The 144,179-nt window shown below is 40.9% G+C and overlaps 4 protein-coding genes across 8 annotated transcripts in view; 3 read left to right on the top strand and 1 right to left on the bottom strand.

Moving 5' to 3' along the window:
• The window catches only part of ANKRD6 (ankyrin repeat domain 6), a 103,491-nt gene extending 63,365 nt beyond the window's left edge, over positions 1-40,126 (bottom strand). For 2 of the 5 annotated variants that reach the window (XM_017824483.1, XM_017824465.1), the window contains exons 1-2: positions 40,051-40,126; positions 39,582-39,714 (exon numbers count right to left, since the gene is read on the bottom strand). The gene's annotated coding sequence lies outside the window, so the exon portion shown is untranslated. Of the gene's footprint in view, positions 1-23,766; positions 23,784-30,656; positions 30,675-39,581; positions 39,715-39,806; positions 39,833-40,050 lie in introns of those variants that run through there. The other 3 variants (XM_017824473.1, XM_017824491.1, XM_017824495.1) reach the window with 3 other exon arrangements.
• Positions 40,127-44,699: 4,573 nt separating this feature from the next.
• On the top strand, positions 44,700-64,219 carry RRAGD (Ras related GTP binding D). The gene is made up of 7 exons (XM_017824514.1): positions 44,700-44,943; positions 51,477-51,772; positions 52,219-52,418; positions 53,387-53,501; positions 57,835-57,977; positions 59,758-59,906; positions 61,788-64,219. The coding sequence occupies exons 1-7, from the start codon at positions 44,799-44,801 to the stop codon at positions 61,937-61,939; spliced, it is 1,200 nt and encodes a 399-aa protein (XP_017680003.1). The 5' UTR covers positions 44,700-44,798; the 3' UTR covers positions 61,940-64,219.
• Positions 64,220-73,527: 9,308 nt separating this feature from the next.
• On the top strand, positions 73,528-102,015 carry UBE2J1 (ubiquitin conjugating enzyme E2 J1). The gene is made up of 8 exons (XM_017824432.1): positions 73,528-73,657; positions 84,331-84,404; positions 86,149-86,280; positions 86,849-86,933; positions 88,317-88,422; positions 90,851-90,980; positions 94,826-94,957; positions 100,844-102,015. The coding sequence occupies exons 1-8, from the start codon at positions 73,627-73,629 to the stop codon at positions 101,111-101,113; spliced, it is 960 nt and encodes a 319-aa protein (XP_017679921.1). The 5' UTR covers positions 73,528-73,626; the 3' UTR covers positions 101,114-102,015.
• A 2,087-nt stretch (positions 102,016-104,102) lies between these two features.
• Positions 104,103-136,706, top strand: LOC108501853 (gamma-aminobutyric acid receptor subunit rho-2). Its single transcript, XM_017824121.1, has 9 exons — positions 104,103-104,230; positions 112,354-112,460; positions 122,602-122,669; positions 126,766-126,989; positions 131,072-131,154; positions 132,480-132,620; positions 132,864-133,016; positions 135,221-135,417; positions 136,398-136,706. Exons 1-9 carry the CDS (start codon positions 104,118-104,120, stop codon positions 136,704-136,706), a joined length of 1,395 nt encoding a protein of 464 aa, XP_017679610.1. The 5' UTR covers positions 104,103-104,117.
• Positions 136,707-144,179: the final 7,473 nt, after the last annotated feature.

Below are 144,179 nucleotides of genomic sequence, written 5' to 3'. Positions count from 1 at the left end.
CCCATTCTCAGTAATACTGGCAACAAAGAGTTGCAGCTCCACTGGGGGTTGGGAAGAAGAGTGCATCTCCCAGTCTGCATCTCCCAGTGTGCCTGATCCTGCCATAAGTAAACCAACTAATCCCCATCTGAACTACTTGAGTCCACCAAAGCAATTATTTTAGAAGACAGACAAAGACATCAGCCAGTCTGTATTATCCATATCCAGACGTCCATAAGGCTCTTGGATAAACTCTCAGATATATTTTTCCTGCCTTCACTGATAACTACCTAATGGTGGTTATGAGGGTCACCTCTCAGGGGGCGTAGGGTTGCTCACTGGTTTGAACATCCCCAGCAGTCAGAGCCAGCAGTCTCTGGATGTGTCAGGCATTCAGCACACAGAGCTGGGACTCAGTGCAATACAGTGACGGAGAGAAGGAGAATTATAGGGAAAAAAAGTAAAGATCATTACAGGTTCCTGATAAACCTACAGCATCATAGGAGCTGCAGAGGCAAGAGATGTATGCTGCTCTGCTGTGAAAACCCTCAGTAGGACCAAGCTTTTAAGTAGGCAGAAAAGAAATTTGGTTAGAGCTGCTATTCACCAAGCCTCGGCATCACCAAAGTAAAGTACAGGAGATTAAAGACAAAGTTCAGATGTCAACTGAAATTCTGGTTTTGAACTTCAGTCCTTCCATAATATCACAAGAAAAGGGAGCAAACAACTCAGCTGCCAAAAACTTGTCTAATTAGCGGGAATTTGTTTGCTTCACATTTCTTGAATTCCTTTCTCTTTGCCAGACAATTGACTAAGAAATACTCCTTTCCTCAAAAAAGCACCCAAGCAGAATAAATAGAACAACTAATGTAAACTGGCAGCTGTAAATTAATCTATACAGTAGGCAGTCTGGAAGGCTTTGTTCATTCCTACGGCTTTGTCAGCTACAAACCAGAGGAAACAAAAACAACCCCAAACACTCATGCACATCCTCAAACTGTTCATTAAACAGCAGCGCTAATACTTAATCTCGCCAGATGCTGGGATGAAACAAGCAGCACAGTCTCGGTGCACTGAAGTGTTGTTGTGCCAAACAAGAACTGTTTCAGCGCTGGCACAATTGTCTGAATAAACAATCAGACGAACATGCACCCATGCACAAGCCAGCAAGCGAGTAGTCTAGATCTTCCAGTGCTGCCTAAGTTCCTTCCAAAGCTCTCACACTTCTGAAACTGGTATCATCTGAGCTTGTTACAAACAGATTACAGTTTATGTTCTGTTTTTCTAAAGGTGTCCCTTCACCCTCAATTCCCATTTGTGCACTCATAATGCAGAGTTTTGAGCGATTGTAACTATTTTTGTCATATTTACTTTCATGTCCTTGTCAATTTAAAAGAAGTTGGACCTAAGAAGAAGGATGGAGTTTGCATAGTAAAACACACTAATTTATCACCTCTTTCATAAGAAGAAAAAAATTACAGCTGTTCTGTAATACTTAGTACAGTGCTTTGTTATTAAGCGCTTTTTTCCCCAAGCCCATCTCAAACACGTTATTACATCTTAATAACACTGCAGCTATAGAAAAATATTTATCAAAACCTCTGATGAACAGTTTTATAACTATTTCTTCAACACTGAGCTAGGAATGAAAATGTAAACAAAGAAGGCTGACTCTAAATGTTTATTATATTGAGGTGATGATATCTGTCTCAGAGATACACTACCCAACAGAAAAATGTATTGCTCTATTCAACATAAATAGAACAATATATTCATTTGAAGCATTCAGATCTGGATCCTCCTGGGTTTTTCAAAGGAAAAGGCAATGTCACTAAAAGCAATTTGTTTTTTTTAAACTCTCTCTTGATTTATGGTGTCATATGGAAAAAAAATCATTATATATAGCTGTTCATATCACATACTCCAGTATGCAAATATCATGGAGAAAAGCAATCAAAATAAATCACAGTCTTCTCCTTCACTGCCATTTAAATGTATTTCATCCAGGAAAGTAACCTCTAGCTGATTACTTGCAGCAGCAGCATCAGTAAGAGTGTCACAGTTCATTTGGCAGAGCTGCAAGAATGAAGCTCGTTCTGTGCTGGAGATGTACCTCCATAAACAAAGTGAACAGGTGCTTCTGAAAATACCCCCTTTATGAGATCTGACTTTTGGTTTCTTGATCTGTAGCACCGCTATCAAAGAAAGTCAACAGTTTCAGGTACCCACCTAACAATGCATTAAAAAAAAATTAATACTGAAACTGAGTTATTAACCAGATCAGTTCATACAGCAGTAAAATAAATTTCTTAGGGAACTGCTGTGATGAAAAAGCTTTACTATGCTAAACATAAAAAAAGAGAAGTAAAACCAAATGAAAGATAAAGGAAGTCATGTTATGGCCACTGCCACTTTATGATTTGGGGCGAATCCAGTACATTTTGGAGGCAGAACACCGCCAAGGCAGTGGACAGACAAACATCTTTCACTGAGAAAGCACTCACACAGCACCTGTCCAAGTACATTTGTCTCAGTCATGTTCATTTCACCTGAACTCATCTTTATCCTTACTTCTGTCAGATACTTGAATCACAAAAGCACAAGACCACCAAGGCTGACCGTGAAGACCAACAAAGTGAGAAAAGTGAAGCCTTTCCTTACATTCAGAATATATTTCTATATATATCAATTTGATATATGTATTTGATACCTTTATATATATCAAATATGTTTCTATATGTATGTTTTAATTCACATCAATTTCTACACTCTACATTATGGTTTATAAACACCTAAGGGGAGTTTTCCCTTCTTCTGTTCTGTAACACCACCTACCACACTGACCTGGTAACCCTGCTCTAGGCACCCTTGGCACATAGCCCTATAGCCAGGCTCTAGCCAGTTCCAAACCCTGCAGTCCCAAGCTTCAGCATCTCTGCCCTGGGGTAAGGCACTGGTCTCTCTACCAACACTGCACACAGTCTGCTCTCCATCACAGAAGAAAGCTTCTGCTCCCCATCAAATCCCCTTCAGCAACAGCTGGACCTGAGATGTCTCTCCCTTGAGCAACTCCCGTCTCTCTTTGCAGTTCATCCACACTGTCCTGGCTCATGCATCCAAGACAGCTTGTTGTTGGCTTGGCTTTGCACCACACGTCTTGCTCTTGTGCTCCCACCTAGGCTGAAGGGAACTGAGGCAAGCCCCAAATGCCAGCCCTGGTGTGACCAGCAGCAGCTCAGCTGGGAGGCAGCGGGGAGAGGACAGCGGAGAAGCACTCATGGAACCCTAACCCTAGGTGAACTGATGCATATATTCATGCTGCCTGCATCTGGAAAGACTACATCACTAAAAAGTGGAGAAAACCCTGGATGTAAGTGCTAAAAGGGTTACAGCAAATTATCAACATACCCATTCATATCTCTGTATATTGTGCAATTCCTTATGGAAAGGATTATGTCCCCAGGGCACCGTGCTCTGGCCAAAACACACCCCCACACCTCTCCTTGGAGCACCTCCCTGGATAATCCCCAGCAAATAAATATTACCCCTGCTGACATGGTGCTGTCAAGTGCTAACGGAAACAGCAGCTTGCAGGAGCAAAACCACTTCAAACCTTCAGAGGAAAAAAACCCCCACAACGCCAGGCCACCACATCCCTTCACTGAAACATAAACACAAAACAAAATTATGTATGAACAGCAACTGTGCTCAGTTGTTCTATGTGTGTCTGCACATACATGAATGCATGTGCATATATATTGGGCTTCTACTAGCAGCTGCAGAAGGCAAATACAATCCCAGCCTAATCCCCTCTCCACGTGGGAAAACAGCTCCTTTTACTAGCTGAATGCATGCTATATATTTTCTTTATCTACGTGTATCATTAGGCATTCTTTTCTCTGTGTCATGAATGAATTGGGGAAGAGTCACTGATTTCTAATGAGGAAGAGCAAAAAGGCAGGGTGATAATAAAAGGATCCTTTAATTAATCAAATGTCCAGCCCAGACAGCAATACCAAGGCCTCAATCTCTATCTGGAAGAAGTGTTGCTTAAAGCTTTCACTCAAAGAGAAAAGATTTCACATGGCAGGTGCTGCACTTGCTGTAGCAGTGTAAAACTCCATTATGCCAGATATCTGGGGAACATTAGAAGAGAAAGAGGGCAAAGAAGAAAGGAGAAAGGAAACAATACAGGCAGCAGCCTCAATGCAGAGGGAAGTGAGAAGGAATGGGATTTCTTGCTGAATTCTCACATTATTATGCATTAATAAATTTAAACACACAGAACAACACAGTGAGCCAGTGCACTTGTAAGCAACTCAGATGAGGCCACATTTTGTTCCGGCACTGTTCCCTGCATGACCAGTGGCATCCATGCAGGACAGAAACAGAGCACCACAAAGCACAAGCCTGCCTGGCTCCAAGGTGCAGTTTTGTCTTCACACTCCCTGTGTTGCGATCCTGCTCTCATCTCTTCCCGAAAGGATGTTCCTGCCTCTTGGTTCAAGCACCATAAGCCTCTTCTTTGCCCATCCAAAATCATGTAGGCACAGCTGGTACAAAACTCTTTTCTGTGCTGCTCATGTAATCTGGAAGAGCCTCTGTATGTCTCCCTGCCTCATCTACTTGCCAACTCATCTCAAAATGAAGGAGAATGTTTCTTGCCTGAGCTTCTTAATATCTCCTTGTAACAGTATTACTGAAATCAGTTAAGTCTTTTGGCATAAAAATTGTGTGAAAGACTCTTAAAAATGACCTGCCACAGAAAAACTACCCTCTGCCTTAATGCACTATTAAAATACATATTTAGGTAAGGAGAAGGAAAGCTTCTGTTTATTACTTATATTAGAAATTTGTGTCTTGCCTCTCCTGGGATGTCTCATGAATAACTGAAAAGGTCATGTCAGAGGAATAAGCATCACTGAAAACCTGCCAAAGGAAAGGAAAAATCCTTTTTGTTCCTTTGTTTGTTTTTGGATTATGTTCAGGAAGATGCATCACTTCAGTACAATTGCCAAAGTGTTTCCTGCGTCATACCAGTGTGCAGCCTAGAGCTGGATCAACTCCAATCCTAACCGTGCTGGTCCTTCATGGAGACTTCCAACACATTCAGAGAAGACTTCAGTGTTTGAAACGCTGCTATGGTGAAAAGTAAAACAACCAAGACAAACAGCAGACCCTTTCAGGCTTGCGGCATGCAACATTGAAATAAAAGAATATATAGTCATCTTCTTTCATTCACAGATGAACTACAAGCAAACAAAGCGGTGGGGCATGATTCCTAGACCTGGTGAGGTCTTTGCAGAGCCTAATTTTTCCAATTACCAGCTTCATAAAAACACACAAGTAACAGTGACATTTACATCTCACAGGCTAATCTAAGACCTACACAAATTTACAGCTCTTCAGCTCAAAGCACCATGACTTCAGGATATTCACCACCCACCCGTACTAAACATATCCCACACTTTGTATTTCTCTCTTTCCACTGTTTTGCCTGAATCGGTCATCCTTCTTTCATCACTCTTCCCTAAAAGCAACTACTGTTTTCATTTAAAATATAAACAATGTTTCTTAACTATTTTAGAGAAAACTTTAATGAGTCATGTTTATATCCCCAAAATAATGTTGCGATTATTCGATTCTCATACAATATATAAATATTTGTCTTAACTCTCTAGGCCAGATACCCTTCCAAATTCATGCCATGGTTTACAAAAAAACCCACATTATCTGCAGCTACAGCAGCGGTAGAGTAACATCAGGAAAAATTACAAGAAAGTTCTGCTGAAGATATAAACATTTATTATATGAATATAGTCTGATTAAACATTCAGCAACAACTACGCTGCAGTAAAAGAACTGTTCCATCCTCAGAAATGAACACACACATTCATTTATGAAACTCAGGAAATCAAACACGTTATTGTTACCTTGTCTAGAGAAAGTCTATAACTAACATGTTACAGACAACAATTTGTAGAGAAAAACAATTTCCATTCTGAATTTTTCAGAGGTTATTCCCAAATATAAAGAAATATTATTTCTTTATTCTAAAGGAAAACAAAACCCAGAAATTATTTCAGACACACCCCTGAATATGTGTGCTGCACCAACATTACTTGCAGGACATGCTCTGAAGTCCTCCAAATGGGTGTGTTTAAAGACATCTGCTGCTGGAGATGCGTCTTTCCTTGTTCCCTCTTTCAAGAGCTGCTCATCTATAAAAGCAACTATCTTATGCATAAATCCATTAAGGTATCAATATACAGAGAGAGTTTTAGAAATGGAAGGCTGGCATTTTCTTTTCCATTACAGTCTTGGGAATAAAAAGAAAAAAAAATAAAAAGGCATGAACTTGACCGTATGGCAGTGGAGTATGAAGGTCCTCCCAGGAGGAATGGAGTGATGTGGGAGTGTGCCAAGAGAGGCTGCGGATGGGGAGGGAGGAGGGCACAGAGAGGGTGAACGCTTGCTCTCCTGATGGAGTAATGAAGGGACCCTCCTCTTACAGGACTGGCAACCTGGATATCACACATGAAATTATGGTGAGCTGATCACTGACATGCAAGGATCTTGGGATGACAATAAGGTTAGTGAAACATTAGCTCAATAACCAGCCATAGTGAAAGCACTGGGAATCAACTGGTCCAAGAGGTAGAAGCTGCTGGGCAAAAAACCAAAAGAGGTCCTCAAAATGCCATTGAATAAACACATGATCCATAAAACAGTCTATATATCAAATCTTGCATGAGATTCCGACCTCCCTGCCCAAAAAGGAGACAGCAGTTCCCATATAAGGGTTGTCAAGATGAATCAGAAATCCTCAGAAAGAAACAGAGGAAACTTTGCAGGGAGGTGGCATGGGGCAGGCACAATGTAGGTGGCACATGGATGGACTATTCATTGCCCTTTCTAAATAAAAATCAGAGGAAGCCGGGGGAGAAACCAGTTTAAGAACAAGCAAGAGGAGAGCAACAGTTCTGCAACTCCTTGTCAAAGGATGTTGTAGATGCTCAAAGTTCATATGGAGTCAAGGGAGGGTTAGTTTTTCTTCTTTCTTTTTCTCTTCCCTAGCCATATACTTCTGGCCACTGTGTGAGACAGGGAGGAAGAGCTTTTGATCCAGCTAAGCCCATATAGACATTCATTTTCCTGCCTTGTCTAGTTATAACAAAGTCCACAAGAGAAAATAAGGGGGAGGTTGGGACATTCTGGAACATCATCTCAATTAAAATGCTCAACCAATGTCTCTACAGCTGTTTAGGTTCATATTTATAAACTCACTGAGAAGAGAGAAGACACAAAGTCTACAAAAGAAGGTTAAGATTGTCATTGAAGAGGTGGAAAGAAGAAAAACTGAAAGAATTGCAAACTGCTGTCCTGCCTTTACTACCCAGGAATACACTGCCAAACAGTCATAAAGAGAATACAAGAATGGCAATAAGCTAACAAAACCCAAACAGCACGAAAGTCATCAACAATTACATCAGATCTAACGTCCCCCTTTGGCAGGGTAACCTATCAGTAGGCAAAAAGAAAAGCAGGGTATGCATCTTGAATTCAGTAAAGCTTTTGACACTAACACATGAACTGAGGAAATACAGTCTATGGGTGCAAGCTACGTGCCCAAGTGGTTCAGAAAATCAATAGCTCAGTAGTTATCGCAGACAGTTTCCTTATCAAATTGTCCTGCAATTTCTAATAGGTTCCTATATATGTTTATTCTGGGTCCAGTTTTCTTCAGTAGTCCCATTTGAGATCAAGGGAACAGAAATGACACTTGTGAAATCTGTGTCTAACATCAGAAGGGGTAAAGTTTCAAGTCCTTTAGAGAGAGACAGATTCATTTTTCAGAGTCATTTCAAATTGCAGATATGGTCTGGAATAAAGAGGATGCAATCAATAAAGTGCAAATTTCCCCACAGATAGGAATAATCAACTCTACAATTGCAAAAATAGGAATGAACTGACTAAGCAGCAGTACTGGAGAAAACCACCTGTTAGACATAGTGAATCAAAAACTAAATGCAAATAAAGAATATAATGATGAAGGATAAAAGATACCTCTCAGGCTGAACATGTTAGTAATGGCTAGAGAACTGCAGATTTGAGTAGGCAAAGGAAGAAAATGCAGAGACTCTTGTGTGAATAAGATATGCCAGTGTGACGTAGATTGTGATTTAAAACCAACTTTATTAAACTGATGCAAAAAATAAAGTGATGCTGTTGTAAAGCAACCCTTGTTTAATTCATTTAGCATAGCTTGATAAAGAAATCTTAGGCTATTTATCAAAGTTACTCAGGTTCCTCCAGATCTCTCCACCTCAAAAATGGGACAAAGTGAAGTATGAACACTGATAATGTATATTTTTCACTTTATTTACTTTAAATGTGACCACTAGACAATATTAAATTACAGTACACCTCACCAGTGAGTTTTCTCTCTGAGAGAAGCAACCTCTACATCATCCCATTTTTGCTAAACAAATTACTTTAAAAATGTGCATGGAAAGCTGAGCATTTGCAGCTGCTAACTGGAAACTGAGTAAGGAAAAACAGTACTTGTCTGCTGTTTACTCCAAACTAGCACAGGTCTTTCCACTTTCTACAGGGCTAAACAGCTTCTTCATTTCAGAAAGAAATTTTAACCACCTTTATGTGAGAAAACCGACTTTAGCGTGCCTTTTACTTCACCATTAGAAGCATTCAGCATACAGGATTATTGTATTTATCACTATTAAAATCTTAAAATATGAAAAACTCCCTTTAGCAAGCTGTCAATTGCCATTCTTATTACAGTGGAATAAAGTGCTCTTGTACTTTAACTATTAAAGCAAAATGTGTATTTTGCATTTAACATAGCCTGATTACATACATCACATTATTTGTACAATACATTCAGTGACACAAGGGAATTTTCAATGAACTGTCAAAAAGTCTTTCTCTACTTTAGGAAACACTCAATCTCTAAATATGATGGTGCACACAATTATATAAATTGGAAATAATTCTGAAGTCCCTGTTCTCCATGGATAACAGCAGTTACACATTCTGTATACGTTTTAGTAAGTATTATATCCACATCCCATCATATATTATTGAGCATATTTATGATATCAGAAGAACCAGTATCCTGCCTATGGTACTACCACGATGGAAGGCATAATGGAGAGCCAGAGGAACATGTATACCAAAGCAGTTCCAGAGTGGTCAGGCCTGAAGCAATTTGAGAAGAGCTCAAATTAGGAGAACAATGAGAACAAGAAGATGAAAAAGTCGGACAGACAAAAAAAGAAGTAATTAGACACAGAGGTAGCTGGGTCCAGTGATGTGACCAGAATATCTATATTCCAGCCCCAGGTTTGACAGCGCCTTTCTCTGTGCTGTTGAGAAGTCACTCAATTTTCCTGCACTTCTGGTTTACAAGCTATAGAGATGCTGATCCCAGATTTACTGTGACATACAGTGGTACTGCAAGAAGTAATGCACTACCATTTACACTGAGCTAAGTTTCTTAGAAGGAACATAAAAGATTAAAATAGAGAGTAGGGGAAAATAGTGTAAAAGGGAGCAAAATGAGAAAACAAAGAAGAATGCAACAAAAAAACCCACCAAAACCTGAAACAAGGAGTTTCCAACAGAAGTTTGAAACTGACTCTTTACCTCAAGATTAACAGTGTGAAAAATCATTAATGTTTCTGAAATACAGGTTTCCATTAAGCCTAAGGCAAAAACTCTGCATCTCAGCACGAAGCAAGTCAGCCTCTTTGTACAGGCTATACCAATAAATACGTAAAAATAAGATGTGTGTTTATTTTAGTAATATTATCCAGGATCAGCATACTGACCAATCACAATGAATCATTACACATCTTCTAGGAAAACATCATATTGGGGAAAAAAAATTAAAAGCAGTACAAAACATTACTGATTTGCTTTCTGAAGACTTATTTAGGATACATTATCAAATTGTCCATGTGACAAAGATTTCTGCTGGCCAAAAGGCACCTCCAATTTCCCCAAGCTTCAGCCACTTATTTTCAGGAAGAAAGGAACACTGTGAGAATGTCCTGAAAATTGGCTTTGTTTGCTCAGTCTTCTACTTTGAATGGAGCAGAGGTTCATAGGCAATGTAATAACAGAAATGACTAATGGTACTCAAACTAACATATGCCTCTATTTTTATACTGTCTTCCATTCTTCTGCCAGATGCTTCTCTTTTTTCATTTCATCTGCTTAATGAAGCTCAGCTATTTAGGACCCAGTGCTTTGATTTCAGAAAATTACATAAGGTACTTTACAAAAATACATTATCATTATTATTAAGAAGATGACTGCCTGCCTCAAATTTTAAAAAAAATGTAACATGTAGTTTATCTGTTCAAAAAAGTATTCAGTGGTGCCAATATCTCAAGCTCCCAAAGGCTGAAACCAGACACAAATCTCCAGCCACCAAACTGACCACCTGAATTAAAACAAGCACTTACTGCAGATATGGTCATACACATGGAAGTGTATGTGATATTTTGTCCCCGTTTGGGTGGTGGCAGTTTTTCTGCACTGACAAAGAGATGACAATGTAATACAAATGACTGAACAGTCTGCAGGTCTGGATGTTTATCTAGGATCCCAGCGTACAGGATTCCAGATCTGTGGATGGTTTCATCATCCTGGAATCCCTATAAGCCTAGCAACTCTCAGTCTGCTATTTTTCTCACTGATAATGAATTAGTACACTTGCAATACCCCCTTAAACCTCTTTATTGTCTCATCATAGACAATGAATTTAAATTGCTAACTTGCATGACCTTATCATATACCCTGTTACATGACTAATTTTTAATTTGCCTTAATTGAAACACCAAGGAAGGAATATAAAAGTTAAAAAGCAATATAAACCATTTCAAACTCATATTTATTACTACTCTCAAGGGTGCAATTCATCTACCTTGAGGCAGACAAAAAAGAGTGGAAGGTCTCATTGGGATGTTTTTCTGGACCAGTAAGGACCACTGTGATAAAAGCAGAGCACAGCAGTCACAGAATGTTGTTTCTCTGGGTAGAGAAGGAGTTACAGAGCAGATTCAACCTCCACAAGGAATCCTCACAACCCACCATCTGTCTTATATAGAAGATGGTACCACCACTTCCAAACAGAAGTGAAGAGGCAAGGCTGGAAGTAACTCACAGCTGTAGGTGCTCAGGATCAACGCCAGAAGTTGCTGTTAACCTTGCAGGGTAAAAGGAGTCTTAAAACTGAAGCACAGCTCCCACTGCACACACAAAAGCAGCTGCACTGCCCTGTCCAATCACTCTTGGAATGAGTGACGTCCTGACAAGATCTCACTGCTTCACCTGTGAAGCTGAATACCCAATATAAATACCCAGTATAAACCTTTTGGTGTAAACATCCCTGCTGTTTTTATCTGAATGGTTACATTTTCACCACTGTCATCACTTTCACCAGATGCTCACTGCTCAAAAGCTCAGTCAAGGGAGAAGGACAAAAACATGGCAATGATGTAAAGGCAGCTATGAAATGATTACTAGAGATGAAATCAATAGCAGTGTGGTTGTTGGGAGATCAGCAATACATTTGAAAGGTACTGAGACAAAAGTGGTTTCATCTTCAATCAGCCTGGTGTACGAGGACCTGATTTAGTTCTCTTCAGGTTTTTAAAGCACTGTTCTAACATCCAAAGTGTACAGCTTCCACAGACCTCCAGCCATCACTTCCAAACTCAACTATTACGTGAAATGAAGTTAGAAAATCTTAATCAGCACATATACTTGAAAAATATGAGAAGACTTTGTCGCTTTTAATATAAATTCATTTGTACAATGACTGTAGCAATAATTCAGTTTTAGGGCTTATGTTGCATGTATTCTACTTGCCGGAAGAAACACGAGATACTAGTGGGTCAAAGGATTGTTTCATATGGGAATATAATTACATCCAATGGTGGGTTGAACTCTCCTCCAGCAAGGGAATATTTGCAGTAACCCTTTTTTAAATACCTATAAACAATTCGATAGAAGAAAAAAGGTCACACATCTTTCGCAGAGAGAATGGTAGGCTCCTACTGCTATTAACTCATTTTGAGACTGCTTTAATGGCTCAACTGTCCACGACAGCCACTGGCAGTGTCTTATTTTAAATATACTGTTGTGAGAGAAGCTCCAAAAAGAAACTGATCTTTAAAGATAGAAGAATTAAGCTAGTTTTCCATGTAGGCTACATATGTTCTCTTTGTCAGAGACTCTTACTGTCCATTAATATGCACAGTTAATATTGCTTCCAAAGAACAATGTGTTTGGGGGATAACATATAGGATAACATGTTTCATGAGACACATTTTCAAAAATGAAGAAAGCATATTATGGTTATTGAATTTGCCCACAAAATGATGGATATGTCTTTCAGGAAGCAGTTCTGAAACAACAATTTCATCAGTCCTGCTTTATTAGTCTTCCCACCAGAAAAGAGAACGCTGTAATCAGTGCTGGCTCACTTGGAGTACAACAGAACGTGAAACAGAAACAGCAGGAATATCTACATCAGATGATCTGAGCAGTATACTAAAAGCACATTTGGTAGTGAAACCTCAGCTGCTTCTTCCATGAGAAGCCAGGAACAAAATCAGGAACAATCCTGATCACTTCATATGACAACAAATCTGCCCATACTTCCTTCGGGGAAAAATGTGCTCGAAATTTGGATCTTTAGGAGACTCTGTACAGGTTTTCACATCTATTTGGTTCGGCAATTCAGACATTTCTACCTGTTGTGAGACCCAACTCCACATTCACCTCTGTTTGAGCAGTAGGCATCATTCCTCCTCAGGAGGTGGGGTAGTTTAGTCTGGGCCTTCCTTGGTGATCAGTTTGTAACCAAGGAAGTGCCCAGATTTACCCGGTATTCCCTACGATTTTTACGTAAGCCAGGCTATAAGAAGAAAGGAGGAAAGGCCTTCCCTCTCTTTCCTTCTGGTGGCTTGGAGGTGCGGGTTTTCCCTGCTGTTGAGTCTGTCGTGTTTGAGGAGTGAGGCCTGGTAAGGCCTTGCCGACCTTGGGAGACGGACGTTGCCGGCGGTCGTTCCAGCGTGACTTTCCGTTGTCCCGAGGAGAGTAGTAAGATAGTCTTTTGCTAATTCTTTTAGTTGCTAGATCTTGGGCTATTGATCGTGTATATTTTATTTTGTTTGTGTTCCTTTTTCCCTTCCCCCTTCCCATTCCCTTGTGAAATTTTATATATATTTCAATTGTATATAACTGTAATATAAGTGTAAATATATTTATATATATTGCTTTAGCTGTCTCTCTCTTGTTTCAGTTCCCTTGGGTTTTTTTTTCTCCTCTTCTCCCTGAGGTCTGGGGGGGACACTTCTTGTGGTAAGGTTTGGAGACTTGTCAGGGAGCCAGCTTCAAACCGTATCACCTTATCTGGTGTTTCTGCCCAGTTTGTTTTGGTTTGCCACGATTGTTTGGGAACAAGTCTGGGAAGGGAGCCAAGTTGGTGTAAACACTGACCATTGTTTGGGAAAGCTGCCAAGAAGCTTTTGTTTATATAAACATAGCTTTGTTTGGGAACAAAGGGAAAAATATATAAACATGGCCTTTTTATTCATTTTCTTGGTTATTTTGGCCATTTTTATATATGTTTCTGGGTATCCAGTGAAAACTAACCCGGAAGGTATCTACCAATATCTACCTTTCCTTAACTGTGACATCAAAGGCCTAGTGACCAAGGTCCCTAGGGTTAGAATTGGCCCCAATCCTTACCTAAATTGTTTAGCAATGGTTCTACTATTCCTAAAAGCCATGGAAGTGCTGTTTAACATTGGAAAGGTGGTGTGGTACTGCTTTCCTTGTTGCAGGAAAGGCCGAACCTCAAAGGGATTTGCTGGAACTTTGGGAAGGGCCTTGAGAAAACCAGTCTCTGGATGGCAAGGAATCTGGGCAAATTTTGGTAAATTGGTAGGGCGCGTGACACCTCCCATTAGTTGGGACTTCACGCCAGAGCAAGTGTTTGATCCTGACAAGATGGCACGTCATTTGGCAGAAGGGTGTTTTTCTTACGAGGACCCAAATATGCAGTTTTTTGCTTTGTACTGGGGCCTGGCGAGTGCCTATCGAGCTGCTGTGGACTATGCTCGGAAGACTAAGGCTGAGGCGGAAACTCAAACCCTGCCACCTGAGACCAGCGCCACCTCTACTACATCCACTGAAAGCGGAACTCAGACTACACCACCTGAGATACCTCTCGCCCCTGAAGTGACAAGGAAGTTGTGGATATCGGTGCCCAACAGTGTAAGTCTACAACCAGATGGAGATCAAAGCAAGTCAGAAGATAACGGGGCAGGGACCGATACTGATACCAGTGCCAAATTTCTACCTCCACGAGTAGTACCACCCCCAAAAGCGGAAACTGCAGTTTCGCGGTCAATGACCCCATCAGAACTCCGGGACTTAGAAAAAGATTACACTCGTCGGCCTGGTGAGCAAATTCTAGCGTGGTTGCTTCGATGTCGAGACCGTGGGGCTAGAGCTCACCTGTTATCACCTGCTGAAGCAGAACAACTAGCATCCATCTCCGGAAACCGTGAACTTGATCGCTTAATTGCAGAGGCGAAACCTGACCTCAGTCTTTGGGCGCGACTTGTCTTAAGCGTGAGACAAAGGTATCCATTTAAAGACTATTTAACATGCCCTGCAAGGAAGTGGACCAAGTTAGAAGACGCCATCCAGTACCTAAGAGAATTGGCATTGTTGGAAGTTATGTACGATGACTCTCAATACGATGCTGTCGCTGATGACCCAGAGGGTGTCACTTGCACAATGCCCATGTGGAAAAAGATAATCCAGGGTGCTCCTGCATCATATGTTCATACCCTGGTAGGAATAATGCTTCCAAACACGGAAGAAACATTTGTGGGCACGCTGTGTACGGTATTACGACATCTAGAAGAAGCAGTAGAATCTAGGAATGAGTTTTCTAGAGACTATTTTGATTCTAGTTACAGACAAAGACCTGAGAGAGAGGAGCCTTACAGGCGCTCTGAATATGAGGATGACTATGGAGACCACAGGGACAGATGCTACAGAGACAGATCAGCAGAACGGTCTCGACCACGATCTCGATCTTGGTCCCAGTCCCGCTCACGATCTCCTTCCGTCACACACAGAAGGAGCAAAAACCCTAAGCGTAGATCTAAGCACAGTGAACTGTGGTCCTATCTGTGCGCTCAGGGAGAAAACATGAGGAAGTGGGATGGTGAATCTACTTCCAGACTTGAGGCCAGAGTGAGAGAACTAAAACACAAGGAAGCCGATAAGAAAGTCGTCTATGTAGTAGATGCAGATTTCTTTGAAAGAGAACTGAGATCTCCCAGACACAGGAAGACTGGAGTCTGTTTCCAGGATGACAAGAAAGCCTCTGACAAGCCGAAGCACAGATCCGATGGTGAATGCTCCAACCAGAACCAATAGAGGGGCCCTGCCTTCTGCCAGGAGAAGGAGAGGGACGAGAAAGACAATAGAGTTTACTGGACTGTGTGGGTTCGATGGCCTGGCACATTGGATCCTCAGAGATATCAAGCTTTAACAGATACCGGCGCACAGTGTACGTTAATGTCCTCAGGACATGTGAGTACAGAGACTGTTTCAGTTTCTGGGGTCACAGGAGGGTCTCAAGAGCTGTTGGTGGTAGAGGCCGAAATAAGCCTGACAGGAGACCAATGGGAAAAGTATTCCATTGTGACGGTGCCAGAAGCCCCTTGCATTCTCGGCATGGATTACCTCAGAAGAGGATACTTCAAGGACCTGAAGGGGTACCGATGGGTTTTTGGTATAGCCGCGGTGACTGAAGAGGAATCCAAATGATTATCTGCCTTGCCCGGCCTCTCAGAAGATCCTTCTGTTGTAGGATTACTGCGAGTCGAGGACCAGCGAGTGCTGACAGCCACTAAGACGGTGCATAGGTGACAGTACCTGACAAATCGAGATGCTGTGATCCCCATCCATAAGATGATCCGCAAGCTGGAAAGCCAGGGGTGGTTAGTAGAAGATACTCACCCTTCAGTAGCCCCATTTGGCCTGTACGTAAGTCCAATGGCGAATGGAGACTGACCGTGGACTATCGTTGCTTGAATGAAGTCACGTCACCATTGAGTGCTGCTGTACCAGACATGTTGGAGCTCCAGTACGAGCTGGAGTCCAAGACAGCGAAGTGGTATGCCACCACTGACATTGCCAATGCATTTTTCTCCATTCCCTTAGCAGCAGAGTGCAGACCGTAGTTTGCTTTCATGTGGAGAGGTGTGCAGTACACGTGGAACCGACTGCTCCAGGCGTGGAAGCACAGTCCAACCATCTGCCATGGACTGATTCCAGGCCACACTGGAGAAGGGCAAGGCCCCAGAACATATCCAGTACATTGATGACATCATTGTATGGGGGGACACAGCAGAGGAAGTTTTCGAGAAAGGAGAGGAAATCATCCAGATTCTCCTCGATGCTGGTTTCGCCATCAAGAAGCATAAGGTCAAGGGACCTGCCAGAGAGATCCAGTTCCTAGGGGTGAAATGGCAAGATGGACGGCGCCAGATACCAACAGATGCCATCAATAAGATTGTAGCCATGGCTCCACCGACCAACAAGAAGGAGACACACGCTTTCCTGGGGGCCATAGGCTTCTGGAGAATGCACATCCCCGAGTTTAGCCAGATTGTGAGCCCTCTTCACTTTGTGACCCGTAAAAAGAATACCTTTCAATGGGGTCCTGAACAGCAGCAGGCATACAAACAGATCAAGCAAGAGATTGCACATGCTGTGGCTCTTGGACCAGTTCGGACGGGACCAGACGTGAAGAACGTACTTTACTCTGCAGCTGGAGATAAAGGTCCCTCCTGGAGCCGAAGCTACAGAGGTTCTGAAGCCAACTACACTCTTGTGGAAAAGGAAATTCTGGCGGCCTATGAAGGCATACAAGCAGCCTCAGAAGTGGTTGGCACTGAAACACAGCTTCTCCTAGCACGCCAACTACCAGTCCTGAGTTGGATGTTCAAAGGGAAGGTGCCTCCTACGCATCATGCCACCGATGCTACATGAAGCAAGTGGATAGCCTTGATTACGGAGCGTGTACGACTGGGAAGCTCGAATCGCCCTGGAATTCTGGAGATTAACACAAATTGGCCTGAAGATGGGAACTTCAGTCTGGCAGAAGAAGAGCCAGTGAGCTGAGCTGAAGAAGCTCCGCCATATGATCAGCTGCCAGATGAAGAAAGGCGTTATGCCCTTTTCACTGATGGTTCTTGCCATATTGTAGGAAGGAACCGGAAGTGGAAAGCAACCGTTTGGAGTCCCACCCGATGAGTGGCAGAAGCTGCCGAAGGTCAAGGCGAGTCAAGTCAGTTTGCGGAACTCAAAGCCGTCCAGTTGGCCCTGGACACTGCTGAACGAGAAGGATGGCCAAGGCTCTACCTCTACACCAACTCATGGATGATAGCCAAGGCTCTATGGGGATGTTTAGACTGATGGAAGAAGATGAACTGGAGGCGTGGAGGAAAACCCATCGGGGCTGCTGACTTGTGGCAGGACGTTGCTGCCAGAGCAAAGAGTCTGAATGTGAGAGTCCACCATGTAGATGCCCATGTGTCCAAGAAATGAGCTAATGAAGAACACGATAACAACAGACAAGCGGACCGAGCTGCACAGGTCAAAGTGTCACAAGTAGACCTAGACTGGCAGCAGAAGGGAGAGTTGTTCCTAGCTCGATGGGCCCATGATGCTTCAGGTCATCAGGGCCGAGATGCCACCCACAGATGGTCACGAGACCAAGGGGTGGATTTAAACATGGATATAATTTCTGAAGTTATCCATGATTGTGAAACCTGTGCCGCTATTAAGCAGGCGAAAAGACTGAAGACCCTGTGGTATGGTGGACGATGGGATAAGTATAAGTATGGAGAGGCATGGCAGGTTGATTATATCAAATTGCCACAGATCCGTCAAGGTAAGTGCTATGTGCTTACCATGGTGGAAGCAATCACCGGATGGCTAGAGACTTTTTCAGTGCCCCATGCAACGGCCCAGAACACCATTCTGGGTCTTGAAAAGCAAGTCCTGTGGCAACACGGGACCCCAGAACGCACTGAGTCGGACAACAGGACTCATTTCAAAAATGACTTAGTCACTACTTGGGCAAGGGAACATGGTATCGAATGGGTGTACCACATTCCCTATCATGCACCAGTTGCTGGGAAGGTTGAGAGAAGTAATGGACTGTTAAAAACTACCTTGAAGGCACTAGGTGAGGGAACTTACAAAAACTGGGATAAGAACTTAGCCAAGGCCACCTGGCTAGTTAACACCAGGGGTTCTGTCAATCGAGCTGGCCCTGCACAAGCAGAATCCCTCCACATTGTTGATGGAGATAAAGTTCCAGCAATCCACTTGAGAGGAATACTAGGGAAAGCTGTTTGGGTTACCCCTGCCTCAGGCCAAGACAAACCCATTTGTGGGATTGTCTTTGCTCAAGGGCCAGGACATACGTGGTGGGTAATGAGGAAGGATGGAGAGATCCAGTGTGTGCCTAAAGGAAATTCAGCCTTGGGGAAAAACTAATTGTATGTCTTGAGTTGTTTTTTACAGGAAGCCAGTCACCAGAAGAGAGAGAGAGACACCTGAACTAAGCTGATGCCAGTATCCAAGGATGAGCACAGAACAATGAGACAGTCCTAAAATCAGAACTGTAATTGTGACCGAGGAGACTAAAGATCTGGACTGAACTGATGTCGGTGTTGATTTTTTCAACAACGAGACAACTGCGCCAGAGGACAAACAAGGACTACATCTATATTTGTATATATGCGCGGGATGTAGGCGAATGTGAGATATAGGTGTTACGTAAAAGTAGTATGGAGTAAGGGGTGGAGAATGTGGTAGATTAGTCTGGGCCTTCCTTGGTGACCAGTTTGTAATCAAGGAAGTGCCCAGATTTACCCGGTATTCCCTACGATTTTTACGTAAGCCAGGCTATAAGAAGAAAGGAGGAGAGGCCTTCGGCCCTCTTTCCTTCTGGCGGCTTTGAAGGTGCGGGTTTTCCCTGCTGTTGAGTCTGTCATGTTTGAGGAGTGAGGCCTGGTAAGGCCTTGCCGACCTTGGGAGACGGACGTTGCCGGCGGTCATTCCAGTGTGACTTTCCATTGTCCCAAGGAGAGTAGTAAGATAGTCTTTTGCTAATTCTTTTAGTTGCTAGATCTTGGGCTATTGATCGTGTATATTTTATTTTGTTTGTGTTCCTTTTTCCCTTCCCCGTTCCCTTTCCCTTTCCCTTGTGAAATTGTACATATATTTCAATTGTATATAACTGTAATATAAGTGTAAATATATTTATATATATTGCTTTAGCTGTCTCTCTCTTGTTTCAGTTCTCTTGTTTTTTTTTTTTCCTCTTCTCCCTGAGGTCTGGGGGGGGGGACACTTCTTGTGGTAAGGTTTGGAGACTTGGCAGGGAGCCAGCTTCAAACCATATCAGGAGGTCAAGAGGGATCTAACTCACTACATCATCCACATCAACTTGCAGTCCCCGGAAAGGCCCGTGGCTGCACAGATGGTGCCACACAACAAAGCATTCCCAACCTGCCTTCCCTTCCTGCATAGGGACTGAGTAAGACAGAAACCATTCTTACAGCTACAGACCTCCCTGAAATAGAAAACATCAAACACCTGGTAATGACCACTCCACCAGCTCTCTTGCAACACTATCATATTACATTTTGACTGTCATACAATAAAGAGCCCTCTGTCTTCATTAAATGAATGAGGAAGTGGCAAGCTGGGGTTAGGGAGAGGAGGCAGCAATGACAGAGCTAGCAAGCCTGCAAAACATGTTCAGTCCTGATGCTGCAGCTTGGAGATTTGTAGCGAAAACACTAGGCAACAGCACAATCCTTTAACAAAACAAAAACAAAACACCCAAACCCCAAACCTTTAGATTGGGTAGAAAATCCCTCCCCTCCATGCCAGTCTGCAGGATGTGTAATATACAGTCGCAAATTTTCTTGGGCACATGCACGCTGCAATTTTCACAATATTCAGTATTTTCTGCCTTCAATCAATAGTTTCTATAATTTCAAAAGAAAGAAGGAAGAGAAGGTCTGAAGAGAACTAAGGATACCAGCTCCATCTTTCCTTAAGAACAAAGCCTCACCTTTACAGAAATGTTAAAGAGTTAAGACTGAGGGATACCTTTGCTGGGAGTAGAGACTGTTACCTGTGGGCACAAGAGAAAAGAGTATCTCAGTACACTTGCAGGGAACTGTATGTCTAAAGCTCTGTTTTCTGCAGGGATCTGCTGTCTGCTTTCAAAGAGGCCAGTGCTGTGCTTCCCATCTAAAAGAACAGACTTCATAATGAATTCTCTCAAATAAGCAAAAGAAGCAATCATGATTTATGACAGGATTCATTCCCTAAAGATGCTTTATGCCTGTACTATCAGCTTTTGCAGGTCGGAGGACAAAACTGATCACAAAAAGCATTCTGAAAAGAAGACTGTGCTTGTCTTCTCCCCCACCCCCATCAGTCAGCAAGGTTTTACACAGAAAACCATCAGGTTAGAAAGCAGGAGCAAGATCCCCATATACTACTCACTCATCTGTGGTGCCTGAGTCTAGCAGACCTCTACTATCTCCGTAAATATGGGGAGCTGGGGAGCTCTTCAGAAGGACTGTGTTCCTGGGGCACCCTGCCACAACAAAAGCATCAGAGAGAGCAGAGAGCACATCTGACATCTTCAGTCTACAGGGAGAAGGGAATAGGCATCAGTGCGCCTCTGTGTCAGGTGTTGCTGGTGGCATGGGTTATTGGGGTACTACCCCACAGGCATGGGAAGGAGAGGCTGCCTTGCTCTTGGAACTTCTTGCACCCTATTCTGTTTTCTCTCCTTTCTTGCTTGGTGATGGAGAGAAAAGGAGGCAAGTAGTCCCATCTAGCCACACATCTTGCTATGGTCCTCAACAAGCACCCTGCCAGGACATTTCCCCAGCACTGAAAAGATTTGGATGTTTGTCACTGAGTTCCAAGGTCTCCCCCTGAAATCTGAAGGCATACTGGCTGCTGCAACTGTTCAGAAGAACAAGCAGCACAGAGAGGCAGCACAGTCTTCCCAGTCAAACTCCTTGTCCAAAATTAAGAAGGGAAACACAGAACTTGGGTGCAGCGTGGAAAGCAGCAGCCTACCTCCCAAGTTAGACATTTTGTCCAGAAGATTTTTGTATAACATAAGCATTAGAGTCTTCTAAACAGCTCTCCCAGACAAGAGCGGCTGCCAAGCCAACACATCAGCAGCCAACGCAAAAAGCTGGAAGCAATCTGTGGAGACAGGGCAGCTCCCTTGAAGCTGGAGACTGATGGCTCTGGCAGCAATGCTGAAAGGATGCTGCAGTTTCTGCTGCAGCAGAGCTGCATGCTTCAATTTGGAGAGAATGGACATTGCAAATGGACACAATAGGAGCTCCTGCAATTATTGAAGGGGTAAAATGACTGAACTATTTAAAGACAATTCTCTCTCTCAAAGTGTTTAAGTTAACAAATGCCACAGGAATTTCAAATAATGGATTCATTAATTTCAAAAATGTTTGTGTGATACCCTGTCAGACCTAATGAAGAACTAAAGTTTTGGAGACAAGTCTATGAGACTCAGTTCTGCTAACTGTGAGCAAGGACTCCTGTCAAACTGCAAGGCAGTTCCTCCATTACACCAAATGCCCCTTCTTGAAGTGACAGCTCACACACTATGTTTATGTATTATTATTACCTCATAGTAATTAAATACTATCATCTGAGCTGTGCTGGCTAATTTTACCAAGGTATACTCCTGGGACACAGTTGCTGCAGCCCTGACATATACTGCATGTCACCTTGTTAAGTTAGAAACTGCCACAGTTCTCCTGCTGTTACTACAGGAAAACTCTAAAGTATGTTATGTAAAGCGGGGAAAAAAAAAGTATGTTTGGGATTCTGACACTGGGATAAAATACACATGCAATCCAAATTCACCTTGCAGGAACCTCCAAGTTGAAGTATCAATGAACAAAACAAATTTTAGAATAACAAAACTGTTGCAAAATAGTTTTGAACTGAAAAAAAACCATTCAACTTAAAGAGAGATTTATTCCAAGGAACTGGGAGTCAGTAAGACCTGAATGTCGTTTAAAAAAATTTGCTTTCAAAAATGAAAGTTTAATTATTGTCTCTCAGCTTGGATCAGTAAGTTCAAAATCAAACTTCCAATGTAAATTTAAATTTCCCCAAACTGGGTAGTTTTAGAAGTGAAGTAATACCATGGCTGCATCTTCAGATTTAACAAAGTGAATCAACTCCCTTTGAATTTTCCCCCACCCGCTGCCATCGCTGTCAAAGCAATTCATCCCTCTGGTAATTCAGGTAAGCTAGAGGGAAGTGTTGCAGGACAACACTTAACATCTCCTCCTCTCCCCTGCAATTCAAAAGAAGGGAATGAAAGCCTCCGTAATGGAGAAACATTCTCTGAATGAAAAGGTCCAATTTTACAAGATTCATCACAAAGTCCCTTATTCATCAGCAGCCTTGGCACTCTTACTCTTCTACCTCACACAGACATTTCTGGAATGTGTTTCAGGCTACTGAGGAGGGAAAAAAAAAAAGGTAGTTCAGCAGGAAGCTGCAGAGGCTAAAGAAATGAAGAATCTGAAATCGATCCTGCTCCTGTCCTACAAAGCACAATTTCTGCCAGAAGCATCAAGCAGAGCAGGATTGTCCCCTTGGTGAGTAGAGTTTTCTTTTTACTTTTTCTTTCTTTTGTACCTCCACTAACATTGACAAACTATTTACATATGGGAACAATACTTGCAATTTTGCATCAACAGACTTGGAGCTGTTTTCTTATAAGGCATCTGAGATTTTATATGAACTAGATTTGGAGACTGAGAACTACAGATCTGTATTTTCATCTAGGAAAAGTTCTACTTGAAAAGATTCCTCCCTGCTAGACTGCATGATGGTTTACTAACAGACCTGCTCGGATAAGGATACACAGGAATTCACTTTAGAAGCTGCAAGAGGTTTTACCACTGTTTTTATTGCTTTTGCTTGCTCTGATCCAAAGCTGACAAAAACCCATTAAGAGATTGAAACAAAGTGTGTGGAACCAGCATGAGCAAGAAATGTCTTAACTGAGTACTGGACCTGGCATCCAGGCAACCTTTGCAACAGACTACCAGTCTCCTCTCAAAGAATATCTTCTCTGCACTTCCAGAAGGCAGTTCTGCTCTGGATCAGATGAGGGACAAAAATCTCATTATTTCATTCCCTGGATTTAAACTCCTGTGAATTGACCATCAGTGGTGTAGTGCAAACAAACTTCCCCAGAGATCTAACCCCTCGGTATAGTACTACAGTGATAAGTATTAAAATGAGGAAACAAAAACCTTGAAACATATTTTTTTCTTTTGAGATTTATGTGCAGTGTAAAGTCATGCAACAGAATACAGTAAAAGCAACTGATGTACCAAAAATTATCCTAGTTTTGATGAATGTGTCAATTTTGGAGTGCAACGAGAAACCTAAGGAACTTGTTTGCCCCGAGTTAATGTAACACTAAGGAGAAGGAGTTATTATAACACTAAAGCTGCAAAGGAAATCATAGCGAGTGCAGGAACTGCCAGGATTAGTCAACTGTTCCCAATGGTGTGAGCCTGCTCTTGGGTTCCAGGTCACAGCTTCCACACAAAAGTACACTCTTACCTCTCCAGCGCCCTGCCCAGTCACTGCTTGTCCTGTGCACCACACAAGGCATGTCTTCCACAGGGTAGCAAATATACGATGATGTCTTTAAAGTTTACACCACAGCATGCTCTTCTTATGGTTTTTCATGTTTAATTTCCTTTTCAAATAAAAGCTACAGAAAACCAAATATCCAGCAGCAACCCAGGCTTCTGCATTCCCTCATACTACTTGCCCATGCTAATGATCCACAGGACTCGTATCCAGGGTGTTTAAAACCACAGTATACGCCTCCTCCAGTACTTGAACTACAGGAATAAACTCTGGAAGAAACAGGAATACAACGCAGCAGAAGCAGACTGGCTAATGGTGAGGAACAGAGTCAGCTTCTTGCCAAGGACTTACACAAATATACATAAGACATGAGAGGAATGTTGGGAGTCAAGCTTTTTTTTTTTCTTTTTTGGAGGGGGGAAGGAGAGGGAGGTGTTACTGAACAGTGAGAAATTATGTCTAGTGGCTGAGTGCAGCATAAATGAGAACAGGTTTGGCACTTTCTGAAAGGCAATGTAGATGCTGATAAGACTTAGAGCACCTGTTGTAACTGGTGACCTCAGTATGGGCTGGAGTGGGTTTCTATACCTGTAAACATCGTTATGAGTTGTGATTACAAATTATGAACATAAATAATGCAGAATGATTGCACCTGCCTTATTTCTGTGGCCGTAATGTAAAGTCTTGTTCAAAAACAAGGAAATAAACGCATACATTAACACAGCTGGGTTGATGAAAGGAAACCAAAAGCAAAGACCTGCTGCCTTGTTTGTCTCAAGTTACAAAAACCTTCTTAGAACAATGCAGCAAACTGCTAAAAGATTTTCAGCTTTATTTCTCAAAGACAAGTCACAGGAAAATTTTCCAGGAAATATCCAATGCTGAGGCCCTGAATGTTTATTTCTTTTATTTCAAATTTAGAACAAAGACTTCTAGTCCTTTACCTTTCCACTACCCCTCTCAAACTGTGTTGCATTTAAGCAAAGAAAGACTGTACTTGTAAGTGGAAAACAGGCAAACATTTGGTTATACCATTTGCATCTGCAAAAGTTAAGCTGTTACCACCATAAAGTGAAAGGCAAACATTTTAAGAGGTAAGAGGATACTGTTTCAATTATTATTTTTTTCTTTTCTTCATAAATCAAGCAAGGAATTCCAAAGCAATTCTCATTAAAAATGCCCCTCGGGTTCTCTGAAGACATATGCTGGCATTCCAGTAAGATTTTTACAATTGTAGATTTTGAGGAAAGAAGGGGGGGGTTACTCTTGAGAAAAAGTATGTGCTGGGACAGACTGCACAACAATGACAGCAGCAGAGTTTTGGTAAAAGATCTTTGCTTCATCAAAACATACTGGGCTGAATATATGAGTAGGACACATTTGCTGACCCAGATGCTACAAGCTCAGAATCCAGGAATAAGCTTAGTTTATGCAATACACACTTATTTCTGAAGACAGTCCCAGCACTGGGTGAACAATGTTGCCAAAGAAGTTTGGAGAAATATCTGCAAAAGGCCTTCTGCTGCTCTGACCCATTTCACACCATGCCCACTCTGGTTGCACCTTCGGCATGAAATCAGCAAATCTGAAATCGTTTGCCAAGGTTTCAGTCACTTCCAACTCCTTCACATTCAAATACTTCAGATACCAAGTCTTAAGTCACATCTAAAGCACAAAACCCATACATTCCGTGTAGAATTACGTCTTGAGGCAAATGTCTTTCCTACCCCACTCCAGCTCCATCCTTCTCAGCTATGCTTATGCATCAATCAGTCTGTTAAATCAAGCTGTGTACCCATTTTTTGCAGTTTTTATGAATTGTACAGTATATGATCTTGTCTAATGGAACACTGTTTATTGCAAAACTTGCAATGATTTTTCAACCCAAAAGAGGTTAAAGTATCCCTCTTAAGCACTACAGACATGGGTGTATGAATTCCTTTTAAGATACAGAACAATCAAACATACATTTACATATGTAACACCAATACAAAACACTGCAAAGAAACTTAGCAATTCAGGCAACTGGTTCTAGGTGGCCCCACCCTAGGCAGGGGGTTGGACACGATGACCTCCAGAGGTCCAACCCCAATCCCTCTGTCATTCTGTGATACATCTAAAATATATTCAGTGACTTACGCAACACAGATTAATAATCTTGGTTAAGTGTATCAAGATGAATAAACCAGGTAGCTATGTTAAAAATCAAAAATTTGTAAAAATGTATTCAAACACTTATTCTCATAACAAAAGAAAGACACAACCACCAGATAAACAAGGACCAGACCAGAATGTTCCACACATGTAGCATTAACCACTTCCCTCCCTCAATTCATCCGGAGCTGTTTAACTATTGAAGAAGAAACAGTACAGCAGCAATGTTCTACTTGTCCTGGGTTTGGCTGGGATAGAGCTAATTTTCTTTGTAGTTGGTTCAATGCTGTGTTTTGGATTCAGCGGGAGAATCGATAACACACTGATGTTTTGGGTGTGGCTCAGTAGTACTTACTCTAAGTCAAGGACTTTCTGGTGCCTCACACTCTGCCAGTGAAGAGGGAGCATGGCCAGGACAGCTGACCTGAAATTGGCTACAGGAATATTCCACACCCATAGAGCAGGGGAGAGTTGTCTAGGGGCTGCCAATCACTGCTTGGGGACAGGCATCAGTCAGTGGGTAGTGAGCAATTGCACTGTGCATGACTTGTTTTTCTGGAATTTTATTTGATTTTTTTAAATTACTATTATCATTAGTATTATTAGTATTATATTCTACTTTGTTTCAATTATTAAACTTATGTCAACCCATGAGGGGTTCTTTTTACTTTTTTTTCTCCCATCCTCCTTCCCATCCCAGCAGTGGAGGAGGGAGGAGTGAGCAAGCAGCTGTGTGGTACTTAGTTGCCAGCTGGGGTTAAACCATGACACTTCTCCACGCAAATCTGAGAATATCCAAACCAATGCAAAGTAAGGCAATTTCTCTGCAGCAAACACAACTAAATCAATGATTTCAGTGGGCACATCAAAGTTCATTTTCGTCATCAACTGTTCATATCCAAGGAGGAAATGCTGTGATACTCAGATCTCTCCTGCACGGTGTTCTTGCTGGTATTTTACGTGATGCAAAATAAACACAGGTAGTCAAGAATGGCGGCACTAGTCTAAAACTCCATGATTCTGCTCCTCTTAGACATTCAGTTTGTCAGTAAGGTTTTTAATGCATCAGCCTAATGAACCTAACTGTGAGTGCCATAACCACGATAAGTACAATAGGGTTATATTTGGATTTGTAATTCATAAAGTTTTGTTACTGAAACAAAAGATCAACACAGTTAATGCAAAGAAGATTAATTAAAACTGAAACAAGGTTTATTGCTAAAGCTGCAAAGACAGAACACCGTGGGGATTATCCTATACAGAGAGATAAACTTGGCAATTACTATCTGAATAGTCAGTTTGGTCTTATTTTTTTAAAGTCAGAGAATAACCAGCTTTGGTGTAGCAAATCACACATTAGGATGGTTCATGAACCACAAGAAACACATCCTTTCAAAAAGTCTGAGAAAGTACATGGACAAGACTTACAAAGTACAGAGAGGGAACATATACATGCCTTATGTCCTGTGTCAGTCTGAAGGTTTTCTGAAGCCATTCCCACTGGAAACTTTGAACAACAAAAATGAACAGCTTAACTTTGCCCCTAGGTAATTAGACAGTATCAGTGGATAGCAGATGTCTGAAGTAATTAAAAAGTGGGGAAAAAGTCATCAAGGATGACAAGTTCTGGACTTGGGGGACCAGACTGGGGACTTGATTCCCCAGTGAAACAGGACTTTGATGTTTAATACACTCACCATTACCAACAAAAGTCAGGGACAGGAAGAGTGAGATGCCATGCAGATACTAACATGCTTCGAGTTCTTCTAGAAGAAAGACTATCATAAGAAACAGTGTCTGTAAAAAGTCCTCTTAATCTCCCTATGAAGTATACAACGAGGTCAAGTTGCCCTTTACAGCTATATCTGTATAGGTGATGTTTGTGAGTGATCTCCAATTAGGTCATGCAGACAATACTTCGGAAGTCCTGATCCTCCTGCCTGACCCTATGGCAGACATGGAGCTGAAGGATCTCTCCGTGGGTTGTGGACACCCTCTGTGCTTTCTTTAATACTTGCTAAATTCTTTGGAAGTTCTGCAGAAAACTCTTCCCCACTCCATGCAGGAGTCCAATGGTGGGAATCTCAATCAGATAACAGAAGTCTGACTTATGGTTCCCTACCCCAGGGCTCCTTTGTTCCAATCCATCACACAGCCCGGTTCTCAAAATGCCCTTCCTCATTTGTTCTGGCAGGCTAAGGCCGTGCAGAGCAACAGTCTTATACCTTCAGCTCAGCATTTAACTCACAAGGAATGCTTCTGAATCAAGCTCAAAATAAACTAAATCATATGTTTCTCTCCTATTCTACTTATATTGCAAACCAGAATCTCAGTTAAGTAATTCTAAAAAGCTACACATTGACACAAAATACTTTCAGACCAAGTAAATGAAGTTAATCTCAGTGCAAGCTACAGCTCGATTAACACAACTCACCTTGAATATCACATTGCTCTTCCATATATCTCTTGAGAATCTTGCCAGCTGTACTAACATTGGAACAACAGAAGAAAATAGGTATCACAAAACCTTGGATCTTGCATCAGGTGACTGTAATAAGTATTGCACAAGGGTGCTTTGATGTTACAAAAGACCTAAGAAAATACCAATGACTTAGGGTGTATTCTTGCTGTGTTTACTCTCTTACTAAATGGTACTTGTCATACACATGCCGTCTGCTGCATCGAAATGCGATACCCAACCAGGTAAAATAAAAATTTCCCACACCAGCAGACTCTTTGCACAGATTAAAAGGAACATCACTAATGTAATTTTAGGTGATTAAAGAGTCTACAGTACAGAGATTGCATCTCTTGAAAGCTGCTCCTCTTGCAGAACAGAATCTCAGCTCCCAGTGAAGACTCTGCCTTTATGGCTACACACAAGAAGTCATAGGTTCATCATCCAGAGATATTTGTACTTGTGTCACATACAGAGAGCTGAGAGTGCAAGAGGAACACAAATGACTCCCTCTCACTGCTCCTTTTTCCCCTGCCTTCTCCTGTGTGCTCACAGGCCCTGCAGGAACCCAAAGGAGAAACCTTGTAGTGGAAGCCATCTCTCTGGGAACTGAAGCCGGGTTTAAAGACACTCAGCCTCTCAATGCTTGTGGAGGTTTTCCACAGCCTGCAAGAAAGGAAAATCTGGAAAAGCTTTACTACATAGGCTTACCTACTGCATCTTGGTAACAGTCAGGGTCCCTTAGTACAAGAAGCTCCTTAGTCAGCCATTGATAGGAACTGTGAAGGATGATGCTATTTGTTGCACCCATGTCAGTCTCCTTTCGTTTCTAATTTGTCTACAGCCAAAATAGATGTTTTGGTCTTATTTCGAGTACTGAAAAGGATTATGCAGTTCAGTGTACCTGCTTTATAGTTAATGAATATTTTGAAATTTCAGCATATCTGAGTCTCCTTCACACATTATGAGAGACCAGCTCATGCAAGATCATGCTAACACATGGAGAATATTTACATTATCTGCCCACAAAGGCTGCCCAGACCCCGAATGGAAATATGAAGCAAAAAACCACCAAAATTGATGATGGAATAACAGAGAAGGGCAGCTTCATGCTAAAGGGACATCATGTTCCTGGACCATGTTCCCAGAAACAGGTAGGATTTTTCTCCTGGCCTTCTGCTTCCCTATGTTTATGAAGCTTAGCATCCTCATGCCTGTTATATTCCAGTACACTCTTCCAAAAGAGATGCCATTTTCACTTTCACAACATACAAAAAACCCACCAACAAAAATCTCAAGGAGGTGGCAGTTCCTGTCCAATGAGATAGAAACAAATATTCCTTCATCATCCTTCCTACCAAGGAACACAGTGAACCAATGTTATTTAAAAAAGAGTGCACTGATAAGGACTGGAAGCCTAATAAAACTGGAAGAGCAACCAGAAAAGCCCATGAGCTGATGATGTTGAAGTAGAAAGAGCTGAAAGCAGATATAGTAAAATATGCCTCAAGACCCAAACATTACTAAAGTTGAAGTGAAAGCAGAAAAAATGAGACTGCAAACTGAGACAGGTAAAACCTAGAAGATAGGACTAGGAAGAAAATCCTGAACATAGAGCTTTTAAAAAGCCTCAGAAGACATGTCACAACCACCAATCTGGTAAAGAGCACTTGGAAAGGCACGGAAGAGGGACATAGATCCTTTTTCACTCTCTCACAAATTCTTTGTTAAAGGTTTCAAAGTAGTGACTCAGCACTCATTAACCACTGTCAGAACACAACTAGCAAAACAACACAAGATGTGTAGGGGATGAGGAACAGATCAAAGAAAATCAGATGATTCTCAGAACAAGGATGCAGAGTACGAGGACAAAGGAGAGGACAACAATACAGAACTTTTGGAAGTGGCACAAAATGAAAAGGAATTTTGCATGGGAAAATGAAATGGAAAACAGGTCAAAGACATCTTCATTACCTTAAAACCACAAGAGTGGCCTAATATGGCTAAAACACATGTTAGTATTTCAGTGCAGACAAGATCAAACTTCACTCCTGAACTATGCAGATCCATCTTTGGACATGTAGCTGCTGCAATGTGCATATGGAAGTGTTAACAGCACAGTTTTTCTTTGTTGGCACTACAGGACTGAATCATACCTTATCACAGGAGCTGCGTTGCCACACAACCATCAGCTCTCAATAGCGTACAAAACAAAGAGAGAAAACTAAGGAAGAGAAGGACTTACCCTAAATGCTATTTTCTTACAGTTAGTCTTCCCATTTATTTTTGTCTCAATACAGTGAGGCCAGAACAGAGGGGAAGAAAGAGAAGGCAAACATGTTATATATTTGTATTCTTGTTTTCCAGTCCTTCCAGAAAGGCCAGTTTTGTAAACAGAAAGAAAGCTGGGATTTTCTTTATCGTGTTAACTACTCCCATGACTGCAACACACCATGCAGAGTTCACAAGTATCTCTCTGCTGAACATTATCAAAAATGCACTGCAACTTCTTTTGCAACACATGTTATTTTAGTCAGGCTATCTGCTCCTTAAAACACTCAGCCTATTGTTTCAACAGCACAGACCTGCATGCTGAATTATAAAAATTGTCCAATATCATATCATCTTGGCTGCAGATTTAGTTTCACAGAACACGAAACTTCACTGAAAATCATTGTACAACAAGACAAGGAAACATAAACATTGGTTTCTTTTTCTTTTGGTTTGGTTTTTTTCACATTAAGTGTGAGCCTACTACAACTCCCTCTGGGAGGATGTTTTTCATACAAAGCCACATTCTTTGCACCTTATTCACATAAACAATCATTGAATTAAATGAGATCAGCCAGAGAAGCAGGGAAATCAAGTTTTGATTCAGCATTACCAATACAAAATACAACATTAAATTTAATTTAAAAAAAAACCAGGATAATAGGCATCGATCTTTAAACTATCTAATAATGCAAAAACTAGTTGAAGGTTTTGTTTTTCAGGTCTACCCCTTAAGATTTAATACAGTAAACTAATTATAATTTTGCTACGCACAAGCTGTTGATAATTACCTCTTTAAGGGCCATACTGTTATTCGAGTATAAAGCAAGGGAATTTTGTTAAGAGTCATTACTTAAGTATCATTTTATTCTTGATCCTTAAATAAGCAAGGCCTGAAAATCCCACTTACGGAACATAAGGGAAGTGATTTTTTTAATAGTACTTGGTAAAATCTGCTAACTTTTGCATTACAAACACTTTTGCCTGATCCTGTTTTTCTTGAAACACCATATACATTTTGAGCTAAGCCTGAGATATACAAAACCATGAGAAACTTCCCTGTTAGCAGAAGAGTGAATACTCATAATCAAAATTTGAAGCATGAGAACTAATTGACTGAAGGTTAGTTTGTTTTTTACTAATAAAAAGGACAAACATACAACACATGCTTGTTGCTATATTAAAATTTAGAAGGTAACTTAATTAATAACAATTGAACTAAGACACTGCCTATATAATTAATGCTTTTCAAAATCCTAGTATTTTGGGGAAGAGGACAAGTATACAGCTCCTGAGAATGATAGAAAAATCCATCATCTCAATGTGAAACACTCTAGTACACATTTAATAGTGTGCTGAGAAAATCCATTATAGTGTCACTCTTCTCTGATAACCCTGCCTGGCTTAGCTTACTTGAAAGTGCATTTAGTGTTTTTTCCACCAAGGCGGAGTACCTGTGTGTTTCATGAGAGCTACAGAGAACTGAAATACAGAGTAAGTTCTCCATTTCACTGACACTCTTTATGCCATCTCTGGGAATGACTGAGAACAGGTCCCAGACAAAACTGGCTTTACACTGCAGCCTCCTGAAACACTTTTTTCAGCTTAGTCAAGGAGAGTCTTAATTTCAAATTATGAGGAGAACAAATAAACCTTTAAAAGGTTGTTTTGCTTTTTCTTTCAAATACTGTGCTCAGTTCTCCTGAATGCAACCCTACTTGTTTTCTTGGTGTGCCTGCATGTTACCAAAACCAGCTCATCCCATGTAATTATATTCAAACACTTGCTGGATGTACAAAACCACATCTGGCATGTAAACAAATTCATATTATTTTAAAAAAATTATTTTTAAAAGCTGGAAATACAGGGATCCAAGTTCTGTATGCTAGATTTTGAATAAAAGGTGCTTCTAGGTTCCATGCCAAGTATTTCACTTTGAGGATTAAAAACAGAAAGAAGAAAAACCTGACAAAATTCTAGTAAATGAAGCAGCAACATCCTCCTCATTTGTATGTCTGCAGTTATAGACATGAAAGGCTAAATTCTCTGAAAGAATATGGAACCCAGAAGCTTGGTTTTAAACTTCTTAAACGTGTTGGTGGGCAGAAATAAGGGGAAGAGAGAGGAGGCAGAAGAAAAGTTGGGGTTTGGTTTTTTCAACCTTAATTACTCCTGTAGGGAGACAATAAATCTGGGAATCATTTTTAAAAATATGACTTTTTTCAGTTAAGAGACTCTGCCAAGGACCAGAGCTTATACCTACAAATTCTGCTTTGATTTACTGATGTGGCATGCTACTTGGTACAAGTATCCATACCAATCTTTTAATTTTGCCATTCACTTTTCACATTGGGTCCCACCTTGCTACCAGATAAACAAAGCATAAAATTCTCATGAAGGAAGGATGGATCTTTTCTGAATAAGCAAGGCAAGACTAAATATAGAAACAGTCATTCTAGTCTGACAAGTAGGAAGAACGAGAAGCGGAAGTGAGTTACTCTAATCCACCGAGGGTACTCTTTGATCGAAACTAAATCCCAAAGAGAATACTGAAAGTTAAAATTTTATGAAGCAAGCTGAGATGTGATTGCAATGTAGATTAGTTAGAGCTGAATGCTAGTTGTTTGGACAGAAGACAGATGTTTAAATTAAGCTACTTCATATTTGTGGTAAGTTTATACGTAGCCTGTTACCACTGTTTCACTGATGTAAAGTTATTCCTCAATAACTCATGTCCAATCCCCAAAGATTCCCCTCAAAGGAAGGAAGGCTGCTTTTAAAAAAAAGGCCAAACCAAAAAAAACCACAACCCCCCCGTATTATAAAAACTAGGCAGCTACAGGATAACAGGAAAAGTCCTCATCTAACAGAGAACCAGTTATACAGGAAATAAATGGTTCAAGGTCAGTCTTCACAGGGGAAGGACACAAGCCCAGCAGCTCCATGGCCATCTGCATTAAGAATATATTGAGTTCATTATAGCCACCAATGAATCACAGGGGGACAGGGAAAGAAAACAACTGTTAAAATGACTGGCAGAATTCAATACCATTTAAACACAGACTGATATCTGTGGTGTGAAAAAACACCTCAACTTCATATGCATAATGATGGGCTCGGGATGATTCAGAAATGAGATCCTGGATCTACAGTGGACTGTTCTTACTAAAGCATCAGCACAGTTAAAAAGCAGGGACAGCGCTAAAAATTATTACTGCAGAACCAAAACCACCTTTATTCAACCATCTAAGAAGTTCAACTGCATCCTGGAAGTTGTCACTCTGCCCTCTCTTCTTGGAAAAAGTTTAGCAAAACTAGAAAAGTTTCAAGGAAGGAGAACATAAGACAACCAAAGGCAACACATAATTAAGTAGACGAAAATCAGGTTGGAGAACTACTAGAAGCCACCATATTAAACCACCATATTTTGGGCTTAAAGCAAGTGAGAAGAAATAGCTCTTCTTATTATAAAGCAGTTTTCAAGCTGTGGTTTCCATAGCCTTTCTTCTCTGGTTTTCTCAGTCTGTTTCCCATTCACTCATGTTCCCTCCTCAACTTGACAGAGTTATTGATATGGATGCCCTAAAAGAGTAAAAGGCACTAAGGAGAATATATGTCATTTTTCTCTGCAAATTAAATGGAGCCAACATAACAGAGATGAGAATTAGCCAGGCTGACATGAAAGCATTCACCTACGCCGCCAAACCAGGCTCAACATATCTGCAGGCATGTGACCTGTTCAGCTCCCGGCCATCTCGCAGGAAAAACTGAAAGAAATCTCCCCAGATGGACAGTCCTGCCCTAGTCAGTGAAAAATGCCCAACTCTCCCTGCCTTCAGGTTGTCTGAAATACTATGATTTGTGAAGATGGTCCCACAGAGAAGCAGCTAACTTTAGGCACTCTGTGATCTCAAAGGCATCTATGTCACTTGGTAAGTTTTTGAACATTCTTTACATTACTAGAATTTAAATAAATTAGATTTGATGTTGCTTACTTTGAGGCTAGCAGAAACTAAGACAGGTAACATCAATACCTGCTCTTGACTGAGGTGTCCTCATTCACCCAAATTCAGTTCTGCTTTATCAGGCATGCTGGTAACTAAGCTACTCATCTGCAGGAGCACCTCCACTTGCAAAGACACCAGAGAGTGAAACGGATGACAGCCTCACCCAGTGCATGCCAGGTCAGGATTTCTTAAATCCTAGCTTCTCCAAACTGATTAAGTGTAATCTTACAGGGAAAGAAAAGAATCCAACTTGGTAGCTGACTGTTCATTAATAAAATACTGTACTTCAAATTCATGCTTCAGCTTACTCCACACCTGAGTCTGCCATTCATATCAATAGACAAACCTTAGCTGCACTAATGCAGGGCATTCAACAGCTGCTCCAGGAGGAAACTAGCACACCTCTGGAAGAAGTCATCACACATCAAAACTGGGGTACCATCTCCCATGCTAAAGCAAAGTTATATCTGCTCAGGGGCTGGAACCATTGGATCCTCTACAACCCCTTTTTGGGGGGAGGCATCTGACATAAAACTGACAAGTCCAGAGACTGGATTTCAGCATGTCTAAGAGAATCTAAACCTGTGAAAGAAGTAGATATTGCAGGGAGTGTAACACAGGGGCAGGAAGAAAAACAATTTTCAACTACATCTTTTCTCTGAGCTTTTTCCATGCTACCAAGTCTTTAGGGCAGAGACTCCTATTATTTGTGTTTACTGCACAAATAATAAAATGATACAAGTTAAAGCATAACATTTATACTTATTCTAACTATCTTCTGACTCTGACATGAAAAAAAGTTGGTCAGCATCTTCTGTGACATCTGTGGGCAACTCCATCATCCGGCACTCTTCAATGATTAAATGTAACATTGAAGACATACTTCTGCAATTTTGTTACCATAAAAAAAATCTATACGAACTTAATGTGCTTCCATACATGCAAATTTTAGATCTTGGGGGCTAGCCAAAGGCTGAAGTTACATCACAGCATAACAAAAGAGAAAGAACGTAAGGACTTAAGACCAATGACACTTACTTAGAGAAAGAAATACAAACAAGAGCACATGGAAAGAGCATGGCCTGATTTTCCACAGAAGCCGTGGAAAAAAACATACCTGCAAGAGCTGCTGTAAAGTTTGGAAAAGACAAACCGATAACAAAGTGCTGTACTTTCAAAATCTGGATTTAAACCAGAACAATGTCAATGAAAGACTGCAGATGGCAGGCAGATAATTCCACAGCCAGAAGAAAGACAACCCTCGTGCCCCCATCCCTAAATCCTCTCAAAAGACTTCAGCCAGACATGGTCTAATCACAAAAGTGGTCAGAAAGAAAATGAAGGAAAATTACTCATATGTAAGCTTTACAAAATACTAATTAATTGATTTAAGAAGTGGGCATGCCTTGCAGATATTAGTGCAATTATTTGAGACAGTAGTGATACGGTGAAAAGATCAGATCCTGCCCAAGACTCTGAACCAGCTGCAGTTTCTGCAACTGTTGTACACCCAGACGTCAAACTCTTAATAAAAGTAAAACATACCTAAAATCATTCATTGTGATAACTATTAAAAAGCTATTTAAATATTGTGCTTATATATAATTATCATGCACTCACGGTGCTTCTTAATTTTATAAAGCTGGCACTTTTCCTCAGTGACTGACCTATCTGAGACAATTCAGGGAATTCTAACTCAGAAGTGTATTGCCTCAATATAAATAGACTAGCAACAGGTCTTGCTAAGATGTCACGTTGCAGATGCTATTAAAACCAACAGAAAATACTCCTGACTGACTTAAAGCAATTTGCATCTCAAACTGGAAAAGGAAATTAGCCCACTGCAATGCAGACACAATGAAGATAGACACCCTTAAGGAATTAATTTTTATCAAATCCAAATGCATTTTCTATAATGCAAACAAAAACACTTTTGTCCAACAGCATGCCAGGACATGCACACAAACCCTTTATCTTCAGTGGCTCACTTCACAAAAATGGATGGTGTTTAAGTGGGGAAGGTGGCAAGTCATAAGAGAGAAAGGGAAAGTAAGGGATAGACTGTCACAAGAAGCTTGTTTAAAAACAGGATTTGAAGGAGGTAAAACTTCATGATTTGAAGAGTGCTCCAAATATGCTTTTGATCACAACATAAGATAAAAACAGCTTAGGTTTTTTGGCATAGGGGCAGATAAATTTTTCCTCAGGATTAGGGCAAACCCACTAGGGTGCCCACGCTCAGCACATCACACCCCAGCTACTCCATAGCCCCAGTACACTCTGTCTGGCTGGCATCTACACCAGATGCTTCCATCTATCACTTTCCACAGATGTGCCCAAATCCCATCCCCAATCACAGCCAGCTTCCCCTATGGCCATGGCTTGGATGAGATGCAGCTAGGATTTGGAGAACCAGCAGCAGATCTGAGGAGTGGGAAGGAGAGAGCCACAGAGGAGCAGGCAGGAAGACATGAGTGCTGGCACTGAGAGAGTGTCTTCCTGTCGATTCTAAGGACCCAGAATTTCATGTCACACGTGGCAGAATCACTGACAAAGGTTCAAAAGTAAAACAGTAGAAGAACAAGCCAGCAATCTACAGTCCTGTACCATATCATGAGCTAGCTATGCACTTGATATTTGATCAGAAGTACATCACTGAGGCTATCAAGACAACCCTGCACAATTGGATAATGCAAGAATTCAAGCTGATGTACTGTATTGGTTAGGCCATCCAATGTGGCTTCATTTACCACAGCAGGACTGTTTTCACAAGACATCTACCACTTTCAATATACTCTATTAACTATTAGTAGTAATGTGCTACATTTCTTTCAACCTCAAAGTCCTGTGCAGCCCTAATGCTTCATTTATCACACACCTCTCAAAAATGTGTTCTAAATTGACATTTATTAATTTCATTACTGTTTTTTGATAACACTCGTGATCCTGGTACCAAACAGCATCCTTCCCTGTTTCACTCTCAAGACCTGCACACCTGCAAGGTGTGGATCTCAAGGGGTTGTCCAGAAAACAAGAAAAATACTTGTCTGGCCAAACTAGCACCACTTCTGATACAAAGCATCACTGTGTTATGTCATCAAAACCTGTAAAAGGAAGCAGAATATGGAGAACATCCAACACAGATGCATATGAAAGCTACACAACAAATAGGCCTGGAATTCACACGTTTATTCCAACTTTTCCTAACTTTGAAACACCTGCATTCACAAGTCCATCTTCTGAATGGCAGCATGAGATAAACCAAATAGAGGCAAGAGGAGTAGAAAAAGTTTAGAAGAGATTAGATGGTAAAATTAATTTAGGAACCTAAAAGTGCTTTAGAAATGGTCACTGTTATGCCACCCATCCAAACTGATAAGTACTGTTAGACCTGTTATACAGATTTAGTGAGTAAGGGGCAGCAAGATCTTTTTCTTACATCACAAAATGATTCACTGGCAAAGTCAAGCAGAGGTGAAGCTGAAGACAGATGGAGAAATGCAGCTTGAGGCTCAATGGCTCATTACCACACTCTACAAGCACCTGATTAAGATATCATTCATCTAATCTAGTCAAAGAACATCATATATTTGATAATCTGAACTCCAGAACATGCCACCTGTGACAAGGTCAGGATGCTAAGCCTGGCATTGCAACTACATTGCAGCAGCCAACATTGGAGCCCCATTAGTCCAGACAATTTCTGTTCCCAAAAAAAGAAAACAGCTCTGCAAAAAGCTTTAAGAAAGCACCTGGATGATTAGGAGGTTGATCACTTTATTTTTACCCATCATTTACTGATCATTTCATTTCTAGTGTTCAAGGCCAGTCTCCTACATGAGGTTGATAGCATTGTCTGGGTAAGTACTAAGGAGCAGGGGAAAGCGAAAACTTTCCTGAGTACTATCACAAAGCCCCTTTTGAATTTTATTAGTTTATTTTCAAACAAAAAAACAAGGAGAGAAGCAATGACATTATTGTTACAGAATTCCTATTCCCTCTTGCAGACTAATAGGTCTTCACTGACAAACAGGCACACATCATCAACATACCAGGTATCTAAATACTTTATATAGCCAACCAACTCTAGTTTTGGTACATGCAGTGTATTCAACAAGTGTTTTCTGCTCAGAAATTATTATGAAGGTCTGAATGAGTGTCATTACACCATGTCTTGTGGTCTGCGATGCAATTGAAGATCTTATATGTAATCACAGATCTCCAGAAACACTGTTTTCCAAGTATCTAGAGAATGAAGATTACACAACACTTGGAACTTGAGCCTGCCAAAATAAGTTGTTATAAAACCAGCTGCCCAGCCAGACATACCACGTTGAAAGCAAGTAAATAACATTCTCCTCAGAATAAACCTCAGTCCTACTAGAGGATCTGGTCCATGCCTAACAAGCACTGCATAAGCACTCCATTAGGCATGGTTATGTTTTTCCATCTTTGAACAGAGACAGATTTACTGATATTCCCAATACATTGCTCCTTTAACATTGGTAGGACATTCTAAGTTCATTTAAACAACTGTTCCACCTACCAGCAAGACACTTTCTACCCCTCTCAGTGTTTTCCCTGTGAACAAAAGCTATCCAGTAGCAGACAACATGTCCTTTTGGTCATGTGCATTGCAGAAATACCAACCAGGAACCTAAAGAATCACTTACCACATAATTATAAAAATATGAAGATCTCAATTATGTCTTTAAAGAAAAAAAAAAAACAGAGCGCTGTCTACAGCTTATGCGGTAATGCACACAACACCCCAGGGCATGATAAGCCCTTTATTAATGTTCGCAATAAAATGAACACTGCAGAACAATTACATGCCATAGCCATGGATTTTCACAATCAGAGAGCTCTACCAGCAGCCAGTGTGTACTCACAAGGCGTTGAGACCTCAGGGACGGCTGATGTTTGCAGTAAACTAGTGGAAATATTTCCAGTGGAGTTTTCAGGTGATGTCAACAACAGGAAGAATGACTTCGAGCCAGCTTTCCATTTCTCATTATACTCGGCCTTAAAAGTTGGAACAAGTGCGTTAAGGCTCCTCGTCTATACTCCCAAATCTGCAATTGAACCCCTACGTCGACACAGGCTACTGCACTTACGGGGCAGCCCGGAGGGTTCGTGTCTGCCCGAGGCGGGGGTCCCTCCTCGGACCCTGCTCCGGGCCGGAATACCGGAACACTTTCACTACTCGGGCGCTGGACACCGGCTTCGCCGGGCCCGTCCCCAGCTCAGCCCCGCCACCTCCGCCATCACCTGTGCGTCCCCCGCCACCCGCGCCCCCGCCCGCCCCGCCGCAGCCACCCCCAACCCCGGCGGGCGGGCGCGGGCTGGCGCCCCGCTCACCTGCGCTCCCCCGCAGCACACGCGACCCGCCGGGCGCGGCGGGCACGGACACGGCGCTGCCGCTTCCAGCGGCGCCTCCGCCGCCGCGCTGGGGCTGCCCCGGAGGTGGCGCCGCCGCCGCCGCCGTGCCCGCTGCGAGGGCGACACCGAGCGGCCGCGGCGGGCGGGCAGCGCCCCCTCCGCCCGGGCCGCCTCCCGCCGGCGAGGGGCCGAGCCAGGACCGACCTCCGCCCCCACGCCCGGGCCAGGAACGCCGAGCTCTGTCCGTAGCCAGGCTCAGCACGGGCCCGACGCGCTCCTGAACCGAAGCTCCTCTGCAACTTAATTATGGAAGCTCGTAACAGTTTGCGTAGGAGCAGAAGCGCTACAGAACCACGGAATCACAGAATCGGTCAGGTTGGAAGGGGCCACAGTGGGTCATCTGGTCCAACCTCCCTGCAGGGTCGTCCTAGAGCACATTGCACAGGATTGAGTCCAGATGGTTCTCAAATATCTCCAGTGAGGGAGACTCCATCACCTGTCTGGGCAATCTGTTCCAGTGTGTGGTCACCTGCATAGTAAAAGTTCTTCCTCGTATTCTGGTGGAACTTCCTGTGCATCAATTTCTGCCTATTGCCTCTTGTCCTAGCTGTTCGGACCACTGAAAATACCCTGGCTCCATCTTCTTGGCACCCCCCCTTTAGATATTTATACACCTTAATGAGATCCCCTCTCAGTCATCTCAAGACTGAACAAGCCCAACTCCCTCAGCCTTTTCTTATAAGACAGATATTCCATTCCCCCAATCATTCTCATTGCCCTTCACTGGACACACTCCAGCAGCTCTGTGTCTCTCTTGTACTGAGGTGCCCAGACCTGGATACAGCAAAATTTTCCCAATTTCAGGGAGGCCAGATGCCCTTCCCTCCAGCTGGGAGCCAGCCAGCAGGCTTTGAAGTCTTGGGCAGAAGGTCAGAGAGGGATGCCTTGAAAGTTGGTTCTGCCTACTCACCACCTCACCCACCCCTCCAGCTATCACAATGTCCCAAGGGACCTTCTGCTCACCCAAGTCATGTGTTTGGGCAATTACAGGCGAATGTCAGTAATTCACAAACTGGTAAGGAGGCAAGTTAGACTGGACCATCCATAGACACCAGTACAGGAGTTTGAGTAGGGTGAACAAAATGATAAAAGCAGGATTAGAAGAAGAAGGAAAAACAGAAAGCAAGCGGCTCTTCATCCTTGATCCCACAGGCACATCACTTTCAAAGGCCATTCCTCTGGCTACAAGGTATTCTCAGAATGCCCTAAATGAACTGATGCCCTAAATGAACTACACATTGAAGTATCACATGTTAGTGATGAATATATTCTTTTGAAGGTTTTTGCAGATAAATCTACTTACGCCTTTTTCACTAAATGATTAATATGGTAGTCATCACTCCATGGCAATAGTCACACCATAGGTTCACATAAAAACCCTTGGTGCTCTGCAGGAGATCGACTGACTGGATTTATTGTTCTGACACCTCTCTGATCTCAGCAAAGCTTTGTCAAAACGACAACATTAGTCTGAAGTCTGGTGTCATTACTGAATTAGAATGTAGTTACTAAAACATATAAAAACACACTGCGATTCCTCACACTACAATTTCATTTGCTCGTTTCCATATTCAGGATAGGCTTACTTCATGTGAATTTTCTTTTACTTGATATCATGTAAAATTTTGATGTAGGAATGGAGGTATTTGTGTGAGTAACAATTAAGCTCATGTTAAATAAGTTCCGTATATGTAAAAGTTTGCAGGACTGTTTTGGCTATGTTTGAGCATTATGACTGAGAAACAAGATATTAACACGTTGCAGAAAAAGGCTGTCTTGGCACTGATCTGCCACCAATCTATTTCATGGGAGTTCTCCCTCTTTAACAGGAACTGAATGAGATGGTATCATGATCCTGCAAACCTGGATGCAGATAATGTGGATGTCAGTGGGGCTATTTCCTTAATTAACATTAACCTTTTTTAATCCAGACAGCCAACTCTGTATTCTTATGGATATTTTTTTCCTGTTGTGAAGAGAAATTCAAGAGGGATTCCATCAGTTGCATTAAACAGAAAATGTGTCATGTCTATGAACTGCAGCTCCCGACAGACAAAGTTCAGTCACATCTAACACTGTACATATTATATATTCAAGTACTCAACCCTTCATCTACCTGCCCTTACTATAAGTCCTGTGACTGAAGGCTGGGCACTGTTTCATTATGTGCAAACAGCTTCAAAATCAAATGGCCTGATAAAAGAAAAAGAAGGAAAAAGGCCAGGTGCAGAGGGGACAGAAAAACACCTGGAGGCAAAGGGACAGAGGAGGCTTATGTAGATTCCATGACAGATTATATTGTTAAAGGGTTGGTAGAAGTGCTTCAGCCCTACTCTAAAAACCTATCTGGCAATAGACCCAGAGTCTATGTGGCTTTGAACCTGAAGCTGTGGTCAGGCAGGTCACTGACATCAGTCATGGGAAGGTTGTGGGAAGAGCTGCGTTGTAACTAGTCCTCATTTTTGAGTTTCCACACCCTGATTTAGTATTTCAATATCTCCAAATTATTTTCTGTCTCACTGGTGATGTTTCATAGCTCTTTGTATAAAGGAAACCTAATACAGACAGTCAGATTTCTGGGCAAGACCCACTTCCCATAGCTGGCCTTGAAACCTCACAGCCCTTTTTGCACAGATGTGGTCAGATGATGTGTGAGATAGATGGCCCTTCATTACAGACCTGGAAACTCTCCTCCTCTTTCCATCAGGAGTTTTCAGCAGATTAATTCCTCCCAGGGCTGTCCCAAGACACGATGCTGAAAACATGACTGGTAAAAAAAATCCTGCTGCAAACCTAAGTCCTAATTCCTTGTAAGGGATTTAACTTTGAAACGTTTCCCATGATCTTTTAGTACACTATTAATCTGTTCAAGCAAAACTTCAGAGTGGGTTGATAAGTTGAGAATAAAGGCAAGCATTTCAATAAAATTGTGTATGGGTAGGTTTGGCATGATGTGGAATATAAGAGGGGGATTTCTACCTCTCCAGACAAAAAGTGTGCCTCCCTTATCTCCAGTGGGTTAGTGCAACCTGGAAGGCCTTCCGATGAGAAGACTGTCACACAGTGTAAAGGTGGGAAAATAATCAGCTACAGAAAACACGTGGAGACTTCCAACATAAATCCAACCATTACATTCAATACAAGGAGGGAGAACAGGGCAACAGGAAGTAGTAAAAGAGGAAAAATTGCTGTTGGAGAATCAGGAACTCAGCTGCTAGTCACCATGACAGGCAGCATGGGATGACAGGCAGGGGCTAACACACACATTCTGGTACTTAGATTGGTACAAGACAACAAGAGCAGCACTGGAAAATCCTGAGAAGGGGCCTGGCTGAGGGGCAGAAGGTCTGTCTTCGTGGAGCAGGCCTGGAGAAAGCGATGACAGACAACTGAGTGCACCTTGGTCTGACAGGGGCATCAAAATCCCATCCTGTTCTGAGGTTTCACTACTATGGCTTTCTTTAGTGTTTCTTATTAATCAAGTCATTATTTCTAAAATAATCTCTCTCTCCATTACTGCAAATACGTTACCACCCGCCATCAGTGCCTGGCTTAACACTTTGAGCCTGCACGTGCGCTGACATAGTCGGCATGGAAGGAAAGCGGGGCAGGCATGAGCAGTGCTGCCGGCACCATTTGGCCCTGGAGCAGGCAGGGCAGATGTGTGAGCTGAGCAGCACCAGGCACACACAGGTTCTGCCTGGGTCCCACAGTCTCTCACATGCTGACAGCATGTAGGGGTGATGCAGGAGAGTCCTGAGAGCCCATTTTTGGGCTCAGTGTGAGGTGAGGCTGCAGGATGTGACCAAGAAGAGGAGGCTCAGGGGTGACCTTATCACCCTCTACAACTACCTGAAAGGAGGTTGTAGCCAGCTGGGGGATGGCCTCTTCTCCCAGGCAACCAGCGACAGGATGAGACAACATGGGCCTCAAGATGCACCAGGGTAGGTTTAGGTTAGACATTAGGAAGAATTTCTTCACAGAAAGAGTTATTAGATATTGGAACGGGCTACCCAGGGAGATGAGGGAGTCACCATCCCTCGAGGTGTTTAAGGAAAGACTGGATGTGGCACTTCGTGCCATGGTCTAGTTGCCATGGTGGTGTTAGGTCACAGGTTGGACTCGATGATCTCAGAGGTCTTTTCCAACCTAATTGATTCTGAGGAAGGCTGCCTGTAATAGAAACACCAGCTGTCGCCACGGTGCTGCTGCCTGGCACACCAGGCCACTCGCTCACCTACTCCGGCGCCCCGCACGCGTGAGGCAGCGCCTCCCGTGTGCACCGCTCCCACGGGAGCACAGCCGGGGCGGCCGCGGCGGCGCCCAGCAGGCCCCTGGAGCCCGCGGGTGAGCCCCGCAGCGCCCGGCTCTGCCCGCCAGCACCCAGTGCCAGCGGCGGGGCCGGGCTTGGGAGCGGCAGCGGGAGAGGGCCCGGGCGGGCGCGGAGGCCCCGTCGGCCCGTGACCGGGCGCGTCAGGTGACGCGGGTCACGCCGCCTCCCCGCCCGCCCCGCCGGCAGCTGCGCCGCGCTCCGCCAGCGCCGTGCGGGGGGAAGGTGGGGAGCGGCGGCGGCGGGCGCGGCGCCAGCGCGGGACCTGCGCCCCCCGCGCCCCGAGCCCGCCCGCAGGCAGAGGGGCCCGCGGAGCCCTGCTGGGAGCACGGCCGGCATGAGCCAGGTGCCGAGGAAGCTGCCGGAGGAGGAAGAGGGGGACGAGGAGGAAGAGGAGGAGGAGATCGTGGGCTTGGCGGGCTACGCCGACGGGGCCGAGTCCTTCTCGGACGGCGACGCGGAGAGCGGCGGCGATGAGGCGTGTGAGTGCCGCCGGCGGCGGCCGCAGCGGCCTCGGCACCGGGGGCGGCGGGGAACAGCCGACGCGGGGCTGCGGCTGCTCCCGGGGAGCCGGAGGGCAGCACCGGGCTCGGAGGGGCTGCGGGGTAGCGACCGGCGGCGAGTGGGGGTGTGGGGTGCGGCGAGGCCGGCGCTGAGGTGAGGCCGGAACGGTGGCCGGCAGGACGGGGTCACCGCCGGGAGGTGAGGTTTGTCTGCCCGCGGATGTGGGTCAGGGAGAAGGCGAGGCTCCCCGCGGGGTTTGGGACGCGGTGAGGGGAGCCAGGGATAGCGGTGCGGGGCAGACGAGGAGTGCGGAGGGAGGGCAGGCCCGGGGGTGGGCGGTGAGGGGCCGGGCGGAGCGGGGATGCTGCGGAGGTGACCATGGGAAGGGCCGGAACGGGGACGGGGTGCTCGTGGGGTGCTGCCGTGGGGTCAGGGAGAGCAGGGAGCTCTGAGGTGGGAGCAGGGCAAAGGCTGACAGGTAGCAGGAAGCGTTGGGAAAGAGGGAGGAGGCAAAAGGAGTGCAGGCAAAGTGTGTGTGTGTAATCTTTCTTCAATATTCTCCATGTCTGGGGTGAGAGTTATTAGTTATTAGAGGCCACAGCCTGATGATGTGGCCTGAGTGTGCCAAGGAGGTGGGGGGTTGGGTGTCAGGCTATAAAAGGCATCTGCCGCACGCAGCTCTGTGTCTAAGGCTGCTCCGCAGCTGCGAGTGTCACTCCCATACTGGCAGGCTCTGCTAAATGTCTCCTGTCCGTCTGTCTGTGCATGTGGGGACCCACGTTACTCTCTGAGTATCTGTGTCAGTATGGATGGTGATGCTATGAAGGACAGGCTTACCAGGAGAAGTAGTCTCATTCAATAGAAAAAAGGAAATGCCAGCTCAGCCTGTTGCATTCATTCAGAGCCTGAATTCATTCTTCTGGGACATATTTCACAAAGGAGCTTGGAGAACTCTCAGTATCTCAGGATGAAAAAAGAATTGCTTTTTTATAAGAGCATAATAAAAGGCCACGTGTTTTAAGTCTACTTTGATATTAGCATGCAGAACCCTTCTCGTTAAAGGCTGAGTCCTACAGGCTGCCATGGGAGGTGCTGCATTGACTAATATAATTCTGGGGAGGGGAGGAAGGTCAGTGCTTTGAGTATAAGCCTTCATGGTTAAAAGCTGTGGGAATGCTAGAATGTAAGAACTGTAGCTGAGACTAAATAAAGTCTTACTTGAACCTGCTGAAGAACTGCCTTCATTTTGATGCAAAGAGAATATATTTTAATGTGTTTCTTTAGTGCTGAACTAACACAGTATTTTCTGTAAAGAAGTAATCCATATTCTGTCCTCAGAGGAATTTGGATATTTTTCAGTAGGAACTTTGTTAGACTTCAAAAAATTTTAATTGCTTCTTCATAGTAACACCAGAATATTGTATGTAATAGAAACGAATCTTTACATCCTGAATAGCAGGAGAAGACAGTCCATGTAGAGACATTTTTTACACAGGATTAAAACAAAGTCCATTTTAATAGTCCAGATCCCCTGGCTTTCTGTTTAATTTGGAATTCTCTGGAGAAAGAGGCATAGAGCATCTGAAATGGAAGGGTTGGGATTTGGGTCTGTGTATAGTGTAACACTGGGCTGCAGGGCAAGGGGCTTTCCTTTTCCCAGTTTCTGTCTTCTCTCTGGAGTATCTGTACAGCAAGTAGTCCTAAATTCAGTGTGACAGCCTCTACTTTTCCACAAAGAAAGAATGGAAGGGGCAGTATAAGAAGAACAGCTTCAATGCATGGCTGTTGAAAGTGAAATGAGAAGCCAAGCTTTAAAGTAAGATCATAATTTCTTCTTCTAAGCATGAGGAAGATTTCAAAACTTCACATTGGTCATCTCTCACCCCATACTGGATACTTGTCTCTAGCCTGAATGCTGAAACCATGGCTCTCGTCCTTCTCTTATTTTTACTTTACACACAGGGTCATATTCAGAGACCTTAAAGCACTAAAATTTACATAAAGCCTAGTCGTATTTTTTTATAGATGCAATTAAAAAGTATTTAGAAGCGGGAAACCCTCTGCAGAGCATCCAAGGAAGTAGCTTTAAGACATACCATTGCAGAGTGCAGCACTTGTGGCAGCATGGAACTAGGTCTTCTGGTTCTGAGTATTTTCTTTAGCCACAGGAATTTCCTTCCACCAGGCATTTCTGCGATGTTTATGAACCTACAGTAGCTGAACAGCCTTCTTCATTGCATATAAGCTTTTTCTACTAACTCTTTAGGCTCAGGCCATCTGTTAGCATTGAAGATGTTCATTGTATGTGTTTTGTAAGGCTGTTGTCTTGACAAAGCTCTAAAGTGCTGCAAATACTGTAGTCACAGTAGTACTGGAAATGCTACCGGATCAATGGCCTTGAAGGTGAGAGTGGGAAAGTTTGGGACTGCTAATTCTTCTTTACAAAAAAATGGTTAAAACTTAAAAATAATATAACTGCATTGGTGGGCAGAAAAAATCATTATTAGCTGCAGGACTTCAAAACAAGACTTAGAGGCTTGTTAGCTTATGGATGTAACATAAGCTAAATAATTCCTTTTGGCTTGATGTCACTTGAACAGGTAAGCTGTGATGCTTTATTTGGATGTTTGAAAGCTGGTGAGATCTACAAATATACCTTTGAATGTGACATCCCATCACATATGCCTGCAAAGCACTGATAGTCACCAACTGCACCTGATCTGGAATTCAGGATGGGCTTCAAAAACTATTTTAGTTATGAATATATATCTCTTAATAGCATAAAGGAGATGTTAAAAGTATGCATCTTGGTGAGACGGGTCAGGACTACTGAGGGCAGTTCTCAACTCCTCAGAACTGTGCTTTCTGCGTGTTGCAATGCCTGCAGAATGCACTCCATAAGCAAGGACACAACTGCAATGAACAGAAGTTTTGTAAGGAATTGAATGCTTCTGTGTGGGGAAAGTGCTTTTGGGTTTGTTGAGTTTAATTTATGAATACTTCAAAGGATACGGCCTCTAACCAACATGGCTTCTGTTTTTTATGGCTGCTCAGAAAAGTTGAAATATGGAGGGCTGTTGATACGCATGTTGATATGAGATTGGCATTTTACAACACTTTTTGCAAAAGTGAATGAAGCAGGAAATGTGTTGTATCTCACAATAGGGAAAATTATCTTTCCTGTTACAGAATAGAGAAGAGTTTAGTGTTTCTCTTGGGCATATTATGATCTCACTTAGTAACCTAGTCTGGGAAGTTGCAGTGATACATCTGCTGGCATTTCTATGGCAAATTAAAAAAGGAGTTGTCATGTACTCCTGCAGAGGAATGTGGGCAGGCAACGCATCGTCCAATTCCTTTACATATAAGGTAATCTCTTAACTCTCTCTGAGAGGGAAGTGCTATAGAAGCCTTGCTATCTAGTCAGGTTTGGATGATACTTTTACATTTCCCTGTCTCTGAACTGGCAGAATTTCAAAAGCTAAATAACAGTCTTACTAGCAGAAGAGCTGGTCTTCATTCTTCTCATAGGTATCTCTGTTAGCACTTGCAACTCAATTTTTTTTAGTATGGTTTTAATAGAAAGCAGTTTCTTTCCAGTAAGCATTAAAATCTTAAAATATAACAGCCTGGAATAATTTAATACAACAATGTAAAACTCCAAGTTCTGTAAAATATTTCTTTAGGTATATGTGAGTTTTTAGCCTGTTTCTGAAAGAAAAGGGAGTTTTGTATTTAGCTTTTAGTTGTCACATCAATGGTCAGAACCTTGGAAACTACTGTCCAACCAAATATGAATGGACAGTGTCTCAAAATTCCCACAAATCTGATGAAAACCGGCATTCAGAAGAGAGGGGAAACCTAAATGAAGTGTCCTCAGAGGGATGGGCGAGCAGATTTGTGTGTTCTTCGTGGCAGCAGCTGGCAAACCGGTGTACACGTGTACGTGGTTTAGCCAACCAGCATATGTTGAGCTCCAGATCAGCCACACCATGTCATATCTGTTATTTGGAGGATATGTCATAAGACACACAGGAGGAAGTTGGTGTTATTGTGGTTGGAAGAGGAAGGGGACACAAAGTACAAATCCATAGTAAATTAGACTTTGTAGGTTCTGATGTGTACAGAACAAACAGGAGGTTTTTTAATTTTTTGAAACATGCAATAAAATCTCAACCAGAAGACTCTTCATTATATGCTTTTATAAAGTCCATGTAAAACTTTGAATACATTATTTTCCCTTCTAATGGCCAAATTGCACGATGTGTGGCTATATGCATACTAATGAAATTGTCATTATGCATTTGGCAGCTGTGGAAAATTTGTGCATTAAAGGACAGAGTGGGATGGAGGAGACACCATTAAATCTTGTACCTTTGGTTTGCTTTCTTGACACAACAACATAAAATACTGCTACATTGTCCTAGAGAAGATGTTTATTATTTCTCTGTAGGTGCAAAGTATTGTAGGCACATGTTTCTGGCAGCCACAGGAGACCATCACTGTTCAGGTTGATAGGAAGAGCAGAGCAGAGTTTAGACTGCAGTTTATTACTTCTTAAATTTCTTGTCTGTGGATCAGCAGAAGTTGGCGATTGCTGTGTTTGGAGGATGAGATTCTTATGGAGTTACTTGTTGCTGTTCTGCTTGAAGGAGTTTCACCTGTGCACTGCTCCCACCTGGCAGTGTTTCATATGTGATAACTGACAACACCACAGTAAGTGGTAATACCTGCCAAGGCATTCCTAACGTCTTGAAATGAAAAAGACATGATCCCACCCATAATGAGCTGAAAACTCTTGTCTGTCACTGGTGAGACTGGCACAACCACTCACAAGCCAGTAGATGGTGCCAGGGGATGTTTTATGCTAACACCTTCAGTTTGAGAAGCCTTAATTGTCTGTAACTCAAGCTCGGGAGGCACAAACAAACCCGGGCAAGGTTCTGTGCTGTCCTGGCAGGTATATTCTGCTCTTGTGTTTCTGAAAGTTGTGAGTGAGGCTTGAGGGACACAAGAAGATGGATGTGGTCACCACCCCTGGGTGCAAAACATGCTCCTAGGCAAAAGATTCCTTCAAGCTTTCCATGTTTTTTGGCCCATAAGGCTATGTAATAAATTGACAGGTTCAAACTGTTGTTGCTGAGGTTTCTTGTTTTGGATTTTCATACTTTGGGAGTAAAGCTGATCACTTAACGTATGCAGGCCATATGCAGAAATGATGCATGTGAATAAATGTGTGCCAATTTTCTGCAATTCCAAAATTTATCCCAGCAGAAAAAGAGAAAGAAAGGCAATTAAGTTGTGCTCTGAAGTATGTTGAATAGTCTGTAGTGTGGTGGGTGGGAGGTCTGCCTGACTGCTAATATGTTTAGCTTATTGCGTGATCAGTATTTTAAACCTAACCACTGTGTACTCTGAGCCATACTCTGTGGATTTATCATTGACAACTCAGTTTTTTGCGTTGCCTGTGTTTGACAGTGTGGACAGAGTATCACAGAGGTGTTTGAAACCTTTTTGAACCTAAGGACAGTGCTGTTTTCACGTCAGCACCAAAGGACATTTCAAAGTTATAGGCCAACTAAATGCAGCAATTGAGACTACTGTAGCTGTTTTGGTTAGAGATACCTGAAGCTAAAGTTGGTGTAGCTGCAGGTATGGATAGCTTTACATTCACGTCCTTACAGATATAACAGTATAGTTTACTCCTGTAACTACCTTTATTCTATATAAGTTATCAGCACCAGAAAAAGTAGTACCAGTTTCAAACTGTTGTAGGTACCGCAATGAAATCACTGTGTTCTCAGGCCTTTGTTTTGCAAATAGGCAGATGATGTGTTCTAATCTTATTTATTGGATAACAAACCTTTACAGATTGTAACACAAATTTTTCAACAGCAGGTGAAATTCTAAGCACGTTAGAACTCCTCATGAGCTCAGTACTGTGTTGTAAGTTCCAACATAGAAGAATTGTGTGCCTGCTGAGTTGTCATCTTCCTGTAACTCCTTGGATGTGTGATTTCATTTATTTATTTATTTATTGGTTGATTGATTTTAGAGGAAGGAAGCCCTCAGATAGCCTTAGGAAGATTACACAGAGGTACTTAATCGTATGCCTTTCTTCCAGCAGTGTTGTGTGACTATCAGTTGACAAGGGTATTTGTTATCAGATGATACTATTTTAAAGAAGAATATGCATGGGATAGTGTTAAATAGAGTAAATTCAGGTATTTTAGGATATCTCTGTGCGATAACACATTTTTCACATACAACATTTTCACATAGCAACCTCTGTCTTAAAGGTGAGAAGTAGATTTTCTGATAGTATAGCCCGAAGGGCAAATAATTCAAGTTGAAACACCTGCAGCACTGCTCTCTAAGCTTAAAAATTGGTAACATTTGCATAAATCCAAGTGAAAATATCATGGAAGTAAATGTCAAATGCATGTTTTCTGGCAGTTACTAATTACATTGCCGTAGTATAATACTTTTCTTCTTGTGTGATTTTATTCAGTTTTGGATTTCAATGATCCCTTCAGTACTGAAGTTAAGCCAAGAATCCTGCTCATGGGATTGAGAAGAAGCGGGAAGTCTTCCATTCAGAAAGTTGTCTTTCACAAAATGTCGCCGAATGAGACTCTCTTCTTGGAGAGCACAAACAAGATCTGCAGAGAGGATGTTTCCAACAGCTCCTTTGTCAACTTTCAGATATGGGATTTTCCTGGGCAAATTGACTTCTTTGACCCTACGTTTGATTATGAGATGATTTTCAGAGGCACTGGAGCACTAATATTTGTTATTGATTCTCAGGTAAAAAAGAAAGGGGGGGGCTTTAAGCTACTTTTCTCTTTTCTTCCTTTAGCAATAGACAAATGGGTTGGAAAGATTTTTTCAAAGCAAATAAATGGGTTGGAAAGATTTTTTCAAAGCAAATAAATAATCTGCATCACAAACACATATTAAAAGAAGTCATTAAATCTTGAAGAGTCGCTTGGCTATTTTTAATCTCTCTCTGCAGTATGTTCAGCATTTAACTAATTTGCTCTAACATCTCAAGGTTCTTGTTTAGATTCTTAAGTGCTGACAGCTTAAGATTGGTGCACATGCTAGATGTAGGCACAGGCTTCTACTTATAAAAAATAAAAGAATTAGGCTTTTGTTAAGCTGTAGTATTATCTAAAAGTAAGTATCATAAAATGTATTATATCTATTTTAAGATCTTTCCTAAGCTGTAGCTCTTCTTTTTCCTTCATTAGGATGATTATATGGAAGCATTAGCTCGGCTGCATCTTACTGTGACCAGAGCTTATAAAGTGAATCCAGATATCAACTTTGAAATCTTTATCCATAAAGTAGATGGTTTATCTGATGATCACAAGATTGAAACACAGAGAGATATCCACCAGAGGGCAAATGATGACCTTGCAGATGCTGGATTGGAGAAGATTCACCTCAGGTGAGAAAACCTGCTGTGCTGAGAATCTTAAAGAGGAGAGCAGCTTATTTGACAAGTTACCATTTTCTGTTCTCTTTAACTAGCAAGCCTTTGATATATGAAGGAAAGGGATAATCAGAGATACTTTAGCTCAGGTCGAATGCAGTGTCTTATTTCTAATTGCTGTCTTGGAAGGAAAGATGGAGAGATGTGCTTAAAAGCAAATGACAAGTATGCTGGAGTCCTAGCAGTTTCTGCTGCAGCTACTGTCTTGAAATAAGTTACTTGGACAGTGGTAGCAATCAGTAGAGTTCCAGCCAATAGAATGTATAGGCCACTACATCATTTATGCCTTCTTTAAAACCTCTCTGCCTTCCCAATCACTAGTCCTCACTGCTGCAGCCTGCTTGGAGCCACTTGGGAATACAGGTCCTGTATCTTTGTCTTATGTCTGCTGATAAAGAGAGTATTGTAGCAGAAAAATAGTGGACTTCTGCAGACTGGGAACTAGAGGACATCAAGTTGTCATGGCTTCCTTAGCACTTTAAGGCCAAGTACAAACATATTGAAAAGAGAGACCTGCTCCATGAAAATGCTAGCTCTTTAGAGCTCTTAACTACTTGACTGCATCACTGCATTGATAAATGGGTTCACAACTTTGAAAAAGTAGATCACAACACACATACTCAATAATACTCTTCTTCTTCAATTGGAAAAGTATTTTTTGTAAGAATATCAAGGTGGGACTTGCATCATGAAATTCTACATTCAGGTCTAGTTTTTCAGAGTCTAGGGTTTGGTTTTTTTTTTCTGGTATAGAGATGGGAAGTCCTGTGCTTCAATTGTAACGTGACATTTGGTCACAGGGAGTAATTGCATAAGTGTAGGCACTTACTGTTTGACAGTATTTCATTTCACTCATATTAAGAAAGGTACATCATGTTCACAGTATGTGGCTAAAAGGAAAATGTGGTGACATTTTTTTCCAGCTTTTATCTGACAAGCATATATGATCATTCTATATTTGAAGCGTTTAGCAAAGTGGTACAGAAACTGATTCCACAGCTCCCAACACTGGAAAACCTGCTTAACATCTTTATTTCAGTAAGTACTTATTATATACTTTGTCTGTAGATCTGGTTATGTCCAACATGCATGTTCAGATACTCTTTTCACTGCCTTCTGAGAGATCATGAGCAATGTGAACTCCCAGAGAAATTATCAGAACTTAGTTAAAATGCACGTACATGCAGCTTGGCCTCACCTCCCTGTCTATTAAACAATGTTGCTGAGCTGCTGGGATATAGTATTTCCTGAATCACATAAAATGGGTACACAGCCATCACTTTTCTGCTCATACATTAATCTGAATATTGCAAAGGTCTGTGCTGCATGCATTTGTTTAAGTTGTACTTAAAATTTGTATGGATAAATTCTTACAGGAACATAATCTAGTCTGACCTCACATGTAGAACTGTCTACAGTGCTTCCTAGAATTAATTCTACTTTGTAGAAGAACAAAAGTTTCTCATGTCTTGAAATTTTTAGACCCCACCGCAACTTTCACTGCATAGTTACTCTGAAGGCCAGTTAGGGAGCTTTGTATATTTAGTGGCTTGTTACCACTGTGGAGGCAATGGCTTGCTCCGCTCTTCCTGTATGTCTGATCCTTCCTTTCCTTTGTACTGGTTCTGACACTCACCTATTCCATCATGGAGTCACTATGACACAAACTAATGCACTGTTTAATTTAGTTAAAAGCAGATCATGGAGGAGTCAAACATGCTCTTGTTTTGGCACAAGGTATGAGATGGGAACACGTAGCAATGAGCAACGGGGAACACAGTGAGTAGGTTGTGAAAAGGGAAAACTCCTTGTTTTAGTGGCCATTAAATCAGATCACAGTGGCTCCTAAAACTGCACCCTTTCTCACAGTATTCTAATTTTTTGCCTTGCATCTAGCATTAATTTCTCAAGCTGCAATTTCCAAGCAAGGTATTTTATTGTGTCTTTTTGTGATTTTGACATAATGAAATTATTTAATGTCATTCAACAGCCTGTAAGATAAAATTAGACTTCACAGTTTCTCAGTGTAGAGTGTGAAAATGGAGAGAGAAAAAAGTTGGATGTGAAAGGCAGAACTAGGATTAGAGGAAGGTCTTTCCAAAACTTATTCTCTTACTACTAAGCAACAAATTATGCTGTTTCATAATAAATGGTTTGTTACAAAGATCTATTTCTACTAAAATAGCTGGACTGTATACTAGTTATCGTCCAGTCTCAAACTCCACTTAGGACAGAAAAGTAATGAAAGAATGATGACAAGTTTTGGAGAAATTAGATACTGAATATGCTACGGTCTTAATGAGAAAGCTGTCTGAGTGATGGTACTCCTTGTGCCAGAATCACCTCAGTCACTCATATTGTGAGTCAGATCTCTGTATGAGGTCTCCTCACTGTTTGGAGTTGGTGAAGAATTTGTATGAAATCACTACATGAATTGATCACAAGCTGCTTCATGAATGACATGACAGTTGCACATGTGTCTGGAACACCCACTTCCAATCATATCTAGAATATCAAGTATAATTTGTAAGGAAGAACAACTATTTCGAATGAATGGGAAGTCCAAAAAGTGAGAGAAGTGTGCTTATTTCCCCTGCTTGGTAGGGGAAAGAATCTCAGACTGTTCCTTGGCTCCAGTTTGTGAGTAACCTGGAGCTGGGTGTAGCTGCATCACTGTCCTCATGCTTCCTGTCTGTTTTTACAAGCATCTTCTGTCTGTGGACAGAGAGACTTGGAATGACTATTTGCAACCACAGGAAGACTAAACATCCTTCTCCAGCCTAGAATTAGTTAGCGGGTGCCTCTTTACCTTAGCAACTTATTCACAACAGATCTTGACATGGATTTTGGTCATGCCTTACCTCAGGAAGCCAGTGTGGTGGATATCAAAGTGTGGGTGTATTCGTGTTCTACTTTCAGTTTTGCAACAGTATTCATGAGGATGTGCTTTCCTTTATGCCATGGGGACTTCCAACACAAAAAGCTGGTGATTACAGAAATAGATCTGTGATCACTCTTAAGTTCACTGCAGGCTTTTGCCTAAATTTATACTACCACAGTGTGTGAGGTTGTATGTTTGAGGAACCATCAGCGTGATAATAGTGCTTCTACATTCTTTAATGTAGCTGCTTTTAAGTCATAAAATAACAATTGGTCTGTACATTCATGTAAATCCTACCTAACATACCTATCAGCTTCATATTGAAGGATGCCTGTTTCTTAATTACCACAGCCTTACCAAGCAATCAAGTTGTGTGACAATGTGAATGTGGATTTTTGTTTTAGGATTGTTTGGTTTGTTTTGAGGGCTATTAAAAAGCATGTTTTCAAAACAAACAATTAATTATTATGGTAAAACCAAAACTATGTACAGTTCTGTTCATTTAATGATTTAAATTTTGTAATCAGTAAATTGAAATGTAGTACTTAAAATTAATTCATGAAATCTGTTTGCTGTAAGACCTGTTTAAATAACTGTCCAGAATTCATTCCTAACTGTATGTGACTGGAGATATTATCTTAAGTTCTTTCAAGAATTGCTTTTTAGGACCAAATCTTGGCTTACTCTTCATACTTTCAAGAAAGAAAACGATAGGCCTGTTTACTTAACCTAGGAATTGGAGAAATACAACCAGTTTTACCAAACCCACTCTATTTAAAGAATAGAAACTGCCTTCTACATCATCACACCCAGTATAGTTGAGAAACATGTTTGAATTTCAACTATCTTATGGTTTTTACCTATCCAAAATAAAATCTCATATATTCATTGCAGATTTTTCACAATGACTCTCTTGGTTCAGATTAACCATGGAATACTCTTACATCGATTCAGAGTGCTTGATAGAGCTCCTAGCATGTTGCATGTAGCACATTGCATATTCTCTGTAAACTGTAGGGTTATGCCAGAGAGAAGTAGTGCTTATTCTGACATTGCTCTCATTGACATCAGTGTCAGCCTTTCATTAAGCTGCATAAGGCCACTGTTGGCCTTTTTTTCTCTAATAAGGAACCCACCTGCTCTATCTTATCGTCATTTTCCCTGACTGAGCATTAATGATGTAATGTGTCTTTGAATAGTACTTTTTCCCACCTTTTCCTCATTTTATATAACATGTAATTATTGTTTCTACAATTTCGGTCTTTTTCCTCGAGTTTTTCCTTGAGAATTTCTACGTATATACGGAAAGCAGAGTCATCACTTTAGTCTCTTAACTATGTGTTAAACAGTTGACTTAGAAAAGAAAGAAGATAAAGGAAAAATTCTGTAACTACAAAGGAAGCTGAAACTATTAAAACTCGTTAGGGATTTTCAGTGTGGTTTTTGTTAGTTACAAAACTGCTCTGGCAGCAGTCCCAAACCATGTTAAAAAGAGAAGCCCATATATGGAGACAGTTCAGTTTGATGGAGAAACTTGCTGTATAGGTGGATTCCGAAGCATATCTTATAGTTTGAGCTTTAGCACTACTGGGAAATTGCCCTTTTTTTTCATGCTGGGACAGCTGCCCAGGTGTAATCCCTTGATATCAGCAAGCAAGGCTACTGTTTTCAGTTAAGCAGTACACATTTTTTTTTCCAGGAAGCAGAGGCTTATGGCAGTTGACCTTATCTGCACAAAGAGTATGAGCTAGCATTCCTGCTAGCCTCTCAGGGCTGTGAATATGATACATCTCCAGTATGGAGAGAGTCTTAATCAGCTTGGCAGGATGTCAGGAACATAGCTGTCATCACTTTAGCAAGCCTTAGCATTATAAATATGGCTTTAACCACCAATGCTACATGAAAGGTGAATGCACCATCAAAATACTGGTCTTTGTGCTGTGATCCTAAAAGATGTTCTACAGACAGTAGAACAGCTACAGACCCCAATGAGAAAATTTTTTAATTTCCTTGAGAAACTTGTTCCTGAACTTTGCTGCCTTCTTTGTGCATCACCTTTTTCTTCCTTTGTTTCTACCTTCTTACATGTCCAGCTAGAAGAACTTTAAATCGTGGCTCTCTTTTTATGTCCATTGCTGCAATCAAAAATCCAAAAGCTTGAAATTGGAAGACTTTTTTCCCCTACCCCTGCATTTTCCAGTGAAAATAAATGTAATCTCTCCAGGTGTGTTCCTGAGAGGGGAAGTTTGGGAGTGTAACTAGGCATTGTCTGCTCAGAGGCAGAAATTTTTGGAAGGTCTGTGAGCATTATGGTTTGCTACAAATATGACAGTGCTGTATGTACAGTTCTTTCGAAATGAGCTTGATTGCAGTTTAACTTCTACTTCTTTAGCCTAGCTTTTTGTATAATAGGCAAGGGAACAAAAAAACTTGGTGTTAATTTGAAGACTTGGCTCCCACTTTATTTTTCTTTTTTCTTCTCTTAAATAGAATTCTGGGATTGAAAAAGCATTTTTATTTGATGTAGTCAGTAAGATCTACATTGCAACGGACAGTACTCCAGTGGATATGCAAACTTATGAGCTCTGCTGTGATATGATAGATGTTGTGATTGACATTTCTTGTATATATGGGTAAGTAAATTGTGAATGTTTTCCATAAAACTGTGTACCTAGAACCTGAATATCCTCAAAATTAGAGTGATGTGGGCATAAACAACAATGTGCAATTTGTCAGGACAGGGGAGAAGCAGAAAACAAATGGCAGGCTTCTGAGGTACAGATCCCTTCCCAGCAACAAGCACAGCTCCCTTCTCAGCCTTTTTTATGAACATCATCTTCTTTCTATTCTAATTTTACTTGGAGGAAAGAGTTGGAAGAAACCAACTTAAGATGAAAGGAAACATTATCTTTTTGTTCTGCGGGGAAAAAGTCAACAGAAGGATGCATCCTGTTTTAAAATATATGGGGCCATATTTATTTTTGTTTAATAGCTAGTGGCCTCTAATGGCCTCAGAGAGTTGCTTCACTCTTGCTTCAGTTCTCTATTTGTCCTCTTTTCCCTATGTGACTTTTCTGGGTTTTTTTTTCAATTTCTCCTTCTAATACATGAGCAACTGGAGATCTCCTGGAGTGTCATGTACATTTTCTTGCAAGTTATGTTTTCAATGGCTTGGCTCTTGGCCAAATGTAATGCCAGCCATTCCAGGCAGGGGCACATTAAGAATTAGTGCATCAAGTTGCATACACTTGGAGGTCCAAGCACAGCATGGTTAGAGTGTGGTAGGCTTTGGTAGCTTTGCATTTCTATCCATTGATAGACTTCCTGCACTCTTGGAGAAAGTACCAGGGAGAGTCGTGGTGCAGATGTGCAATAAGCATTAGAAATTCAAAAGAACAACAAATTGTTGAATAACTTTCTAAAATTTCTGATCGTGCATTCTACCGTGTTTCAGAATTTGTGGTAGTCACTTCAGTAACTGTATAGGAACTTGTTTTGCAGAAATATAAAATAAAGGATGCTGATTTTTGTACCGAGAAAGATGCTGCTGTGTAGTTCAAAAGACTGTGCATTTAATAATTATCTGTACAACACCACTTGTGGGCCTCTTTATTCACAATATGTCATGCCACCACTGTCTTTGTGTAGCCATTTAGCATTTATCACCAGAAATCTGCTTGCCGTTTTTTTAGCTACAGACTAAAGACATGATATTACAATTCATTTCTTGTCCTCTATTCCTGGAACATCTGTGGAACTTGTAATTTTAATATATTATTGAGAGTAATTGTTCTGTGAGGTTGGTAATAACTATCCATTTAACAATATCTGTGTGTGCATTCAGGAATGAGGATAAAATTACAAGGCACAAAAACTAATACAGTGATCATTATGACACATCATCTGTGAAGGGGAAATCTCTTTTCATGATATGATGTTGCAAAAGTCAGCATCTCATGAGCAAAGTCTCATAATGTCATAAACTATCAATCAGTTGCCACTGCTCAAGCAAGGTTTCTGGTTTTGGAATTATCAGTACAGTACACTGTTTCACATGTTTTAGATAAGTCATAATATAGTGCATTGATTAAAAAAAACCCACCAGCATTATGGCAAATGGTTGGTAACTAACAGAGGAAAAAAATAAGGCTCCGGTTCAGGCACTTGGCAATCAAACAATCTGATTCTAACTGCAGGTCTAAGATTTGGTGTGTGATTGGATAAACAATTTAATCTCTTTGTCTTCTTGGTTTACGAAGTGTGTAGTTTGAAGAAGAGTCTCCCTGAAAGGTTAAAATGAAAATTTCATAAATTTTAAGATTATTTGGTGAAAGAAGTAATGTAGGACTACTTTTATTGGCTCATCTGGTGGCTTATCTTTTTATGTTTATTTGTTTGAATATTGCTCTTTAGGCTTAAAGATGATGGCACTGGAACTCCTTATGACAAAGAGTCAATGGCAATCATAAAACTGAACAATACAACTGTCCTTTATTTAAAAGAGGTGACAAAATTCCTCGCTCTTGTTTGTTTTGTCAGAGAAGAAAGCTTTGAGAGAAAAGGTATTTTTCCCTTTTGTAGTAATCCATTGCTTTTCCCTTCTATTAGCAAGTTAATGAATAACTGTGGTTGTTATTAGCTGATAACACTCTCTACCTGTATCATAAATATTAAAGGTAAGTACAGCCTGATAAAGTTTACCTAACATGTTTAAAAGCATGAAGTATTTGTGCTGACATTAAGATAAGATGAAATCATAAATGTATTTGACAACTTTCTGATACGAAATCATTTGAAAATTTACATCCAGTGCAGTAAAGCTTCCATCTGCAACAGCAGAATGTTTCAGTTTCTCTTGGCTGACATTGATTTTTACCTGTTGACACCAGCATACACATTTAGAACAGCTTGTGTGCCATAACCACGGGAAAATTATTGAAACTGGCTGATAGAAAGAAACATGTTCTTGCTTTTCTTATATCTGAAAGGAGGCTTTTGGAAAGTCGCATGTTTTGACCTAGGCAGCTTTCATATTTTGCAGTTAAAGTGTTTAAAATTCCTTGGTTTTCTTTCTGACAAGGGACAGGGTGAATACTGAAAGCTTAGATCATGATCTGTCTGCTCACTGGCATGATGTTCACTGAGTTAATGGTCAGTGAAATGTCCTGAGATCAGAACTCATCAGAAGAACAAGCTGTGATCTGGGCTTGTGTTCCCCATCTTGTGATATTAATTCACTAGTCAGTGTTGGTGTGTTTGTAAATACAGCACTCATACCATGTCTGCTGGGCTGCTTGACAGGCCATTGAGCTTTTTATAAAACTTCAGCTCATCAAATGTCTCTTTCATACCCTTACGTCTTTTATTACAAATGAATGTGGGATGTGGTCCCTTCCTTTCTCTGCTGTAAGCATAAGATGTGTTACTTCCACATACCTACTAACAACTCTGTTTGTGAAAAGACACCACGTTCAATAAACACCCATTAGGGGTTGTCCAAAACTGCATTAGGTTGTTGTGTCTACATAGCTGGGACACTTCATAGCTTGCACTCTATAACAGTACAGTTCTATTATAACTTTTCACGCCTGTTGACTTCCACATAATACTTGGTCTGGGAGAGGGAAAATAATTCCTGGGAAGAAAAATCACAAAGTGTAATACAGTGGATTTTAACCACTTACAATACTTGTAATATCCTGTTAGGGAAATTGAAGTGAGAAACAGTGCAGTATTTGAGTTAAGAAAGCTTATGGCATTAACACTGAATGAGGTTATTGTGGTATTGTAGCACTCAGTAAGTCTTCTGATTGACTACCAATATTGCTTTACAGCTTTTCTGTGGGATCACATTCAGCCCACTCACATGCTAATGTTATCTTACTGTTACATATGTATGTAATCTAACAGCATGTCTTTTGCGTTACTTTCAATTACAAAGTAAGATGGAGTATAGATGGCTGAGATTTGGTAATATTTCTATCAAGCATCCATTTAAAGCTGATGTATTGTCAAAAAATGAAAATTCTTTGATTACTAGATGCTACTTATTTTTATCACAGTTATTCTGTAAAGCAGATTTCCAACATGGCACCATATTTTGTGAAAGATTTCAGTTTTTCTTCTAGTGTATTGAGCACTTCTTCAAAGCCCTTTATTAAGTTAAAGCTTAATATCTGCCAATGAATTTCTTTTTGTTTTCTATTAAAATTAATAAGTATATTTAATATTGAACATAGTATCAAGCTATAATGCTGACTGAGTTATTTGTATTTATCAAGTGTGCTTTTGCTTAGTGCATTAAAAAATGCCTGGACAGTTCACTGAATATGACCTCCAGAGAGAGTATGGTATTTCACTAAATGTAGAATATGAGCAATTTTTTCATTACCTAATTTGTATGAATGTCTTTATTAATATGTAAAACATTTCTGTCTCTGTAGGATTAATAGACTACAATTTCCATTGTTTTCGAAAAGCCATACAAGAAGTATTTGAAGTAAGAATGAAAGTAGTAAGATCTCGAAAACATCAAAGCCACATGCAAAAAAATAAAAGACCCACTCCCAATGGGACACCAAGAATGCCACTGTAACCCCGGTTTTCTGGCAATGTGGCAAGCGAAGTTTTTATGAAGTTGATGTGACTTCTGCATCTCATTGCACTGAGTGAAGAGGAAAACAAACAGGACTGATGTATTATATGACTTTTCCCTCAACGTTCAGAAAGCACTGTTTAAATATTTTTATCCAATCAGTTTTTTTCATATAGTGAGCACTTTGAGCAAAACGTTGTGTATATAAACATTGAGGTGAACACTTGTAAGAATTTTCTTAATATATGCTGTAAACCTTTTTCATGCCATATTAAGAAAAAACAGCTGTGACAGAAATACTGGGTACATAATTTGCACTTTTTCATGTTTTCCTTGTGGAGTTGGACTTTGATAAACTTAGTTTTTATGGTGATTTTGATGCATGGTGTCAGGTAAAATGTATGCTGTAGTTTATTTACCTGCTACAATCAAATTGGTTAGTAAACAATTAAGAAAACTTGGTACAATGCCTTTTAAAATTTGTGACAGTTAATACCTAACATTCATACAGATCTAATTTCGTATATTTTTCAATTTGTAAACTGAAGAATAATTTTGAAGTATTACAGCAATAAGCACCTTACCAGGGATCATAACTGGTAGGTAAATACTAGCTTTTATAAAACAGGCTTTTGGCCAAATTTCATCTGGAGTTCTCCATAACACTGGTCATGCCCTCTTGGGTCTATTTTTATTATTTACCTCAGCATATGCCACTAAAATACCTTTCTATAAAGACAATTGTTTTGTAAAATGGCTCTATGTTGCACTGGTATTTTTATAAGGCTTCAGAGAAGTGTGTTGTATTTGTAAGTTGAAGTTACATTGCTAAGTTTGTCTTGAGAGCCTACACATGTACAGTTGGCACAGTGAAGACTCTGTATGTATTTCCACCCTGACGTTCTGATGTACTGATAAGTCATAAAGATGTGAGCACTGGGTTCTGATTCCCTCTAACAGGGGTCCATCTGTGACTGAAATCAAGAAGAGACCATTAAAATGAGGACTGGACAATCTATCTGCTGTAGTAATCAGCATACATCACTACTTTTTATTTTAATATTGAATATGGACAGATTTACCACAGGATTGGCCAGGACAGCAGAGCACTCTCAAACATAAAAAGAAGTAACACTTCCTTTCTTTATCCAGTGTTTTTGTTTAATTAGTGATACAAAATTATAGTTCCTAGTCAGAAGAGCAACTCTTTTCTTTTACCAGTCCCGCTACAAACCAATTGCATGCACAGTCATGTTGTTGGCGGCTCTTGGGAGTGGGAAGAACTTGACCTGAATGGAGGCAGCTTTCTGTACGCCAGAAACCAGTTACGCGAGATGTACCTTTTTCATAGCTAATCTGCCACCAGCCGAGGTAGCTCTGGAGATGGGGGAAGGTTGAATTTGAAAGTTTTTGTCTTAGCCAAGGTGAGGCATAATGCTGCGTGTCTTTTAGTGAGTTATGAGCCCCCAGAGTTTGCTGGCTTCTGTTGAACAAGGAAGGGTTTAACTGTGGTAAGGCAAGGCTAAGTTGTGGTTTGGATGCACATACAGAGTTGCTGTATGCTATATGGGCACACCTGGAAGCTCAAGTACCATACTGAATACACGATTTGGGAGAGCCAGTTGGCATGAATGCAAAGGCTCTTCACACAGACATCTGCCAAAAGGGAGACCAGTAGTTTCCAAACCCTTTATTGCTGCCTGATTCACATGGCTTTGCTTTTTAGGAACAAATTGGCACTACTGAACATACGTGGAGTTCTTAGGAAACGATGCTAGTCAATAGCTCCATCAAGACCCACTTGATAAGTAATGCAGTTCTAGGTGCTCAGGAAGGTAAGAAACATTGATAATAGTGAAAAGTACTGGTCTTGGTGCCAAGTGTGAAGGATAGTGACAGCAGCTGTAGAGTTCAAATTCCTTTTGGTGCTGTTACCACCTGTCAACTTAGTTGAGCGCAGCTCTTCTGACCAGCCCTTCAGTTAACGTAATGCAAAGCTGTTTTCAGAGTTCACCAAAGCAGTGGTGGGTAAGAGCTACCTTTTGGCAGCTTTCCAGTCCACAGGACTTTCATTGAAGGGCTGCCATAATTTCTGGCCATGCATTTGTCTTTCAATTTGTTGAGATCTACCACTTGGTCATAGTCTCTGTCCTTCTCCCTTCATTCCTTCAGGTGTAGGTGACTGTGTGGGACTAAGAACACCTACCAGGCGGGGCCAGACTTTTTTTTTTCTTTTCTTCTCCTCTGTGTAAACAAAGTATCTCATCATAATGGCTATGGTATGAATCATAACTGAATGTAGCTTCCATATATTTGGTCTGAGTTCTATACAGTCATGCATAGCCTTGTATTAGAGATTATCAACTTATTTAAGAGAGTGAAGTTAGCTCTTATCATCCCTTCTAGAATTTGGAATAGACTATGTTGCATAATTTAGTAGAGATGATGTTAGCTAATGCATAAAATTTCTAATTGGATATTATCAGAGTAAGGATAATTTTTATCAGATTACTTATGTTTCAAATATAAAGTTGAATGCTAAAAATGCATTAGTTTTACTATTTAACTTTGGTATGTCCAGGTTAGGTAATAACTCACATGTTTCCCTTCTGAGTAATTTTCTAATTAGTACCTCAGATTTTCACATTCTAGCTGAAGTGATTGAGCACTGAGTGAGGCATGCAAGGTTCTTTTCTTTTTAAGAACATATTATTTTAAAACTCTTGCTTTTTCTTTTAAATTTTATTGAGATTCTAGTTTTTATTTTAAAGGAATGAAATACCCCATATGCTACAAGACCCACTTCTGACAAGGCAGTGTTGAGATACCTTTTCTAAAATTAGAAATTGTGCAAGAAGTAATTACTTTCCAAATGGTCCAGTATTTCTAAAATACCTGATCCACGAGTCCCCATTTTTTACATATCATTGGAGTTGCCTAGAAATGGTAGGGACCATTATTGAGCTAACCATGTCTCTTTAAAAACACTTTTTTTTACAATAAATGCAGACCAATTTAGTATCCCACAGACATTTTAAAATCAAGAGCTGAATAACTATAAAACTTTGGTTCAAACAACTTGTTATAATCGAGGAAATCTCTATAAGTAATTTAAGAGGCAGCAGCCTAGAGTATGTAATGTATTCTGTGAAGAGTTAAAATGCATCCTTGAGCATGCACTGGAATGTGGCTATTTAAAATGTTAAAGTGCTGGAATGTGTTTCTAAAAATCTGTGATTACAGATGTGCTGTGCATTATCATGGAAGTGTAACTGACAGGAAGAAACTACTCTGATAAAACATAATTCAAATTGATCATTTGAGATCTCATGTTTTGTGATAGAACAATTTTTTTTCTCATTAAAACAAAGATTCTGGGTTTTCTTGAATGTGAAATTGCACTCCTGATAGTTTTATACTAAGGGAGTTCATTCTTTGAAAGCAGTGCAGTGATTTTTAAAAGAAAATTTAACGAACCTATCAACTCCCTCCATTTTTATATGCATCATCAGATTAAGTTGAAGAATTAAAGAAAACGACCCTAAACATTGTATGCAGTAGTGACTGTTTGCTTTAACGACATATTTACTGTCCCTGTCATTGGCAGTATTCATTGTGGAGTATTTTTTTCTTAAATTGAACATGGAGGTTTTTCCATTTTTGTACTGAATGATGTGCAAGGCATTTTTACATCATGCTGTTGCTTTATCTCTGTCCTTTTCGGTGGGCAGATTATTAACACCAAAATTTATTATTTAGATTCTAAATATTTATCAATAGCCACATGTGAATTGATTCCATTACAGATAAACACATCAGTTTCACCTGTTTCAGCTGTGTGGAAAATGAGAAATAAACTTGGTTGGGAAGTTTTTTTGGGCTCCTCTGATACAGTGGCATATGGTTGACATCCCACTTGACTGCTCACTGTATTAATATTTGCACATTAGCTCTTGCACATATCGTCAAATAGCTACATTTTAAAAAGACTCTAGCAGACTGTTTATTTTAATTTGTTTTCTCCCTGATACTTTCTGTGTTACCTTTCTCAGTTTGCTACCTCTGTATTTCATGTTTCATCATAAAACAGGTCGATACCCTGTCTCCTTGGTTCCTGCCAGCCTATTGTCTTTGGCTAATACACACTATGAACTACAGGTGAGGTCTTGAGCAAAAAGCCACTGAAAAAATACCGAGTAGAAAAGTATCTAAACCATATAAAATCCATTACATCCTATTAACATCCTTAAAAAGGTTCAGTTTATCTCTGTATTCCTGGTATGTATGCACACCATAAAATACATGTTCGTATTCAAGTTACAGTTTATACTGGCAATCAGATTTTAAACATTTATTAATCATCTCCATAACATATTTTAAAATAAAAGATTAATATAGATAAATATGCCAAGGAAAAAAATCTAGTGCAGCAGTCTATCACAATGTCTCTTGGACTAAACTAACATATTTTTGATAAGGTAAGAGATTTTCATGAGACTAGTAAGAGGAGATACTCCATTGAATTATTTTCCTTAATAATACCTGGACCTGCTACAAGAAGGAAGGATTATTTATTTCAGAATTGCTGAATACTAGGGGAAAAAAAAAGAGAAAACACTATACTGATGTCCTCTCTTAAAAAAAAAAAAAAAAACAAAACAAAACCCAAGCCAACAACTTAACATGCATTAGCCTAAATTGAGAAGGGTTGGGATTAAACACCTATTTAGCAAGATTTACCCTTGGTATAGGTTTTAATCTCCGCTCAGTGCAAAAAGCCATTCTGAACTGTGTCGGTACAAATACAAGTATAAACCACATGAACACATTCACACTCGAAAGTGGAAATTAATTCTAAAGCAAGAGAGCAGCAATTTTCTGGAGCCTCTGCTCAGTGCAAGGAGAGCGAACAGCCTATGTCCAAGCGGAACCTCAGTTTGTCAGTGAAAATGGTATAAGTTGTGGTGAGTGTGTCCATTCATCAGGAAATAGCTATAGTCTTAACTCACTTTCTCATCAGCACTGTTTCTGGCCCAGATAAACTCATGTTTGCATTTAGATGTTTGCCTTAGGTGTCAGGCAGGTATTCAGTCAGCCAGCTGAATCCATGCATCACCCCAAATTTATATTCTAGGTCCTCAGAACTGGGCTGCCTCCTTACTCCTTCCCATACAAACCCCACATGTCATACCTTCAGCATGCTTCCTTGATAAATATTGCCCTAGTTGTTCCTCAGCTTTCTGTTAGCCAGATAAAACAATCATCCAACAGTTTGGGAGCCAGTAATGCTTTCAGATTCCTTCACACGTGGTGCTGTGATCACTCTTCTGCAGCTGGGGTTCCTCTAATGCTGCTGATAAAACTGCATAATTGGATGGTGTGGTGGATGCCCTAGCAATAAAGTTAAGACCTTTCAGCAGCCTCCTGGGGTTTCTAGAAGCCCCACTATCCACTTTGCATGGTATCATTCAAGGGACCTGATACCAGTGATAGAATTCCAATTTGTTCCTAGGTCAAGTCAACTGTTGATTGAATTTTCCCCTGTTGTTCATGCACATCCACATCAGTTTTGGGGGCTACTTTTAATACAAACCAGAGCCATCTGGGCCATGGGAACTGTAATCTATCTCAACTCGTTTTGCAAAGCAATATACAGAGAGAACAAGGGTTGCCTTCTGGGAAACCCAGTAGAGCCAAATCAAAAGGTCACAGGGGCCAACATCTTTGTCTAAACTCTGCGCTGAGAAGTAGAACCATCCTCCTCTTCTTTGCAATGCCCTTTTCCAAGACTGAATTATCCTCTGGTGAGCCAAATGGTCGGATCCACAAATTGTTTCTCTTTCAATACCCGTTTTCAGCTGCTTGAACTTCCTCGGACTGTCAGTATGCCGTTCATCATGCTGTCTTGGTCTCACATCCTAAGTGCTGAATGCAAGCTTTGCAGCAGAGGCATGCAAATCAACTCACTCCCACCAGGCCTGTTGCCCTTGCTCAGCACTTTTTCCAGTTCTATTCCTTCAGTAATTTCATATTTCAGTTCCACATTTTCTATCTGTAAAGCAGCAGTCATTCCAAATTCTGCATTCTTCATAAAGTCCATTATGCAGAAACTTCAGTATTGGCTTTAAATTTTGACAGATTATAAATGCCTTTCCTGCTTTACTCAATCCACCCTCTCCCATGAAAGCTTCTGACTTCTGTGAAGTAAGTGCATTCATAAAAGTTCCTCAGTATGGCAGAAGTTTGTTCCTTTCTTACCTCCCCTTTTTATATTGCTACTATTAAAATCCAAGCTATAAACCTCTAATCTGAATAGATATGACAGCACCAGACTGCACAATTGTTTGCAGCTTTTGTTATTTCTCTTTCAGAATAAATTCCTCTGCAGCCTGCATCCCCTGCCAGTCTGCACCCCTTTGTTCAGATCCACACCAGTATCCTATATCATACCTTTCTGCTCCATATGGATATCTGGCATACATTAGGATACCTCATATGGCATCTGATGTTTATATGTGCGCAATTGAATCAAGCCCTAGTTTTCCACTAACCACCTGAGAAACTCCTGGGTGTCCCAGATATCCGCTGGCTGGTGAAGACAGCTGTTACCTCAATACATCTTGGTTAATGACACAGTAAGCTTTAATCACCCTTACACCAGTTGGTAAACACTTTTTGGGGAGCTTTAAATTAAGAGCTTGCTCACCAGTCCTTTATTGCTATTGCTGAGTCAGTAGGAGCTGTATGCAAGCAGCTGTATGAAAGCAGCTGTATGCAAGCAGGAACATGCAAGTTCCCATTAAAGTAGTGAGGAACATTTTTGGAGTGGATGAGGTGGAAAGACTTCTGGATGGCAGTCCAACAGACGTGACCCTGACTGCTTTCCCTCTGCCTGATGAGTAATTGTGAGGACAGGTGCTCCCTTCCCAGAAGGAAGCTTATGAGAGTAAGTTAAAGTGAAGGGGCATAGGGAGCAACTCACATAAGGAAAAGGTGACAAAAAGAAAATCTGGGGCCTGAAGCTCTGAAGAGGAAGGATTGTGAAAAACTGGTTGAATGAGTCAAAGGTTGTTCCTAGCCTTTTCTCCTTATATAGGAGATTACATTTTTAATCTGAGTAGTTTGCAACTGCTCTCCCACTATCTAGAGATAAAATCAGAGACTAGTGTTCTCTGCATTTTGTATGGTAAAGAGTATGCACCAGAGAAAATTTCTACTATTATCTATAGCTGCTAAAGATAGATCAACTAGATCAGGGAAGTTCAGAGTCACAAACAGCTGTCACTTGGACAGCAGCTTCAGCTTTGACTTGGGCCTTTGCACATGTCTTCTGAACCAGGAAGCCATCTGAACTATTACAGCAATGATGCCAGAGGGATGTGAGTCAGGTGACTGGTGTGACTCTTCCTGTTCCTCAGGGAAGGAAAAAAAGGTGAAAAATGTGTACCTTTATTTTGTCTTCACATTGTGGAACATCTTGCACACCAACTCTGCACCAATGGTCCAGATTGGGCACTCACTTGCTTGGGCAGCTAAAGCAATCCAGGAACTTCTTTCCCTGTTCTTTTTCTTCCATTTCTGAAATAATGTTAATTAGAAAGGCAGCTGGCAAAGCTGCCCATTTTGTGAGATGGTTGCCTTAGAACTAAGCTTGAAGAACAGACAGTAATTGCTTTTCTGAGAAGCATCATGCCTCCGTGCAATTCCTACAGGGCATTGGTTACACAATGCCATGCTTGTTTTTATCAGTGAGGAGGAGGTGCACTTGTTGAATCCAGACATACAAGGTCTGAATTCACATAAAGGATTTTAAAAGCTGAGACTGTATTAGTCACTGATGAGCACCGTAATGATTTCTCTTCCAAGTGAGTCATATCTGTTCCTACTGACAATACAGGCATATTAATATTAGATTCCTTAATTCCATAAAAGTTTAATTCTCCAGCCAACTGTCTGTATTGAAAGTGTAGCATTATAAATGAGGCAAACCACTTTACATTTTGTGAATTGGTAAAAGCAGGGTGTGATTGCTTTGTACAAAGAACTACTGTATTATCATAAGTTTTTGTGATCTCAAACCATCTCTAGAATAAATAATTTGTAGCTGAGTTTATGAGACAGCCTACAAATCATACAAACCCTACTCTGAACTGACTTCAGGTAATCACTAAACATAGTATGCACTGTTGAAATGTACCTTACTTCATACAATTATATGACCTGCACAAATAAATAAATGTTCGGTGTCACATTAACTAGCATAATTCCTGAGATCTGCAAGAATACTTGTGCAAATACTGAATCCCTGTGTCACACAGGTGTCCTGCCTCCCAGAGAAAGGGGAGGTTTTGAGACTAACTCCCTCTTCTTAGTGTCCATCCCCCCAACTCCACATGTGGACCTTTGTGATTCCCATTCCTACTGGCTGAGCTCCCTTCTTGGAACTATGAAGTCAGTTCCTCAAGAATCTTACTGTTAAAATAAGAGGCTTGTAACTCTTCTAAACTGAGGGGAAATGCAGGATATATTTCTGTCAGATATAGAGAGCTATATATATCAGATGCAGCTATACATACATATAAAAATACCTAACTAGAGTGATCTAGAACACAGATGACTTAGCTTCAGCTCCCTTTGCAGCTAACTGAAAAGTCCAGGAACATTTAAAGCATGATTTGTTGGACATACAGCTAACATCTATTCCAGACAAGATGAACTTTAGTGTTTAAGCTTCTAGTTCTCTCCATTAGTTATAAAGTAAGCCTCAGGAAATCAGCTCAGTAATGTATATCCATAGACTGCAAGTGTTCAGCGGAATTCTGCCCAGATGTTTATTCTGATCTGGCCTTTCTTTCACAGTGGAGATGGCTGCAACTGAAGAATTATGCATTTTATCAAACCCTATGATTATCATTAATTTTGAATTTTTTTTTGCAACAGAGGGGCCTATATGCTCCTTCGCTCTGAAGTTAAGTGGGTCTATCAGAGTCTCTGTTTTCATCCAAAGATAACTACAGAGAAGTAAACAGAAACATGAGTAAAACCATCTTCTCAGAAAACAGAAAATTTAAAAAATTAGAAATTATTAGTGATTTATTTTCTGTCAAACTGAAGCCTTACTTCAATGTAAAACATTTAATAAAACCACACAATTTTTCATATTGTGACTTATCAAAACTGATGGTTCTTGCTGTGCTGCAACCAATTTGATGAAGTCGTACATAGTCTTTCTGCAAGGATTCAGTGCAGTATTAAATAATAAAATCTTTGTTGCAGCAGTGTTCACACAAACTTTCAGTTTCTGTGTGCTTCAGCTGAGCATGTTTATTTTTTCACCAAGTTAGATCATATGACAGGATACACAAGCTACATGAAGTGCTGCGAGCATGCAGGATTTGACTGCAATTTTGCTACCATATTTGGCATTTGGTTTTTAAAAACCACAAGTTCTAGCACAAAATGGCTTCTTCCTGCAAAAGCCAAAACAAAAGGCAGATGAAAACACAAATCCAAAGGGCATTTTTAAACCAGAGGCAGGAAGAGGAGGGAGGCTGCTGCTTCTTGACTGCCAACACTGACTGTGCAAGAGCTCTGCAGTGCCTGCTCCTCATCTGTCCCAAGCAGCTGCTGACACGTGGGGCTGGGAATTAATCCCCAGATCTCTACCTGTATGCTGAGTACCTCTCAGGAATCAGCAGCTTCATCTGGCAGCATTCACGTCCTGCAGCTCTGACTTTTAACTAACAGTACATCTGAGAATGAAAGCAGACTTGTACTGCTAGCTCTGCACAATATCTCATGGTGATTGCCCCAGCGCCCAGCCAGGCCACACTGTAGCTTACTTAAATGGGGAAAATGCACACCTCCTCCCAGTGAATTTCTGTTGCTTTGAGTCTATTCAGCTTATTTTCAATATTGCTTAGCTGTCATGCAGTTACAGTGACTATATATCCTTTCCAGTTAAAAGCCCAAGTTTCATGTTAACTGCAGATGCTTCCTCCTTAAACTATATAAAATGACACTGTAAGGGCAGCCAGGGTCAAAGGTCAGAGCCCAGAAGGCAAAGCTGAACTCCACACTGCGCTTAACAATTTCATAATAACCATCACTTTATATTTTTCATGTTATAATACCACTTCAAAAATTATCTTCTACCAAAATGGATTCCAGAACTTTTTACATGGAAATCCAGATTCCTGAATGCAAAATACTGCTCTCCTACTTTAGGGAAGGGCATGATTTAGTGACAGATGGACCCAGAGCCCCTCTCCTGCAGCACATCAAGATGGTTCTGGGAAACAAGGAAAGATAGGACATATCTGCCAAGAAGGACCAAAATAGTTTGTGAACCCAGTGCCTGCAGCTCATCATCTCGAGTGGTCAGATCAGCCATCATTAGCTAGAAATGCTGAGATGTCATAAAGAATTGTTGGCCATGAAATGTACCCTGTAGGGAACCTCAATGTCTGACATCATCCCTTCCCTTCTCCTATACATTAATGATGCTATACGTTATTGATGCTTTTTATTATTCATAGTGCTTTGCCCTGTAGAAAGGACAATCACTTTGCCTCTTCAAAAATTTTGCTAGTTGTTAAGGTGGAGTAAAGTTGCTTTCTTTACTTAAATCACTGTGGAACAGAACAGGAAAGGGAAGAGTAACGCCTTGTTTTGAAATTCTGAGAACATGAAGAGGTGAAAAAAATGTGCCTACTCAAATGTTTTTGTTTACAACTCTTTTCCATTCTGTTCAATCACAGAGGGAAAGAGAAAAAGAAAACTAAGATATCAAAACATGAAATAAATTAATTTTTAATCACTATAAAAGTAACAGATGAAATTAAGGACAATTCATTTCATAAATGAAATTAAGGGCAATACGAGCTATTTTCAAAGCTAGCATAAGCTTTGAAAACAAGCACGTAAGAGCTTTGACAGGTTTCTTATTTACAGCTTGTGCGGAATCAAAGGGAAACTGAGACTGCTGATATTCTGACCACTTTAGATATTTTCTTAGCTATAAATTCTTAAGGGTGCTATCCAAGTGTGCAGTGCCTGTCCTGTAACCAAGTGACAGAGAGGTCAAGTTGTAGAGGCAAACAAATATCCCTCTGGGACTGTGGCATGGAAAAGGTGGCAATGAAGTTAAGCTCTTGCTGATAATTCTTGCCTAAGCTAACAATCATTGGCGTATGATACCGTTTCAGTCTTTCACGATCCTGAAAACCAACAAACAAGATGCTGCTAAGTCTTACAGTAGTTAAGTCTTTTGGGCCGAGGTGTGCGCTGGGTCTGTGGGGTCTTGGAAGCCCCTTTTCTAAACTCCCAGTTTTCAAACCCATGGTTTTCAAAACCATGAAGTCCCGAGCACCTCATCCCATCATCTCTGTGGGTGGAGGCTGAGACGAGCCGGGCACGCAGACGGGGCATTTTCACTCCTGCAGCCCCCACAGCAGAACCGCGGCCCGGGTACCGCACCACCCCGTCCCCTGCCGGCTGCAGTTCCGGGGCCGGGCCCGGGGCGGTGCCGGCCGGCAGGTGCCTCCCCCCGCGGCCCTGGCGGGGCTGTCGCCGCCGCTGCCACGTCAGGGGAGTTTCCCAAGGCGAGGCGGGCTGGGCTGGGCCCGGCCTTCCTCCTCCCCCGGCCGCCGGAGCCGCCGCGGAGGCAGCGAGCGGTGCCCGCTGCCATGGAGGCCCGGTACAACCTCAAGAGCCCGGGTAGGCGGCGGGGCCGGGCGGGGGCGGCGGCGGGGCCTGACGGGCTGCCCGGGCCGATGCGGCCGGGTCGCGGGGGGCTCGGGGGCCGCAGCCGGGGCCAAGGCCCTGGCGGGGAGGAGAGACACACACGGAGGGTCACGGCGGAGGGGAGGGACGGGGCCGGGGCCGGGGCCGCAGCCGCGGCGGTGCCGCCGTGGTGGTTCCGCCGGGGAGCGGCGGCGTTCGGGCGGAGGCCGGCCGGGTCCGTTCTCCTTCGCAGTGCGATGGCGCTGGAACCGCCCTCCGAGCTTAATTCGGTTCAAAACACGCCAGCTGCCAGGTCTGTGTGTGTGCCCACGCGTTTTTTTGCTGGTTCCTGGAAACGTACCTTTGCACCCTTAGTCAAGGGTAAATGGCTGTGTGTGCCCTGCTCCTCTGGCATCGCCTCCTGTCCAAGCAGGTGCCTGTGAGGGGACGGATTGGCAAGGGTCACTTAGCCTGGGTGGCGTCAGTTTGTTTCGTTGAAGTGTTGCTATACAGGCTGTATTTACTTGTGTGTGTGTGTTTCTTCACATGTTTGACTTGACATGTTTCCATGTTAAAATTCATACCTACAACTCCTAAGCTTTCTTTTGAATCCTTGAAGTGAGAGAGGTGCCTCAAGAGATGTGGGCAATGCCAGGAGAAATACTACTGGAAGAGGAGGTTTTGCTTCCCAGGAAAGGGAATGGAGGGCAGGTCGTGTCCCTCCTGTATGGCTCCGTTGGATCAGTGGCCCCTGACGAGCTGTGCTCGGGCTTCCCCCCCTGGGAGCTGCTTGCACAGCTGGAGGGCTGACACTGCTGGAGCAAAACCTCTCCCACAGCTTGTAAAGTCAAATTGGGTTTGTATGTCAGTCACTGTCTTGCCCTTGCTTTCCCCATATCTGGTTTTGAGAATTAAGCATTATCAGCTTTGAAGAGTGACTTTATTCCTTAATATTACCATCCTGTATGGGAGCATGGAAGGTGGGGAGAAACTGAATGCTATGATGACTTGTACCATACATATGTCAATGACAGGCTTGTTTACAAACATGCCTCATGTGGATGATATATCTATTGCTAAACTATGTCCCTTACCCTCACACCCAAGTTGCATAACTTAGAGATAAGAAGGATCACTAAGCAAATAATAAACTTGTATAAGTTTAAAATACCAGGAAGGAATACTTTTTTTTTTAGGGTGATGTGCTGGATATGTGGCATATGTGAATTTACAAGGCCACACAAACATGCTCACTAGGTGTGGTTTGCCACGTCATTGAAAACAGTGCTGGTGTGCTGTGTGATGAGCCCCTGAGATCTGCGTGGAGGGGACAAATATTTGTGGTTTAATTTAGAAATATTCCTCTCTGTTGTTGCTAGTTTCCCTTTATTTCAAGAGAAAACTACCTTTAGCGGACTTGATTTTCAGCACCCGTGCTGTTCCATAGGAAAATGAATGTAGAGTATTCTGACATTAAGATGGTTTCAATTAATGTAAATGCACTGAAAATACATGAAAAAATCCACCATATTTCCTATTTCAAGTGGTTGTGTCATCTGTCGACTAACGGGATTATTTTGATACCTGAGCCCTCTAAGGCTTTAGAACTAGTAGCTGTCCTTGTGCCTGTTGTTGTTACCTTGACTTGAATAGAGGAAGACCCAAGCTGGTAACCTTTAGGTCAGCTTTAGGGATTTGGAATGTGCTATCTTGAGACAGAGTGGAAAAAGTGATAATTTTGTACCTGTACCAGAGGCTTCTCCTGTTGAAATCTGCTTTTGAACTTGAGGAAAACTGTTTCCAAATGGTGACTTCTGTCTGCTCCGTAATTTTAAAGAGGGCAAATACTACTTACCATTTTAGTATAAGTTGTTTTAATGATTATAGTAGGCTTTTGCTGAAATATCATAGAGGAAAACAAATTTCAAATAGGAAAATTTTGTTAAAATAAACTTGTGCTTTTATTGATCTTCATTTTTAAACCAAAATCTGCTGTAGAGCTGTGTCAGGAATTGAAGTTCATCTGTGGTTATATATGGATCCCTCTTCTGTGAGGGGCTGTGCTAGACCAGATTGATGAGTGGGGAATCAATTTGCCTCTCTAGTGCCGTGCTTTTTGTGTGCTTTCAAGCAGATCACCTAAAGTGCAATATTGCTGCACAGCTTTGTCATGCTGCTGATTGCTCCTAGGCAGCGTGTTCATCTTCTTCCTTATCCTGGTTTCTATGGCTGAGAGTTCATCCTGACGTATCTAAAAGATGGTGACTCTCCATAACGCAAAGCAAGTTGTTCTCCTTCACGCTGTGTCTCTGTCGATGAGAGGCAGCACAGCTGGTGCTCTGGCAGGTCTCGGTTTGCCACAGGTACAGCCTGTGGCCACTGCAGGTCTGGGCATGGCCAAGCTGCTGCTGGCTCCTGTCAGTTACCCTTTATAAGGGCAAGAAGCTATGGGGACATTCACCTGACCCTGTCTTCTTGCACTGCCTATGAACTTAAATTTCCTTTTTTATTTCTTCCCCAAAAGGCCATTAATTTTGGAAGGGAAGAAATTTCACACTCCGCACTTCAGGCTTCTTTGTATTGCTGCAATAAAGCAAAGCCTTGTAAGCTGTTGCTTCATATTTTTGTGTGTATTTTTGGCACTTGTAAAAGGGCAAGCTATTTTTTGTCTTAGGATTTCAAAATGAATTAGTCAATGTATATCAGCCTGCTACCATATGGTTGATAAACCTCTTGCATCAATATTAAAGCTCAGCTGACTAAAGCACAGACTTCATCCTCTTCATGCTTCAGGAACATCCCTATTTTCTGAAATTTATAAGACAGCTACTTGGAATAATCTCTTTACTTTTTTTTTCCCCAAGAGCTGTGACCCTTAGCCTGCTGCAAGATCAGACACCAAATCTTGTAGTCACTGTTTCTGTAGTGACAGTCTCTCTCTTTCACATAGGCTGTTACCAGGCGTCTGAGCAGGTATTAGCACAGACACTTGAAGAATTATGAACAGCTACTTACAGTGCCTCACGCAGAGCCCACAAACAACAGTGCTTTTTTATTTGTTGTGGACAGAGTTGGTTTTGTTTTCAGCAGACCACCTCATCGAGAATTTGATTAGGGAGAGCACTGGAGGCCTGGGGAGAGCACTTGGAGAGAGGCGTGGCACGTATATCCCGCCTTTGTTGCCCAGTGCTTTAGGATCTTGGACATACAGGAAACATAACAGTGCTGAGATTGTGATCCTCTTAGCTGTCATCTTCAATGCATTTGCTGCTTCTTCTTCAAACTATACTTCTTTCTCCACTCTGTACTTTGTACGTTGTTCCTTGCCAACAAGCATATGTCTGTTCTTTGTTAATAAAACTGAGTTGATAGGAAATAGCCAGTAGCTACTGAGCTGCTTAGTACCTTCCGTGTATGAAATAAGGATAGATTGTTTAAAAATAAAAAGTTGAACAGATGTTAAAAATTTATTAAGACTGAAGACATTGTTTGATCTTTGCGTGTTCAACAAGCACTTTACATTTGGTAAGTTTTATCTCCTGTTGTGTTGACTGAACAATTGTTTTGAATTGTAAATACAAAAAGAGTGCTGTACTTCCTGCTGCCCTGAGGGAAATGAGGGCTAAAGGTTGATTGTTTCTGAGGGTGAGAAGAAAGCAAGATGAGACTAATTAAAAACATTCTTTTTTTTTATAGTTGTTAAACTTTGTATGAGTACAGAAGGTTTGTGGGTCTTGTGAAAGAATGTACGTGAAACTGTGAAGATGTAAAACAGCTATTTAGGGTCTTGAGAAAGGGAATATCTCAGACCCTGATGATGGAAAGCAGCTGGCATTCTTGGCAAATGGCATTTCTGTTTGTTTAGTAGCAGAAATCAAAGGAAGTGCCAAACCAAAAGTCCCATTTTTGGCCGGGATAGATTGCATTTTTTTTCCCTAGTAGCTGGTTCAGTGCTGTGGTTTGGATTTAGTATGAGAATAATATTGATAACACACTGGTGTTTTGGTTGTGGCTAAGTGGTGCATACCCAAAGTCAAAGACTTTTCTGTGTCATGTGCTCTGCCAGTAAGGAGGGACACAAGAAGTCTGGGAGCAAGGGCAGGACAGCTGACCCAAACTGTCCGAAGAGATATTCCATACCACAGAACGTCATGCCCAGTATATAAGCTGGGAGGGACCAATTGCTGCTGGGGATGTGCTGGGCATTGGTTAGTGGGTGGTGAGCATCCCTTGTTTTCCTGGGATTTTATTTCTCTGTCTCTCTCTTTTTCATTATTTTCATTATTCATAATTATAATTAATTTTGTTATTATCATCAGTATTATTATATTTTATTTTATTTCATTTATTAAACTGTTCTTAACCCAGAAGTTTTATTCCCCCCCCCCCAAGTACTCCTCCCACCAGGGTGGAGCACTGGGAGGAAGTGGTCTTTAGTTGCCAGCTGGGCTTAAACCAAGGCACCAAATATGAAAATAAAAGCAATTTTGTGACCTGTGGCTGCCCCAGACAGTTGTTACAATTCTGCAGTTATACATTTCGGGTTTGTAAGGACAATTGTTTTGTCTTGTTGCATGAGATCAGCATAAAATGAAAACCTGACTAATAGAGAAGATCACAGAAGCAGTGATGTTCAGTGATGAACCACTTAATTGTCTTAATTTGCTTTCATTTAGACAGAGGAGTGTGATTTCTTTAGTACGAAGAATTGTGTTCCATACTTTATGATATTTAGAATAATGATGTTGAAACTGTAGGAGATTTTGGTAGAGATGACTTTAAAATGGTGATGCTGTTCACCATTTTAAGGAGACCAAGACTGAAATTTTAACTCTTCTTCGTTTTGCTCATTCCTCTGGTACTGGAGGATGTAGGTTTGATGAGGTGACCAGTGGCAGTATGGAAGGATTGTTAGCATTATGGGTTGCTTCTTCTACTGCTGGCTTTCTGGTTCCAGAAGACTGAAAAATCTGTAAATATCTGTAAATCTTTGCTTGGTTGCTGAGTTATCAGAGCAAAGATCTATGCAGTCCACTGTCCCATCATAGGCAGAGGTGGTAGGGAATATTTTGTAAGAGTTTTAAAGAAAGAAAATATGTAGTATATTCTCCTCATCAGCGGTTTAAAAGACTTGCCCAAGTGGAAGTTTCATCTGTCTTCCAGGGATTTTATTTTGGATAGGTGCGACTGGGACATTTATTTGTTTGGGCCTTTTTAATAAAGAAAGATCAGGAATCTGGATCCTAACGAAACTTTAATTGTAGTCTTGATTCAAAAATAAGTGTCTATAAACTGATATGCAAATTTTTATGAAAATACAGCCACAATTTTGTGAAATGATATACAAAAATGTCTACAGGAACTGAAAAATCTATTTAAAGACAAATGTGAACTTGGAAGGGTTAAGATGGGGGCAAAATGAATAAACAGAAGGAATGCAGGGGTAGAGAAGAGCACTAGTGATGTGGAGGTCACTTGAAAATGTGGTAACTCGGATTTATTTCAAGAGTAGATACCCCTTAACACTATTCTCCAGAAAGATTGTAATTGATATTTCAGAGTACTTATCTCAAGCCCCCCTTTTTCCTCTTCTATTGTTTTTAGTTCAGTAGTGATCACACATCATTCACAGGTTCTAAGCTGTCCAGGAGAATCACGTCCACAAGGAGTAGTTGACACAAAGTGACCCAGTGACACTGTGCAGGTTGCTGTGAACCTGTTAGAGTCGCTGCATGTTTAGATTTAATAAACTGCCCTCTAGAGTTCAGCACTACTTGAAAAGATACCACACTCCATATCAAAGAGCTGTTGTAAAAGTATTTCATAACTCTCCAGTCTGTTGTGACTCTTCTCTTGCATGCTTTAGTGACCACATCAATTAGGGTGATTTTTTTTTTTTGGACTTGGAATGTCAAAGCTCATCAAGTGTTGTCACCTTACAAGAATTTCTATGTACTTTACAAAACCTAATCCTTACTGTATTTTTTAATGGAGTTATCCAGTCTTTGGGCAGGTGAACTACTGACTATTATTCACTGTTATTTTTCTCCTTACATGAAATTTAAAGGTATCTTTAGTAAATGGGGTTTTATTTTGAATGCCAGTAGAGGCAGTTTGTGTTAATGGGTTTCCGGGTGCTTTGGGCTGCTGGGAGGACTGGTGGTGGTGATTCAGCAGGTGACTCTCAGCACAGTGAGCTCTGAAGTCATTTGGTGGTTACACCAGCCATGGGTCAGGCAGTCTTAGCTCAGTGGTCAGATATGGAATGGAGGGGGAGGAAACACTGTTTTGTGATTTTAATTCTTCTAAAATTACTGTCTAATATTTTTCCTAATTGTACATAGTAACGTCATTAATAGACAAACACGTAATGCAGATAGCTTGTATTTTACTAATAGCTTAAGTGAACTGAGAAGTTATAAAAGTTTCTCTGGGATGAAGGGTTTTATAGGAAAACCTGTGTTCAACAAGTAAACTGCGTCCTTACTTCTGCTGGTCAGCAGAGCCTTGGGAAAAAAGTACTACTTTTTCTGTATTTCTCCTGTGTAGATGTCTAAATCTTGCTTAAAATGAAGAAAAAAATAAAAAAAATGGTAGAAAGCATTTGCTGAAGCAGTAAAAGCTGTCAGGTTGTTTTATTCCTTTTTTCCCAGATCAGATAAGTCAGCTTGAAAGATTAAGAGATCTCTAGCTGTATGCCAGCTATTTTGGGTTCCTTTATTTATTTGTTCATTATGTGTTTTCTTTTTCAAACAGTAGAACTGAAAATTGATAGAATGAAATGGTTCCTGTCCATTTGAGGAAGATCCTGTCATGCACAACCTTTTTTTTTTTTAAAAAAAAAAGACATGATATTTTACTGAGAGAACACCACCAGTATTCAAATTACTTTAAGCAGTAATACTGGTATTTGTGAAGACTGATCACTTGAATTTTCTGTATATAGAAGTTTCCCAGCCACAAGGTGCAGACTTGGGCACGATAGCAGAAGTACCTGAATGTGACCTCAAGAGATATCCAAGCGAAACAGTTGTGGGAACAGAAGTTTCAGGATAGCTTGAAGTAAACAACAATAAAAGTAAGATTTGACAGGAAACAGTTTTTGTTAGAAATAAATCTACAAATTGGACATGCATACATTGTGCAAATTTTGCTCATTAATTATTCCACCACTGCTCAATCCTAAAGCAAGCTGGTGGCTTTAAATTCGATTCTCAGAATTTAATATCCATGTTTTGCTTTTTGGAAAAATTTGTTAAGTTCGGTGTAATACAATAGGCAGATTGTCAGGCAGAGCCTCTGACCCATAGCACCCACTCTTTCTTTCCTTCCCTTCCCAGAGCAGTAGAGAGCTCCCACACTTCCTGCTGAGTAGGAACTCTCATTTGTCCCTAGTGTTAGTCCAGGCACTAAATTTCCTGAAGACTTAATTTTGATGAACATTATGATAAAGTGTTGCTGAGTGTACCTGCGAAAGCATGGCTATTTCTCATGCTAATGGTCATGCCACATTAAAACCCGTCTTTTACAAACTGAATGTCTTGATTTTAATTTTTTTTTGGCTATATTAGTGATACTCTTTGACTTTATTGACAGTTTGCAGTTTTTTATTTTGAATGGGCCCAAACCATTCTCATTTTTCGGAATTGCCATTGCCAAACATTTACTCAGATGATTCAGTGTGACTTTAAGTGAGTTGAAATACCATATTTTGCATCAAAACTCTTTTTAATGATATTTGGATAAGAATGTCATGTACTTGTTGCAGGCAGACTGCGAATTTTGTTTGTTTCTTTCATCGAGGTTTTCAGTAGCCAAAGGAGGGACTGTGTTCATGAATATTGCAGCAGTGCTTAAAGAAGAAACAGTTTAATGCTTTCTTCACTGGATTACACGTTCTCAGAATGAACCTTTATCGCTCCGGGCTTTTCTTGCATCCTGTCAGTTGACATTTTTCAGCAATATGGAAAGAGAACCACAGAATGTTTTTTGTTGGGAGGGATCTTTAAAGGAGTAGTCCAGCCTTCCTGTTACAGGCAGGGACACCTTCAACTAGATCACAGCTCAAAACTCCATCCAATTTAACCTTCAGCATTTCCAGGGATGAGGCATCCAGGGATGAGGCATCCAGAGCTTCTCTGGGCAACCTGTTCCAGTGCCTCACCACACTCACCAGAGAGAGTTCCTTCCATATGTCCAATCTAAAGCTACTCTCTTTGATGTTAAAATCATTGCTCCGTGTCCTGTCCCAACAGGCTGTGGTAGAAAGTTTCTTTCTTGTAAGCATCTTCTAGGTATTGAAGTGCCACGGTAAGGTCTCCCCAGAGCCTTCTGTTCTCCAGGCTGAACAGCCTCACCTCTCAGCCTTTTTTGTATACATATGCTTCTTAGAATCATAGAAAAGCTTGGGTTGAAGGGACCTTAAGATCATCTAGTTCCAACCCCCCTGCTGGGGGCAGGGACACCTTTCACTAGACCAGGTTGCTCAGAGTTCCATCCAGCCTGTCCTTTAACATTTCCAGGGATGGGGCATCCTCAGCTTCTCTGGGCAACCTGTTCCACTGCCTCACCACCCTCACAGCAAAGAACTTCCTCATAATATCTAATCTAAACCTACTCTCAGTTTGAAGCCACTCTCCCTTGTCCTGTCACTACATGCTCTTGTAAAAAGTCCCTCTCCCTCTTTCTTTTAGGCTCCCTTCAGGTACTGGAAGGCTGCAGTTAGGTCACCTGATATATTCTTAAGATATCCTAGGTTGGTTAATACCGAAAACTTCTTATAAGCAAATTTGCACTATGATATACAAAAGCTAAATTAGATTTTGCTGTATTTTATGCCCCAGGAGTGGAATAATGTTTTTCTCTAGTAGTTGTCCCTCAGTGATCGTGAGTAACTGCACATGATGCTAATAGGGGAGACTGTATTTCTGTCTTGGTCCCTCTTGGTCTTGGAAATCTCAGTAACAGTTGTCTGCCTTGTCCATGACTATTCTATCTTCATTAGGCTTTGTTATGTATGTTCTCTGTTTTCTCATGGTTACCCTTTTGATTCACTGGGTGTTCAGTCCTGAATTAGCTCATCCTGGTGCATGCCACTTTTCTTCTGAAGGCAAATGCCCAGGCTTGTTGGCTGTGAAGCAGTGTTGGGTCTGAAGCTTTTTCTGGTCCAGGCTGGTTTTCTTATTCCCTGCTAATGAACTGATAAACCTTAATGAAGATGGAGACAAAGTGTTATTCAGTGGAGCCACAGGATGTGGGGGGTTCTGCAGGGTGTTTGATTGACATCTCCCCCTGGCAACTGCATAATTGGGACAACTGGAAGCAGCAAATTTCCACATAGTCTGTTTTCTTTTTGGGTTGTAATAAGTGAAATTATTAAACTTTGAGCTGTTGTTTATAGCTATTGAGAAGTGTGAAGGAGGAAAAGAGCTTTTCACAGTAGATTAGAATTAAATTTCTCTGTGGGTAGGTTAGAGTAGCTTTCCTCACATCATCATGAAAGTGAGTAAAGCCCTGGTGTCTGAGCATGCTACAAAGCCTACAGTCATCTGGTGATATCGGGCTTTGTAAATCAAGGAACTGCAGTTCACTTTCACTGTATCTTAATGCTTACACTGTAAGGAAATTTGAGCAGTGTTTCTCCTTTGTAGTTAAATAATTATGTGAGTGGCAGGGACACTCGGGGTTTGAATTGAATGTGGAGGATGGATTAAGGTATCCTGTTCCTATGTCATTGATTAAAGAGGTAACTGGTATTTGCACTTTTTCCTGTATGTAGGAGGGAATAAGAACTTTCTACCTAACCTTATTCATGAGGTGGCATCCTTGAATTTCTTGTCTGCAGTTCTTATGTTCAGTCTGCTCTTCAGTTTGGCTGAGTTTTTTATTAGGCATTAACCTATGATGCACATAAGGGCACCTGGCAGGACAAGTGATGTAATGGAACTTACTAAAGTTCCAGAAAAAGGAGATGCAGAAGATACAGATGATGCTGATATTTCTGAAGTAGAAGATTAGAGAGGGTTACTAATGACTATCCTGAATTTAGGACAGAAAAATACCTGTCTGTCCACACTCGGTAGCAGTTTCAAAGTGCAAAGACCCTGGGTAAATTTTTCTGGCCATGCATGTGCGTTTTCAAATCTAATATAAGACTTCATCTCCTCTTACTGTTGATGTGTTGGTTTCTCTCAAATCTTACTGTGACCTCCTTTTGAACAACTAAGGGTGTAGTCATGTGACTGTCATGGGAGGTGTCAGGACAAAGCTATTCAGCAGTTGTTTAAAGATTCACATGATGTCCTTTATAGTAAAATATTGAGGTTGTTAGCCTTGTACATCTTGTAGTCTGAAACTGTTAACAATACATGTATTTTTCCTCATGTCTTTGGTGCAATTATTAGTATAAAACTACTTTAGTCCCAGTGTTCAGTGTTGAGAAACTCTGACCATGCAACATATTTTTCATGACTTTATGCCTGTATAACTCATTTAAGGTTTATTCATCGTGAGTAGTTTATATTGAACTATGAACTCTAGTGAAGAAGCTGGTATATGCTGGAAAAGATTAGTTAGTGGAAAAGAGTGAAATGTTTATGTATTTTTGTATGCAATGCATATTAATTTATTTTCTTAATTTCCATGTCTTACACTTTCTTTTTTTTCAGCTGTTAAACGTTTGATGAAAGAGGCCGCAGAGCTGAAGGATCCTACAGATCATTATCATGCACAGCCTTTGGAGGTTTGTTTCTCTATGTGTTTGCAAGAACTTTTAGTTAGGCAGTGTTATTCATATATACTCTAATTATACCTCTCTGTAATGCATAGGTATTGAAAATGTACATATTTAAATGCTAACAGACCTTTTTTTTTTTTTCCTGTGTGGGAAATCAGCATCAGAATTCCACTTCAATGGTATTGTAGTTCCAGGTTGTCAGTGAAAGTGCACAATAATGGGTTTATATCACACCTGAGTAGTTTTATAGCATGGGTATGTTTTTTCCCCCATCTCTTTCCTGAGACTGCATAAATGCATAATATTTAACTTAAACTTTATACACCCAAACCTGATATCTGGCTCAGTTGCTGAGTTGCTCAATGAAACATTTAACCCTAGGTGATCCCTAAGGTTTTGCTCTTTTACATTAAAAAAAAAAACCCTGTGAAAAATGTAAATGGGTACAATTCTGGATGCATTGTAAGAGACATAGATTTCACTTAAGCAGAAGCTTCTAGAAGTCCACCTAACACCCAATTAAGTTTTTGGGCTGAGAGGACAATGATGTTCTGGTGGTTAGAAGCTTAAACAGAAATCCCTTCTGATTTCACAGGATTAATTAAAAGGACAGTGTTCTAAGGTGTTCAGTTGGGAGGTTTGATTTAGCTGTTCACAGAAATGCGTAACACGCTTAACTTGCTTGCATAATAATGTGTGCTCCTAGGTGCTGTAAAATATACCATACTATCAACTAGTTTTTATCTGTACCCTGTGTTTCCCTTTCCTGTAGTGAAATGTAGGGTTTAATTCATGCTATTATTTGTAACTTATGTGAAGGTCTCAACGCGCTTGCAACAAACGTGGGTAGAGCCCTTCCCAAATCTTCGCTCGTGAAGCCCAGCCATGACGATGACATGAAGGTCTTATTTCTGGATTAGAACAGTGACTTGCTGGGAAGAGAACAGTGGCAGATGAAAGGAAATGCTGGAAATGTTGACAGTCACCTCGTGTACTTGAAAAAGTTGGAACTGGGTGGGCAGTCCCAACCCTGTAATACCCGGGTCAGCATTAGTTCAGAGATGTCATTCACTGACAGCAAGCCTCATTTGGACTCCTATCCTAACAGGAGGAGTTGTTTTGCTTGTAAATATTTGGGAAGTTGTGGGCAGCATGGGTTCTCATACATAAAGCCAAACTCAGAACCCTAGAGAAATAATGAGGAGTTATTTGTATGTCCAGTGAAAATAATCTAAATTTCAAAGTGTTCCTCTTGCAGTAAGGCACAGTAGCTGATTCAGGATTGTTAGTGGAGAAGCAAAAGAGGATGTGAATTCTCTGCGATGTGAGTCAAGTCCCTGTGCATGAAAGGGGCTTTGGGGAGACTGTCATTAATGTTCTTTCTTGGTGTAGGCATCCCCTTGGTTCTCCAGAAATTATTGTTTACTGAGGCAAAGATCCAGTTTTCTCTTATCTGACTCAGTTTTCCATCTGTCAGGTAATAAGACTGTTGTCATAATTGATACAACTAGAGTGAGGAGTTTGGATAATCATTTTGAGGGTTTCAGTGAAGTCATTGTGTAAGCAAATTGCTATTTTATTCTTAGTGCTGTGTTGGTTCTATTTAACCTTCCATTTGATTTTTGGCTTCATAAAACTTCTGTTGTGTGCCATTTCTTTAGCCTGTCCTTGTTCAAGAAAATGGCATGTAGTTGTCTATTTCTGTGACAAACTCTTTTTTTTTCTTCTTCCATTGATGGGGACATTTTAGGATAATCTCTTTGAATGGCACTTCACTGTTAGAGGCCCTCCAGATTCAGATTTTGATGGAGGGATTTATCATGGGCGAATAGTGCTACCACCTGAATATCCCATGAAACCACCCAGCATTATTCTGCTGACGGTAAGTAAACAAGCTTACTAGTTTTTCTTTTTTATGTCATCAATTTAACCATAGGTGTCAGAGAGAGATTCTTGGCATGTAACATAACGTTATTTTTGTAGGAAAGGTGACATAGTACAGTTCATGCTGTCAGTTGAAGTCCAGAAGTCTTCCAAGGTGGCTTTGGTAATCTGTAATTGCTTGAAGCTTTGCACCTAATAAATGGAAACTTCTTCTCCAGGAGAAATCATATTGCTGATGTTATTGTCTAACCTTCTGTACTCTCCATGGGCCCTTTTGGTTTCTATTGGAAACATTACTCACATGTAGGAAGACAGACCTGTAGTTTGAGGCAAAGGCCCTCCTTCATGCACAGTTTTGTAGAAGGTTTTCTTCATGCATTAATAGAGTCAGATGACAGAATTCTTTGTTCAGAAAGTTGAATGCCAATTTTTTGAGGTTGGTAGTAATATAATTATCATTTATTGTTAGCATATAGAATTTTTTTATTACAATTTTTACAACTTGTACCAAAACCCAAGATTTAACTTCCAGCATATTTTATTGTATCCTTCCTCTTCCTTTGAAGGCCAATGGCAGGTTTGAAGTGGGGAAGAAAATTTGTTTAAGCATCTCAGGGCATCATCCTGAAACGTGGCAGCCTTCATGGAGTAGTAAGTAACAATTATTTGGAAAATGATACCCCCCATCAAGCAACTTGATCTTTAAACTGAAAAAAAATCTCACAAAGAATGTGCATAGAGGGAAAGGACACCTTTTGAGGCATAAAAGTATGGGAGAATTTGAGAAATGTAAGGTCTTGAAAGAGTGACATAGGAGGATTTGGGGATGGTATTAAATAAATGCAGGGTGAAAAGGTTGAGAAACTGAGGGGCCATGGTGAGCTCTCCTTTTTTTTTGATGCACAAGCATTAAGAATTTTCAGACTACTTAGCATATTCTTTGTGGGTTTTTTTGTAGTTGTTCTTATGAAAATATATCCTATTACTTTACCCTGTTTTTGTGTAATCACTAAAACAGCTTGAATATTAATTGAGGGGAGTTTTTAATTTTAATGCTGTAGTTCTGAACACTCATGAGGAAAGACATTATGGTCTGAGTTGAGAATAACTGACTCTTTTCTACCTTTATTTTTTTAAGTATTATCACAGAAATTGAGAGTTTGCGCAATTAAACCAAAGTGGTATTTTTGTGTTTATATAATTTTAGTTTTGCTAAGTGCAGTGCATCAATTATTTATTTGTATATCAGTTTCACTTATAAAATATGTTAATAAAATCTTAGGAGTTTTCTAGCACACCACTCTTCAACTTTTGTGGAGTCTCTTATCTTTTTTTAAAGAGTAGAAAATATTGTGTTTCTAAATAGGAGTTATAAATATCCTATTTCTGTGATGTGGTACTTACCTTCACGTGATATTTATTAACCAAATCTACTAGCAAAGTGTCTTGAATTCCTAAAGTTCATGACTATGTAAAGCAAAATTCAAGTGTGGATGTTGTCCAAAGAGATGTTTCAGATGACAGTTCGATTACAAGCAATTGTATTTGAGTTCCCTCCCCAGAATGTTGACATAAAAGGAACAAATTCTGCTGCATAGAAGAAAACCACTGAGCTTGTGTGGACTGAATTGCTGAACTCATGTCTCATAGAAAACACATACAAAAAGAATGCTATGAACATTCTTCCCTCCTTTATTTATGTGTTAGTTCTGCCTTACCATTTTATCTTCAGAACCTATTTTTAAAGTCTGGAACTCTAGTATTTATAGTGATGCAACATTTTTGTGACAACTTGTGTTTTCTTCTCTGTGTTGGCTGATGGCCTTACCTTTCTTTACAATGTGACATTAAAAAAAATTAAGAAAGCCTTGCAGTGTACCAAAAAACCCTCAGTGCTGCTTGTATGAAATTCAGACTGCTCCTTTGGACATAATGAAGTTTTGCAGTCAGAACTGCAACTTTTCTGAGTTTAGAATGAGATGACGTAAGAGTTGTTTCTGCCACCTTGTTTTTAACTGTGTTTTCCCATTTTAGTAAGAACAGCTTTACTGGCCATTATTGGATTTATGCCAACCAAAGGTGAAGGAGCGATAGGATCTCTAGATTACACACCAGAAGAAAGAAGAGCTCTTGCAAAGAAGTAAGCACTAAGCTTGTTCCTATAGGTACCTATACATGCACTCACTTTTGGGGTAACGCATTGAGTAGAAAGTAAGCCACTTCAGTCTATTCTTTTGCATTTATTCCAAATATAAAACAAGTTCAATGCCTTGTATATGTAGTGGGGTTTTTTTCTCTGAATATTGTGCAAACTTGGAAGTTAGTCAAACAAAATACAGTGAGAGGGCTGTGTTCCTTCCAGCATTGTGTGGTCATATTAGAGGTTTAACTAAAATTCAGGCTTGGAGCTCTAATTAACACTGTGATACAGCAGTAATTGCAGCATGGAGGGAAAAGGAGTGTGATGGAATTGATAGTAAGTGTAACTGGGGGAGAAAACCAAAATAATGATGTATCATTGTGCTTAAGTAAATAATAACAGTAATGAAATTATGCCAAAATTCTGAAGCGACTGCTTCTGAATGATCTTCAGGAAATTAACTTAAGATTAAATTTGTGACTATGATGAAATGATTTTCTTAGTGGAGAAAGGGAGAGCAGTGGATGTTGTTTATAGGGACTTCAGCAAGGCTTTTGGCATTCTCTGCCTTACCATCCTCATTCATGAGGTACAGCTTAAGTCAGTGAGGACAGTAAGGTGGATTAGGAACTGGCTGAGCTGCCTGGCTCAAAGGATTGTGATAAGCAACACGAAATCCAGCTGCAGGCCAGTGTACTGCAGGGGTCAACACTGGGCGCAGTGCTATTCAGTGTCATTAATGACCTGGATGCTGGGACAGAGTGCACCCTCAGCAAGTTGGCAGGTGATACAAAACTGGGAGGAGTAGCCAATAACACCAGAAGGTTGTGCTGCCACTGGAGGACACTGTGGCTGGAGGAATGTCATCAAAGGTCAACAAAGAAGAGCAGAGTCCTGCCTCTGGGGAGGAATAACACCAGCTGACTAGCTGGAAAAGAACTTGGATGGGGGAGAACCTGGAGATCTTGGTGGACACCTGACTGATCCTGAGGCAGCAGTGTGCCCTTGCAGCAGAGAAGGGCACAGCAGTATCCTGGCTAATGGTATCCTGGGTTGTATGAGAAAGAGCATTGCCATCAGGTTGAGGCAAGTGATCCTTCCTCTGTACTCAGCACTGATGAGACACTGAGGGTCCTGGGTCCAGGTCAGGTCTGTGACCAGGTCAAGGTACTACAAAGAAGAACTTTCTGGAACAAATCCAGTACAGTGGCACAAAGGTGATTGAGGGCCTGGGAATATTTCATACAATGAGAGACGAGAAGAGCTGGAAGTGTTCAGACTGGAGAAAAGAAGGTTCAGGGGATCATGTCCATGTGTCCTACTATCTGAAAGGAAGGTGTAAAGAAGGCAGAGCCAGGGTCTCCCCAGTGACATCCAGTAACAGGACAAGAGGCAATAGGCACAAACTGAAACCCACAAAAATCAGTCTGAATGCCATCTTTACAATCTTTATTGTGAAGGTGGCCAAAGCACTAGCACAGGTTACCTGGAGAGGTGGAGTCTTCTCTCTCTGGGACTGTTAAAAGTGTGACTGGAAACAGACATAAGCAACATGCTCTACTTGACCTTGCTCTGAGCAAGGAGACTTGCTCAGATAACTCAGTAACTCAGTGTTATCTCCAGAGGAGCACCCCAACCTCAGCTACGCAGTATTATCCTTACATGATCTTATACCTGTGGGGTTTTTTTTGTTCTTTCCGTTTTTCCCATCTGGGAAGGAGAAGGTACCTGGAAGGCCATATCCCTGCCTTATAAGCAAAGTTACTGAATTCCAAATGTTAACTAGTATGTTATTTTGCAGGCAAATGTGAGTTTATTGCACCTGTACTCTGAGCTGTTGGAAGCTGCAGCTTTTCTGTTAGCATGGCACTGAGTCAAAGCTAATAAACTCTGCTCAGAGGTAGGGTTAGTGGGCTGGCCTTGATACTATGCTATCAAGGTTGTGTGGTTTCTCACAGGCTTGGAGAGCAGCCTGCAGTGTGCCCTATAGACAAATTATGTGTGCAAGAGAGGGAAGGAAATGCTGTCACAGAAGCTGAAATTCTTGGATTTGAGGTGCAAGTTCCTGGATCCTATATAGTATTTGTAATAATAGTTAGATCTTTATAATTTATAGTTTTAATTTGCTGTAGGTATAAATAAGTTTTTAAATTGAAAGAAATTACTAATGAAGTATAAATAATACTAGTAGGTAAGTCAGTTGTTAATACTTTCCTAAAGTACATGAGAGAATATGTGTTTGCAGTGTAGATAATTCTCAACGTATTTTTTCAAGACAGTGTTTTGAGGCGGGGGGGGAATTACTTCTAACCTACTGGTCTTGCCACCACTTGTCTTTCTGTGGATTGTTTTGCAAGCAGTTTGTTTAAACAAGCACACAAGAACATTATGAGAACATGCTATTCTGAGCTGTGTCATTTGTGGCCAGGTCACAAGACTTCTGTTGTGAAATGTGTGGCACATCTATGAAGACAGCCCTCTTACCACTAACATCCAGAAGCGTGTCAAGCCAGGCGGACAAGGAGGCTAAAGAACTTGCCAGACAAATTAGCTTCAAGGTGAAGTCACTGTTTAAACTTTTATCTCTCTTGTATAGAATTTAAAAAAAATTGGAAAAACTTGTAAATCGCAGAAACCTTCATCAGTTGCTACGTGGAAGCTTCTTTTTTTAGTACAGTCTGAAAGAGAAAAATAAAAGTGGATCTCTTGCAATTTGCCAATTAATAAATTGTGCATCTCAAGCACTGATTGATTGGGTTTATTTTAGTAGTGAGCACTGTGGTAAAAACTGCCTAATTATGTTGCTTTTAATTCCACATATTCAGACACTAATAACTTTGTTAAATTCTCCAGAATTAGTCTTATCAGGAAAGTGTTAGGAAAATTTGGGCAAAGCTAACCTAAATTTTTTTCCCTTGTGATTTTTTTCCCCTCCTTTTTGCTTATGGAAGGAATAAAACATATTACTACTGAAAAATGGTTGCAAATTCTTTTGAGCTGCTCTGCTACTATCTGAAGATACTGAAAGTTGAACTCTGGTATGGAAGTTGCTGTGACCGAAAAATGTGTTCTCTAGCTTGTGTTTCAGTGAAAGCAAGGTTTGTTTAGACAAATACATTCCTTAGAGAATTGCATGTCTTGCATGCACAGTGTTGTTTCTCACTGGGTTTTCCACTAAACTCTTAAATCAGCCACTAAGGAAGACTGCTGTGCATGATGGCATGGAATTACAGTGAAAATATGATGACAGTGTGGCATTGGTGCAGAACACATCCTCACTAAGGTCAGGGATGCTCATATGTCCCCTTTTATCACCAAAGTTCTCCTAACACTCTCCTTAGAACTACTTTTACTTTTTTTGTGTGCTATGAAATTGAAGATTACCTTCTACTGAGCATTACTGCCAATTTTGTGGGACCTGCATACTCTTCTGCCATCTTGTTGACATGGTTGGGTCTGTGTGTAATAACGCTTGTGATAAAAACATCTCCAAATATTTTACAAAGATGAGGAGATAGTTTTAGTTTAGGGACAGAGTTTTAAAGTTGAGCTACTTGGAGAAGCAGTGGACTGCCTGTTTCTGGCTTTTTTACAATATATAAAGGTTAAAAATGGAGGATTGATTTTTACTTAAGAACTGCTAGTCTTCATCAAAGAAATTCTAGAAATATCAAAGCCTTTTTTTTTCTTTTTCTTTTTTTTTTTTTTTAAGAAAGAACTCTTTACTTACATTTCATATCTTCAGTTTTAAAATGAAAGACTTAGGGACATCAGTCTTTAAAGAATATTGGTGCTTTCCATGTATCTATATACTTAACACCACCTTGTAAGAACAAGCACTTATCAAGGGAAAAATGAACAAAAAGCCTCAAACCTTTTACAATCCATTTTAGCTTTTCTTACAAGATAAATCAGTTTTGTCCTCTGGTTGTGCGTTTCTTCCCTTCTCAGATCAAATTTTAGGGACTGGGTTTTTAAAGCTTCCTGCTTCTCTGCTTTGCTTGACTTTCCTGTTGTTTGTTTGTTTGATGTTAGGTTGAGGTATTCAATTGATGTGTTTGTAGTAAATTAATGGTATGAATCACTAGGAGGGAATACAGAGGTTTTTAATCATTTGGATACGTTCCATGTCAATTTATGGGATAAGATTTAATATCAGGTTGGTGATTGAGTGTATAATTTGAGAGAGTCTCTCTACTGGCAAACATACTAGTAACCTCTGCATTAGCTTCATCCTTCAAAAAGAGATTTTCTAACTTTTTCTAGGGGAGTCTGGGGTTATGAGAAGTTGTTTTATACCAGCTTTAAGCAAAATGGTAACTTTTTTTAAAAGCCCCAGTGTGGTACTGAGATAGGAATATGAAATTCAGGAGGGAAAAAAAAACCCAACACATTTTCTCATTATAGTTTTCTTCTGTGAGCCTCCACCTTTGTTTCTGTCTGCTTTAATAGAAAATTACATTTTTAATCAGCTTTATGTTGACTTGCAAATAGTTTTGTTCATTTTAGGTGCTATATATAATAAATTCCATTTTGTGTAAAAAAAACCAACAGGAAAGATAGATGATTCATAGCACTTACAACATACATATCACTGTAAAACAATATGCTTTACCTACATGTGGCCATCACAGTAAAATTAATTATCCACTCACCCTCATTATAATGTTCAAATATGTTTGTCATCATTCCTTGGTGTCTATGTTCCTTCAGGCTTTTCTGGAAGTAGAGGTAAGGGCTGGAGTAAAGAGATACAGGGTGACAAAAAAGATATTTCAGGTTTGAGAACTGTCAAGTGTAATTTTTTTGAATGTTAGTCTGACTTTAGTCTAGATAGTAGACTTAATATTTTCATAAACTAAATCAAATGTACATTTTGTAGTGTATGTGCTTTATAGAGATTAACAGTAAAGTTGAGATAAACTCATCTTGGAAAAAGCAGAATTATGAAAAGCAGTGGTCACAGGGTCCCTTCGAGGGAAGGAACTTAGAATTGGATATAGGAAAGAAAAATTTACCCTGAGGGTTGTCAAACGCTAGAGCAGGCTGCCCAGAGAGGCTGTGGAATCTCCAGCTTTGGAGATGTTCAAAGCTTGAACATGGACATGACTCTAGTGGGAGTTGGACCAGCTGACATCTCAAGGTCCATTCCAGTCTAAATTATTCATAGTTCTGTGTTGCTTTTTTCATGATCCATATTTGAGTCACAACTTATCCTGTCTAATATTAGAGTTCGTAGTAGTCAAGTGGAAAGGGAAAGCAATGTTGTCAGATTGTAAGTATTTTCAAATCTTAAATTCATCTTCAGATTGTTTCAGTGACATTTTTTGGATTCTCCTGAGATAATACATATCAAGAAACAGGGAATTTAATTTCCTCACACAAAATTGTATCATGAAAGAATATTATATTGTGATCTTATCAGTTTGTTGTCACCATAACTGGTTGGTTTCTAATACACTGTTTGTATTTCTTACTGCTGCTACTGCTGCTACCACTTATGTCTGTATTTGAAGACAGTTACTAGATTTGGAATTGTCATCTTTATAATAAATTGGGATCTAGATACATGACTTGGGAGGTGACTTGCTTACTGATAAAAATTAATCCAGTCATGACTTTTTTTTTTTACATGTATGAATTTTAAAGTATTTCAGTTCAGCACTATGATGCTATGTCCTTTTCCATTCCCAAGGGATTATTGCAGGCATATACTGTTTTTCACGTTCTTCTACATGTCCCTACTGATCTCTTGTCTCGAATTTCCCAAAGCATGAAATCTAAATTCTGGGAAATAATGCCTCATAGACATTTTATAAACGTGTATGAAAGTAGTGTTATAAGGACTTGTAATTTTTCCTTTACTCTGTGCTGAAATTTAAATACTGGGAACTGGTATGCATGCCTGACCCTAGTGTAGTGTCATGCATATGTGCCCACTCTGGCTGTGGGGCAACTTCGTACTAGAACCAGTATAGGCTAGTTAGTCCTGCAGAGAAACAGGCACTGTTACTTCACTTGCAGCAACAGTAATCAGCATTGTCTTAAGGACATGCAAAACAGAAGTTTTAAAAAAGGATGTTATTTCTGGCATAATATCCTGGATCTTATAAAGAATCTTTTTTTTTCTATACATCTGTGCTCTTTTTTGAATGTCATATCTGTTATTACGTGCAAAAAAACCTTAAAATTGTGATATTTGCACATTTAGAGTCTTATTTCTAAAGAATGAAAATTTCTTGAACCTGTTGGTGTGTGATTGAAAGGCAATTGGCATACCTGATTATTACATTTCGGTAAGCCTCATATTCTCTCACATTAAAATACACATTCCAGAATAAGCCAGATCTTTCTGGAGCAATTTTGATCTCATCTCTTAAGTGTACATATGTACTTCTTGTAGGCAGAAGTCAATTCATCCAGGAAGTCTGATGCTGGACCTTCAAACACATCAGGACTGAACCACTCTGCTGCCTCACGTGAGCCCCAGCAGGAAGGTGCAGTGAGAGCATCCCAGGATCCAACAAGTGCAACGGTATGGTCCATCTTTGAGCTTTACTGGGCATAACCTGAACATGAAATTGATCCTATTAAGCTGATTGGAGACTTAATTAAGAGTATGTAGTTAATACATTTCTGTAGAACTTCTGCATACTTCTGTATAAAATCTATGTGTAAACTTTAGCAAAGAGTATGCTGAATCACTTTTAGAAATAGCGATCTCTGCTTTCACTTCCTTCTCTTAAAAAAAACCAATAAATAATGTTCTTTTAGCAATTCTTGTTCCCAGTAGTTCCTTTAATATATGGGTTAACTGTTCATTAATACTGAAGTGGTGTCTGAAGTACTGCAGTTTACCATCTGCATAACGTAGCGCAGGTTTTTTTTGATAGAATTCTTAGCCAGAGGCAAAAAAAATGTTTCAGTGATAACCTGTAGCTTTTAAATGTTAATTGAGATTGTCTTCCTGTTTTTTATAACCTCTTCAATAAGTCTAAAACATTCTTACCATTTGAAGTATGACACTTATGTTTTAATACTGTTAGGTGTAGGGCTTACATAATGGTTTTGGAAGTGACCGAGGTTTGGTGAAGGGCCAAGGCAGCTGCTGTTATGACTGTGGCAAATGCAATCTAAATTCACTGATAAATTGCAGGCAAATCCCAGCTAAGCTGCCTTTTTTAGAGAGAAGACGGGGCTGCAGATTGGTTAAAAAAACCTAAAACATGTCAAATAACATCAGACCATCTGTTGCGTGTTTGCAACATATTTTCAAGCTATGTAGAAATATAAACATGCTAATAGCATACTTTTTTTCCCCCACAATAAGGATTTTTCCAGATTGTTCAGGATTTAAAACCATTGTATTTTATTCTTCTTATTACAAATCCTGGCCAATATAGTAGAGCTAGCTGACACTCAAAGGCATTGCTGGCATTTTCTTGAGGGAAAAAAGACTTTTTTTTGATTAATCCTATTTCAAAGAAAATTGTTTTAATCGATTATGCTGGTTTAATAAGTAAGGATTAACTTCATTTTTAGCAGAACAGTCCTATGGGAAATGAGACCTTTAAATGTATAAATGTACTTAAAAACATTTATATATGTGGTTATCTGTAAATATGTGGATTCATGTTTTAAGGGATCAGACTGTTTCATTCTGATTGTTAGTTTTAATTTGAAGCAACAGCTATGTTTCTGAGCTGTCACATTTTGAGTGTGAGGAATTATCTGGAGCCATTTGGGACTGAAAACAGTCACACAGTGGAAAAAAGAAACGTGTAACAGGAAAGACTATCCAAGGAATTTGAGCTTGCTGTTTTTGTGTTCTTATTCATGCAAAAGTTAATAGAAATCTTCTCAAAGTAGGGAACTGTGGCCTTGATCTGCTAATAGGTGTGAAAGAGTATCCATGCAAACCTCAGTTCCTTTCCACTTGACTGGGCTTCTTGCATGTGTAAAATTAGTTTATTAGGTTAGTTCTTGTTGTGTAAAGACCTAATTCCACCTTATTAAGTTATGTTAGATGTGGGTAACATCAAAACTAATTTTTCCTCTTTTTCTGGATAAAATGTTGCATATTGGCTCTTAAGATTTTGTGCGCTGATATGATTAGAGAATGTTTATCGAGTCTTTAAATGGCTTATCTTTGAATAAAGAAAAAGACAAAAGATTCTCATGCCAAAGATAGCTGCTTCTCAGGAAAACTTGTCACAACAACATTATTGAGGTTTGCAGGTACAAGTCAAATTGCAGAATCACAGAATATTGTGAGTTGGAAGGGACCCACAAGGATCATCAAGTCCAATGAGTACAACAGCATGAGAACAAGAAAAGGAACAATGCTACCATGAAGGCTCTGGAAAATGCTGCCACAGCAACTTGTGTAAAAGGATACAGAGCTGCAAAGAAAACAGTCTTTAGGCATTAATAAGAAACAGCTACTTAAAGCATTGTGCAGCATAGTACTTGTGAGGAGTCTGAAGCCAGCACAGAGAACACTTCTGACAATATATATATATTTATATTTTTTAAAATTTGTAGTAGCTGTTGATGTGTACTCAGGCAAAGTAATGGTACATTATTCTTGTTTGAGTATTCAAATTGCAAGCAAGGTACTGCTGAAAGTTGACTTGATAAAAGTAATTGCCTTTAGTCTTAAGAAGATGAGATCCTTCCACATCTGAGCAAAAGAATGTTTTTGAAAGAATATGTTACAGATACTCAGGTTGGACTTGGGTTCAGATTAAGTCATCTGGTATGCTTGTGGTCACCTAAATTTAGGTACCAAAACTCTCATTGCAGTCTGTGGGACTTGTTAATGGAGGCTGGGGAGCACTGCAGCTTATTGAGAAGCAGAGGCTGGTTTTGGCTGCATTGCTCTTTCTGCCCCCCGATTGCTTTGACTAAATCCACATGGACTGTTATGGGTGTCTGAACTCCTGCCAGACCTGTAGCAGTACATTTGATGTATTGATGTGGAATGATGCCCCACCTTGGTGCTTATAGTTAATCAATAAAGTTGATACCTGGTAAGACTTACAAAGTGATAAGGTGAAAGCTGTGGTTAGACTGTTTTCTTGATAAGCTGGGAATACATCACACCTCAATACACCTTTTATGAAACAGTATGATACAGTAGTGACCTGCCATGATATGCTGGCTGGATGAAGCATTATGAGAAGTGATAAAATAAATGGTGTAACTGAAGCCAGCTAATCTTGAATTGATGAAAGAGGTTTCTGTTGTAAAATGAGGCTGTGTTCTGATTCATGAGACTTACAGAAGCCTTTATTTTTAATTATGTGTTCTGAATGATACATTGGTAAAAAGTGTTTCCCTTTATCACTGTTAAATAGTGTCTTAAGTTTCATAATACTACGGCAAAAATTTTAAATGTCTTGGCAATCGGAAGTATTTGACCTAACTTTAATTCATTAAAAAGAAGACATTTTTCATATGAACCATTAAGCTGTCCTGTGTCAAGCTTCAGCTTTTCTTCAGTTGAAAGTTATACAGACAAACAAATGTTCCATCTCTCCTTCTGTCGTTTTATTTTTGCATCTCTCTCCAAATCATGAGTGTAACTGAAAGAGGCTTCAGTAACCCAGAGGATTTTTATGGTTCTGAGTTCCTAGAGTTTGTTATATTTTTAAAACATCCCTTCTAAGATGATTTAATACTTACACAGTTCTGATAAAAAGTTTTAAAATAATGGCCTGGAGATGTAAAGGATGCCATGAATGCTGCCATTTTCAGTAGACTGAACATAATGTAAATTTCCTTAGCTGCATTTTGTTAGATGATATAACTTTTTGTTAATTCTAATATCAGTATATTTTACTGAAATAGCCTTATTCATCAAACTCAAATGTCCTTAGAGCAAAGTTTTCTACTAGTCCTAACAGTTTCAGAAGCTTCAAATATGTAACATGACACAAGTCCATATTAAATGGCTGTAAAAATGAGATGCTAAAGATGGCTACAATGTAGCTCTTATTAAATATTTCTATTTTAAGTCTACTGAGCCCTCCTCCACAACATTCCCAGTGTGGTTTGGCAGAAAATGACTTACTATTTAATGGAAATTATGTTATGCGAGGTATTGTGTAGCCTAAAAATCTTGACGTCTTCGCTTAAGGAGAATTTAAAGACTTGCCATTATGTTGCAAACAAGATGATTGTGATATTTTAAAAAATTTATAATACAGCCCATCTGCCACTTTTGGGATTCTTAACAATTAAGTCTTCAAGCGAAAAAAATCTTTATCTGGCGATACATGTATGTATTATTTAAGACACTGTAGCATCTGATCCCAAATTTATATCAGGTAATGATCACTTCTTTCTTATCTAACTTAGTTCTGCGTGTCACTGATTATGTTGGGAATCCCAAGGCAGTGCATTAGCTGAGCTTTGGGTGAAGCAGTTGATCTGCTGCTGCCATGATCCATCTATAATTTCCTTAAAAAAATAGTTTAAAGCCTTGAAACTGTCAGTGAGGTTTCTCTCAAATCACAGATCTGTTCATGTCAGTGTATGACACCTTGTTTTATTCAGAAGAGGGCCTTTCTGTTTCATTTTTAAATTTAAAATTTGCAGCGTTGAGAGGATTTGTGTGACAGCCAGTGCTAGTTATTTTTGTTAGTAATATGAAGGATCAGGAATATTTCTAGACTTTTTCTTCCTTTTTATTTCTTTTAAAACTATTTGAATGAGGAAAGCACTTTGCCTGCTGAATTGGCAGTTCTTGTGTCCTGAATTGACTCCTCTCCTTCTCCCCTTCTGGAAGATGGGAGTGTGATGAATCTAGGAACTTAGTTTTTCAAAGATTTGGCTTCTCTTAGTCTTTATTTTCCTTGGCATGAGGAGCTTTCAGGCGAGTTCAAAATGAAGCAGAATTGTTTCCTTCTGCAGTGTAGTGGAAGTCACGGCAGGCTGCTCATGGTATTCTTGATGTCTCGGCTGATAAAATGTATCTTTTGAAAACGCTTCTCTTTGAAGTTACCCAAACTGCTTGCTTACTTAGGCAAGAAACCCCTGTAAACAGGCAAGTTGTCAAAGGTGGCGAGTTATTACATCAGTACTTCCTTGATGATGATAAACAGTGGGAAAATAGTAATGATGAGGAAAGGAAGGTCGCTTCCCGGGCTGGTCAAATCACTGACTAGTCGTAAATGTGGGAGAATTCTTCTCCCACATAAAGAACACGTGACCAAAGAGTCAGGAGACCAAGTGCTGGTTCCTGTGTTGTGGATCCTCAAACCTGATACACAGTTGAGGGCATTCCCTATCTGGCCATGTGGAAAGGGTGTCTTTTATGGATATAGTGGCTGGCTGAAACAGTGCTTAAGGTTATGGATATTGTGACCATTAAAAAGCTTTTGTTTGGAAGCATATATAAAATGTCCAGAATTCTAGTTTTACCTACTGTGATGATAACCTTTTAGAAGGAAAGGGGGAGAAAGCTAACTCTGGAAAATAGCTGCAAGTTGCTTTAAGTTGGGAATACTAGCACACTGTTCTGAGAACTGAAAATAAGACTTAAAAAAAAAACCCTGCAATTTTTTGTCAGAGCGGCTTTTTTTTTAAGTGCTTTTAAATTGAACCTTGTCAAAATGTTTATTTCTAATTACTGTGCTGTATCATTATTTTTAATACTAAAACGTTGGAAATTTGAGCCTTTTAGTATTACAAGCAGGATTAGTCTGGTGGAAGATCAGTAATCACAGTTTCAGTCTTACAAACTGGAAAAATGAACATCAGTTGCCAAAGTTTATTTTTTTAGTACTTGTAATGTCAGACCGACGTTTGCCCAGTAGAGGGCAATAGGTAAGTGCCTGCACTTGTGCAGTGCTTGGGAACTCCTGCCGGGATCACGTAGGTGGTTTGTGTTTAGGATGACTTTCGTTTTGTGTTTCCAGTGGTGTTGGTGGTGATGAGATTTCTGGACCCAGCTGTCCACAGAAAGCAATGCAGCACTGCTTAATTACAGTTCTCTGGGCTTGTCTTCTTCCTTTCCTGGCCTCCCCAGGTTGTTTCCCCTTCAGTGAAGGTGACATTACAAATGCTCAGAGATTAAACTATCTGGAGGATTATTAAAGATTTCTTGAACAACAAAGAGTTAAACAAATCCTAGACAAAGATATTTGAAATCTCTTTAAGACAAATACTGTTTGACAGACTTTCTTCAGCCTTTTCTTGTCCATAGAACTGCTAGTTTGCAGCTTGAAATATACTTCTCAGATAGTGTATGGACAAAGGTGACAGCTACAACAGTCTTGTAATTATTAGTGACATGTATTATCAGGCTTTCAAGTGTTAACATCAATCTGGAGACTATGTTTTAGTCCTTATGATTTTATTTCTTGCTAATCTTATGCAGTGTCTTCTCTCACAACTTTCCATGTTTCCTTTTTAGTCTGAAACTCAGAACAGCAATGCAGTGGCCGGTCAGGAGCGCACTCCAGCTGTGTCCACTAGCACATCCATGAGTCCCCGGCAGCGCCGTGCTCAGCAGCAGAGTCAGAGACGGGCTCCCTCCTCCACTGACTTCAACCGGGCACAGCAGCCGAGAGTCAACACGAACCACACTGGATCAACTGTTCTGATTGTCCTTCTGACCTTTGCGTTGGCAGCTCTTATATTTCGCAGAATATGTTTGGCTAACGAGTATATATTTGAGTTATAAGGTTGTTTGTCCTAACAGCAGGGACCTGAGTGCTTCATTGAACATTCTGTATTGGGTATGACATGAGAACTGTTTACAAAGGCTACTTTTTGTATTTATGCTTAAATCCTTACGAATGTTGTTAACGTACCTACAGATACATTACTTGTAAGAAAAGCAAAGTGGGACATGTGTTAATTGAGTGCCCACTAGAGAAACAGTGCAGTGGAATAGTAACATGAAGGCACGTCGGATGGGCCTAGATTTGAGTAATTTATAAACTAGAAAAAGACAATTTTTAAAAAATGGTTGATTAATTTTTTATGGAACATAAATGCAATTAATCACCCATCTAAGTTAGTATAAGATTTTAAATTGAAGAGAGAATTATAAAGTGAAACACTACTATGTGTTTGTGTCCAGTGAACTCTTTTGTAACCACTTTGATTTACCATGACACATTTCTAGAGGTGGAACACATACAAATTGTGAAGCTGCTTTGTGTGTGTGGAAGGGGGAAAGGAGAAGGGGAGGAAAGAAAGGGCCAGAAAACTACTTGCATTATTTTGATTTTTATTTTTTGGAAGAAAGATTGGATAATCTTTTGAAAGATTTGAATGTCCTCTTCTAGTATTTTCAATTGTATATCTTGTTTTTAAATTTGACAATACTACAAAACATGTCTATTCTTGCAATAGTTATAAATATGTAATATAATTATTTACCCAGAGCTATTGTCTTTTCATTATACCAGAAATATACATAATGTGTTGAACTGAATGTTTTGTATGTGGTTTTATTTACTAAAGAAAATTTAAACCTTATTATACTTAAACTCTCATATCTCAATGTGCTTAAGAGAAGTATTTATTGCAATCCTACTAGTAATAAAGTTTCAAGCCACTCTTTGGATATACTTCAAATATCATATGGCATATTATTTATTGTTTGCCTGGGTTTTGTTTGTTTTTTTTTTCCTGGGTTTTTTTTTTTTTTTTTTTTTTTTTTTAAAGGGTTGTTTTTTGGGTTTGCTTTTTGTTTAGGGTTTTTTTTTTTGGTTGGTTGGTTGGGTTTTATTTTGTTCATTTGGAGGGGGTTAGTGGTTTGGGGTTTTTTTTTAACCTAAAATCTATATTAGATCCAGAGACTTTCTTATTTTCAGTTTACTTAAAAAGTCGCTGGTAATATTCATAAATACTGTGAAAATGGATATACAAGCAGCAGACCTATGATTTTTAAGGTTTTGAGAGGTTTTGTCTGTGACTCTTTAAATTGGAGTGAAGTAGAAGAACACAATGGGTGGGATAATTTTCCTCTGGTATCATTGTTCAAATTATTGTTCAGTGTGTTTATTTCAAAGACAAGGAAATTTAGCCAGCTCTCATTTTGTTGCTGTCAGACATGATAGCACTGATTTAAGTGAGATTCTCATCCTGTTTCTCAGCAAGTATTTATCAAGCTACCTACAACTTCCTAGATTTTGTTAGTTATAGCATATATTACATTAAAGTAGCTATAAAAACTTCTAAAATAAGGAAAGCCCATTATGTGTCTAAGGGGGATGTGGAAAATTAAAAACTCCAAAAGATGCCTTCTTTTTTAGCATTTCTGTGCACTGTTGATAATCTTGTTTGCAGGTGCAAAGGAACAAGGATGAAAAAATATTTTTTTTTAGAAGTTCTGACAGAAGTATGTCATTTGTTCAGCAGTTACTTACACACTCTGCCATAGAACAATCTGATGTCGATATACTGTCTTTTTACCTAATTTGTTATTTCATTAGAAATTAAAAAAAAACCCCACCAACAGAAAACCCCAATACACAACTCACCTTCCCCACCACCACCACAAAAGAAAGCACCCGGCACACCAAAACACTAAAAACCCTCTCCACATCCTGTAGCCTCTAATACAGAAGTACTCTGTTTCCTAGTTGGTGCTTGAATACCCATTCACTTCAAATATTGCAAACGTGGGCTCACAGAAGAGAGTTCTGGAAAAGGTCTGACTCACAAGACGGCGTTGCTGGGGTTTGAGTTGCTCACTCCTCTGGAAGCTTTGAGTGTGTTTTTCTCTCCCTCCAGAATCACTGCTCTGCCAGGACAGTGTTTGCTCTCGTACCTGTGCCACGCACTGGGTGTTATTAACGCAGACAGACAGTCAGCATTGTCCTGCCACTGAGCTGTGAGGAAATAAGCCCCCTCAATGGTTTTTTGTAAACAGCCTCTTCCTTGTGATTAAAGAAGTAGCTGCTTGTAACTAACTTTAAAATTTTCATTTAAATCTTCTTTGATAAGAGTTCAAATGCCTGATTAGGCAAAATACCCATTTGAAAAAAAAACCCAAACACATTAATGGCAACTTGTTTTATGTAAAGTCGATTGCATGTATAGTTTGGGAGTTTCTGTTTTAATTTTCCTTTAAAACTTAACTGTAAATAAAGTCAGCATTTTCAGAGGAAATAGTTCATATTCTATGTTCAACAGCATGAAGAGCCAGACTAAATCAGAAAATAAACCCTCAACTGCTATAAACGCATCAAAATACATATATTTTACAAAGAGATACATGTCTGAAATGTGGCATAGGTGTTTTCCAGTTGAAAAAGATGCCATACAAAGGATCAAAAAACCGTGGAATGCCTAATGAAAAGGGACAGCCTGGTTTTACAGTCTGGCAGGAGGATAGCACTGAGATTAGGGGATTGAGCAAAAAGCCGCATGCAGAATTGCGGGTCTTTATATAATGGCTTTAGTAAGTATCCTTTAGGACCCAGTGGAAATGTTTATGAGGTAAACTTGGTGAGTAATGGCCAATCATTAAGCGGTGATGAGGGAAAAGCTTTGAGTGCGAAGCCCTTGAAAGCCTGTCGAAAGCATCACGTCGGGAAAGCAGCGTTTTTGCCACTGATCGCTGACCAACGCGCGTCGCCGGAATTAGAGTTGATTCAATGTTTAAGCCCGGGGGGACTTGTACTACAGGAGGTCACTGGAGTGCAGAGTGCCCGGCACCCATTTCCAGCAAGATGCCTTATTTTGCAAAACTCCTTTTATTAATCTTCTGCTTAGTTCTTCTTGTGGAAAGCAGAAAACACAGGAGGAGGAGGTGGACAAGCCAGCTGGATGTGCAGAGGGCAAGGTAAGCGTTACTAAAACACTATATCTCTTTTCCTGGAATGTTGCAAATACGTAACTATGCGGACATAAAAAACTACTCTATCAATATCTTTGTGTCTATTGTGTGTGTAAAGAGCTTTATAGATAATGTTTTTATACCAGTCTCTGGTAGTATAATCAGTTTTAACTGTAAGTGGACACTTCTAATGCTAATAATTGATTAACTCTGAGCGAGGCAGGTTTTGCAGAGAAGTTGACCACTTCAGCATGGATTGTTGTAAAATTATTCTTAGCCATATATGCAAATTACTGAGAGAATTAGAGAATTCAGAGGAGTTGCAGTTAATAGAGATGTTCAAATGTACATACTGTTTCAGCACTGTTTCAAGAGCAGGTTGTTTACCTGCTTGCTAGAATGCCTGTGCTACTTACGTTCTCTTGGAATTGCCTGTTATTTTCTAACAATTTGAGATGGAGAGCATGCATTATGGTAATTCATGGTAAATTAAACCCTGGAAGTTATCCAGGGATTGTAAAATTGAAAAAATACATTTTGAAGAAATACATGGAATCTTTAAAAAAAATGTATTTTAAAGTCAAGCAAAGGCACAAGAAAGAGTTAAAGGTATTAGTAAAGTTTATTAGATTTACCATTGCTGAGATTTGTCCGGAGGTTTACATTAGAAAAGATAATCTTCCAAACCTGCCAGACAGTCCAAAGTATGTTATCCTTTTTTGTGGTTATGTCATCCAGTGGCAATTATATCTTACAAGACTATTCATTGTTTGAAGGGCTCAAAAATAAAATTGGGTTAATCCGTCTTATTAAATGACCTCCCTATGGCTGTAAACTTTCATATTTTCATTCATTTTACTGGGCTTTTTTGTTTAACACTCAACACTTATAAGGAATGTTGTTACTTGAATGGTTTGCAAATAAATGTGATGTAATCGGAAGCAAAGAATACATAATATGCTATCAGATTTACACTACTTATTGAAAAAATACAGTGGCATATGCTTTTCGTGACGTTAATGTTATAAAGCTGAAACAGCCAGGGTCTGATCCTGAAATCCTAAAGTCAACTGAAGTTTTACTACTGATTTCCACAGAATCTCAATTATTGAATGAGACCTTTCATTTAACTCTGAAAATATTTCAAAGTCTACATTCTGAGGATTGTGCAGGATTCAACAGTAGCATTTCCTTACAAACCATTTGTGAGTAGTAGAGATCATTTGCTTTGAAGTAACAAAATAGTATAAATCCTTCTTTAAATATTGCCCAAAAGTAGTGCCATTCTCTGGGTTAAAAGTTTTATACTTCAATTGAACATGGTGAAAATAATTTACTGTTTTTACAGTGGTGTTATTTTTGTGAGCTGTAATAGAGTGGCAGTCAAAGCACTGCTAAAATTATTTTTATAAATATACTCCAAAGAATAAGTGATACTATTTAGTTTTCTGTGATGTAATGGTTTTAATGAACAATTTTTCAGTCAGGTAGAACCTAAGGAACTATATATTTTATATATATATATAATTATATATTTTATATATACACACATACCCATACAATTCCTATGCAATGTGGTTATTTAAAAGTATATAAAAAGAATTTTTAGGGACTATCAAATGTGAATGATAATTTTAATACAGAGAGTTCTGCAATGTTGTGACAAAAAGAAGTGTATGGAGCAGTGTCATTAATATTTCAAATTTCCGCATACATAGAAAAAATTTAGTTGTCTCTAAACCAGCAACAAATAGCGGACTCATCTAGTAAAAGGAAACTAAAGCTAGTTCCTATGCTGGTTTCCCAATCATGTAAAAGAAATTTAAACAATGATCTTTTGAATAATTTCATCCCATTTTCTGCTTAGCATTTCTCTTGCTGACTTACCGTAAGAAATACAGTAAATTTTACAGTAAACGTACTAATCAAGAAAAATGTGTTCCTATGTTTGGGAATCTACATTTGATAGGTTTGATATTTTGTATCCATTAAGGGGATAAATCAACATGATCAAAGATCTTTATACTGCCTTCAAGAAGATAGCTTGGCTTGTGCAAGTGCAGAACACCTTCAGTTCTGTAGTTTTTTACTTGAACATTGTATAGAGTTTCACGCTGTATAGAGGTCCTCACCCCCAGAGCTCTGAGGGCTTGGGCAGCTGGTCCCACAGGTGCCAAAACAGCTGTCTGCCAAGGTTATTCAGGGAAGTGGTTGAGCCTGTGCCTTATGGGAAAGGAATATGGGAGAGTCAGGTTAGGAACTCAAATTAAGAAATTCCAAGTTAAGGGTTGCCTCTGCACCCTTAATTACTCCCCTTGATCTATGTTAATACTGAACTGTAATGCGTTATTTTTGTTTGATGAGTTGTGCCTTGCTCAGTGTATGGAACAGATAATCCTTGCTTAATTAGAAACTGTGTTGCATTTAATGTTTTCTTACTCCTGCGTCCTGCACCTCACTTATAACACGTCTTTTCTTCTACAAATTGAGGTATAACTTAAAGAAACGACTGTTACTGTGCATCACCGCCCTGATCATTGCCCGGTGCAGCTTCATGTTATGCTTTGGAGAGCCCAGGCTTTGCATAGAAGATTGGTCTGTGCTCATCAAGTAACAGGTCCTGGCTTTGTTCTTTGATGGCGGTTTTTCACATTTTCCAGGGTGTACAGTCTCTGCCACTTACATTGCAGAACTGAAGGATATCAGTGATTGGTATGAAGTTGAGGGCATTCTTGCTGATTTGCAAGCTGACAAATGGTGCACAAAACCAAGGGCTCATAACTAACCGAAACGTTGGTTAAAAATGTTTGCATTTCATTTTGTTTGGAAAAGTCAGCTGATAAATGAACCACAGAGCAAAGCCTTTTGTCAGAGTCCCCTGGGTGACTGCTGGGCAGGGCAGGCTGGCCCCTGCCTTACCCGTGCACCAGGGAATAAATTTCCAGAGAGGAAGAAGAGACTGATGCTGAAAGAGACAGTGTAAGTGTGGAAAGGTGCAGGTAAATGTGTCGGGTGGTCTGTGCTGCCACGTTGCTGGCTGGGATTTGCCAGAGAGCTGGGTACACAGTCTAGGCTCATGCTGCCAGGGCACGTCCGACTTGCTATGAGTAGTACTGGCTTGTACACAGCGTGGGCATCTGTGCTTGGAGCTTCCTCAGCACATTGGCCTTACTGTAAGTGCCAAGCAAGTGCTGCTGGAATGTCCAACACTGAGTTTTTGAAACAGTTTGGGGTACTCTTCAGTAGCTTGGCGGTGGCTGCCTCTCAGGAACTGCAAACAAATGCAGGTAGTCCTTCTAGATTATCCAGCTGGACAGAATTTCCACTCAGAGAAAAAGAAGCTCTGAGAATTACTACTTTTGTTAATATTTATTGATCTATAACAATTGCTGATAATGCTTCTGGTAATGTGTATTGCTCTGCATAAATTGAGAACTCAATTTACCACCTGGATTGTGCCAGTGAATGCCGTGTTTCCAGCAACCTACACCCACCTAACTCCAAGTCTGCCTGTTCCTCTCTCCTACCATGTGAAGCCTTGTGCTTCAATCAGCAGAAACATTGTGCCTTTGAAATAGAAGTGGCTTTGAGCTTTTTGTTAGCTAAAGACTTCCTGCCAAGATTTTTGGAAATGGTAAGTGATTTGGACTATTTCATTAGAGATGCAGTTTTCAGGGTATGCTACATGCGAGTCCTAGTTTGGGACCCAGAAGCAGAAGATGACCATCAGGGCAAGGCAGCCCAAGGCTCAGCACATAGACTGTTTTTCCAAACAGCAGTCCACTGGAGTAAGGGGTCTAGTGATCCCTGCTGAAACTGCTGCTGCTGGCAGCGACTTCCCTCTATTTCCTTGCAGAGCTGCATTTTTATCACATTTTTCAACCAGATAATGCAGACATGTCCTCTAGCCTGTGGTACCTCCCAGGCCCTACAGAATCCCTCTGCTCTATGGTGGTTTCTCAGAAAATTTTGAGTAAGTGGTTCAGTGATTAAAATGTTGATAAACATTTTTTACAGGTGTGTTGCTTGTCTGGGACTCAAGTCCAGGGCATTGCAGAACCTCTACTTGTGCGAGGTTTAATGTCTTCTGGGATCTTTTCCCCAACACTGCAGCGTCACAGCAGTGAAACAAAAGCAGGGAGAAAATGTGTACAATAGCAGTGATTGTGCACACCCTTTGATCTTGTGCCATCATTTTCCAGAGTCTGGTTTAGTTTTTCTAGAAAGCTGGCATGGAAAATCACCTTCTTTCCTGCTTTGAACATAAACTTACAGATGATTTAAGTGTTATGTCCAGAAGTTGGGCAACAGAGTATCTCTGCCCTGGTGAGATGGTGTGATCTGTCCTATGGTGTGGCCATCCATGCAAACCAAGATAGACCTGTCTTATTGTGGAGATGCCAGGGCTTCTGGGCAGCGAGGGCTCCTCTAGTACTTGAATTGGTGGCCCTGACAGGCAATGGAAAGAGACTTTGACAAAATCAGAAATTTCTTAGCTGCATCTGATCCCGTGTGATCCACGTACGTTAAGATTAAAGATACACATCTATGTGGGATACACTCACAGCATAATGGAGATAATAAATTTGGAATGCTCATCTTGGAGTGAGCTAGTTGTTAATGACAGTCACAAACTGTTCTTGTACCTTCTGTTTTTCGTTTAGCTTCTAGGAGATCTTTGCAGCAGTCACGTTTTGTTGATTAGAAAAACAGGAGGTTTTGTGCTTTCTTGGTGCTGGGTTTACACAGTGTGCAGGTCTCCTCCACCTCGCTGTGGCTGCTACACAAAGTAAATGACACCTTCAACTAACGCATTTTGAGATTTTTTTTCCCCCAGAGAATATACCGGTAAGGTAAGATTTCTTTGAAACAGTATCAATACTTTTCTGAATCCCAAGAGGTAATTGGAACCAAGGTCCCATGACCATGAGATACCATTTTGTGACCAAAGACAGTGCTGAATTTCCCAGAGGAAGGTGCAGATACTTCGCAGACTCTGGCTGCCAACAGCTGCGCCATGCTCGGGATGAATATCACGTTCTCTTTCACGCTCACTACTTAGCCATTGCCTTACACCCTGTGGCACGAGGACTGTTTCCAATTTGATAAGTTTTTTTATCTTGCTCTGAAAAATCTGAATGTCTGCATAGATACCCACTTTTCTGAGTCCTGCTGAGCTGTTATCTTTAATTTCTCATGCCATCAATAATTAATTTTCCTTGATATATAAGAAGCATTTTATGCAATTGAGAACAATTCTGAATAAAAGTGACTGGAAAGGAAAATATATATTAAAAAAAATAGGGCAATATTAGAGAAGTCTTTACTGAAGCTCAGTGAGATACCTGTCCCTTTCTCTCCTCTGTAAACAGGAACAATTCCTCACAAAATCAGATTTATCGAATTCATCCCCTTTGAATGAAGAACAAACAGCAGTAAAATTATATATGAAAAACTTGGCAAAAAAAGAGATGGGGCAATGGGTGGCTTTAAATGAATAGTGGTGAATGACAGAGAGTGCATAAAGCTGAAAGAAACCCTGAGAAATCTGTAATCAGAAATGCTAAAGACTATAAACACATTGGGGAAGATTTCTGAGATAGCAGTGATCAGATTGTCAGTAAAGGTGCCCGATGGGCAGCAGTATTCAATGCATCCTTCAGCTCTGCTCTGGCAGCTGGTGTCACTTTTGCTGCAGGTAATGATGTGCTCCCTATGCCAGTCAGTGATGGGGGTGGCGTGGGGTACCTTCTGGAGGGGGTCAGAAGATACTGCCATAGTTGATGTCCAACACTGTTATAAAGATTTTTATTTTTCAAACAAATTTGGTCTGGAATTGGATTAAAAAGACAAAAGTAGTTGCACATTTCAAAGGCTGTATAGACTTTCTGTCATTAAAAATACCTTGGTACAAAATCTTTGTAAATGGATTAAGTTGATTAGAAAGGAAATGACAGAACTCTATCTATAAAGTCTGAATTGTCCATCACATACCTGAAGGACTGGGCATGAACTGATGATTAAATGCTGGCTATTAAATACAACTCCTGGCTAAGGATGCGCCTGAAAACCTGTTTCCTTCCTGAGACAGTGTCTGTGTCCCCAGCCAGCCCTCTGAAGCCTCAGTGGCCACAGACTGGTCTCAGCAGCTCTCCTGTGTGTTTTTTGCTGTTTGATGATTTTTAAAAGAATTGATCAAAGCACAGCATTTCAGTGAGGCTGAGCCATCGATTTAGAAGATGGCACTGTAATACTGCCAGGGTTTTCCGTACTAATTCCTCATACAGCGGGCAATCCAAAGTTTTATTGGATTTTTAATTAGATTTTTTTTCCCCATACTTTGAGAAGAGAGACTTGATTGAACATTCAGTGGTACTTGGCCTTTCCCAGATAATTAAAATCAAGCAGACACAGGAAGATCCTGCTTCCCCACTTCCAGCTTTTCAGGCGTAGGGGTAGTACTGCGGATGGCAAAGCGGAGCACTTTGGCAGCAGCCCTAACCTTTGCAGAGAAGCAAAGTTTTCCCCCTGCAGCAAGCAGTTAAAAGCTAAACTTTTGCCTCCAACCATTCCCATTAGTGACTGGACTTGGTTTGACACTCTGCTTTTAGGTAACCATTAATGCAGCTGTGCCAAGCACGCTTGCTCCAGCTGGCTCTGTTTCACAGCCAGCAGGGAGAGAGATGCTCTGAAATCCTGACTGAAACAGGAGCCCAAAGTGATGTAAGAAGGGTCCAATGTTTTCTATGTAGCATGTGTCCTGGAGCACAAGGGGTTATATTCCCTCAAAACATCCATTTGATATATTTATTTTCAAATTTTATTGCTTCCTTTTCACCTCCTTATTAAAGTAAATGGGTTATTGATGTGAGTGGCAGCTATCAACACCCCCTAGGTTTCATAGTTTCTTTCCTGAAATGAGCGCTCTGATGGGAAACTTTTCTTCTAATTTGTGATTTATAATTTTTGCTCCCTTTGCCTCATACTCATCATACTTTGTATTTTAATGAGGCCAAGCACATCACTTTCCACAGCCACGCTTATGAGTGTGGTGATTGTTTTGTAAGCTCTGAATTTTTGACCAAGATTTTAAGCCTAAGTAGTCTCTTTATTTTTTCTCCAAGATTTTTTTCTTTATATTCAGTAATATTTCTTTTGCACAGGCAAAGGAATCTGAACCCTTTTGTATAAAGTTCTTTCTCTTTATCATTATTACTTTTAGTAAGTTACTGACAAACAGCTCATTGCAACAATATTTGTAACTTTGTTGTATCTTTCATCCGGAGCAGAGGGAGGAACCTTAATGGTCCAAGTTCTCCATCCTGCACCACTGCAGAACAGCCAGAGATGCTGATCTGGATTTTCTTCCAGAAATGTATGTTTGTCTGCTGGGTAGTTTTCCCCTTAGGTGATTTTAGTGACTATCTTGCACTTTTCTCAGGGGTTTGTTGTCATCCTTGTTCTACTGTTATCATATAATGTATTAAATAAAAGGTTAGAATTTTTCCTACCTTAATATTCGGAAAAGTGAAGGATTGCAGACTTCTTTAGCTAAAACTCTTCTTTTCCTGCTGTTGAAGGGAGAAATGGGTGGTTTTGTTATTGCTGAAAGCCAGAAGACAAAGCAAACCCTCTGTCCACACAAACTGCTAGCACTGAAGTGAAGTTCACTCAGAATAGCGTATGACATTGCGTGACCACCACCAAAAAGAGCTTTCTCATGACAATGTTCCTTGGTACCTGGCCAAATCCTGGCCAGGTAACACGGGGGCAGCCAGCTGCTTCTGCTGTTGCTTGCTCTGAGCCGTGACATTTGCTGCATCCCAGCTCCTCCATGAGATGCCGTTCTCTCAGCCTTGTGCCTCCCTGGGAGCCGTGGTGTCTGGGGTGAAGGGAGCGCCCTGTCCGTCTTGGAGTGGGGCAGAGACAGCAGGGCACCTGTGGAGGCACAAAGTGCTGTGGAAAGGCGGTGTTGTGTCCATGCCGTGGTACTGGCAGCCTTCCTGCTTCCCTTCCTCAGACTGTGCCTACAAAGCTGCTGCTCCTGTAGGTCCAAAACTGGGCTGGCAGAAGTCAGCTGCAGCTCGGGCACAAAGATATTGGACCAATGCTGTTGCTGTCTTTTGCAGTCACATCTTTAAGAAGAACCATGACTTGACCAAAGCTTGGAAAGGAAAGACAGAACAGCTTCTCAGAGTCGATGAACATGACTTCACCATGCGGCCAGCTTTTGGAGGTGAGAATAAAATGATTCTCTTGTTTTCATGTTCATTTAATTAAAAATAATCTAATTATCTAATTAACAATCTCATTTAAAAAGAAACAAGGAAAACACCAAACCTCTGGCCAAGTGCACCAGTGTGAAGGGAAGGGACCTGATGCCAAATCAGAGAGGCCTCATGCTCATCTCATAGCCCTCTGTGCTCTATACAGTTCCTACATTCATTTCTGTTGCTGCAGTTGACTTTTTTTGGCTGTAATTCCCCAGAGCTCAGGATGGACCCTGCCAGTAAGTGTTTCACTCTACCGAGAAGAGGAACAAGCTGCAGGTTTTAGCATTCACTTGTAGTCGTGAAGTTTCAATGAGTTTTTCAGCTGATGTTATCAAATTGCAAAATAAAGAACTCATTAGGTGGATTGAATCCCATCCTTGCTAGGAGAAAATGGAGCACTTTCATCCAGATAAAATCTTGTCTCAAACTCTGTAAGACAACTAAAGGAGTGGAAGAGTCCTCTGTGTCCCTCACTTCTGCCTTCTGTCACACCCAGTTACAGGAATATGCTTGGCTGACCTTGCTAGGCTCACCACAGCAGAGGTAAGAGAGTATCTGAATAAAAGTGTGCTGGAATACCAGTATGGAAAGCGCTCTTCTGATTAGATCAATAACCAAGCCACTTCAGAGCTAAGGACAGTTTTCTGTAGATTTCATTGAATGGCTAATACTGCATCCTTTGTTGATTGGCCATCTAGGGTGAAGTGCTACCTCTCCCTGTCTGGTGAGACACACAGGTGTTTTGCCTTTTGCACCTCATCTGTAGAATGGAGCTTCTTGGACCTGCTCATCCCTGATGTGACTTGAAAGATGTTTCTCTCCCCACAGTGCAGATGTGCTGTTCTAAGAGCACAGTGCTGTCCCCATGCTCACAATGTATATGTATATATCTCCAGACTCCAGAGTTCAAATGTGTCATCACCAGTGACTCCTACCTGCCCCCCACTGTTATTTACTAGCAAGTTGCAGTCCAGCCTGACCACCGGAGGTAAAACTTCTTTTGCTAATCAACGTTAAACTTGATCTGCTATTTCTAGGGTTGAAGAATTTGCCTTAATTTGCCCTCTGGGTGGAGCATAGGCAGATCTCCTTGGACTGGTGTGAATACACCTGACAAGCAGCTGAGGCTCAGGGCTGAGGTCTGGGAGCTGTTTCTAGAGGCACTGGACATGAAACCTGCTCCTGCTCCTTTATGACTCGACTGTAAAAATGGTGGTGAATGAGCTGCTCTCAAGTCCTCCACCTGCTCCAGATGGAGCAGGTGATACTCCAGTGATACTGCTGCACCAGCCTCTGGTTAGGGAAAGGGAGATAATCCCTGGCATTTCTTTTCCTGCCTGGCTGCTTCTCTGGGAAGGTGAGCCTTTCAGCAAAGTGGACTTGGGAAGGAACATGGCTTCTGAAAAATGAAAAGACCAGGGAGACATGAGATTCGTTTCATGAACTCACCTAAATCCTCCTGGTTCCAGGATGAGATGGCCACTGTCAGGAATGTCCAGCCAACCACTCTGTGGGCTTAACCCCCTGTTTGTTTGTTTATTGGTCTTTGTTTTTTTTACCTGACTTTCTAGGCTTCTTTTTTTTCAATCTTCTGTCCACAAAGCCTGGACCTGTGAGGCGTTAACTGGATGTCCACTGCTTTCAGTCTGGCTTTCTTTTGTTGGCATGCTGCTCCTTCATGGATAGTGGTGATCCCACACAGCTTGCCTGGCATAGCAGCGCTTCGTCACAGAAACACAGAATGGTTTGATTTGGAAGAGACCTTAAAGATCACCTAGTTCCAAACCCCCTGCCATGAGCAGGGACATTTTCTACTAGACCAGGTTGCTCAAAGCTCCATGCAACCTGACCTTGAAGACTTCCAGTGGTGGTATTAACAATTCACTGCTTTTGATCAACACTAGATTGATTTCTGTCACTAGTATGTTGTGTTCTGAAGGTGGATAGGCAGTTGTGTGATTTCGCACACATGAAGAGGGATTGCTGATTTGCTCTGCTTCAACTTCCCTAACAGACTGGACACTGAGAAGCAGATACTGTGTTCTGTTGAGTGAGTTCACTGAAGTGTATGTGCATCCCTAAATGTCAGGTATGCCCTGCACTGCTATAAGCTCAGAGGCTGCGGTGTTAGGTTTTCAGATTTATCTTTTTTAAACCAACCTCAGTTTTTGGAGCTTGGCTGATGACTTCTGAGTACCTAATGTGGACAAACTGGAAGATCGGAGCCTGCCAATCTGTCCTCTCTGCAGCTGTTACCACTCCAAAGACCTTCTGGCTCCTGAGTCTGAGAGGATGGGATGACAGGGCTTCTCTAGGAGGAGGTTTGGACTCCTTCCTATGACTCAGTTGGAGATAGCTGTGGAGCCACACTGATTTTTAAAACTTTTTTCCCCTGTCTGGATATATGTCAGGGCATGATGTCTGTGTTCTGTGGGAAAGCTATGGGGATTTATTCTGTTGTGCTGATGGTTTAGGTTTTGGTGCTTGGTGACACCACTGGATTATATTTCTGGAAACAAATCCAATTTTTACTATGTTCATCAGTATCACAGAGCCTGTGAGGAACACTTTTGTGCACATCACACCAAACATACATACCTAATTACAGAGTCACTCTTCCTGTGCTAATACAACTACATTTTAATCTCCCTCTTGTCTTGTTTTCCCATGCTAACTCCCATCACAGCATAAGATACTTCTAGAGCCAAAAGTCTTCTCCTAATATTTATAAAATTGAGAAATATCCTAACAGCCTTTTCAGAGAAGGTGCCTTTATTTATAAAGGAAAAACATAGGGTTTTTTTTTAATTTTTGCTTAAAACCTCCTTAATTTAGAGAGGTTCTTGGGACAAAGATGTGGGATTAGCAAAGTTGTGCCGAAGTTGCATGTGATAAGGAGCAAAACATGGAAACAGCTTCATTGAGGCTCCAGTCTTGGAAAGCATGGCTTACACAGAGATAGAGGGTGCTACAAGTTCTTGCACCCCTGCAGAATTATGCAGTGTGTTTTTAGTGACAGATGATAAGCCTGATGGGAAAAAACCTGGTAAGAGGCAATCCTCATACTTTCGTCTGTAATGTTATTTGTCAGGCAGTCACAGTGATTTGCTATGCACTGTGAGTCCTTCCAGTTTTTTCCTGTGGCAATGTCAGTCAAACTGAAGTGGTCTGACCTGCATAGGATAAAAAGGCTTTTATATTGTGGAAGCAGAGAAGAGGAGCCTCTGGGATGGCACGTGGCTGTAACCAGTCACTGCCCTAAGACCCTCTCTGAGAGCAGTTCAAGGACCATGGTCTAATAGAGATTCCAGCCTTGTGGTGTTGCATTGGGCTTGTGATGTTATGATGCAGGTGTGAAAGGTACTTCAATTTTGGAAAACATAAATAATATAATGAGGAGATTTTGAGTGGCATTAGACTAAAGAGGAACCCAGTACTGTAAACGTGATGGTTACCAGGTTTGGTGGACCAATTTACAACTTCACTATTGAACTTTAAACTAAAAAGGGGCTGGGGTGTGAGCTGCTTAATGATGGCCACGGTGACTCTTGCTGGTCTGCAGAGGACAGTCAGCAAGCTGCCAGCTCAACACAGCTGACCACTGGGCAGAGCAGGCTAGGGTTATGCAAGATGAAATGAAAAAAAAAAACCCAACATTAGAGAAAGGTGAAAGGTTTTCCAAGAAGTACCTTTGTAAAGAGCAAGTGAGTAAACAAATGTTGTGTAAGTTGTGTTATTAACAGCCCAATAAGCATGGTTGTCTTGCCTGCTCCCAGCCCATTAGAGACAGGCGACTGGGTACAGAGGCAATGACAAAGTTTTTTGCTTTGTTGATGGTCAAAGAGACTCCATAAGCTAAAAGAGACTTCAGGGTTTTTGACCCTTTGGGAGTTATTTCCATGTCAGTGACCTTGTTCTAGCTAGCAGATGTTCAGGTATTATTTACTATTATTAATTTTTAAAGATTATGTAAATGTTTGTTTTACTGCCTTCCTTAAACACCCATTTTAAGCATTTCATCTATGACATCTCATATTTTACAGGGAGCCCATGAATAAGCAGCTTTAGTTGATACTTAAAATAGCTGTATCTTCTTTATCGAGGGCTAGCCTAATGCTTTACTTTTATTATATTTTCTCGTAGCTTAGTAGCCTAACTTCAGCTGGTCCTTGCTTCCCTTTCTGGGTAGTATTTTTGCCATGATGGATGAACAGTGGGGTGAATAAGGCACAAGTAGTTCACTTAGAGTTACTGTCAAGGGCCAGAATAAAACTTGCTTTGCTGCTAATGAACAGCTGTCAGTGAGATGCAGAGGAAAGAAGCTCTCTGCTGTCATGAGGCAGGTGATGAACATATCCTGGTCATGGCTGCCTGGAAGCTGCCCACATCTAAGAGGACCCATTCATACACATATTCATTAAAAAGTAAATATGTATGTATATGAACACACACACATGCATGAAGATACACTGAAAACTGTCTTGCAGCTTGCGGGCATGGGATCTCTTATGGATGTTTGCAGCCCCCCTGGGTGTGCACGAGATGTCTGTCAGTAAAGAAGTCTCAAACCTACTAATTTCCCATGTAGATATTTTTATCTCAGGGCCTACATATGCCTCACTCCTCCAAAGATACATGAGAGAACAAAGATACTGTCTCAGAAGGAAACAATGAGCCTTTGAAAGCGCTGCCAAAGAGAAAAAATAAAGAAATGTCACAAAGCTTTAGTCTCAGAGCTGGGTGGAAAACTGACTCCAGGCATCTTCATGGTAGCACGCTCTTCCCTATCTTCCAAAGCCTGCTCCAGTGTTCAGAAATAAAAAACCGTGTTTGTGCCCAGTTCTGACTGGGAAGTGACTCACCCTTTGAAGATTTCACGCTGCTCCTTGGTGAGCGTTTTTAGGTGCAGAGACTGGGGTGCAACAAACTTTAGTGTTGGGCATCTTCTGAAGTCATTCCCGAACAGGACTTGTGGAAACCTCCTGGGTTCCCTGGAGAGGTTAGCCCCAGGCCAGGCATCCCATTCAACCTGAGGCAGAGTTTGGTATTCAAACTGGAGTTTCTGCAAGGTGAAAAAAGCCACAAAGTCTTCTTTGTGTCAGAACCCACCCAAAATGGAGACTTTTTGTGTCCGTCTGTTTTCCTTGTACAACCATGGAATGCAGATGCAAGGCGGTTTTTTTGTAAAGGTATTCTGAACACCGTCTTTTCTATGTGCAGCACCTAAGCTGAATGTGCAGTGGCTTTCACTGGAGAGTAGGTCTCAAAACATGGCAATTTACTGCAGGGGAAAAAGAAATGAGGGAGCACTCTTGCCACTGATTCTCTGCACACCAGGTTGTGAACTCCACAAAGGAATAAAGATATATGAAGCCACAAACACCTTTACAGGCTGGTTACTAAGTATCTTTTCAATATCGAAGTTTAATTTGAGGCTAGAACAGTGATGTGCAGGAATTTATAATAATAAGGCATGATGTATGTCTGTGAGTGGATTCCAAATGTGAATTCATTTTCAGAAGGCAGTACCTTTACAGTGAGAAGCTGCAAGGATGCTCCATCATGTTATATGTAAACCCTATGCAGAAATTGTGGGGCTAGTGGATACTGTCCAAGAAAGGGAGAAAGCAGAAGCACTCCCATCAGCCTCGGTCTGTGCTTCAGGTCACTTAAATCCTCTCTTAACACACAAATACCTCCTTCAAAAGGGAAATCTCCTATTTTCCATTTTCAATTTTTATATTGTCACATTTGCTAATGATTGTGTGAGTGTCTTGAGCTTACCTGAAAACTGCCACTGTTCTGTGTCTGAGGTGCAAGGGGAATTGTTTATTGGTGGGTTCATTTCTGTGTTGTAAGCAGAAGCCTGTGATTTTTATGAAGCTTTAAGAGTTCACTGTTTGTTTTCTGGTTGTATCAGTCCTGCTGATTTGTGTTCTGCAAGATATTTCTGTGGACAGTGATGGGGGATAATAAATGTTGACATCTTTGCTGTTTCTGGAAGAAATGCTCTAGTTGAAGGTTATACAAGTTATCTCTAGACCTTGATCTATAAATACTTGTTTAATTCGAATAATTCCATGAATTTGGCTGATACTTTTCAGAGACTATAAAGTATGAGCTGAAAAGCTTTGCTGGACTGCAGTCTTCGAGCAAAGTACTACTGCTTCCTTTAGTCAGACAAATCCACAGCTTTCACATGGATCTGTTTAGCTGCCTGTGCAGCAGTGAACATCCTCGAGCTTTGAGATTTCTCCAGTGTTACAGTATTCAGGTCTTTTCCTGCTTATAATTCTCTAAGGTGATCCTTCTATATTTCTTTTTTCTGAAGAAAAAGTGAATTTTGATAAAACGTTGTTTATGAAAAGGACAAGTTGGTTGATGAGGGTTTTTCTGCATTTAATGCTGTAATCTAAGTTACTTGTTCTGTCTACCAGTTCAGTGTGTTGTATACCATCTCAGCTATTCTTGTCCCCTCACGTCCACACCCTCATCATCCTCTGCTCCCTCTCAGTAAAGAGGGTTTTTTTCTTTTTGCTCATCCCTAGTGAATTTGATAAGGAATTTGACAAAGCATCTATAGCCTCAGTGGTTCAAGAGTTTAGTTGACCAAGGGACAGGATTGAAAAGATAGCAGTTCCTAATTGACTCCAAGGGTTAGTGAGAGCAAAGATCTCTTGACATTGTGGGTGACTGATCCACAGACATTTAATTCAATGGTATGTGCTGTAGCCAAGATACCTTTAAGGAAACCCAGGGTTTGTTTCTGTGGTTTAAAGAGAGCATTTCTAGACAGGGCTTCAGTTGTGCTCATCACCTGAAGCAGGACTTGATGATCACTGTATTCCTGTCATTAGCTCTCAGGCAGCAACATTTGGGCTGTCCCCACTGGCCCTTCATCCACCCTTCCCTGCTCAGCCCAACTTTTTGTCTAAGCCTCCTCCAAAGGGTCTAGGTATCTCAATGTGCCCTCATTCCCATTTGTGTGCTCTCTTATTGCCTCAGCCTCACGTGCTGAATGAGGAGCAGGGAGAAGGGAAAAGCAGTGATTGCTCCTGCTGATTGTAGTAAGAGTTTGCCCAGGAAAGGCAGAGTAAATATTTCTACTGATAAGTTGGTTTTACAATCTCATCTTCATATTGTCTATATTAAGATCTAAACATTTGAGTCCCACGTTCAAATGATTTCTCCCTCTCTCTATTACAATCACTGTTTTATCACCCCTCAAATTCATGATTAACTGCAGAAAAGAAATAAGTAAAAGCAGTTTCACTGATGTACCAGACACCTAACACTGCCTTGGGCCTCTTCTCTCGAGGGCTTTCCAGACTTTCTGGCTTAACATGGAACACCTTTTATTTTGGGTTTAATAAAGCTTCATGGCAGCTCCAGACTGAACCGCAGATCTTGTCCTTGCAATGTCCTTGCTGGTTATTGAGCATTTGATGCAGGAACATGAACAAAGAAAAGAATATGGACACAGTCTTTTATCTTCAAGAGTGGATAGGGAAGGAATAGGACAGCAGGACATATGCCAACTTGGCAGTGTTCTTATGTTTGTGGGTTTGGTTTTTAGTTGTTTGTTGTTTATTTGTTTGTTTTTAATCTGTGATTATTGTTCAGACAGGCATAGAAATTGCAGCAGTAAACAGACTTTGGGAGGGTGTTGATTTCCTGAATCACGACTAAATTCAGGATTCATACACAGAGAGTCTCTCTTGCAGTCTGGAAGCTGTGGGGGACTGCCCAGCTTGTGTTGGGCACACAGCCCCTCGGCACCAGGGAGCTGCAGTGGGAAGTACCACAGCCAACCACTGCCATCCTCTTCTGGCACAACCTCATTGCACTGCGAAGCCATCCTGGCAGAGACCATATCTTCTCCATTAGCACTGTGGCTACCATGACGTGGCTTTTTGGAAGCACTGGGGGCACTACTGCAGTGTCCCCAGCTGTATATGACAATAAGTAATATTAATTACTCATGCTTTCTCCAGTAAAAGACAGAGGCAGTGCTGGGGGCATCCTTGTGCCTGCCCTGACATGGGCTGTGTTGGACTGTGGAGTCTTTCTGAAGAGACTTTCTCTGAGCATTGAGGCTTGCTGTAACAGAGGCCCAAGTTAAGTGTCATAAACATGACCTCACTGAAGAGCTATTAGGTATATAAAGGCATTAAAAAATAGGTAAGTATTTGAATTACTGCCCAAGCTCTTCTTGATGTATGACTCTTTTTCACCATGTATGACTTTGATATGGTATCTGAACAAAAAAAGGCAAAAAAGGCAAAAAACCCTAAAAAAGTGACTACAAACAGATACTTGTTATCACCATACTACCTTGTTTAAAAAATCAAAACAAAACATGTTTTACTGAGCAGGAGGGATGCCGTATAGAAATTCTTTCTCTCAGTTGCAGATTCTTGCTGGCAATTTTTTCAAAGTATGAAGTGCACAGCTGTGTGTCTGAATGTGACATGTTAAGTGTTTATGAGGATCTAGGAGTGCTGGATTAGCCAAGTTTCAGCTTCATTGCTGGGGAAACAGTCACTTAAATTGGAATTGGTGGTTCTGAGGAGCCTGGTTCTGCCCCACAGGGCTTCCTTCAGGGTGCCTGTGCCCAGCACAACCACTGATGGAGGGTGTGGGCACAACAGTCTGGAAGTGTGCACGCAGAAGGGGGACAGTGTCACCATCAGCATGCTCTACTGTAATTTGGTGATGCTGGCTTATCAAAGCCCTAGCAAACCTATGGTGGGGCCAGTTGCAGCTTGTCTCATGGACATGGTGACTAGCCTTTCCCTACTGAAGCTGAGTTGGTTCTGCTTTCTCCTCCATTTAGAGGCAAACCTAAGGCTGTGTTCAAAAGCCCTGAAGATGTGTGAGTGTGTACAAGCTGCAGCAGGTACCGGAGCAGGACAGATGGCAGCTTGCAAAAGTGCCCTGCTTTCTCAGAACACTATTTCTGCTCTCTTGTTAGGCTCATGGTGTATTCAGACCTTGGTTGTGGTCTCAAGGAAGATGCTACTCTAGCTAAATACATGCATGCAGCCAGCCCTGCTGTGTGTGGGTCTGAGTCTACAAAGTGATTGTGGTGCCTCTTACATACCATCTGACTGCTAATCAGATTGAAAATCTGGGTGCTGAAAAACTTCGCAAATCTTCACAAATTGTCATGGAGGCCACTATGGTCCTTGGAAAATTCGTTTCTGTTGTGCAAGTCCCAGACATGTCTGCAGAGCTTCTGTTTCCTTTGGCAGAGTCTGTCTCACTGACAGTGCCTAGGCTGGAGATAGGCTGGATCTGCTCATCAGTGTGAGCCCTGAGTGCCACACACTGACAGCACAAGGTGGCAGTGGATCCACCTGGACTGTTCCTCAGCAGTTCCTGTTAACCTGCCCTGGTGGATTGTGCTTGGTGTGCACGTCTCTGTAGGCACTTACCACAAGAAATGGGAAAAAGCTGCATGAGGGCACACTATGGTGATGAGTAACCTCAGCAGGTCCTGATCATTAATGACCAGCAGTCTACAGTGAAATTTTGATACAAGGTTTCTAATAATAGAAGAGTGTGCATTTGTTATGGGACATTTTCTGCTTATTTACTCTTTGTGAATCCTTTGGCTGCTAATTTTGAAAGTGCTGAGGAAAACTAGTAACATCATCAGTGAGTCATATGAATGGTGATGGGCTCTTGAGAGATTAATATAGCTTGTCTTTTCGGTAAAAAATGAGAAACCTTCAAGGAAGTGTTCGTTGCTTGCCATTTCTTCATCTCAGTCCCCTCTTCTTGGGGCTAAATTTGTTCATAAAAGCCTAAAATTTAAGATGGGATGGCTCAGTTTCTAAAAATGTATGCAAATGTTTCATCCAAGCTCTGGATTAGCTGGGCAGAGTGTCAACATTGCAGTATATGCCAAGGAGAAGATAATCAATGTTTCAAAAGGGGCCTTACATGGTTATTCACTGACTCTTACCCCAGCCTCCTCATGAAGAGCCATTGACAGAAATGTGTAACATAAGTTCAGAAATGTTTTTCACTTTATAGTGCTAATTAAATGCAGATGATATGAAAGACCATTTATTTGGATATCTAAATCTTCTCTTTCAGGCCCTGCAATTCCTGTTGGGGTGGATGTGCAAGTTGAAAGCTTGGACAGTATTTCTGAAGTTGACATGGTACGTAATCCTCTTCTAAGCCTCAATTACTTCCAGTCATAAAATGTCGTTCCCACCTGAAACCTGTGGGTTTCAAATTATTGGTCAGATCAAAGTAATGGCAGCATCTGTGAAATTCAAAGAGGCTCATATTCAGAAGCAAAGACTTGATAAAACCAGGTGATCAAAGGCTTATCTCTGTATATACAGATAAAGATTAAAAGCATGAAGGAAAAAACAACCTTGAATGGGAGAATAATCAGTGCTATGAAAGATCTATCACAGTCAAAAACATAAACAGCTGTGTATGAAGGTTTGAAGGTATAAGGTGAAGTTCCCATAAGCTGTGCTTACTGCAGGAGTTTTCTTCCTTAGGGAAACATCGAGTTCACATGAATGTTCATATACATTTGGGGGGGAATGTTGTCTGTTTGTTTGGGGGTTTGTGTATTTTTTGGTTTAGTTTTGGGTTGGGTTTTTTTGGATTTTTTTTTTGTTTGTTTGTTTGGTTTTTTTTGTTGGTTTTGTTTTGTTCTGTTCTTTGCTGTAGGAGATGGAATAAAAACACTGGAAAGGAAAGTGCAAAGAGGAACATAGAGGAGAAGAGGAAGCTTCTTAGTTCCTTCCTCCTGCCTTTTCCTCCCTGTTCTTGGGTATCTTCTCTGGTCTAGACAAAACACAAAGGAAGACCTTTAGCTTGAGTGGTTTTCACTGTGGTGCAATTACATCTTCATCCTACTTTGGAGGGGTCGGAGTAGATGACTTTTAAAGATCCCTTCCAACCCAAACTATTCTGTGTTCTAGGATTAAACAAGGGAGCTTGGCTGCCTGGATATTGAAAGAGCGGGTTTGGGGGTATGCATGCAATGAAGTGTGTAGAAGGGAGGTGTCAGCATAGGAAATTGCCACCACAAGGAGAGCTGGGGCTCTAGTATATCAAGATAATGTCAGAGCAGCAAAGAGACCTAATTAGTAAATAAGTAACAATGATTTCTATCAGGAGCATCTGATTTCAACAAAAGTGTTGCCTATCAGAAAGCTTTGAGGTCAGTTCTCTCCCTTGGCTGTTGATAGCTCCGTAGTCCTATTTTCCCAGCACATGACAAGCACTTTCTACGGCAGTTTCTGATATGTATTTGGGGTGGAAGAATGGTCTCTCAGGTCAGTCTGAGTTACATTGGTTTGTTTCTCCAACAGACTGTCCTGGCATGGGTGTTTGCAGAGAGGAGAGCAGGCAGTAAGCTGTTAGCATGGCCAAGGGACCGGGGCTGCCTGTGCCTGCAGCAGGGTGCCCTCCTTGGCTGCCAGTTGCAGGCAGGGCAAGGCTGCAGGCAGGGCTTATCTCAAACTGCTCTGAAGGGTTAGTGGGCCCGGAAATCAGGTACTGTCAGCTGGGCAGTCTTTACATGCTCACTGCTTGAGCAGGCACCTGATGCTCCAAAGAAGCACCAGACAGAAGCGTCAGGAGCCGCAACCCATCATATCTGCAAGACAGTGCGTGTCAGTGAGAGCAGCCAGGAGATGTTTAAAGCACAAGGGTTTAAAATTGGTGCCTGTCTGGTCGGCATGGATGGGCTGCTGCTGTGTGCATTGACAGGGCACGCTCTTGGGGCTGCCTGGAGCACAGCACAAACATGAAATGTGCTGTCAAAATCGAGGTACTTGTGTATGCTCATTTGCTGTGCCTCTGGCAGGTACTATCCATCTCTCAGTTTCTTGTAAAAACTTGTTTCCTAAAGGATTTTCCTACTTGTGAGTGCTGAAATAAACCCCCTTTTTTTTGCTTGTAAATAGCATGTGTGCTGGTCAGAAAGGAACAAGCTGTCAATTAACTGCCTCATTTGACTCATGCCATGAAAAACTTCCTTTATTTAGATTTTATACTTAGCTGTCACTTTGACATTGTGTTTGTAGCATTTGGTGTGCTATGTGTTGACCATTGGAGAGAGAGGAGAGTTGACCATTGTGTTGGCCTGTTTGGAGAGAGAAAGGGGGTGAGGATGAGAGAGAAGAAGCTCCTGCCTGGTAGGACAGGGAAAGGGGTGACCTGGAATGTGGTGTGACCCTTCCCATGTTGTCCCTACAGGCAGTCTCTTCCACCTCCTCTGTGGAGGCTGTAAGCCTTACTGTGGTCGATGTCACATCGTTCCCTGTTCCCCTGTGCTCTGATGATGGAGCTGCCCAGAGGCATTTTGCAGCCGCAACCTCCAGCTGCCTGGCTGTCCTGGTTTTGGCTGGGATAGAGCTAATTTTCTTCTTAGTAGCTAGCTGGTACAGTGCTGTGTTTTGGATTTAGTATGAGAATAATACTGATAACACAGTGTTTTGGTTGTGGCTAAGTAGTGCTTACCCTAAGTCAAGGACTTTTCAGTGTCTCATGCTCTGCCAGTGAGGAGGAGCATGGAAAGAGAGGAAGGGACATGGCCAGGACAGCTGACCTGAACTGGCCAAAGAGATATTCTATACCATAGAAGGTCATGCCCAGTATATAAATTGGCAGGAGCTGGCTGGGAGGGCTGATTGCTGCTGGGGGACAGGCTGGGAATTGGTCAGTAACTGTATTGTGCATCACTTGTGTTTTCTGGAGTTTTGTCCCTCTCTCTTTTTATGACCCTTTTCATTAATCTTACTATTATTATTTACTTTATTTCAATTATTAAACTGTTCTTATCTCAACCCAACTTTTTCTGATTCTCTTCCCCATCCCATTGGCCGGGGACTGGGGGAAGGAGGAGTGAGCAAGTGTCCGTGTGGTACCTAGATGCTTGCTGGGGTTAAACTACAACAATGGTCCTCCTCACCTGGAGCCCCATGTCCCTCCATCTCATGTCATGGCCAAGGGAATGGTGACCCTGAATATCCAGGCTCTTTTTTACCCCTTTTTTGACTTCTGCTGTAACTTGCACTGACTCCTAAGAAAGCAACAGTTGTGCCTCTTCCTTTATTTCCTTTTTCCCACCTCCAGTCAAGCCGATGAGCTTGATGTCCCTCCCCTGAGGGTGACTTGTCCAATCAGGTTGCAACCCAAGCCTGTCAGTAGCAGCAGTTGCTGGAAGTATTTCTTTGTGACTGTAGTTGTAAGGGGAAGGTGGCCAGTGTCCAGTAGGGAATAGAAGCTGGCAGCATCCCTGGGAGGAGTGGCAGTGGAGCCTGGGACCAGCCTAAGATGGGGACCTGCAGGTGGATGAGCAGAAGTGTCTCCCTGGCAGGTCTCTGCCACGGTCAGAGAGGGAGGTGTCTGGCCTGCTCTGTCCCATACAGGGCAGCAAGATGAGGACTGGCACTAGAGCCTTCTTTGCAAACTAATGAAAAACCTATTGGCAATGCAAGGCTATTACCAGACAGCCCTTTGAAGCGGAGAGTCAGGGGAGATTGTTTGTTACCGTTTTTCACCAAACTGATTGTTTGGTTTTGTTTTTAGAAAGTGGTTGCTGCGCAGTTAGGAAGAGGTCCTGGCCTGTGTTGTTGCCTCTTCAGGCTTGGCAGCTCCCATAACCCCTCATTTAATTGTGAATATAAAGAAAAGAAGTGTATTTGATCTCAAAATGAGAGAGTATATGCAGCACTGAAAGCAACAGCTGCCAGGTTGGAATCAACAGATGTTTTCCTTTATGTGACTGAAGCTCCTGCCCCCTCAACAAGCTTAAAAAGGGAACTTTATTTATACACTTTTATGGTAGTCACTTGGTTGCTATTTGCAACAATTTAGTTCTTTTGGGGATAAATTACTTAATGTTTAGCCTCTTCATTAAGCTAACTTTCACAATTTTTCCTCTAGATCATGCTATTGATACCGTAGTCCTGCAAGATAATTTTGCCAGGGTTGAAGAATTGTTTCTCTGGGGCGTTGCTTCTCTTGGGGCATATTTATATCCCTTTTGTGACTGAACATTACTGGGTACTGTAATACATTCATTGGTTGTTTATGCTTTGTTTTGGCTGAAATTATTTTTCAGAAAAATCTATTCACAGAGATCATCGGCCTAGGAAAGAATCGGGAGTTGAGAGTGGAGAGATTTTATCTACCTGGTAGGAGTGAGTTTTCTTTCTGGTGTGTCCCAGTTGTAGAGTGCAGCACTGACAGACCTCTCTCTGGTTCTCTTCATTTTTTGTGAAGGATTTCACTATGACCTTATACTTAAGGCACTACTGGAAGGATGAGCGTCTCTCCTTTCCCAGCACCAACAACAAGAGCATGACCTTTGACGGCAGGCTGGTGAAGAAGATCTGGGTCCCTGATGTCTTCTTTGTGCATTCCAAGAGGTCCTTCATTCATGATACCACCACAGACAACATCATGCTGCGAGTGTTCCCTGATGGTCATGTCCTCTACAGCATGAGGTAACAGTGCAGCCCTGATACTCCTGAGCATCCCCTGGGGCTTTGCTGTCAATTTTGCTCTTGGCTTGACTTTGGTGATCACTAGGACTGCTACTGCCAATCCTGCTACTCACACTGCAGATGCAGAGCCCTGTTTCCAGAAAGTGCGGTGCAAAATGCTTTGCAGGAAACTGAAAGAACCCATGCTTTGGGGAGTAACAGGATAACCTCCTCCCCAGGGGAAGCATGCCCTCAACCCTTTGCAGTCAGTGGAGGGCTTAGTCAAGCAGGAATGTTCATCCCAGGGTCAGTCTGTGATTAAACTGGAAGCTGCTGATATACCAGATGGTGACCTCTATAATTATCCTATTTTTCTTCCTGTTTGTCTAGAAATGTTTTTTTATTGTTGTGGTGGTGTTTTTGTGTTGATGTAAAGGTTTAAATTTATTGATGCTGAAATGGCAGTATTAAAGGCAGTCAGGTTTTCTACTAGATTTGTTGGCTGGAAGAATCCTGAGGCACGTCTGTCATGACCTGGAGGGTTACCCATCCTGTGGGTGTACGCAGATCGTGACGGTGGGTTTGCAGAATTCTGTAATACACAAGGACATGGAGGCTTAATCCTCTAAACTTCTCTACCTTATTACAGATTACCAAAAATACCACAAAAATCACCACTAGCAAGTAAACTACCACAAAATCACCACTACCTATGATGAATAAAATGAATATTAATATACATATCAAGCTATTTCAAATTACTGTTAGCAATCAGTAATTTAGTGTCCATAACTCATGTGACAACAGCCAATAACAGATATAACTAACTAGGTATATGCTTTCACTGGTTACTTATTATTAGTGGAACAACTCTTCAACAGTATACCAGCAGGTACACTTAGGATAGACTGCTTGTATGAATGCATAATAATGATATCAAGTGATTCCATCATCAGGTGAACCAAATCATCCTATGAATGAAGGACAAACTGAAACAGCCTCCAAAGTGGGCCCAGAGGGATCCAATGAAACAACAGAGTGGCACTTCAGAGATACCCTGAGTCATAGGGTCTGGAGTCAGCCCGCCACCCCCAGTGAGAGTCCGAAAGCTGGTAGAAACTTCATACAGTGAATTCAATCTGTTTAGGAATGGAAAAGTACATGCAGCATGGAAAGTTCTCAGAGAATAAGGCTTCATTTTGGGTAAAAGTCATGTCCTTCTTATATCCAGAGATATAAGAGGGTGTAGGACACTATCACTTTGAGCAGCCCATAGGTGCTGGTAATTTCTATTTTTCACCTGTGATGAATAATAGATAATGTTGTTTTCTGTTCTTTCAGAAAAATTTTTATTTTCCAGACAATAAATTGCCTTTTATATCCCTTTCTTTTTGCGGTTGTTGATGGTATTCCAGGATGTCTCCAGTTTCTAGGTACCCTGTCTGCATTTCAAAGAGACCAGCTGTGCTTCTCAAGGATATGTCTGCCTGCCAGGCTGGCAGGCCTTTCTCTGTCAATATTTTTCAGAAGGCAGCTTTCCTGCTCAGTAGTTTCCCCTTCTAACCAGGCCACCTTTACGGCTGCTCACATCACCATCCCAGCAGATTTCATTTACCTCAGAAGAAGGCAAAAAGAAAAGTGGAGAAAAATACACTTCCAGAGGAGAAAAGCTGAAGAGCCCAAACAAAAGGATATTTCCCCAGGGCAGAAAACATGCTCTCAGTGTACAGAGACCTTGGAATGTTTTGTAGCCAAGGATTTCTGTTCTAGGATCTTTCTGGAACTTACTCACTTCAGATATGGCAAAATGATTCTCAAAAACTAGGAAAGGTTTTCTATAAAGTTTTATTCAGGATGCTCTTTCTCTTTGAAGAATAAGCATAGTGGGCAATATTGTCCCAAGTAGGACAATATTGTCCCAAGTAAGACAATATCCTACAGAACTAGGGGGTTCTAAAGTTCACTCTAAAGCAAAGTTTCATGGTCCAAATACAATTCTACTGAATTTATTTTAAAAACCCTGGACAAATTTGTAAAATCACAAAGAAATATATGCGTGTGTGTAAGAAAGAAATGCATCATATGGCTACTTCATTTTGCCTGATTTAATGATTAAAGTCCCAACTTGATCAAACACTTAAGAACACTTTCCCTGTTATGAACCCATTTAATAAATCCATTTATTGCGTGGGAGGTCTGATTACCCACACCTAAACTAAGCACCTAAAGACAGTGTATATTTTTTTGGAACTGGATGAGGATGAAGGTGCCATATAGCTGGAGAGACAAGAAGCAGAAAGAAAAATAAAGAATGAGGTTAGATGGAAGCTTGGGTCAGTGCTGAGGGGAGAAGAGCAGCAGGAGGATAGGGACCTTCCTGACGGCTGTTGCTCTGTGTAACTGAGTATCTGTTTCCATTGCTCACACCCCACAGTTCTTATGTTCTAAAGCCAGGAGCAATCCACTTATTAGCAGTGCTCAACAACCAGAATGAATGAACAAGTATTTTTAATGGCAAACATTGGTTCTGTTCAGGTCTGCTCATTTGCACACATGCAGAGTATTTACTTTCAAAATTTTCTGTGATCTGTCAAGGAGGTGATGTGAATTTTTAATGTTATCCACAAGAGAGAAGATTGTGAGTTAACCACAGCTGACTGCACAAGAGTTAAATGGATAATTTGATACATAAAACAAAGAAGAATGAGAATCTTCATGGCGTTTGGGCCTGGTGGTGTTTAGGACACTCAGAATGAGATCTGGCTGACAAAACATGGGTGTCTGGTCATACTGGAAATGCCCTCAGATGTCTTGAGATATCTGCAAGGGGTTGATACTGGGCTGAGACACATTTCATTCCTCATTTCAGTCTTGGGCTTTCATGGGCACCTAAACACTGCACTCTAATTGAGGAATATGTTACTGATGAGCTGATTTTCTGTGCTGTCACTGGCTAATGAATTGTTATTGATCACAGGTTGTGCCATAGTTCAGGTGATGCTGAGGAAAGAAAATAATAGAAAGAAAGAAAATAATGAGACTGAGTTATACAACGTTTAAATGCTACACACAATTAGGGGAGGTCATTGCCTCAATACACCTTCTGGAACATATCCCCAAAAACATTCCTTAAATTTTGCACATAAGGCAAAAATTTGCTCTAGTTTTATGATCAAAATGAACAGTGTGAGCTTTTCAGGGGTGATGAGTGTGTAGATCAGGGTAGGATTTGCATCTAAATCCCTGCAACAGAAGAAAAGTTCTTTATCAACGTCTGCAATAAATCTAGGAAATGGTCACAGCTAACGTAAGTTGGCTTCTGAAACGATGAGTCACAGCTGATTTGAGCCTACTAAATTGAGAGCTCCACTGCAAATCCGTCTGCAAGGGAAAGTTCACTGACCCACTGGAAAATTTCTTATGTAACCATGTGCACAACTGGACTAATTTAAAGACTGGAGCTGTGATTGCTGCAGCTCTTTAGCTTAGACTTAAACTTAACAGAGGCAAATCTCACTTCTTGAAAATAAGCTGCATCCATTTTACATCCCCTGCCCCAGGAATACACCCCTCAGATTAAAATAATTTTATTGAGAGCAGAAAGAAACTGCTTTTTCTTTAAAAATATATGTAGTGGAGCAATTCTGTGGCTTGCAATAAGGATGGTCATGTTCCTCAGACTTGGATCATTCTTGGGGTGACTATGGAGAGAACTGAGCAATGGGGAAAATGAGGAAACCTTAATTGAGCTGTACCTAAGAGAAACTTGAAATGTAAACGGTGAAGTTATTTTATGTTGTTGCTTTGTATATAAATACTTGGCTGTAAAATACAGTAGACTGACTGTACTGACATTAGTATAACTGTAATGCTCAAGATAGTGCTTTAGTTCCTTGGTAGATATTGAAATTACATCTTCCTTTGGAGTTTCTGTGTATAATCCAGCTTGTTTGAACTTGGATAATTGGTAATTTTCCTGGGGATTTTATGCTAACATCATGCATAATTTCTGGCTTTAAAGCTGCGGAATAATTATCTGCAATAACATTCTGCTTGATTGCTCCTCATAGAAACCAACTTTTCTTCTCATTTTCAACTTTTAGGGTCACAGTGACAGCAATGTGCAACATGGACTTCAGCTGCTTCCCCCTGGACTCTCAGACATGTTCTCTGGAACTGGAAAGCTGTATGTTGTATCTGTGTTTCTTGATAGATGTGCTTCATGACTGGCTGCACAAGCATTGCACTGGACACATTTCAGAATACTTTTTATTTCAGGGCCTGAAAAGATAGTTCACCAGAGTTACTAAAAGACTTTCTATTGACTCAACAGTGTTGTATGTCTAGTCCTTATGCTGCTAGACAGGGGAATTTGCAAGGAAAACATCCTATGACATAATCCTGATCCTGCAAACACTGTGACCTGGGCTAAGCTTCTTTGGGAAGTATTTGTTCTGTGGAGAACTTAATGTGAACAGTAAAATTTTCGTGGCTGTTCTGTAAACTTTCTCCAGTGTAGACTAACATCTAGTTGTTTTGAGGTCCTCCCAGCTGTTTAACTACAAACAGCAAAATCACAAGGTAATTGACATTGATGTTGAGGTCAGCTGCTCCTTGAGTTCAGCTGCTCCCTGTTGAGAGCAGGGAGATCTTTATAGTGGGTTGCTCAGGGCTGTGTCCAGTTGGGTTTTGAACAAGGTAAAGCAGGCTCCACAACTTTTCTGTGCAACTTGTTCAAATATTTAAGAGTCCTCATCCTGAAAAATTTACTTTTACCTGCTTGGAAACAACCCTTTGCTGTGACTTGCATTCCTTGCCTCTTGTCCTTTCATTCTCTACCTTGATGAAGAGTCTGAGAAAAGCCTGCTGCCATCTTCTCTATGATCCTCAACAGGGCAGCATCTGGACCCCACCACAAACTGCTCTTCTTTCAGCTGAACGAACCCCGTTCCCCCAGCCTCTTATGCTGTGTGCTCCAGCCCCTTGATCAAGACCATCTTGATAACCCTTTTCTCATTCCCCATTCCCAATACCAAGTGTGATAACAAATTCTGTTTTTCATATATACTTTTAAAATATTTCTAGACTTTTGCTTCAGATCCTACCTATCCTTTTTGCTTTTATCATTATAAGATAGTTTGAGTGTTTGTGTTTGAGGTGTCTGCGTTTCCTCCTTCCTCTGAATTCGAGTGTGTTACCCATGATTATTTCCTGGTCTATTTTTATCAGTTAGCAATACCTTGTCAATTAATTTTGATCTGTGATGTTCAGAAGAGTGCCATTCTAGCTGTCATTCCATCAGTGTAGAGTAAAAAGAGGATGTGTTTCCTTGAATCAGGATGACCTAAATTTTTATTTTTGTCATGATATATTATATCATGCGATCTTTTTAACTCAGTGCTTTTAGCAAAGTTATTTGTGGCATTACTTCATGCCAAAGACTGCATCTGTTAGCTTTTGTCAAACCTCCAAGCTAAAGTCACTTCACATCATGTTTCTTCTTTCCCTAAGATGCTTACACTGATGAAGATCTGATGCTGTACTGGAAAAATGGGAATGAATCTCTGAAAACTGATGAAAAGATTTCTTTGTCTCAGTTTTTGATACAAAAATTCCACACTACATCAAGACTGGCTTTCTACAGTAGCACGGGTATTGATCTTTTCTGATTTAATACTACTGCTAAAACTAATGCTGTATTAACTGCCTGTGAGAGGGCTCTTGGGATTATGTTGCTGAAATGTAGTCTCCACGGTCTGGACAAGACATGTTTTGTAAGCTCAGTTTCTTTTTTCACTACTCTTTAGAATTAAAATAGCAAAAGAAAGATCTTACCTCTCTGTGCCTACTGTCAAGGCTCTTTCCACTGATTCTGGGTTTCCTTCTCTCTCAAAGGTTGGTACAATCGACTCTACATTAACTTCACTTTACGTCGACACATCTTCTTCTTCTTGCTCCAAACTTACTTCCCTGCTACCCTCATGGTCATGTTGTCCTGGGTGTCCTTCTGGATTGATCACCGAGCAGTTCCTGCCAGAGTCTCTTTGGGTGAGAACAATTGCAAAAAGCCATGACTGTGTGAAAATCTTTGAATGCAAAAGTTTTGGCAGGACTGGGCAATCAAATGTTGGTTTTACCTGATGATTAATGTAATGTAAAACTTGCAGTTTGTCTTAAGTCCTTCCTCATTAAGCAGTCTTCATGACCTACACTTTGCTCAGGACAGAAAGGGCTATGGTCTTAAAACTACAGTTGAGCAGAGAAGTTTCAGTATTTATGAGTTGAGGAATTGAGAGTTTTTCCCTGTTGTCCCGCCCTGCAGTTCTAAAACACGCATTCCCATTGGTGACAGTAGAGTTTCACAGGAGTTCAGGCACCTACAGGGCTTTAAAGGCTTCTGTTACAATTTTCATGAGTGCCTTTCAAGAGCAGGATCCTGCCATGTCCCAGCTGCCACAGTGAATATCCCAGCCCAGCTATGTGTCTTCCCAACCAGCCAACACCAATACTGTGGCCAGTGGTTTTCTCCAGACTGCCTGGAGAGTGGTAATGTGGCATATCTTAACAAAGTTGAGAAAGAAAGGCAGCAGCAAGGGATCTAGCCCTATCAACACCTGTGTACTTTGGTATCACAGAATTATGAAATCATAGAATGGTTTGGGTTTGAAGGGATCTTAAAGATACATAATCCCAACCACCCTGCCATGGGCAGGAACACCTTCCAGTAGACAAGGTTGCTCACAGCCACATCCAGCCTGGCCTTCAAACATGTTGTTCCATCTGGTGTGCCCCTGGGGAAACTCAGGCACCTCAGTAACTCCAGGCCTCAGACAGCAGCGGGGCAGTGAAAGGAACATAGCTTTCCTCTCTCATCTACAGTGCCTGAGGATGAGAGGCCACTAACCCTGAGGTGAGGCAGATGCTGGGTTTCTCCTTTCCCAAGGGTGTCCTACACTGAGAACCCAATGTGTCTGGGGTAGTAAGGTCTCTCATTTGAAGGAGTGGAAAAGCAAAGAAGAAGCTGTTCGAAATCCTGCACACACCAATCTGCCTCTCTGGATATCTAAAACCCAACAGTCAGAGCTTTGTCCATATCAGGACTGGAGGAAATTCTTTCAGCTGAACATAAAAAAGAGCTGATTTGTTTATCACTCCATGCATAGGTTAAAGGAAGGCAAAAATATAGTAGGAAAACTCTCTGAATATTAATGTTAGGCTTCCAATACTGAAAGCATAAGCACAGTATTCCAGCTTATAAGTTCATTTCACTTAGAGAGCTATGCACTAGAGCAAACAGATGAGAAGAGGGAGCTGGAAGTCTGCTCCACTGAAAGAAATGTGTTTGGTTTCAATTTTTTAAAAGAAATTGTATCCTGATAAAAAGTGAACAACATTAGCTATGTTCACAGCAGTCACTGTTTTGAAATGGCTGAAGTAGCTATGAATGCTTTTTGACTCTGTTTTCTCTGTTTAAGTGGCTTTGGGAATGTGTCAATATTCTTCTCTCCATGACAATCCAAAGGATATATTATTTTGCAGGATTATACGTATACCTGTCTAAATATATATACACATACATATGTGTGAAGATATATGCATACTCACACATATATAAACACATATATTTAATTATAAACACATACACATGCACACATTTATCTATATAATACCATGGTGGTTGTTCAAAATGTTTTGATTTCCACAGCTTTAACTGTAGACAAATATTTCTAGAGGTAAAAGCATAACACTTTTCTTTTGCATGGCTTCATGCAAAATATTTTATCCTTATTGCCTGTCCCTTTTAAGATCAGTGATTTAGATCAAGTCCTCTTTAGCTGTGACCGAAAGTCAATACTAATTTTCTTCCTGGCAGTACCTGTAACACAGAATGGTACAGTTGGGAAACAGGGGTCCCTGTCACCACTGGTCTTAGCAGACCTGACCTTAGGGTTAGGTGTGTTAAAAATGTGTTTTAACAACACTGTCTCATAAACCATGGAGATTGAGGAGAGAGTTAAATGCTGTTCCTAGAGAAATCATTGCTCCTCAAAACTCAACCCATCATGAGCACAGAAGTGTAGGCAGTGGAACAGTTCTGCATTGGCAAAAGAGATACGTTACACATATTTATTTGACATTGAATATATTTTAGATCATCATGTAAACCATAATTTCTGGGTTTTTTTTCTAGAGATGAAAAGCCTTATATACTGTATCAGTCAATAACATTTATTTCTCTTGGTTCTGTCCAGGGATAACCACTGTGCTGACCATGTCCACGATCATCACTGGGGTGAATGCTTCCATGCCTCGTGTTTCCTACATCAAAGCAGTGGACATTTACCTGTGGGTCAGTTTTGTGTTTGTCTTCCTCTCGGTATTGGAATATGCAGCTGTGAATTACCTGACGACGGTGCAAGAGCGGAAGGAGAGGAAACTCCAGAAGAGGGTGAGAAAAACTTCTTTTCATCCATTTAATCCTTTTTTGCCTTGTGGCTGATCTGGTCTTTATATTGACAGAGTTTTTCGGTGGCATCCTGAATATTCCATATTGATAAATATATACATATTTATATCTTCTGATATATAAATTTCTACATATATATATTTAATTATTTTAGCTGAACACATCCTTGAAAACAAGGAAAAACCATAGTTCAAAGTTGGTGGAGGAGGGAATTGGGTGCAAAGTATTACTGGGTAAGGAAATTGGTCTATGGGGAATCAGAGGCAGGATCTCCTAGCAGAAAGGTTTGGGAGTCCATTTTCATTGCATACAAATACATCATCCATATTGCTGGAACAGGAGAACTTCAGATTTTGAATAGTAGAAGATGGCATTTGCCATTCAAAATTCTACCTGCAGTCTAAAAAACTTGTGGGATGTATGCTGCTAAAGTCAACGCAAGTTTTGACAGTAACTTCAACAGAGTGGGGATTTTACATTAGGCTTTTAGCAGGTCATCTCCTTGGTTTAAAATCAGATTTACAAAGAAAACGTGTATCTGTGAAACCAGAACTTAGGCCTTTTTTTTCCATAACATATACTGGATAAGCCTTTTCTACAGATAAAACTGCATCTTGTCCTTGAATATTTATAAACATCAGGACTGAAAAATAGAGGATCTCAAGACAGGAAGGCTGAACAAGAGATAGCTAAGAAAACTTTTTGCTTAGATTAAATGTCTGCTAAGCATTTTTTTTATCTTTTCTGAATTTGCTTGTCCAAGCAGCGGAGCTAAACCCTATTTCTTACTTCTGGAACACAAACAACAATCCAAAGTGACTTTTTTGTTCAAAGAGGAAAAAACATCTCAACTAAAATTTCAAGCTCAACTGTTTACAAGCTGTCTGTTAATAGAAAGCCATAATTTCTGTTGCTCATGTGTTCTTCCAGTGTTCAACCGTATTTCTTGTTTATGCTTCTAGTTTTCATGTTCGTGCGGAATACCTCACTCGAAAACTATGATGCTGGATGGAAACTACAGTGAATCTGATGCCAACAGCCTGGCAGGATATACAAGAAACCAGATGGCACCAGAAGAAGAAAAACAAGAAAAGATAGTTGTGCATTTGGCTATGAGCAATGAATCTAATTCATCAAGGAAGAGAGGCCTGAAGGGTCATGTGGGCTTGCGCATCATCCAGAACACTCATGCAATTGATAAATACTCAAGATTAATATTCCCAGGCACCTATATATTTTTTAATTTGATATATTGGTCTGTCTTTAGCTAAGCATGCTGGCACAGCAGTGACTGACTCAGAACACATTTACAAAACTCTCTTTTGTTGGTACTTTTTCAGTCAAATCTGGATGCAAAGCCAGAAAACTGATTCTTTTATTGCTTCTTCGAAGGGGAGGACTCCAGTAGGCAACTCCATGCACAGGCATCATGGAGGAACCTGCTGTGCTGGTTGATTTTCAACCCACACCCCAGCTCCTGTTTGCTTTAAGACACATGCCATTTCTCATACTTGAAAATATGTGCTCACCTTACACCCAAAAGGTGCTGGCCATGCTGGTGGTGCCTGCTGCACAATGGACAACTAGAAACAGTGCTCATGTGAGCTGTAAGGAATTAGATAAATGCAAATTGCAATGGGAGGTCTGGACAGTGCATCTCCTGTAAGGGAACTGAATGAACCTTTCCTTTTAAAATCTCTGCTTTTGAGCAAATTATTTTATTTTTCTTTGACATATTAGCATCGTAGTTTTTTCAATTGTTTTATGAGGAACGCCTCCTTTCAGGGTCCAAATTCTGCTTTCTCTGGATAGGACCTTCATCAACACTATTAGGGCAGTTGACCGTCCAAGGTCAGCTGGACTGGTTACAGAGTGCAGGTGGTATGTTTGTGTCAGTGGTAAGATTATAAGTAAGGAGCGATGATGAAGGAGAGCTAAGAAGCCCACAGACTCACAGAAGATGGCTCCCAGGGTACCTGGGTAATGAAAGCAGGGAGGTTTAGGCACATGTTCTCCATATCAATGGAGCACAGAGCATGATAGGTAGCACCTACTCTCTAAAACGAGAAGGGGAACTGATCTGTAGCATTCACACACATGGTGAATGGGCAGTGCCCCTAGGACTTGGACCTTCACATTCCCTCCCAAGAAACAGAAAACAGTGTTGGGAGCAGCACACATGGCTTTCAAAGGTTTTCCTGTGAGGAAAGTGCAGCCCACAGACAAACTGTACATGCCCATGTGGCTCTCCCAGTCAACACAATGTCCTTCTTCTGAATGCGTTCAGGCATTTGGGATCAAAAGGGAGATGTGTCTGCCAGAACCTCTCTCTGCAGAAACAGAGGTATGGCAGAGATTAAATGGCCAAGAATAATATTGTGGGGTCCAAGGTCAATGTAAGGCCTTTGAAGCTGCTGCAAAGCATTGTAACAAGCTTATGTGCTTGGCAGTTCTTTTCTCATCCTGTGATATATCCCCTTCCTTTGCTAACAATGCTGACTGCAAAACCCAAATGTAGAAATATTATAGCAACAAGACAACAATGCTCAGGTTTGTGTGCTCCTTAGTTTTAGAAAACAGAAGGACTTTTTGGCTGTGTTGGAGATTATGTACATCAAAATATTTGTTTACCATGCTGAAACTGAGCAGTAGGGGCAGAATTTGAAACGTGAAGAGCCAGGACTGAGGTTAGAATAAAGGAAAAGCAAACAAAAATGCCAATGCAGCCATAACTATTTGTCAGCATGCGAAATTTTTTGCTCACCCTAGCAGTTATTCTTATGTCCTAAATCTCAAGGGATGTAAAAAGTGGCAGAGAATTGTCAACAACATTGTTGACTGTCAACAAAACCCGGGTTTTCCCTCAAATATTACTGCCTAAGTCAAGCTGATGGTGGCACTGATTTACTGAAAATGAAACTAATGAGAGAAACTAAAATTAACAACCATGTTCCCTTTTTGTCAGCCCTGTTAATAACTGACATAAATGGGGTTCTGTCTGGTCACGAAAGTGAGAAAATACATCCCTGAAATTGCTGGCAAGAAGAGGAGCCATGGAAGGACATGGAAGTGTCTGAGAACATGGATTGTGCTGTACCCCAGCCTGCTACTTGTCTCCTGATACAGCAGGTCAGTGCACTTACCACCCATCACTTCTGGAGCTGAAACCTTGCTACTTCTCACATTGACAAGTGGAGATTACTACAAGAAAGATGCAAAAATATTAAAGAAATAGACCACTCCTTTTTCTGAGAGGTTAAAGTTTGGACACAGCAGTGCATTCTTCAGCATTAGCAGTTTTGAGTGCAAAACAGGAACCAATGCCCCAGCTGGCAGCAGGACAGTGCAGCAAAGGGACTTTTGCTGGGAAAAGGCAGCAGAACTGCACCATGAAGTCACCAGAGAGCACAGGGAGTGGGAAACTTGGTTCCTGTACCCTCCTGTTTTGCCAGTCTTCCTGCATTGCCCATGGCATGTGCCATTTAACCTCTCAGTGCCTCATCTCCTCCATCTAGAAAGTGAGGAGCGGTAAGATTTACCTACCTCATAAACTGCCAAGGGGCTTAACTTGCTCAGCTAGCACATGTGTGGGGCATGGCTATGATTTCTGAGCAGGTCACCCACTGGGAATCCGATTTTGTCTTAGTTACCAGCAAGTTGTTCAAATGCATCCTCTGAATCAGTTTAGGTGGAAGAAAGCAGGTTTCTCCCCTGCCTTATAATGCTATTAAAACTCCTCTGCATTATAATGATATTAAACCAGGGATAAATGTAGCCAAACAGCCAAAAAGTGAGTGCTGTCAATGAATAATGCCTCCTTGCATACAAAAACCAGGAAGTCCTAGTGCTTTACTTTGCCATTTGTTTTTATGACACCTCCTGTTCCCTTAGAAGTTATGATAAAGATGTCCTTTAGATCTGTCATCTTTGTTTGAACATTACCTGTAGTTAAATGTCTAATAAGCATCTTTTGGAGAGGATACCTTCCTGTTATTTTATTTGCATGTGTACATAACTGATAGAGATTGATGTCTGTTTCTACCAGACACAATTATACAGCCTATAAAACCATCAAGAGGGTGTTTTTCCATTAAAGCAAAAAAAAATCCATACTCAAACTTAGGCACCACTTACACTTATTATTCATTAAAACAACAGATGAAAAACATAGATACAAATAAAGCTGAGACTTCTTCAGGCAGCATTAGGAGTTGTATTTTTCTGCTTATGAAGAGGAGAGTGGCTAGACATGGAGGTAGAATGAATATTTGAAGTGTAGATTGACAATATATTTCACCCTTGATTTCCCCTGGATTACAAAAGACTCCATGAGCATTGTCTAACTTCCAGTTTCAAGATCCAACTAATGTTTTGAGAAATAGTGCCTGAAGCTAGGCTCTGAGTACTGTTTGATGGATACAACCCAATTCTGTGAAGCACTAAGCATCTGGACAATGAACCTACTGAAGGACAGGATTTTCAGAAATGCACAGGAGATTTGAGCAGAGGAGATTGGGGTCACTGATGGATATGCCTTCTCCAGACAACCCTGTCCAACTCTGAAGAGAGAAAATGTCAACTCTGCTTATTTCTACATCTGGCTCCATTGTCATTTGACTTACTTCTAACCAAATCATGTCTCTGAAAAAAAGTAACTATGTAGATATGTACACGTATGTATAATGTATATGCAGGTGTAATGTAAAACATAGGATGACACTGGGATGTGTACCTATGTTAAATAGTGTACATATGTGAAATTGTAATATATTGTATGTAAATTACCATTTATTATGCCCAGAAAACTTACTATGTTGAATGGAAAAAAGGCTCTTATTGTCAGCCAAGGCCCAAGAAATGAGGTATTAGCAAAAAATAGGAGTTCGCTCACATTTTCCTTCTGAAAAAGGAGGTGTTGAGAAGGAGGCAAGAAATGCTGATGCTAAACTTGTACAATGGGTGCAATCCACTGTGCTGATTGCTGTAATCAAACCTGGTAATAAAATAACAGATGGAAAGGGTGGGAAAGAGTCCATTTCATGGTGTGACGTTTAAATTTGATTTTAATTCTGTTTGGAGCTTTGAATAAACACCTTACTTGTAATTGATTTTAAGTAAAAAGCATCTCAAAAGGTGGAAGAAATGTAGTGTAAGCATGCAAGGATTTTGAAGTATGCAAAGCTCCTCAGGAAAAAGGAGCTGTTAATTACAGATATAAGCTATGGAGACATTTTGTGAAAACTGCAGCCCACAACTGAAGAAATTGTAATAATTGCTTTACAATTAGTGGCACATTCTCAGAAGCCCAAATGACAGGTATATATCTCAATTTCCATTTGACTACAAATAAGAACTTGTCATTTAATTCTTCCTCTCTGCCTTTGAAACTATTGTCTCCACACATCCCGATGGAAGATAAAACCGCTCTGAGATTCCGTCTGCCCAATCTCATCTATTATCCCTAATACAGACAATGGAACTAAAGTAAATGTGCACGGGTGAGGCTTAATAATGGCTGTTGTCTGTCAAATTTCCACAATGGAGAGATTACAGCAAGGTACAGTCTAATTAAGTGAGATACTGCCCTGCTGAAATTTAAAGAGCAGGAAAATGTATTTTAAAAACAGCAAGAATTTAGCACTATTAAAATTAAAATGTAATCCAGTCTCATACTAAGCTGATTAATGCCTTTGCAAAAATGACATTTGAAATAAAATATCAGGGTCATTACTTTCCTGGTCAGAGGAATTATCATTTCAGATGAAGTGAGAAGGGTGGGGAGGGAAATCATGCACGAACAAGGGCAAGGTGTTGCTCTTGATATCCAGTTCTTGCAGCAGGACAGAGGCAACTGCCAGGCTGAGCAGAGCCTGCTGTAGAGGCAAGAGTCAGAGGAGCCAAATTTCCCAAGGCATTCAGTGCCTGGGAATCATGTTACCATGTGGCAATCCTTAATTTGGGCATGAAAAGGATATCCTCTGCCAGAAGTGATGGGATCCCCACCAGCTGTAGGGTAATCATAAGAGATGGTGCAGTGCAGGTGATATAGCCATTTTGGCTAGAGATTTGGGTTCAGTTCTGGCCATGTGTGTCATTAGCTGGTCCTTAGCCAGGGTTTCATGTGGGAGCCACATCCTGTGGCAGCCATGGGCAGAGTCCCCTGCACACCAACACAAAGAGACTTGCACAGCTCCCAGATGTAGCCCCACCTCTCGGCTCATCCGGCCAGCACCATAGAGATGGGGAGTACATCATTGGCATGTCATGAAATGTGCCCCCAGCCCTCCCTCGACAAGGTACTCAGGAACCAGGACAGCCCTGCAGTGCCTGCTCCTTGGAGCAAGCAGCAAAGCCCTTAGTAGATAATTTGGTGCCTGATTTTTAAGATTTCCTCCCTTTGAGAAAATACTGAGGACTCCTCTGGGGCAGTTGTCCAAACTGGACTTCTTCCACAAGTCTCTTAGAGAGTTTCTGAGTGCAGATATATGACTTGCAACCATAGAAATTAGCTTAGGAAAAGTGCCTGGCAACTCAACCTGTGCAAAATGCATATAAATGGTGTGGGGGAAAAAAAAAAGAAAGATTTTAATGCTCTACTTGTCACGCAGATTTATAAAAGAAAATTGTGTGTTTAGCTTAGAGGGAATTCAGAGAGGGAAATGAAAGGACAAGTTAATTGTAACGACAGTTTGAATTACTTGAACAAATATATTTTGGGAAATGGGACAGAACACTGGAGCTGTAAAACTCTCTAGCCTCCTGGCTGTTTCCATTTTATCTGGATTTTTATCGGGATCCAAATTAATTTCAACCGTGAAATTTTAAACCTTTCTTATTAAGGTACATAATGACCACATTTTTATAGGTTCGGTCATGAGGAGACCTTCAGTGCTGTGCACAGATTATAATTGCAGCAGCCTCTAAGTAAAATTACTGCTCTTTTTGCATCTAGAGTTTCAGGAGAGCTGCCATTCTATAAAAGAAGAAAGGCAGAGTTGTTCAGCTGCTAGGCAGGGAGACAAGATACTCTCTGAGGAGCTGCACAAGAGAAAGACCATGTCACTTATACCAGATAGAAACCTTGACATCTAACACATATTGCTGGGTGCTCAGGTGAGGAGGAGAAATGGAAACTGCCATTTGGGCCAGATCTGGAGACACTAACCACCTCAGGTGGTCGTCACCCTAACCACAACTGCCATCCATGATGGAGTCATAGATGAAAACTGCCACCCCATTTCCTCAGGCCTTGGTCCATGTTCTGTGCCTCTATGAGACACTTTTTTCATGGGGTCAGTGTCCCCCTGCCCCAGAGGGCTCTGATCCGGCCCCAGGATGGCACACCGAAGGAAGCATTTCTCTTACTCTGGGGCTGGGATGGGTGCTCTCCATGTGTGTTTTGTCCATGAGGGAGGTTGGTGCTCTGGTCTGAAGAGGTGGTGTCTGTTTGCAGAATTTTCCTGTCAGATTCCTGCCACATCAGACGTCCCTTTAATCCCAGTGGTGACCCAGGAGAGGAGGAGGAGCCCTTGCTTCAAAGGGCTCCTTTGTTTGGAGAAGGGTTGGTGTATGCACAGAAAGCAAAGGAAAGGATTGAAATGGGAGGCCCTGCTGATTACTTGGGATCAAATTGTTTGACCCAGATTCTTGGGCACTCTGTCCCCTAAGTGACACAGGACACAAAAGCTGTGCAACTCAATTTTGAACTGAGTTGCTAAATGGAAACCACCGAGAGCCTTCACTGCCACTCACACATTAAGGCTGGGGCAGGAACACTGTGTGTGTCATTCTGTACCTCATTAATGTGTACAGGAATGCCTGGAGCCTGGCAGTGTTGATGCCTGGTGATTATGGTACCCATCAGTGATGCAGCCTAGGAACAATGATACCCATCAGCTCTCCCTTCCCTTCTCAGCCTCCCACAAAAGGGTTCTCCCCATGTCCTGCTCACCTTCATGCAGGTGCAGCCATGCAGTGCTTAGCCAGACATGGCTTCCTTTAAAAAGAGAAAAAAGTAGGGAAAGAGGCAAGAAGAGGAAAAAAGTTTCCAAAAAAATGGAAGTATTCTTGTGACTGTGCCAAAGGCAGTATTTTACCAAGCCATTAACTGCTTTTCACTTCTCCAGCTTTCCTTAAATCACAGCTGTAATGTTTGTGCTTTCTCTTCCTTACTTCTCTGGCAGCTGACGTAAACATTATAGCATGTCAGTATTCTTCCCACGTCTCAACTGGTGACAAAAGCCATGAAAATAAGTGACTAACAGCTCCAGTGCAAACCACCTTTGTGCTGGTTCTCTGCCAAAGGAAGGAACATTCCAGGCTGCTTTACAAGCACAAATGCTGCCTGTAACATTTTTACTTACCCTGTGAATCCAATAAACCAACTAGTTGAAGCAGTCTAATTGGGAAGAGGTAAAACAGCCTGTCACAAATTTAAAAAAAAAAAAGTTTGATTTCAAGGAGAAGAAAGCAGCCTTAGAAAGAAGTCCAAGGCTTACTCTCACTTCAGGTATCAATCAAGGCCATGCAGTTGCATGACATGCAGCTGTGAGACACATCATGGCCCAGCTGACTAGTGGGTGCAGGTCCAAGAGGCAGCCCACAGGAGGACCTACCAGCACACCCAAGACTGGAGCAACCACTCAGGATGCACTTCAGATCCAGTTTCACTCTTCAGTCTCTCCATCCCATACTGCTGACCTGCCACCTAAGCCCTGAAATGCTCATGGTTGCTTCCAGGCACA

The sequence above is a fragment of the Lepidothrix coronata genome, unplaced genomic scaffold (genome assembly GCF_001604755.1).
Source record: "Lepidothrix coronata isolate B3197 unplaced genomic scaffold, Lepidothrix_coronata-1.0 Scaffold4, whole genome shotgun sequence".
NCBI lineage: Eukaryota > Metazoa > Chordata > Aves > Passeriformes > Pipridae > Lepidothrix > Lepidothrix coronata.
This window is presented reverse-complemented; position numbering and strand designations above follow the sequence as displayed.

Bases quoted from the DNA above. Each gene is read 5' to 3' on its own strand.
- RRAGD (XM_017824514.1), top strand. From the start codon at position 44,799: ATGAGCCAGGTGCCGAGGAAGCTGCCGGAGGAGGAAGAGGGGGACGAG. The intron at 44,944-51,476 runs GTGAGTGCCGCC...GATTTTATTCAG, and splicing joins GAGCGGCGGCGATGAGGCGT to TTTTGGATTTCAATGATCCC. The intron at 51,773-52,218 runs GTAAAAAAGAAA...TTCCTTCATTAG, and splicing joins TATTTGTTATTGATTCTCAG to GATGATTATATGGAAGCATT.
- UBE2J1 (XM_017824432.1), top strand. From the start codon at position 73,627: ATGGAGGCCCGGTACAACCTCAAGAGCCCGG. The intron at 86,281-86,848 runs GTAAGTAAACAA...CTTCCTTTGAAG, and splicing joins CCAGCATTATTCTGCTGACG to GCCAATGGCAGGTTTGAAGT. The intron at 88,423-90,850 runs GTAAGCACTAAG...ATTTGTGGCCAG, and splicing joins AGAAGAGCTCTTGCAAAGAA to GTCACAAGACTTCTGTTGTG.
- LOC108501853 (XM_017824121.1), top strand. From the start codon at position 104,118: ATGCCTTATTTTGCAAAACTCCTTTTATTAATCTTCTGCTTAGTTCTT. The intron at 104,231-112,353 runs GTAAGCGTTACT...TGTCTTTTGCAG, and splicing joins CTGGATGTGCAGAGGGCAAG to TCACATCTTTAAGAAGAACC. The intron at 112,461-122,601 runs GTGAGAATAAAA...CTTCTCTTTCAG, and splicing joins CATGCGGCCAGCTTTTGGAG to GCCCTGCAATTCCTGTTGGG.